The 133,117-nt window shown below is 44.9% G+C and overlaps 2 protein-coding genes across 2 annotated transcripts in view; both read right to left on the reverse strand.

Annotated features, from left to right (window-relative positions):
• Window positions 1–456: 456 nt before the first annotated feature.
• LOC146191393 (WD repeat-containing protein 17-like) lies at window positions 457–76,850 on the reverse strand. The gene is made up of 26 exons (XM_084601948.1): window positions 76,606–76,850; window positions 71,768–71,948; window positions 65,484–65,886; window positions 51,129–51,401; window positions 50,189–50,475; window positions 46,379–46,492; window positions 45,540–45,686; window positions 45,000–45,085; window positions 44,807–44,893; window positions 43,626–43,790; window positions 38,744–38,946; window positions 34,607–34,756; window positions 33,818–33,939; window positions 33,576–33,704; window positions 32,500–32,658; window positions 30,415–30,479; window positions 28,162–28,386; window positions 21,288–21,387; window positions 19,612–19,751; window positions 12,531–12,642; window positions 11,189–11,330; window positions 10,298–10,400; window positions 9,202–9,303; window positions 9,014–9,112; window positions 3,673–3,838; window positions 457–632 (listed from the first exon to the last, which is right to left on the reverse strand). Exons 2-26 carry the CDS (start codon window positions 71,891–71,893, stop codon window positions 513–515), a joined length of 3,825 nt encoding a protein of 1,274 aa, XP_084458074.1. The 5' UTR covers window positions 71,894–71,948; window positions 76,606–76,850; the 3' UTR covers window positions 457–512.
• A 16,828-nt stretch (window positions 76,851–93,678) lies between these two features.
• Gycalpha99B (guanylate cyclase 1 soluble subunit alpha 2) overlaps window positions 93,679–133,117 on the reverse strand; it is a 58,364-nt gene continuing 18,925 nt past the window's right edge. The window contains exons 5-9 of the mRNA XM_084601949.1: window positions 131,293–131,614; window positions 128,507–128,673; window positions 114,762–114,905; window positions 100,328–100,482; window positions 93,679–96,036 (exon numbers count right to left, since the gene is read on the reverse strand). Of these exons, the coding sequence (XP_084458075.1) occupies window positions 95,829–96,036; window positions 100,328–100,482; window positions 114,762–114,905; window positions 128,507–128,673; window positions 131,293–131,614 (996 nt within the window). The 3' untranslated portion in view covers window positions 93,679–95,828. The remainder of the gene's footprint in view (window positions 96,037–100,327; window positions 100,483–114,761; window positions 114,906–128,506; window positions 128,674–131,292; window positions 131,615–133,117) is intronic.

Below are 133,117 nucleotides of genomic sequence, written 5' to 3' on the forward strand. Positions count from 1 at the left end.
GGCACTTTTTTGCTTCATTTGTTCTACAGAACACCTATACTTATAAGAAAACGTACAGAGTCTAACCAGTGCGCATAAAGCTATTTTCTTAGACTTGTTGAGGGATAAAAAAAGTGAAAGATGTTAAATATATTAAACTATATTTAGTTTGTTCGTAAACCTTTCCCACAGGAGAAGAAAAAGTGATGTTCCAGCTATTTCTGCCCTTTCATGAGACTCATCACGAATAGCCATGATCCGCAAGACGGAAGCTCCTATTTGGGCCAAATATATTGGTTACAACTCTCGTAGCCAACAATGCCGCGCTGCTGTCGATACATGTTCATCGCGGGCAAACATGCACGCATCATTTTCATATTGATTAAAATTCAATGTTCAGGATATTTTTGGGGGGTATTCAAGGATGTGAGAAACCGACATGCGCAGAACCATGCAAGAAAGCACAAAAATATGATGCTTAGTAACAAGGCAAACTGTATTAGTCAAACAACAATTAACAGGAATGCTGGAAGTCAAAAAGGAACAATCCGATTGTATGTTCTTATTGGTGATAGCAGGTTGACTCTGGCCCACATTATGGCTTCACTGAGTGATATGGTTGTTTCTCCGTCATCCAGAAAGAAAACTGGGCCCTGAAAAGAAAGCAAAACGATTAAAAGACACTTATAGAAACTTCACGTCACACGGGGTGGAAGGCGCACATCAACATATAGAACAAACTGTCATATTAACACGAGGCTCACTTGGATGCTGTTTCGGTTATTGCGTCCACAGGGCGAGTTTCTTAGTGTAATACTAAAGAATTACGTCCAAACGTCAGCCCACGTCTCCTGACGTTCGCAACACGTTAATTGTCCTTGCCCTGTCTCAATTACGCACGGCTTTGGCCCGCTAATGATTATCACCGAGAAGACTGTGGTTCTCTTAGACATGTAGTCAAATCGTAATGGCCCGCGTTCGTTGCAACAAACATTTGCTGCAATTAAGCGTAAAATGAATTAAAATGAAAACCAAAAAGTCTGCATGCAGTAAAATGTCGTCCACTCGGAACATATATGACCATGTCACCCCCTCAGTTTCCTTTGTCGCTCAGTGATCGTGACTGATCGGTCAGTTCCCCAAGCAGGTCGCGTTTGCTATGCGGAATTCCACAAGTATACTTACATGCATCCCCGGTTCACTATCAAAGCGATTTAGCTTGGGATTAAGCCTGTCAAGACATTGACACAGGCACGTGAGTGCTTATCTGTTCACAGCCATTATCGATACCGGGGTGCTGTGAACACGCAGCGTTTCAATGCATTAACATTAGGATGCCCATTACTGCAAAAAAAGAAAAAAAAAGATGAAGGTACGGCGTTGGTGGTAGCGAGTGAAGCCTCGAGAAAGTACTGCTGGGGAGAGAGGGTGATTAATAAATCGAAGCTTAGAACTCAGCTGCCGCCATTCAGAGTCGAGGAGTACTGTGCATAACACGGTGACTGATGAACTATTTATTTATGTTTATTTCTCGATTTTGAGATTTACAGCTGTGATGTGTTCACAGCTCTTATGCTTTCACAGTACCTTATATGCTGCTGACTGCTACCATTTGTGCATTCATTTCCTTCTTCCATAGCCCGATGCGAAACTAGAATATGTAAAGTAAGATGACCGAAAGAGCAATTGAGAAAATCGAATTAAACCTAATGTCTGTAACTAAATTAGTTGCTCGAGAGTGGCGTAGCGCAAAACCCACTTGTATTATTTTGTCCGTACAGAAGATCGGGGTACTGACAAAACGCGATTAGTTAATGCGAATTAAATCACTGTCAGCGCAACAGCTCAATGCACGAGGCCAAATGAAAAGGTAATGCTAATATGGCCTAAATGGACGGAGGGAAAAAAGTTCGGCATGTTGGTAAATACTCATTATGGAAACTAAAGCGCAAAAAAGACTAGCACACTTTAATAATTGTGTGGTCTCCACACAGGAAAGCGCTTGCCCTGTGTGGTCTCTTTTTCTCGTGTGCTATCTTTTTTTTGCGCTTTAGTTTCCGTTATGAAACAACTGGACTACTGTTAAATAAGCTGTGAAGTTGCGACGTGAACCGAGTAAGCTTGTGCGAACACGACTATATAAACAGGCACCGTTGCACTCTGCTTTCAACAATGCTTTAAACAACGTGGAAGAAGAGGAGGCAATATCAGTGGTGTTTTTCACCACGTGTTGTCTGCTAATTAGTACTAAAAATGATATGCTGAATTCTGTGTCACTGAACACATACAGCTATGTACTTTTGTATGTAGCTATGTAGGTATTTGACAAGTGCAGTATTACTCTTCATGTAATAAGAAAAGTTAAATCAAAGTCAATACGAAAATACTGACGAGTTCTGCCTCAATTCAGTTATGATTGAAACATTTATCCGAATTTTTGATGCCGCTACACATTTTATTAGTGTGCATGCAAACTATTACGCTTTGAATTTTTCAGACTGTTCGCACCTAATTTCCCCATATTGTCTCAAAACTGCGCAAGTACGCTTTGTTGCATAGTAAAAAAATCCCTTTACCATGGCGGCGCGGCTAGTCGCCGAGGCAGAAGTTGGGTACAGCGCATGATACTTCTATATCAATCCCTCAATGTAATACATGAGCCTGGAGAGCAGCATTCCGTCGTTATTGAAAATCGGGATGGGATAAATCGGATGAGATGGTATGAATGGCACTTGCGAGGCATTTGCAGAGTTGATCTTAATCACACAATAGCGACTTGAACATATGGGAGAGGGGCGAGGAAATGGACGTGGCCATTATTGTCGCAGTAGAAGTATCCTGCACTGCACCTAGTTTCTTTCCCAAAAACTGGTTTGGCAGCAACAATGAAGGGGCTTCCGCTGTGCATACAAGCTGGCTTCCAAAGTTTTGCAAGGGGTGCATTGAAGGGGTAGGTCAATACGCACAAAACATAAAAATTAAGGCTGAAAAAACGCCAAAAATAAAAACCAGTTGCAGAAGGAAAACAGCCACTCTGAATACTACCCAGCAACTCCCATAGCTGCAAGTTCTTATGAAGCCCATCTTTTTCTCACCCTCAGTTTCCTATTCATAGTCCGCGATTCCGTCGGCTAAAGCCATTCATTGCCCTCGCTCACAAGCACTGGATCATCCTCGAGGTCCGAGCCGGACAGGACTGCCTCCCATCATTCATATTTGTTGGCTGTATTATAGATAAGGCAATATCAGCCTGGCAGGCTAATAGTGCCAGTGATAATAGTGTTCTCCGCCTGCTAAATTTTCATTCGGCTGAGAAGGATTCTGTATCGATCCTTTTTCCTTTCAATCAAACGTTTTCATCATCAGCAGCATTCCCTGAATTTTGACTGTGCCCGCGATTTGCTAGGAAATCACTACTGTGCGGGAACGTATCGGGCATTGACTCTGCGTGCGATGCCCCTTTGTTTCAGTGCACTTCGAAGTTTCTTATAGAAATAACAAAACAGAACTGGGAAGACTGGATGTTTTAGTAAAGGCTGTTTGCTTGTCTGCAATATAGATGATAGGAGGAGGCGGCGTATAGAGTCTTCTATCTTCCCCTAAACTATAAGATAAAGGCGCGTGAACAGTTACTTTTGGTTGCTGCAATTTGGACATTTATTAACTGCGCAGTTCACGGGTTAGTTTAGTTACCTGTATCGGTTTTCCCGTGAAGTACGACCGCCTCTGGTCCGAATGCCTGGGTAGGTGGGAGCCAGCAACCAGGACTTCACCAAATTCTCCCTGCTCGGTCGACGTTCCGCCAAGCCTTTCAAGCAAACGTTCGGTTTGGAGGCCTCGATTCTGCAAGCTGCCGTTTCTGAAGAATAGAGATAAAAAGAAAAACTAATATGCAGGCATGAAGCACAAGTTTCAAATTTACCTCGTACTCGGAGTCCTTCACTCCGAAGCGAAGAACATGTCAGTTTTAGTCACTTTGTGCGTGTGTCGAGTTTTGAGCGATTTCGCCACCGCCCGTCACTGACTTGCGCAAGTATAGTCGCTCATTGTTCGAGCGTAGAATTGAAGCAAAGAATCTTCGACTGACGCCAGCGAGTTCTCTGCGGGGATTCATCGAAGCAAGGACTCTCCTCACTGACACGGGCACCCCTGAGGAGACTTTTTTCCGTTCACTTCTGTCGAAAGCATAAAAGCGAATTTTCGGAGAGAAAAAGAAAAAAAGCTACTCCAGGGAACTGAGAACAAGTATGCTATCCGAGATTGGAGGACTATGTCTCGGTTACTGCCTCATGCCTTAAAGAAAATTACAATTTTTTAGGTACGGAGCGATAATACAAACCGCGCGCTATCCTGAGTGGTTAGTGTACTTAACAAGTTCCGCAACAATTGAAGAAGCAACGTTTTGGCATCTATTACCAGCAACCTGTGTCACAGATATATTCCCAATTGCGGAATTTAGATTAGAATGAAAGACAATTATAAGTGAACAGTGTGACGTCAAACCACCGTCAATTTAAAGTCAGTATTGACCTTCAGTGCGTGATGAATTAAATAAACAACACTTGGTCTGGGTTTTAGGTCGCAATATCTTTCCTAAGTAACATCGATTCATATACAGAGAAGTGATCGAAACTTTCGTCGTCGTATCTTTACACCCATTCCAAGACACAAGCTTGGACGCTATATGCAATTTTAGTTCCGACGTTCCCGTTTCGAGCAATTAATATATTTTCAAGACTGGAAGCCCGCAACTGGCGCTTTTCCCCCTTGGTACAGCCCCTCTCGGACACTGCCTCCCTTCTACCGCCCTCCCTCTGCGCTCACAGACATACTTCTATAGCTATACGTGGTCAGACTATTTTGTTCTGTTTGTAATTATTGTATACATCTTCGTCCGTATAATATTACCACCACGCACCTTGCGTTGCAGGCATATTGTTGTTTAATGCGTCTTTGTGCTGGGTTATTAGCTACAACAGACACTGTATTTGTCATCCTTATAGATATATGAACTTTACTTCCCTCACGCGAAAGCACAGGGGCGGCGAGTGGTGCGAACGCAGGAACGCGCGGTAATCAGCTATCACTCGCGCTTACAATTGCCTGGGCGTCTCGGTACACTGGAGAAACTCTGCGGCATTGCGACGCCCTGGCGACCGTCACAACTTCACAAACGCAGGTCGCGCGGCCCTAGCGCGGCGAAAGGCGTTCGAAATTAAGGCGGGAGCTGGACAAAGAAGGATGAGCAGGCATCCCCCTGATTTGCCGCGCATGCGAACGGGACGCAAAACTTCAAACCTAGAGTCTAACATTAGATTTCGCTGACTTTCTCCGCAGAGCACTGTCAGCGCGCTCTAGACAAGGCTGCTCACCATTGTACACCTGCCCTTAATTAACCTCACTCACATCCCACTCCCAACTGCAAACTGTGCTAATTGGCTGCCGCATCCGGACATTGCGGTTAGCGCAAGAAAAAAAAGAAAAACAACTACTGGTGAGCCCAATACTCGGTAATACGAAATTTGAGCGCAGATTTTTACATCGCACAAAACTTGACGTCATCATCGTCACCGGCATGGCCAAGAATTCATCTGTTCGGTAAATGGCGCATTAGCGTCCATCCTGCTTTATTTCTCCTACTGGTCCCGTATTTCTAGTTTGCGTAGTTATCGAAAGTGTCGCTATCTTCCCGACCTGAAGCCATCTGATTGGTGGATGCAACAGAACCGGATGCCACTGCCATTTCCGGTTCCGGCGCTTCCACCAATCAGATAACGCGAAGTGTGGAGATAGCGATACTTTCAATAACGACGGAAACTCGGAATACGGGCCCTGTGAGCGCTTCGTGTTCCAGTCAAATTACGTGAACGTAGCTATGTAGCTGCATAGACGTCAGATTAAAAAAAATTACGACGGACCTTAGCGACTAAAGTAGTGAAAGGCGAAAGCCTGAGTGCCGCATTCTACTACGAAACTGGCACTAATTAAGAATTGATTTACTAATTAGTAATAAGGCAGTTAATTACTGAAGTAATCAACTAATGAATTACTTAATTAGTTAGCAATTGACAATTAAATATTAATTGGTCATTGATTGACATATGCCCATATAATTAAGGCACGCATTTGCGCATACTGTGGTCGTGCTCTGTGATTGGTCGAAACCTCTATGACGTTATTCCGCCTCGGCCAATCAGAACGCCGCAAAAGCGGGACACATTTTGTCCACGACAGCATGAGCCATTAAAGGCTTTCGCCTCAATACATCCCATCAGTTATTTACCTACCCCTCCTTTCGAGTTGCACAGAACGCGTTTTTCTTTTGGCGCCGTCTTGGTACTCGATAAACTTTTACTCTACAGTGTTTAAGGTACCTTTCTGCAGATATTCTGGCATCAGAGCTGTGGGCGAAAAATCACGGGCAAGGCCAGCAACGTGGTAGCGGCCAAGTGACATGAACGAGCACAGATTCGCCGGTGGGTCGTGTGACGTCATGATATCACGTAACACTGCAGTTGCTGCCTACTCGGGCTTCTTTGAGATGGCAATATAATCTTCTAGGGATCAAAAAAGAGGAGTATCAGACACTCTACGCCAAGGCCACGCTGGCGCGTCTACACGGCTTGGTTAAATCGGGCCTTGGTAGGCATCTACGTCGACGAGTCGTTCACATAACTGGCTAACTTGCGACTGCACGTTAATAACTGCGCTTGGGATAATGCGAAACGCGTGCAGGGTTAGTGATTAATCCAGCAGCAAGTGCTTGTGCGCGGATGAGGATTCGCGAGAAGAGATTGGAATCAATGACAGTATCGTTTAGTAACCCTTAGAGGTGAAACTTAAGTGTCCCCCCTCCTCCCCCTTCCGATATTTTAAGCGATAGGTTATACAGCTCGTTCGATGTAAAAGCCGTCGGCGGAGTCGGCACCGCATGCCGGAAATATCCGTGAGGAAAAATCTTTGATCCACAGGGATATGATGTCACAACTACATTACGTCGGTTGGGTATTTCAAGTGCCCCACATTAAAAAATAAAGCTTCATGACGAATTGGGGAAGGGTCTAAATTGAGCCAAAATTGGCTAGGTTGTCTTTCTATTGATTTATTTAATAAATTAGAATAATTCAAATAAATTGGTCCTAATTTGGGTTCGAATCCAGGTCGTTTGCATTCTAGAAGGGCACGCGACGCATAGACCACGAAACGGCCGTTGGTACCAAGTGTGTTATAGAGCCGCCTAGTGAACGCGTTAGGATGCATATGACTTAGCAACGTGGGCCTGTGATAGATATGGGTGTTACAATATTAAGATTGAAATTAAAATGATTTAAACAAAAAAATCAAAATTCGCAGAATAAAAATGCGCTATTGTGCCTGCTCTAAGACCAAGCTTGAGCCTCCCCCGCCCCCAGATAGAGACTCCCCCCTCCCCTAACTTCAATTTATGGAAAATCAACTGCATTCTGCATCTCTGCTCAGTCATTCAACACTCCTTCCAACTTTCTTTCGCAAAGTTACATAACGAGTACTCCCTAAGAAGCGGCAGGCAATTTTAAGGCGAAAACCTTTCTTGACTCATGAGTGGTGTGTATACATTTTCAGTGACCAGAAAGAGGCTCCATGTAGCAGTGGCTAGCTCCTCTGTACAGTTTCCGTGACGAGAAAATATCTAACTGTTATAGCTAACCACTAATTTAATTACTAATAATCAGCAGTTCTGAATTACACACCTTTACTAATTCACCACTAGTTGTCTAATTAAGCATGTTTGCGTGTACATTTTTCGTAACCAGAGAGCACGAACATGCAACAGTTAACTAATAATGATTAAACAACTGCAAATTAGGTCGATAGGTAATTGACATTGATCAATTACGCATACAGATAACTAGTTAATTAATAATTGCGAAATAAGTACTAATAACTAACTGCCCTAATTACTTGTTAAGTGCCATTGCGCCTTGGTGGAGGGGATAAGGGCTGAATGTCACCAGAGGGGCTGAGATGGGTGCAGCGGTGCAGGCAAAGGTAAACGGAGCATGCTACTTTCTTTTAAAAAAATTCACGCGTTGAATATTGAAACTGGCAGCCGTGGTATGTGCGAACCGGTAGTAGAAGCCAGTGCGCTTTTACTAGGACGAATAATGTTTTCTTATCTCCAGCACAGAAGGCGTGACCGTAATTTGAACGGAAAAGCGTGCTCCGTTTACTTATGTCCGCACCTGTATTAGTAGCCTGTTTCGCCAGAATGTCCTCGGACGTCGTATCAAGCGGCAGCGAGGTGCGCTTCCGCATTATCACACGTAAGGAGACTTGAGTGCTTCTTAAGGCCTATTCACACTTGCGACTAGATGAGGTCGCGCAACTGCAAGTCGCGCGACCAGAGAAGAGGAGCTCGCCACTATCCGATGTTCACACTTGCGACTGTCGCCTTCTCGAAAAACGAGTTCGGAGTAGGAGAGCTGCAGGGCGATGACAGTGAACGTCGGTAGCAGCCGCTTGCCAGACACTTCAGCTTTTTCAGGCGAGAACGCCGACGACGAATAGACGGTGTCAATCACCGTGGTCTCAATATAAAATGTAGCGCCAGCGTGAAAAACCCATTTCTCAAAAGTTCATTATACTTATCGGATAGTCCGAATATCTTTCCAATCTCCTCCCAGGCCATATCCTTCTCCCTGCCTTTGAATTCCGGGTGCCGTTTGTTGAAAAGGTAGGGGTACTCTTTAATTGCATTGAGAAGGTGCTCGATCGAGTACTCAGAGACCTCGCTGATTGGTGAAATGGTTTGAGACCAGTAGTCGCGTGACTAGAAATTCGAGCAGTGCCCGATCGATCCGCGGCAGTCGCTTTTCGACCGATGCGACCATTTGCGACAGTCGCTTTTCTACCCAAACGGTCGCGCGACCGCTGCTAGTCGCAAGTGTGAACGGGCCTTTAGAATTGTAATACATTGCTGTTTGTTCCGCGCGATTTTGGCCACAAATATGGAGCTGTGGAAAACAAATGCGTGCAGTGGGTTTTTCAAACTTACTTGCTTTCAATACTAAGCTGCGATAGCGCTTCGCTGTCATCCAGTAGTACTTCGTTTTCTAGTAATGACTCCAGTGAGCGATTCTTCTTGAGCATTTCTCTGGAAAGAAATGGTACACAACCTCGGATCATTAATCATAGTACACCGGTGAATGTGCGACAGTCAGGGAAAAAAAAATTGTAGCCTACTTGGCATGATTCAAGAGTGGCGTGACGACCGCCCAGTAACCGTCACGGAGGGCCTTCAGTGCACCCACGTACGCAGAAAAGAAGCGTAGTTCTTTGTACAGCCTATGTTGGCAGAAAAAAAGATGACATGTAGGTCAACACAGGACGTTTTATGACTATACAGGTACGTGTTCGATTGTGGTAGTGCCGTGCCTCAACTCTGAACTTTAGGGACACGTGCCGTTAGGCTTCCATGCAATCTACCACAGTCAGATTGAGAACCAGCTTTTTCTTTTTTTTTTTCCATGGGGCAAGCGGTAGGATGAAACGGGAGTCAAGTGGAAATGCACACGGCGGGAATATTACTGATCGCGTACCAACGTGGTCAATTTTTGATACCATGAAGCAATGAATGACCTGCTTCGGAAGATTCAAACGGTAGAGACAGCTCCGGGCCAGGAAGGCGCGGGGTTCGTCACTTGTTTCTTTCTTGAACGCAGTGAAAGTGGCAAATGTTCGATCCCCCTTCTCTTTTAGTCATTTTTTGCCCCTGTCTTGTCTTTGTAACGGCGCATGCTATAGGATAGAGAGAAGGAATATTTGTGGGGGCGGAATTTGACGGAAAAAAAGAACGTGTGCCCCGCGTCTGCAGAGAGGCTGTTTTGTTTACAATGTTTACTCAGTTTTTGTGTAAATGAAAACTGAAAAGTGATTTAGAAGGGGTTGCATTGCTATGCAGAAGCGATTGTAATTTCATTACTTTTTGGAAACAGTAATTAACAATCTGATTAACATTTTCGCAATTTTTAATTTTGGCATGTATGAAGCCAGACTTGAGGCTCACAATCTTCTTCAGCAAGTAAGTACTAGTCATAGCATGGGGGATTTCACTGCCACTGCATTGTAACCACTTTGTACGTGGGCAAGTAGAAGCATTTGTCGAAGCTCGTTTCTGTTTTCGATAGCCTGCTGCTTCAATTTCACAGCTTTGTGCGTGGTTCTGTGTTTCTCGCTCTGTCCTTGTTTTATTCGCGCAGTTTTAAAAACATGAATGATTTGCACCAATTAGCCCGCCAGAAGACATTTCTGCTCTGGTTGGGCGTTACTTTGAACTCACTCTTCGTTCTTTTCCTGTGACAAGATCCTCGGATGCAAGCACTGCATCCAGCGCACTGGCTTCCAGACAGATTCAAATGTCCAGTCTTTCGATGATATTAGATCTAAACGAAACAATGCGGAAAAAGTTCATTCTACATGTAAATCGCAGAAAAGGTCACTCGCACAGCTAATGCGTCATGTTTAGTTATCACTATCACATTAGCCGCAGTGGTTTGTCGTGCTAATTGCTGGCTATAACACAAATCATTAGTGAGCAACGTACCTCTAATCATAATTGCTTTCTCCTAATATGTAGTAGTGAAATTACAGGAGAAGAAGGGAGCAAGAGATGTGGGTGATGTGCTACCTGGTGAGATAAGCTTTCAATGAAAAAAGAAATCTAAATATGAAACCCAATCCTTTGACGCAGAAAATTATAGAAGTGCATAGTTCAAATAGGAATATCCCCTAATCATCCGCTCTATGTGACTACCACTGACAAGCTGTCCGGAGTACTTTCGCAGTACACTTGTGCGAGTGCAGCACTATTAGTGCCAAGACATACATAAGCCGGGGAGTAAAAAGTCAGATATATTGACAGAGTAAATCTTTATCAGCCCACTCGTCTACAAATTTACGGGGGTTCCGTAACGATACATTTCTCCGAAGGAAATTTCTTGACTGCCACTGAACATGCCTATCGAATAAACTGCATAGTTCGGTTGAATGCAAGCTTATTCAAACGTAAGATGCATCTTACCTAGATTGCGGGGGATACATTGCAAGGTGCATTGCTAATTGTTCTTTCATCAAAGAATGTGGGCAGCTCTAGTGCTCTGTTGTCTAAGCGGATGTTTACAAACCGACGGTGTGTACGTTCTGCAGGCTTCTCAACGTTATTTTCACTTACCTTTAACGTAGCTAATGCCGACCCTGAGAGCTTCGGACTGTGTTTCGGATATAATGTAATACTGAACAGCCAACACACTGTAGCCCTCTTTTTCATGTTGGTGAGCAAGAGATGTGCATTCTTCGACAGACGGCAAAAAAACCTGGAAAGAGGTTGCAAAATATTCGTCTCACAGAGCCAACAGTTCCGACTAATTAGCGTAAGAAGGAACTACGTTTGTTCAAGTGCAATTATTGTTCAAACATCAATGTGTGGCGAGCCCCAGAAAACCAGGCGGTCCCCTTCAATCCCACTCTCCACCGCTTGAATATGCCGCTGTATACGCTAGCAAATAAGTAATTGCGTATACCGCTGCCCACTATGTACGGCTTCAGAGTCGTCACGTTTATGTTTTTAAGGAGAAGTGCCAACAGTATTCAGTAATGCCCGAACTGTTTCAGCTGATCCCGTTCTTGTGTAAGATAAAAATTCTTAATACACTATTCAATTTTGTTATGAAGAGCCATGCTAAATTACTGATTACAGTGATAATGGAAGTGAGGGAGAGTCACAGCTGTCCAGTAATGGTTAGAAAAGGAAAGGTATTTCAGTGATATTATGGCCTAAGTTATTAACTACAGACTTTCTTAATTTGAGCACATCCTGAACTTAATACTGACAATTCACTCTCAAAAAGCATTTGTCCGAAAGTTATTCAGAAAGCTTGACACGTTTTTAAGTTACCACGGCTGCTACTGACGCTTTCACGGCTTGCGCAACCTGTGAGGCGATCTTAGCGCAACAAAGTCCACTAATTTCAGTGTGTTTAAGGTATTCGATCTGCAGAAGAACAACAAAACAAAGCTACGATTTGGACGTATTGCTTGATCATTCCGTTAAAAAACAGACACATATCCTCAACCTTTACAGGAAATATTAAAATAAGCAGGCGAATAATTCTGCATGCGTAAATACCGCACGCCGAATACAGCATTGCGACAAAGACGTCGACCACACGGAGACGGAACCTCGAGGAGGAAACTCTCTCCAGTAGAGAAACGCACATAAGTCATAAGGGCAGAAAAAAAAGAAAAGCTAAGACTGCTTCAATCCTGGTATTGTAAGAACTCAGCCCAAGAAGAACCCAGCTCCAAGTTTATTATAACGTAATGCATGCCATACGTGCCAAAAAAGAAATGAAAAGTCGGGGATAATCTCACATGTAGATACATCACTGAAGTTGCGAAATATTCACGACGATATCGGATGCGAACCTTCTAGCGCAATCTTCTGCCACCCCGCTCTTGGAAAGCGATAAAGCGCGACCAAAGAAACGTCTGCGGGGATGTGTGATCCCGTGTACCTTTTCGTGAAGTGCGTTCCTCTCGGCCATGGAGCAGCCGCATCCGGCGAGGATCTCCACCTTCTCCGCGTGCGCCCTCTCGCAGAGGCCTAGGAGGTCCATTGCCAGCTCCCTGGAACGACGCCCGTCGCGTTCGAAACCATTACCACGCCGGGCGGCGGGACAGATAGAGAAAGCCTGTCATCGATTTCAAAGCCTAAGCAATGTAGGGGGTGAGTATACTTTACAGAAAAGGAAGAAAAATGAAGAAAGAAAAATTTTCTTTGCTACCCAATCCTTGGCCCTCTGTGGGTATGAGCCATAAGTTATTTGGTCAACAACAACAACAACAACAGTGCGGCTGCATGTGGTGTCTGCATTTTGCCATACGATGCTGCGAGTGTGGACGGCATCTGAACTCACTCCGATGAAGTTTTCCTCTCAACTACTGCGCCTGGATTTGTCTAAGGCGCGTTTTCATGGGACTAACACAGGCAGTGTGATCGCCGTGCGCTGCCTACGACCGATCGCCTTTCAAAAAGATTGCGCGCGGCTTTCACTTCAGCTTAGAGACCGTGCAAATCTCTGAATATGGTAGTTTATTTGCTCTAGCGGTCTGAATATGTAGATATGAGCAGCGCCTCGCTATGCAGGTCAGTATCTCTAAATCAAGATGCGTATCAACTTTCTGACAGCCACTCTCGTTTTTCGCCTACGCGTGTATATCTTGTGTACGGCATTTTTGAAGCGGTAACTTCACTACGCGAGGCAAGGCCAAGTTCCCCGTACGCTTGCGATGACCTTCAAACAGCTTCAAGGTCAAGTTAGAAGTTCGGCACAACCACTGTGGGTAGCTATGTGACCACCAAAGGTCGAGGTCAAAGTCAAGGTAAGAGGTCAACTGATGTGGGAAGCAGCGCAACGCTTGAACAGCTTCGTGGCGGGACACATGATCGCTGACGTCAATCTCGAATGTATATAGACCATTTCACAAAGTGATAGTGGGCACTGCCATGTTGCATATTGGACTGCGCTCGTAGCACAGGGAAAGCTGAGCATTATCTTCCCAGAACCCGCTCCACAGCCCAGTCAAACCGGATTCACCGAGGCTGGTCAAAAGGTCTCTAGAGGCGCGCCACACCTCGCCCGGAGCCGCGTCGTGTACTCGAAGAAAGAGCAACTGAGCAGCCGTACTTGCTACGATCGTCGGTTGGCTGCATCTGATGATCCAGAGGATACTGCGTTGTGAGCTGAAAGTTTGAGGAGGATAAGAGAAGGGGCTAAAGCCAAAAGAGCGGTGGAAACGCCGACGTGAGGAGAGTCTTGCGAAACGCCGCCTCGACGCTACTGCAAGGCGTAAGCGACGAGCAGCACAGATGGCCGTCAACGCCAACAGCAACAACAATGACCGAAAAAGAACAAGGGGGCAACTTGCATATATTTCATGTGTAACCATGCTTCAGCTATTGCTTCACACTAGGTTGAATCAAAAGCTAAACCACAACCAATTTTCCTTTCCTCATCATTCAGGAATCATTTTCGCTGAGTTAGGGTTGACTTTCCACAGAAGCGTGACAGATACTGTGCCTTTCCTTTCCTGTGAACCAATTATTATTATCATCATCATCATCACCACCATTATTATTATTATTATTATTAATATTGACTTGGCAAGATTATTCGGCCCAATTCAGCTCACTACCACACACCAGGGGTATTCGAAAGGCACGTAAGAGTATAGTTATGCGATGTTTTCTACGAAGTTATGGAATCACATATTTTCCTCACATCGTTAATACAGAGTTCAAGAGCACACCGAGCAATAAAACATAATTGCAGGGTACAGTGCGACCGTAGCATACCGGTATGCAAGAAATACCACTCTTCTCTCGTAGTCGTTATATCTGCTACGAGAAAGATATTTTTGAAGCGATGGCTTAACTACTCCCACTAAGCGGAAAAGGCTGTTTTGACTGTGTCACAAAACCAACGTTATGCCGGCGTCGTGTAGAAAATCCATATGACGCGATAAAGTCTTCGATGCTTTAACTCGTTTACACTGTTTCACCGATACCAATGCAAGGGGTGCATGGTCCGACTGATCTATTATTGGCGAGACGAGGTAAATAATTGTATCAGGACACGGAGGTACTACGTAAATAATGGGGTTTTTATTATCATTACATCCAGTTCCCGAAATTTTGAAAGTGATGATTATGATTTTGACGGCGGAGGTAGTGATGTTCGCCTCGTGTATTTCTTGCTTCCTATTCCTCTCTCTTTTTTTTAAGGCGAAATCCTTTCAAGGCTAATGGTAAATATCACTCGTCTGCGAGAAGTGTCTGCGAGAAGTGTCTGCGAGAAGTGTCTGCGAGAAGTGTCTGCGAGAAGTGTGTGCGAGAAGTGTGTGCGAGAAGTGTGTGCGAGAAGTGTGTGCGAGAAGTGTGTGCGAGAAGTGTGTGCGAGAAGTGTGTGCGAGAAGTGTGTGCGAGAAGTGTGTGCGAGAAGTGTGTGCGAGAAGTGTCTGCGAGAAGTGTCTGCGAGAAGTGTCTGCGAGAAGTGTCTGCGAGAAGTGTCTGCGAGAAGTGTGTGCGAGAAGTGTGTGCGAGAAGTGTCTGCGAGAAGTGTCTGCGAGATGGATTCGCGAGATGGATTCGCGAGATGTGTCAGCGAGACGTCGTAACTGACGTCAACACAATTTACCCGGCAAGGGGGTCGCAACACGTTCTGACGACGAAGCGAAAGAAAACTGTAAAATTATAACGAGTACACAAATACGCAAGAGGGAGGAAAAAGAAAAGGAGGACAGGCTTTTGCCATTAGGCTCTTAAGCTAAGCTAAAAGCAATCGTGTAAGTTTTGCAGACAACGAAGCAGTTTGAAAAATTTCAAGCTGCGGCCAATGAAGACGACCCTAGTTTTTGCTCTGAGAGTGGGAACCGAATGTACTTGAATTCAGTATAAACCCATCGAGCTCTGTCAGGCTTTGACTAAGTTTCCCAGTATCGCTTCTCGGAAACAAGTTATTTGTCGCATGTCTTTCACGGCACAGACCCATTTAGCGCAAGCGAATTCCTGCGCTCAGTGCTGTGGTGGTGAGTGGCTGTTCATCAGTTCTGGCGCCAGTTGAACTGCAGAGCTTCGCTATTGACTCCCAGCTGCGTTCTTTGTGTGTGTGTGTGGGTAGATCAAAGGGCGCAGCTAAATGGCGCCCAGTAAGCTTTAACACGGTTGCAAATACAGCGTCGAACTTGTGAGTGGACAATCAAGGAAATGCCTAAGACACTTTATATGACATAGGCAATGGCATAGGTCGACGGTTTGTGCGACGTAGTGAGACCGAAAACACATCATTACCGAGTTGGCAGATGCTGCAAACTGGTTTCTCCTTTGAGGTGAGAGGTCGAGATGGGAACCGATCCCACAGGGTCGCTTGGATACCGAGTCAGACACGCTGCTCCTATGCCACACAGGTACCTTCGTACGGCTTCGCTAAAGCTGGGCTTTATATTTATGTCGAGTGCTCTTTCATGTGTGTAGACAGCTTACGACAGTATGCTAATGAGTATGTACGAGTGATTAGTTTGGTTTATGAGGTTTAACGTCCTTGTGCGACTCAGGCTATGGAAGACGCCGTAGTGGAGGGCTCCGGAAATTTGACATTTCACATCACACGGCACGCGACCGCCTCACGATAATGGCCCCTTCCCCCTAGGCACGAGGGAAGCGCCGTAAGGCGCAGTGCTTTCTCCCCTGCTATTCTGCCATTCAATTTGGCAATTATGCACGTGCCGGTCTTGCTGGGTGCTGTCGCGGGTGTGCAGTGTGCTCTGTACGCCGACGACATCAACGTGTGGGCCACGCAGGGCTCGCTTGGAGACATTGAAGCCAATCTGCAGCAGGAGGCGACTATCGTGGACCGCTATGCTCGCCGCTGCGGCCTTCAATGCTCGCCACAAAAGTCTGAATTTGTGTATATCCGCCCCTCACCTTAATAGCAGTACCAAAATTAAACTTTCCCTTCTATCGTGATTTCAGAAACACATAAAATCCGAGTAGTGGGGCGCTTCGTTCATCAACACCGCAAACCATACACCACACTGGTTTGACTCCGCAAGGTGAGGGGCCAGACGGGTCGCATGGCCCGTCGAGTTTCCAATTAACGCGGGGGTTACGAAGTAAAGACGCGTTGTGGCTGACAAATGCCTTCGTAACCCGTCGAATCCTGCATTCGGCTCCATATATCCACATGCGGAAATAAGGTGATGATGCCCTGGAGTCCATTCTTGGCGGACCCTCGATACACCGGTGAACACCTCCAACCAGCAGCTCATGGCGCTGGGAATGGTGAACACCTTCAGGGAATTGAGGGGAGCACACCTTACAAATCAATATACGCGTTTGTCGCAGACGCAGTCAGGTCGCCGCCTTCTTTCCGGCTCCATATCCAATACACCATACTTATGGAAGAACGGGTACGCATTCCAGCGCCGTGGAGATGTGCCCTCCGCGTACGCCCTGTCCCCGCCAAAATGACACGCGAAGACCATGATGGCCGGCGTCTAAAGCGGGTGGAAGGTCTTACATGCCATTATGGCACGAACTCTGCGTTTATTATGTGGACGCCTCCGGCTTACACCGTGGTGGATGGTACATGGCCGCAGTCGTCCATGGGGCGAAAGCAGTCAGTGGTCTTAGCTTCAGGGCCCGCAACATAACTCATGCGCAGGAGGTCACCACAGCATTGGGTGCTTGCTCTGACTCAAAATATATAATTTTAACTCGCGAGGGGCCTGTCGGAACGTAAAACAGGGCTGGACCCCTTATCTAGCCTATCTAATCCTTCAAAATAGCTCCTAAATTGGAGACCCTGCTCACCGATATAATATTTCGGCTCCTGCTCACCACGGGATGGCTGGATACAAGACTGCCGACGCTGCCGCCCGCGTACTCTTTCTCCGGGAAGGTTCCTCTTCTTCCCCCTTTGACCACGACGCTAATCCTAATCTAGCTAAAATGTACTGCAATTCGGCTTATACATTCAAAGATGTCGTAAATTACTACCAATTTGGCCACAGCCTTAACCTCCGCCCATGTAAAGGCCTTTCAAAGGCGGATGAGCGGCTCTTACTCCCCCTCTATACCAACACACTGCTGTACAACGCAGGTCTTAAAACATTTCGACCCTACATTCTCTGGCAGCTGCCCGAACTGTGGGGTGGTGTCTTCGGACATCTACCACATTGTGTGGGCCTGCTCCTTCAACTCCGCTATTCTCCCTCACCCCAACCCAGCCCGGGAGGACTGGGAGGCGGCCCTGCTCGGCTGCTCTGGCCTGCAGGCCCAACAGGTCTTAGTCGGGCGAGCCCGAGTAGCGGCAGGCGCTAATGTGGTCGCGGATTAGGGACCTCGACTTAGTGCTTATGGGGCCCGGTCCCCTCAGGGTCAGTTCGGGCATAACCGCCTGTATTTTTAACTGTGTATAAATGTTTTCCCCACCCCTAACAGCTGTATCATGCCCTACACTTTTCTTTATGCTATCACGTTTGTTTTATTCTGTTTTTAGTTTTATAAGATTGGTATTTATTCCGTGGTTTCCAATAAAAGTTTTAGTTGCAAAAAAGCGCTTGTGTTGTGTTCTTCTACACCTTGTCCTCTTGTTTTTTTTTTTTTTTGCGCCACCTTCATTATGAATAAATATTTTCCTTGCCCACACGAGCGCCATGCTTTCGCTTCCATTGAAAAGCTGCCACCGCGGCCGGAAGTCGATCCCGTATCTTTGGGTTGTGCAGTCGAGCGACTTGACCACTCAGCCACTGCAGCAGGGCGCGAGATAATAGAGGCATACATTGAGCGATGAGTGAATAAGCGAGGAGCAAAGTGCATCGACGTGAACGAAGATCCGCATGAACAGCTGCAGGATGGGAGCCGCTAAGGCTATCGCGTCATACCTTAAATAAATTGTGGAGATTTAAGCATGAGTTGAACCTAGTGACAATCACTCATGAGGCCGGCGAGGGATCGTATGGCATCCTATCAAGAAACCTCACTACACTTCCGTCAAACACGTACCCTATACCCCCCGGGACACAAATATCTCACAAAGGCACATGAAGTCATCTGACGAAAATTATAGATGCGTTTGTTTTCAAATTCAGTCACGTATACGCCCATGTATACCCTGCATTATACACCCCTTACTGTAACTTACGCCATTAGAGGGCCAACTTAGACCACATACTATGGGTATGCCCACGAGACCCCCTTCCGCGGGATCTGTAGCTCTCCACCTGCGAGCAGTGGGAGGCCGCTATGCTCAGCTCGGGCCCGCTAATCTAACTGCGGACGATCGAGCGTACAACCCAGGTCGCCAGAGCCCAAGGGCTCCTGGCCACCCAGCGCGGAAACCCCTGCCTAAGACTTCCTCACCCACTAAACGTTTATCCTATTCTTGCAAAGACCGCGAAGGCATCTCTACAGACAGACGAATGAGTATATTAGTTTTAAAGAGTTGTGTGGAGGAGTAATAGTGTCAACCTGAAAGGAAGCCTGTGTATTTCTTTCCATAATCATGGACTAAGTTCTATGCAGCATGAGGACGAATGGAGCTAATTGGTTAATGGCTCGAGCGAGAATGGAGTTAAGGAGGCTTATTTGAAGGTACCGGAAGTTATTTCATCAGGTTCATTGGATAGTTTGATAGTCAGTCACTAAAAAACGTTTTCAACGTTGCATAATGTATTCTGTTATAAGTGATCAAACAATTAACATCTTGAAGAAAGTTGCCCAAAAGTAAATTTGTATAGCAATGATATGCAGCACATAGCTCCACGCGTATAACATAAAGTCTGGTCAGCAATCTGAATTCCGTCCACATCGCCGAGAAGTAGATTCCGCGATGATGAAGAAGGATGTGTATTGCCGCATTATTACTCCGCTTGTGTTAATAATTGAACCTAAATTTATATAGACAATAATAACTTGAGTAAATGTATATTGGCTGCATTATTTCTTTCTAACATTCACATAAAAGATTAATATAAGTTTACATATGCCGTCATCATTATTAGGTGATAAAAGGATACGAATCCGTACACGCTCACCAATTTCCAGTCAGGGAACACCTCCAGGCGAGCCAAGAGCAGAGGGACGCCGCCTTCGCTGCTTCTTCGCAGCCGGAGTGCAAGACGACACTGAGCGCAAGCTCGAGCTCATTGCCTCTTATCAAGGCTCGCAAAGCACCCTGGAAGGCGGAAGAAGGAAACAAAATTATTATTTTTAAGATCTCCGCTAAGGTACGGAGAAAAAGAGCGTGTACTCCGCTATAGCTCTTTCTTCTGCCGAACACAAGTAATGCCAAGCACTGCATTAAGGTGTAAGAGATAGAGGGAAATTAAGAGATAGAAATGTATGGCACTACATGAGCACAGGATGTGGTCTCTGTCTTCCTTGATTTGTGGAACGTTGGGACACTGAGCTGAGTCACAGCCTCTGATACTGAATAGCATTTGTAGGGTGCACAGAATGTTTAATATTTGCGAAGGATGTGAGCCATGTTTACTCTTGTGTGGCGGGCAATACTGGGGAAATATTATGTATTTTCTTTTATGTTGTGGTTGTTTCCAGCTATTTGCTTTTCGTAAGTTGTAGCATCTTCTGCTGACTTGATTTAGCCAGAAGACAGACGTCGCATGCAGGTTTATTTCACAGGCTCGTTGATGAACTAACTCCTTTCCCTCAATCCCAACATGACCATGTGTCTAGAGCAGATCGTAAGACTCAGATTTGAGTTATGGGAGTCCATTACTCCTTTGTGTTGGTTTTGAGTAATATGCGTGTTTTTCCATGTCTTTGCTGCAGTTGGTATAAACGTTGGTGTGTAGTGAGTAGAGAGGCTTCTCATGTGGCGTACGTTATTCAGAGAGTTTCTGGAGTGGTTACGCTAGAAGGGTTAGAAAACAGTCCAGATGCGTGGGTGATCGGTGCTGTTTGTCAGGGTTCATATATATTATTGCTTAAACGCATGACCCCGTGTTAAAGCGCATGGCTTCCGCGTGCATCGTAACACATGTCATGTCTCTTGCAAGAGATACGGCCTTGTCTGCAGTATGAATACACAAATTGCGCAGGCAGTCGTTCCAAGCTTATGGGCCTACAGGGTATACGCATGAATAACCGAAACACGCGAAGGAGTTTGCTTACTCATGATGACAAACAGGGCTGTCATCGAGACAGAAATTAGAAAAAATGAAGGCAACAGGACAATGATCCTTAACTTGCCTTCCGCCTTTTCATTTCCCATTTTGCTACAGCTGGATTCAAGAAGTAGGTAAGACAGGTTGAGTGGGTGTATTAGAATATTTTTTTTTCACCCGCATACAGGCAACAGACATTCGCATATAGCCACATTGTGAGCTGCATTGGGGTTCGTTTCTGTCGACTTTCTCTCGCGCCTGTCTTAAAATTATACCAGAAAGTAGTGTCGGTCCGTCTAGAAGTAGAATGTTCTGTAGTTGGCTCATCGTAGATCGAGGTAAAACTGCGCGAAAAAGAGACAGGGCAAGATACATAGAACAAAAACAAGAACGACACCACGAGCACTGACCTCGTGGTGTCGGTTTTGTTTTTGATCCTTTGTCTCTGGTCCTGTCTCTTTTCGCGCAGTTTTATCCCGTCTAGGAGGCCCTCGCCCCTAGGGGGTGGGACAGTTCTGATCAACGAAGAGTAGCGATCTTTGTTAGATTCGATCACGTGCGAGTCGCCGGGGCTCAGAACGCACCCGAACGTCGTTGACAACCAGATGGCAACAGGCAGCCAGAGTAGGGGTTCCTTCCAAGAGGTACTTCTCCGAGATGTCCTGTGTGCACTCTTGTACAAGCCTGCAGTGAGTGTTCATATAAGCTACTAAAAGGCAAACGGAAAGTCAGCATCGCCAGGGCACTCTCAATATTGCAACACGCTAGGGAATATTCGCCTAAAATGCCCGACCACTTTTTGAAAAAAAGAAAACAGAACAAGAGCATTAGGCACATCAGATTCCGACACAATTTTCAGCATAGAATAGCATATTCATGCGCACCCCGAAAAGCAAAAAAAAAAAAGAAAAAAGTAAATAGAAATATATAAATCTTTTGTGGCTCCTTTCATATCCTATCGCAACCGCGCGTTTCTCCCTCACATCTCAACAAACGGCATTCTATTGGTCCATCATTCTGATTAATGGAATAAGGGTTTGTGCGCCTGGACATACTGAAGTCTTCATGCACTATAGAAGGCGCCGCGGTGAAGCTAAGATTGCGATGATAGGAAGGACACCCTCAGTGATCAGCCTTGCCGCAAGAACGACGTTTCCTTAACTGCACGACAGAATTGCGTGGTTTCATTAAAGCAAGGTACCTAGTTTTAGCTGAACACTTTGTATTAGCCGCAGTAAAAAAAAAAAGAAAAATAACCCGCTGACAAACAGATCGCGAGCCTGCGCATAAAACATTCGCCGCGTGAGCGAAGCCCATACGATAGTCGCCAGACGCCAGGACGTTTTTAGCAAAGTCAACAGCGCCAGAGATAGTGATGAATGTTCTTGCACACCGATAAAGCGAGAAAAATAGAGCACGGCTGGGGCTAAATTCTTAATTGCTACAACGACGCTTTGCGAAATCATTGTATGCCGCTGAAAACTTAAATTGTTCGCGGCGGTTTCACTTTCGACTGTAGGCAGCTTGGATTTGAATTCGGGAAGTCGAAACGCTGTACTATTCGCGTGTGATCACTACTACAGTCGAGAAAGCTGGGTCCTTGTATGTGCATTCATGAGCAGTGTTCTTTAGGACGCTGGAGCAATGCACTGCGGAACAAATCCTAGGTAGCGGTGCTGGTAGTAGTGGCTTGTTGAAAAAGATAATCAAAAAGGGAAGGAGAACATTGCCACTGCACACGGCAATTGTTATCTTTAATATCATAAGCAGCCGAGCTGCGGGCGTCGGAAAGAAAATGCACACGGAAATGATAGCGAGAAGTACAGAGGGGACCGATAGCAAGAAAAGAAAGGGGAGACAATTCCTTGCGCGCAACACTCCTGGTTGTGTTTATAAGCTCGTTCGTCGCTTTCATTTCTTTGAAGTGTAGCTTATGTAGGAACATATACAAGGAACCCCAACACCTACTGTAAAATTTCGCTCTATTTACTCTGTAGGTCGCCCTCGAGCGCTTCGAGACAAGCTTGTTCACATCTGCGCTGAGTCGTGAACGCGGAAGCCCACTACGATGCGTTTTGCAGACACGTGCTTACGTTCCTGCTTTCACTTGCCTCTAGCACGATTTCTAGGCTTGAAACGGATGAGGTGCAACTTATCGATGGAGTCTAGAGCGTAATATTACTAGATAACGGTGAGTTAACTCGAGGGCCCCACCACAAATATTTTCTTACCCTCTGGCCCCTACTTTCACAAACGCGCGCGTCTATCGCCGCTCTGGTCTTCAAAGTTTCCTTTTACGGATCAGATATGCACCAGTGCGAAAGTATCAAACGCAGAGAAGAAATAAAATGTCGACACATCATATGCAGTTTGGATTGCGACGGGGCAGAATATTACGAGCTACAGTTGCATCGAGGCCGAAGTTAAATCAACTAGCCACGGATAACTAAGAGTAATTAATGTTATAATGACACCTTATACCAACATGGTTGAAAAAGGTGGTCTCCCTGCAGATACCGTGAACACGCGACAATAGACGTTGTGCCTGGCTTCGCAATCTCCAGTTTCAGCACCCTAAGCTCAATTCTCCTTGCGATGCTTACCGCAGAAAGCATTGAAATCGTATCTCTTAGATTTTCCATCTCGTTCACGCACAGAAAGGCACACAGCAGTGATTCTTTGCTTTCTTTTTGCCGCCACGTGGCCACGCTCCTAAGAGAACATGCGACAGTGCTTGCCACACTGTGCGAATCTGCCTAGTGAGTTCTCTGTTGATGAGGTCACTGCGCGGCCAAACTGTGGCGTCGACGGCACGTAAATGGAGAATGTTCTCGTAGAACAATTATGAAATATGTGACTTCTGAATGCACCAATAAAGCGATCTTGAAGGAGCCCCCCCCAAAAAAAGACTGCCGCGTTCTGTCGATCTTCCTTACACTATAGTTCGCAGCTCCAGCGCAGTGCGGCGTAGATTTCGTAAATACAGCCAATTACGAAATGACGTAAATTTAACGATATCGTGTCGCCTCCGCCTCCTAGTTCCTGGTGAACCATGTGGTTACAACCGTAGGTGTTTTTCCATGAAAGCAGCCTCTTAGCTGTTGTTCGAACTGTAATAAAACGTGGTGTTTTGAGGCTGGCATTTGCCCAGGCTTCTGGACAAGCATTTATGGTTTGGTTTGGTTTGTGGGGTTTAAAGTCCCAAAACAACTAAGGTTATGAGAGACGCCGTAGTAGAGGACTCCGGATATTTCGAGCACCTGCGACAAACGTTTCTATGACACGACACACAACAGCGATCACTGAAACGACTAGGCTGCTGCTACTGGCCTAAAGGATTTGTAGAGGCAGACGCCGTAAAAATTACCACCTGTGGTTCTGTGACTTAGTACTGTAGTCAGAAAAGAACAATTTCGCATCTAAAGAATGTGCTTTGCAAAGTTTTCCCCAATCGCCTTGATATGAACATATATCTTAGGATGAAAAGCTTCGTAGCTCCTCGGAGAGCAAGGGAATACCTGAAGAATAGAAACCTTCATAAAGGGGCGAAGATGCAGATAAAGGAGAAGAAATATGTTTTATTCCCCTGCTAACTACTGACTTACTGCTATAAATGTGTATTTTATTTTTATTTATTTACAATACTGCTAGTCCCAAAGTAGGAGCTGTGGCAGAGTTTGAAAGCAGTGAACATCAAAGTGAGAAAACAATAAACAAATAAAAATGGCCTAAAACGATATAATACGTGAAACATTTGACATGAACAGCAGTACAGAGCATCAAAAGAACTTAAAAATGCATTAAAAAATTACATTCTTGAATCTTTTTCAGCTAAATTTACCCCTTTTTCTTAGAAGCCACTCATTGGACTGTTCTGAAAATTTCACAGGTTAATTTTCTTTCTAGTTACAACAGCCGGAACCTAAACTTTCAGGAAACTATTTGTCTTCAGTTTGAAAAAAAAATACAGGTTTAAAATTTTCTCCCGACTGATGAAAACTGCGACTTATATTTTTCTTCTGCACGGGGCTAGTAGAGACCAATTATTTTTCAGAGTCAGTTTAAGGTGACCGTTATAGGGAAGTCGTGCGTAAAGTTTAATGGGCATACCAGCTCCTCGTACTGAGAAAAGGCATGTTTAATTTTGTAAGTGGTCCTAAATTTTGCACTCTGGTACCAAAGGTGGAAACGACGCTGCAGTAAACAAATTACAGGGCATTAGGGAGACAAGTACTGATAATAAAAAGAACTCAAAATAAGATACTGTACTCAGAGATATACAGCTGAAACCAAGCACAGTTATTCACCATATCATGCCATAATGCGTCGTTTCAGCGGCCTTTGGATATCGGATCGCAGGCATGCACATGTATTTTTGCTTGTAGGTTGTTATTTTCATTTTACATTTTTATTTACTTCAATGTTTATGTGCCATGTTGCTTGAATTTTATTTGGTCTACATACAGTATGTAATAAGAAATGTAGAACGAATATGGGCCTTGGTGGCCTAGCTGGGGGTAAAGTGACTTGGGAGTCGTCACAGGTTCAATTTACATCCAATGATCTTAATCATTTTCGCAAAAAAAATATATGTACCTTTTTACAGGTCAAAATAACATTTGAGCCACTCTGCGACCTTAAATAGATCCTAAATTTATCTAATGCTTCATTCACTTTCAATCTCTCAGCAACACGCGTGACATCACAACCTTCTCGATCTGTCTCAATTTTCTCGGGACGCCGACGCCAGGCTCTCGGCTTAACGTACCCCTAACTTTATCGCGTTAAAAATGGCGCATTTTATAAAGCGCATAGGTCCTGCAAACATTTCAGATAATGCCGTAGAACTTTTTGTTGGGCTATTGGTGCACGTTATCAAATAAAGAGCGCTTGTCTGCGTCACGTCCTTGTGTTCGTTCGTTTTTGGCTCCTTCTTTCTTTCATATTTCAGATAACTTAGTTACTGCATCGCTGGAGCAGCTGAACGCAAAGCCAGCGGAAATTTTTCCCCTTTATCTAAGGCATTCATCTAAGCTGAATAGCCGTTCTGCTAACGCAGTTTATGGAAACTTAGTTTTGTACGCGATGAAAATGTTTTCAGCTTTAGTACAACTATAATGCGGCAAACCTGCTCGACAGTGCATTTGTATTCGTATAATAGCCAGACGCTATGTTGCTTCCCTTTTTCTCAGTTACACGACGGATGCCAAATCATACTAATTGAAACTCGTTCCAATGTGCAATGACTACGGCTTGGTGGCCTAGACTCTTCGGGCGTTTCCTCTATTTTTCGAGAGGCCAGACTCGTCAAGCGAGAGACTAAACCTTTGCCTGACAAATAGTAGCGGTGTATTCATTACCCTATGAATTAGCGAGAAAACATTAATTTGCTGTAATTTATGCGAAGCAACTTATTTCAAGTCTGGTGGAAAGCTAATGTAGAACTGCAGATTAGAAACACTGCTCTCTCATTGCACTGCAGCACTGTTAATCGCGTTGGGCGCGAAACGTGCCGAACCATAATGCCCTACTCCCACGCACCAGACGACCACCAGGGAGTGTCCAATCGGACAAACTCGGCGGGGTGCGTTTTAAAGCGAGAGCGATCGCCAATTTCGCAATTCAAGGATGAACAACGTGCCCGTCAACGACTTCGGTCTAAGTGCACTGATGACGCTAAGGCCGCCTAGAGCGAAGCCGGAATTGCTTCGAGTTGCAAGAGCTAGAAAGAAAATGCTTAATGTGGTGGGACCGTGACGTATGCATTAAAAGTAGCCCTCTAAAATCTAAGCAGAAAACAAAATCCACTTTGCATGTAGACTGTTTTCACTAACTGCATAGTCATTTTCATCCCTACTGCTATCATCATTATCAACTAAATTCTCGGTCACTGCCATCGCTACTACCACCGTTATCTTTATCACTAAATGCGGTGTCACTGTCATCGCCACTATCATCATTACACCTAAATGCGTCGTCACTTTCATCGCTATTATCATACTCACGCTAGAAATCGGAAATTACGATTGGTTTCTCACGAGCCTGGCGTGTAGTAGTGGTTTGAGCACTCGGCTGGCAATCGGAAGGCTAGTGTTTCGATTAATTTTATGTACACTTCCGGCGAACGGACACGGACATCGCTCATGAGCCTAGAAAGGCTTTCGCCTTTAGATTCGCTTCCGGATAGTAGTCGAGCAGGCGGGAGATTGAAAGATGGAAAACAAAGAAAGCAAAAGCGCGGCGATACGCTTGGCTGCGACAGCTATAACTCCGATATTAACGAGCCTTTAAAAGAAATTGCGCCCATGCGTTGCGTGGACGATGCCTCACAACGACCGAGGTACAACACATCTCTGACCAGAAGGTAGTCAGGCGCCCTTAAGCTAAGGCAGCATTTAAAGTGGAGACGAAAATTGACAGCGGAATAGTGTGGGGCAAGCGAAGTAATGCTTATAAGCTTCTCTTATGGCGCTGTTTTCTTTCTCCCTTTTCCCATGGCTTCTCATCTCGCACTGTTTCACTACAGAGTTTTGCAATCGTGAGACCGATTCTAGGTTCCACCCCTCCTGGTTTCAGTGATCTACATGAACTGTAGCCCCCTCAGGTCCCGTTGCAATGCTATTTTGCTAACATCTGCCCACGCACAAGCGCGCACGCACTCACTCGCGCAAATACTCACGCGCACTCACATAAAAGAGGAGTAACCGGACGCGGGAAAGTTAGTATACAGAGGTTGAATTTACTGGAATGTTATAGCTGCGACTGGTGCTCGACAAGGTCTTTGTCAACAATGGGCGGTGCTTATGCGATTTAGGTGTTTATGGTGTTTATATTTCCCTAAAAGAGTTATTGCATCACCTATTTACATAATTCCTGTTCTCGCAACTTACTTGGTTTGTAGAGATTTAACGTATAAAGCGGCTCATGCGGGCTGTGCAAGATGTCGTAGGGGACGACTCATGAAATTTCGATACCTAAGGTTCTTTAGCGCTTTTGGATATCGCGCACTACACAGGCGCCTTGCTTCTCGCCTGGGTCGAATACAGATCGAACCCGTGTTCTCGAGATCTGCGGTAGAGCGCACTAACAACTGAGCCATCACGACAGTGCTATCGCAACCAAGTCGAAACCTCAGTGTGGGCAGAAGGGAACTGTAGTAATCCCTCAAAGTTTCAAGCACAAAACATACATAACTTAGCTCTCCTTCGTCCAGGTTGCTGATGAGGCGAACGCCAAGAGTGTCAAGTTGAACATCCGGGTGTCCCACACGCATCCTAGCTATACATATGCGCATTCGCTTGCATGCAGAGCGCACCGCGGTACGAAATTTCGTTTATTCGTGTGCTCTGTTTTATTTTGGAAACACTAGTAGAAAACATAATAGCTTCAAACTATTTCATTCAAACAAACATAAAATTACGGCCATCATAAAGCCTCATCGTACTGTGCAATACTTACTTTTCAGATTCATCTTCGTGGTGCGAACTGTCGCTACCCGGGGAGGAGGCGTCTTCGCGACTGCTCTCGGCGCGCGATGGCCGACGCACGGACAACGCCAGCACGTACGCATTGTGCGCCTGGCCTCTGCTCCTCAGGAATGTGCTCAGTTCCTTGACGTTACCCAGAGACAGCATGAGGCCGACGGCTTCGGGTCGGTCTTCACTCACCAGGAGGTCGGATCGCCTGCGGAGTTTTATTGGGCGTGAAGGCTCGAGATCCATCACGACTGACCAAAGCGAATATTTTGGCCTTGAGTTCAGCGCTCCTTTTGCCTAATTGTTACTTCTATTTAGACCTCAAAGCGATTAGAAATGAGAAAAAAATGAGTAAAATATATCTACTGCAGGATTGGGAATTGTTGCGCCAATAATACAATACTTTACAAACTGTCGTGTCATGCAGTAATGAAATCCTTTGCGCAGTGAAGGCTATTGAAGCCAAATATATAAACTTTAAAAAAGAACTCCACTACGTCACAACAGGTATGGCAAGAGAAACGCTTCCTGTAATTTTTGCCTTAACTAAAACCCAACACAAAAATTAGCTGGAAGTTTAACTTTGGTTAACCCTGGAGGGAAGCGAAAGCTTAGTGTAAATGGCTACGCTCACTGCCTAGCTTGAAATAAACACATTGTGCGTTTCTCCAAGTGTAAAGTTCGTCCTTCATCGGTCTCTTCAGCACGCCGCATTTTCATACCTTCACGTTCTGACGCGCTACTGGAGTAGGGTTTTTGTCCTCATTTATCTCGCGCAGTGTTTTAACCTAGGCAGGAGGCCGGCTGCGTCTATTTATACAACTATCGACTCTCTAGCGCCCTCTAATTCCACGTCACTCTGACGTCACCTCATGGGAGATCGACCTTGATAGTGGTCACGGGCCACTTGGCGGCCTACGGGTCTATGCCCCCAAGTCACATACGACCACCAGATAATGTGACCTTGACGTTGACAGTGTTCAGGGGCCACTTGGTGTCACGTGACCATACCCCAAAGTCACATGGCAACCACCAGGCTTAACACGGAAGTTTGACCTCTAAATCTCTCTCATGGGGAAAATCGCGTATACTCGACGGCTCGAACGACCTGACGTAGTGAAGAAAATGAGAAATCAACACTCAGAAGTATACCCTACCAAGAAATTTAATGACCTATGCGCCGATGTTGTAGCACACGACGGTGTGTTATTCAGAGAAAGAGATTTAGAAACTACATGCAGAAAGAAGTGAGGGAGCCCGATAGAACTTCACATACAAGCTTCACTTCTACTCCAACTGCACTGTCTTCCACAAAGTGTCCCTGGTTATTTCAATCCGCCACTATAGTGCTTCATACGCGGCGCTTCCCTACGTGATCTGGCATTTCTTCATTTCTTCCGCGGCCACCGGATACAGTGGTAATATGATAGCACAGAAGCACTACCATAAAAAAACACGCCGTGGCTGATTATAAGAGAGTGATGACATTCCAGCGTAACGTGACAATGTAGAGCGCACTTCCCATTGTAGAGTTTGCAGGTGAACTGCTCATGTGACGAGGCTGAGTACGGGTGCGTATCTATAGAAAGCTCCGCGATACAGACTGTAATAGAGCCAGTACCGCCGCGCGCGTCTACCATATTGAAGAATCCCAGAAAGCAAACAGGGCATCTACACAAGTATGCCGCTAGAAATACAGCATCTACGGCTGCACATGGCTGATTGTGTGCGGTGGTGGTGATTAAAACATTTATTACCATTAAATGGCTACAAAGCGGTGATCGGGTTGGGGCCTTATTGGAAGGAGAAGCTGCCCAGCGGTCACAGACTTCAACGCTATCGCACGACCAACACTAAATGCAGTTAAGCGTACCCTGAATAGTTAACTCTTCCGTAGCGGATGTAAGACAACGTCCAGTCGCTAAATTCAGGGCTACAAATCGTCTGAGCTGACAATAAAAGTGTGGGGGAAAAGGGGAAAGCACAATATTAAATTACGTGTACGCTTTCCCGCCCCGCTTTTGGCACGTTCCCTTCTTAGTAACTAGAGCTTGTATGCAGTGGAAATGCCGCTGAAGAACAGCCGCGCGCTTTTTGACGTTTGAAAGCTTTTGCGGAATCAGGTGCGCTGAATGAGACATACGTGAGATCCCATTCTTGAACTAAAAAAAAAGTTTACCAACCAACTCGGCAGAAAATGCAGGCAAAATGCGTGACAACCCAGACCACTACTCACCGCTTTGCCAGTTGTCGCCAGTATTGGTAGGATACGCCTGGAGCTAGAGCAAGGGCTTCGTTCCACTGTAATGAAAGGTTAGTTGTTAGTGGTGACTTTGAGAGGGCAGCAGAACGTAGTACTGAAGGCGAATGGGGCTTTTACAGTTTCGAATGCAGACAAAAGAAAGTCTGAGAAGGAAGCCGCATAGTGTGACAAATGAAAATATTCAAGGCCACACTGGAGCCTCGAAAAGAGTCCTTTATTACCAAGTATTAATAGCCTTATAATCAAGAGCAGAGGAAGGCTTTCCTGTTCGACTCCGACATGAGCACTTACCTTGCGCTTGTGACGGGGGCCGCCAAAGCAGCGGACGAAAACAACGGTATCCTGGTCTCGTGAAGACCGACCACCCGAGCTAGAAATCTCCCCCTCTCACCACTCCATCCTCTGCCCTAACTATTCCTTACTGAAATGATTTTATTACTTTAAAATAAGTCTCTGCGCCATGTACCTCAAAGTGCGACTTTAACAAAGTTTAGGCAGCAAGACTGTAGCGAGTGAATGGGGTTTACGTGGACACTGGTCACACCGTATGAAGGGTTTTTCGGAAGCCTTGTAAACTTTTTCTGAACAAAGCTCTCCTGTCCCTGATCTTAAAATATAAATCACGTGAAGTTCACCTGCAGCATTCTTTGACACCCTTTAATTAGGTGTGTGCTGTTATACTTATCTTCTCGGTGTACTTGCGGTAACATAACGAGTTGGCTTTCACGATAAGGAATACAAACACTCGCTCGTGCCTTGGAAAAAAAAAAATCCGAACAGAGCATTTTATTACAATTTGTAATTTGTATGATTCGTATTCAGCTTCGTAAGAGGGAACGAAAATAAAAGATAAAACAGGAAACGCAGACAACCTATAAAACCCGTATAAGTAATTCAAGTAGCGTTTGACACGTTTTAGCTCAAATGCTTCCGTATTGTGAGAATCTCAGTATTCTATAACTTGCTTTCTGGTTTGTCGCAACTGCTCTGCTCAGTCACTGGAAACAATGGAAGAAATATGTTTATTACCTTGGGTTATTACGAAGGGGCTCGACAAGATGAATCTTTTTTCTATTTTTGTTTTTCATTTGCTCCTATTACCCCCAGCAGAAAGGATGCTCTCCAAACGACTGTGTATCTGAATACTCATTTGTTGAGAAATAACTTTGTTTTTGCCACGGAAATAAAAAAAAAAATGCTACACACTTAAAACTGCTTACGAGTCCCGCGGATGAAATGCTTTAGAGCGAGGTTTTCCACGTGTATTAATTTTATTTTTGCTGTTACATTCGGTGTGTGCGCTTGCGTATTTGAAGTAGATTGGCAGGCTTCGCGCCGCGTATGTCACTGGTTGAAATTCCTGTCGAAAGCTGTCTTCCGACTTGGCTAGCACAAGTACGCCACATTCAAGGGGAAATTGTATAGCACCACCCTGGCCACGATGAACTGTTGCGTCACAACTTCGATACGATTGTCAGGAAAAGTGGCACCGCACTGTCAGCCAGGGAGGTATATATAGAGACGAATGACAGGTATCACACCGATTAAAGCGGCAGTGGCCTCGGGGGTCGCAGATAGGTAAGGATGCACCGAAACAATTAAGGTTTTTGCAATAAAACAAACTTCAAGCCTCAAATAAAGGCCAATGATCTGGGCTGCAATGGACGCTAAACTAAATTGTCTGAATTGAACTAGCTCCTAACTCGACTAGAAGATGCATGCTAAATGGGAAACGAACTCATATTACCCCATTTTCAACTAGAACGGTTGCGTCAAACGGTTGTGTGCTTATTTTTATCTGATGTAGGCCGTCATTGCACCCTCTACCGCTTCGGTGTTGGGCGACGGTCGTTGTTGCGGCGCGCGTTTTTCTCTCCCTCTTCCTTTTCTTTCGTCTCTATTTTCTCTTCTGTCTGCACGAGGCAGCGGAGGTGGCTCAGCTACAGAGCCAGTAGCAGGCCCGTGCATTTCTTTTCCTTCTTCCTACAGCCTGTTCAGCTGCGTTTTTCATTACGTGCGAATACACAAGCTTCGGATGTGATGCATCGTTGCACTTACCGCTCCGAGTTCCGTGAGCACCTCGCAGTACTTTCGGAGGTTTCCGGTGGAGAGGTACAGCTGGGCCGCTTGGTGCAGGGATTCCTCCCGACTCGGGCCGCCGAGTCCCGTGCCACCGAATCGCGTTGCTGTGACTAGCTCCAGCTCATGCGCCTTGGACTGCGTACACACGAGAATCTTCACTCAGTGGTAGGCCGAAGCCATCCTGTGCTTTCACAGCGTGGTTCGAGAGCATTAGTGCGCCAGACAGCTAAGTTATAATTGCAAGACCGTGGGCCTACACTAGTGTTGACTTCTGTGACAATTATCGGGGCCCGTTAGCAGTGCCAGATGCCTCGGATTACTGACTAGCTAGACTGGAGCTGACGACCGCATGTTGAGACCACGTGGTGACCTTGTGCGAACTAATATGCGGTACACTTGTTTATCGGTGGCTCCTCTCCAGAGGGTCACAATTACCGAGTTATCTGGAAGAAGTGGCTTGCAAGAGCAGTCGTAACATGTTCTTGAATTCATATAAAGAAGTTTAGGAGTCTAGAAGTTGACATTTATCACACTATAGTATTGCAATAAAAGGTGAATAGTATTTAACGTGTGTAGGGTGCGCTAAAAAGGTAGCAGAAAGGAAGAGGCAAATGATACCATTATCAGCAGCTTCTCACTAGAAAATGGTGTAGTGTGAGTTTAACTCCTTGCTTTATTTTTTGCTAAAATAACTCGCAACAATAAGGGCAGGTGACAGCACAAAATGCCATTGCGGGCCTTGTCGCGGATTTGCGCCAAATTACGAATACTTCCTGGATCTCTGTTTCGAAGGACAAAACAAAAAAATATGCTCTATCGAAGCTACAGGTTTAGTTCCTCCGTTTTGTGAAACTGATTCCAAATACTTCAATGACATTAAATGGCTAGGTAATAGTTTCTGTCTAGGCTGCTCAAAGAAAAGAATGAGACATTTAAAATATTTGCGTAACGTAAACGTTCAAGCAAGCCTTAACAAAAATAGAGCACTTCTTTCTCTGCTATCGCTGCATGAAGCAAACGATGGGCACGGAGAGGAACAGCGGACGGCTCACCGCCTTCAGCTTGACGAGATGAGTGCGGTGGAGCAACAATGAATCCTTGTACGAGTCGGACACCTCGGCATTCTCCCCCTTCGAGACTATACTCAGTAAATCCCAAAGGTTACCAACTCCGGGGGGATCCTGCGGCAGAAGAGACAGACAATGAAAGAGGGAGCAGTGAAGCGTCTGCCCGGCTCCTCCTCGACAGTGGCACGATGTCGTGGGCGTATATCTCGCCTCGCGAACTAACTCACGCAGAAGAATGTGGACCACGCCCGGAGCGCCGCCTCTTCGCGGGACGGCTTGTGGGCATTCTTCAGCTGCCTGGCTGCAGCTCCGCACAGCATCTCTTTGCCTCTCCCCAGTGGCTGTTCTCCTGGCGACAGCGGAGTAGGGAAACGGGGAAAGGTAATGTGAGGCGGGAAGCGATGCTTACTTTTTCCAACACCACGTTGCGCCTCTCCCCTTTCCCTGATCGTACATTACATCATGAAGAAAATAAGAATGGTAAGTCCTTAACCACTACCAATGATCATCATCATGGATAGTAATGTCAAGCTCTAATATAAGAGGCCCTTCCTTAAATAATTTTTGTAGTAGTCTCTGTCCTCTGACGATTTCGAGAATTTCATTGCTAGTACCATTCAAATAAATAAAATAGCCTAGTCAAAACAAGTGAAAGACAGTTTAGATTTACGGATGCTTACAAAGGATGGTAATCTGTCCTTTCATTATTTTTTACGTACTTTCTTGTTTTTTTCGGTATTTAACTGCTTTCACTATTATAGATCGACCACCCCGTTCGGCTTGACAGCCGCGAAAATAACCATATGGGGCCATGTTCTGCGTGAAGCCGCAGGCACAATGGACTTGAACAGAAAAAAGCAACAAAAACAACACGATACCACGTGCAAGTTGAAGACTATTGTACTCCGGGGCTCTGCACATTCAGCCCTTACATCACGCGGTAGTCTATGCCTCAACTACCAGCTCGTTAAAACTGAGAAGCAACTACGGCACCTCAGGTAGTACAGGCTGCGCACCTTGAGCCGCTACGACAGTGTCCGAATCCCATCCGCACAGTATCCGCAGAAACATGGTTGATGCCAGGGGCAGCATGGACCAGATACGGACCGTCGAGTCTCTCGACGAAGAGGCCACTACGAACGGTCTTCGAGGGTGGCAGGCGAGAGCTGTACATATAATGCACGTATGAAGGAAAGAACATAAAAGCGGTTCCGGTTGCTGCGCGACCACCGCTCACTTTCTGGCCCGCTGTATTCATGCCGAAGTCTGGTCAGTGGGAGGCATAAATGGAATAGCTAGCATTCCATGTATGGAATGCAAGCTATTCTGGTATGTGTAGGACCCAGAGTAAAAATTAAAGAGCACTGCAGAATCTACATTGGAGTAAAGCACGGATGCTGCTGTTGGTTGCTTGTAGTTGCCTAATTCAATTCTTGTTTACACATTTTGTCTTTGGTACTTTCAAATTGGGTGCCACTCCCTTCCTATGCCCTTTTTCTGCTAAACTCCGGTTGCGTGACGTCACATCCTCTACGTCACATTAATTCACTTTTTGTATACTCATTTTGGTCTTTGGTACTTTCAAATAGCGCGCCAATCTCTTACTATGCCCTTTTCGGCTCTACTTCCGATTTCGTGACGTCACATCTTTGACGTCACCCTAAATGACTGCCTTAATTACCTACTTTTGTCTGGTACATTCGAAATGCACACCAATCCTTTCCTATGCCCTTTTTGGCTTTACTTCAGGTTGCGAGGCGTCACATCCTTGACGTCACCTTAATTGACTGCTTTAACTATTTTAGTATTTAATACATTCAAATGTGGCGCCAAGCCACTGGCTAATGAGACCGTTTTCGCCTTTACTTTTACATTTTTTGCCTGTAATTATATACCTAATTAACTTATTGGCCTAATTATTTTCTTCGGCAAGAACATTACGTCGCCCTCTATCGATTGACACCACTCATTAACCTCTAGCGCTTCTCAATTACTCACAACTGCTGCGGACACGATTTTGCTGACGCGGTCTGCGGACAGAAATTTGAACATAGCGAAGTAATACTTTCGCATTAAAAAAAGAAAGAACATTGACAGAAACGAAGCTGTGCGTTCTATTACAATCGCCACTCAGGGCAGACAAACGAACTTTATAGCTAGTGCAACGCCAACGCGGAATGCAGACAGAGCTTGCTCCGACTACAGTTTTTAGTCATGGTCGCAGCATTGCCAGCATCCTTTAAGTCTCACAAAGGTTCTTCGTTCGCAGCATGCGGCAAAGCGTGTAGTTGAACGCCGCACTCATTTCCAAAAACTACATACATCCGTCTAGGGTGCCCACTTTGTTACGCCATTGTCTACCGGATCTTTTTTCTAGATAGGAGAGTGCGCATATGAAATAATATATCTCGCCAGAGTTCGGACGCATCTATACGGATGTTTTACCGGCTTGACGTGGTGGCCGCCGCCTTTAATCTTCGGAATAAGTACTCCACCCGGTGTGGCTTATGTGTTATGGATCAATGGACGTTATTTCATGAATTGACAAGTTTCATGTTGTCCCCTGCGCTGAAGTTTAGCTATGGTGGACGCAATTTGGACGCTCTTTGTTTATATGGACCACAAATGTCGAACGAATATAGGATCTTGTTTCATTTACTTGACGAATGCGTCCTTGACTTCTCTTAGGCTATCCCTTTCACATCCGAAGCATGGCCGACCAAAGCATATACCTGTTTAACCTTTCTGCGTTTACTTCCCCATCTCCATTTATTCAGTAAGTCGCGAGATGCCAGTACTGATCTCGGTTGATTGTGGTTTAAATGCACACTCGGCGTCACACCATTTAGAGCACACGCATCCATATAGCTTCCGTTTTCAACGAACATGCCTTGCAGTGCTGTAAAGAGAGTACTGTTCTGCTTCCATTCTCTCATTAGACTGAATACGATGAATATCGTATTGCCTCATTCTGTTTGGCTATACAGGCTATTTTTCTTTAGAGGGTTCCATTTTTGTTTTTCAAAAATGGAAACTTGTTTCGGATTGATTTTTGCCCTGAGGCTTTGTTGGAGGCTACAGCCGGCTCCAGGTAAGACAGACCGCTTTTATTAATTTTCTACCTTAGAATAAGCTAATGATCTTTTTTTTATTATTTTACTGGTATGTTATATTTTCAGAATTGGAGCTCATCCTTTAAATATTCTAGTAACGAAAAAATATTTTAAAATTTGTAGCTTGTGTTACGAGGTGTGCAAATGCCAGTCTGATAGAGGGATTCACACCGTAACATGACGTCAGCGAGTGCATCCAGCGTAGATCGCTCCACCACGTCGTTTTGAGGCCGGATTTCAGGCGAAATGACTGTGGCATTGGCGAGGCCGCGGCCGAAGCGAAATTGACAAGGAACCGCCATGCGACGCCAACAGAGTGAAGAAGTCTGTGTGCGAAGTGATCTACTTCACAAGGTGCCCACAATCCCCAGGGATAGGATTAAATATAACAAGTAGAGAAGCTTGGGATACCCTGCTGCGAAGCGCGGACCCTGCGATCCAGCACCGCACTGTCCATCTGGCGGAAGAGGCCGCAACAAGTTAAGGGCTACCTGCCAGCCTCTAATCCGCGGGCGAACGACTCCCCGTCTTCCCCGGCACGCGTGCGAAGAGGACGCCCACTCCCGACGAAAATAAAAGTTGTGCAACAAATACCGCTGTGTTACGGTATGAATCCGACTACTGGAGTGACATTACTGCACCTTGTAACGTGCGCTACAAATTTTTGTTTGTTGTTTGTGGGATTTAACGTCCCAAAGCGACTCAGGCTATGAGAGACGCCGTAGTGGAGGCCTGCGGAAATTTTGACAACCTGGGGTTCTTTAACGTGCACTGACATCGTGTGCTACAATTTTTTATAGACTTTTTCTTCTGGCTATACTATTTGGAAGACGAGCTGCAATTATGCGAATCCAACGCCCCCTTTCAAATAAAAATTAAAAAGTGAACATATTTTGTAAATTAGGAAATCAATTAAAGCAGCCTGCTTCATACATCGTTCCCGCCATAGTCTTCCAATTTAGTCCGAGGGCTGAGATAAATTTCGAGCAAGTTGCCTTTGTTAAAGTTTGGAGCTTCCAAAAACATTTTTTTTTTTTTGTTGCGACTGAATCGAAACAGGTACCGTCTGTTGCAGAAGTTTGCGGCCCAACGCGCCGGGCAGAGGAGCAGTATCGCTCCCGAGAGGCGGCGCTGCGCCCGCCGGCGCTGCCTGGTGACGTAGCTATAAAGAGTGAGGAGGCTTGTTCTCTTCTCCTCATCCCGCGGTTGATATCGTACATCTTTGCCCTCAGCCGCGGGATGAGGGGAAGAGAACAAGCCTCCTCACTCTTTATAGCTGCGTCACCAGGCAGCGCCGGCGGGCGCAGCGCCGCCTCTCGGGAGCGATACTGCTCCTCTGCCCGGCGCGTTGGGCCGCAAACTTCTGCAACAGACGGTATGTATTTCGGGATGTCCTACGAAAGGAGAAATTTCTCGTTCATAGGACATGGACCAACTGTGCTTTCTCGCGATACCATTCTGGTTAGCAAATCACTGATTACCTTTTCGCATGTTATTTTTTGGCACTTTTTCGGCAACATATCCACAAGTCTAGCTAGCAGCCTTGTAGGCATGTTGAATATAAGTTGAACACAGATGCGAATGTGTAGACGCGCAGTTATGGCTTGTTTTACCAAAGGAATTGTTTTAAGCGTGAAATGCGTCTTCATATTTATATATTCAAGATTCCCACTTCAATCGAGAAATGGTACTTTGGTGAACACGCAACGCGAGTTTCTTTTAATGTTTTTCTACACTATCTTCTACAAGCCATATTCAAAGCTTATAAGACTGGCATCTGAGCTGGTTGGTACGCGGCTAGGGAGCTTCATCTTTCATTTGTGTCCATTCTTGTGGTGACTCCATCCTAGCAATTTTCTAGAAGCCATATTCAAAGCTTGTATGACTGGTTGTATCCAAGCTGGTTGGTACATAGATAGGTTGCTTCGTTGTTCATTTGTGTCTATGTGGTGACGCCATCTTAGCTATCAAAGCTTATCTTTCAAATAAAGAAGCACCCTGAATTAGGGACAACTAAAGGCAGCCAGCGGCTGCGCCTACCGTAGATGTCGGCTCCGTGGTCGAGTAGAACGCAGAGGCAGACTCCGTCGCGGGTGTCCCAGAGCCGGATGGTGGCGTCCCAGCTGCCCGACAGCAGCAGGTGGCTCAGCTCAGGACTCCACAGTACGCTGCGGGTCAGATCCGAGTGGCCACGCAGCACGCGGATTGCCGACTCGCAAGTGTAGTTCCACACGTGGATAGTGCTGGGAAGAAGCCGCCGATATTTTCGCTGGCTAAATCAAACGGTCGTCTACGTAAAGTCTTGTGCGATTTGAAGGTTATCATGTGCGTTCCGGCAAAACGGACCAAGAATTTCTTGCAGTGTCACGGCCGCAACAAACATAACGGTACACGATAGATGAATAAATCGGCTAGCTAAGCCCACGCATTTGTAGTTAAGTTCTCGCGTACTAAACTGTCTTTGAGTAGTTTAATCTGAATACGCTAACCCTGAACCTACCACACTCAAGTTGCGTTGAACTGCACCCGGCTCCTTCGTCTTTCTCCCTAGTTAGTAGTTGGCAAGCATGTTGTATTTCATTCATTCCTATCCTTTCCGGGCCACTTACTTTGGTTCACGATGTAAATAAGACATGTATTTGTTATCTTTAGAACATCGACCTATAGTTGAAGGACTCTACCTATCGTTATTTTTAACTTAACAGTCGTATAGCTACCGAATGCTGCCGCAGAAAGTTCATTACTCAGATGATTAAGTCCTTGTTCCCTTAAGGAAATTACTTTCATTTATCCTAAAATTGGTGCGATCGAGAAGAGAAATTATCCTTTACCTTCTTCGGTATGACTACGCATGTCAAGTTTTTCTTTCTGTCACACAGGCAGATGGTGATAAAATTGTTGATTTATAGATGTGCATGAAACATCTATACCTTTGTGACAGAATTAAAATGTTCGCAAGGCTTGCTGTGGTCACAGCTTACTGAATTTACTGGTTTACAGACAGGCAGGGTGTTCGCTGCCAGCCCATGCGTGTCGGGATGGCGGATGAGACGAGCAAGCCGAGCACCAGGCTCCAACTCTACTTTGTTATCTACGGAGTGTGAAGCAAGCAAGGTGGCGCAGTGCTGCGCAGTGACATGTTTATATGCTGAGGCTGTGATGTGCTCACTTTTGACTTTCACAGCAATAATTTCAGCAAAAAACTGGTGGCATTGCGGCAGACAGTAGCATCACTGATCACCATGGTGCCAGCAATTATCACAGTAAAGAAATACCCAGTGTGTCTCCTCATTCGCAATTATTAAGGCGAAAACCTTTTTCATACTGTCGTCGACAAACACTGTCCGCGCGAGCGGCGCACCTGATTGGTCAACAGATAAGTGACGTCACCAGCCGCCAAATTCAAAGCGACCAACCAAAGTCTCATCTTATTTAGCGTTCCTGCCATCTGCAATACCACACATGAACGCGCGCCAAGGAACGCCACGCGACACGAGCGATGGTGTACCGTCTAAACACACACTTGTCGGAGAAAGTGTGACAGATACTGCGCCTTTCCTTTTTTGTAGCACTGCAACGAACGTCGATAAAAGGCAAACATTGAGAGGCAAATGATACGAGAGGAAGGGTAGGCTCTCGTCATTCTCCTCTTAAGAGATATCTGAGACTACTTTTTTTTTTTTTTTTTGACCACGGACTCCATTCTCTACAGACTACACATGTGTGAACAACTTCCAGAGAAGGACGCTAAAACAGAGTTACCTACACACATTAGGACAGTTCTCACTAAATCCTTGCCCAAGAGTATGCACTCCGCGCACCACGAAGGCCGACGAATGGCGAGGGCTCGCGCCCTACATGCCAAGTACGGCCAACACGTCAATGCAGCATACGTGGACGCGGCGGAATATCGGCATACCCAGAGACAAGCGTTCGCACTGGCTGCTCTGAATGGGAACGGTTCCCCGTTGGCGGCCGCATCAATCGCAACCACCTCCTCCGAGACTCCGGAGGAAGCGGCCATAGCCTTAGCTATTGCAAACACGTCCGCCGATATTTATATTCAGTGATTCTGAAACAGCCATTCGCAATTTCGCGAGGGGCCGCATCACTTCTACCTCCCTCCGCTTTCTCCAAAGCACATCTGCTCCGATTAGGGAAATTGAACTAATCTGGGTCCCGACCCACACATCTAATCCGGGGAACGAGGCGGCTCACGTGCAAGCCCGAGGTTTCGTCGACCGGGCAGTGAGCGCGCTCTCCGACCGGAATTTCACGAGGGACGGGTTAATTTCTTTTCATGACATTACCCATCACCAGGCTGGAAAGGCGCACATATCCGCTCCCCCCCCCCCCCCCCCACACACACACACACACACAAATCTTTAACAAAGGCGCAGGAAGTTACCTGGCGCCGACTACAAACACGCTCCCTCCTTAATCCGGCGGTGCTTGCCCTGATGTACCAAGGCCAGTACAACCCAAACTGCAGTAAATGCGGCGAAAGAGCAACATACGATCACATTCTCTGGAACTGCGCAAATGATCCACCTGCGGTGGAATTAATACAGCTCCCTTCTCCCGAGCAGCGGGACGCCGTGCTGGTCAGCTCGGACCTGAAGATGCAACTACGGGCCATCGAGCGGGCTAATAAGGTCGCCGCCAGCCATGGACTAGCGGCCATCTAGTACGTCTCTCCTCAGAGCTGCTTAAGCGACGAAATAAATATTTTGCACTCCAATCCAATTGAGAAAAAGCAAGCGGTACGAGGACAGAAAGAGAGGGAGAGGGAGAGAGGTTGGTTGGTTTGTTTACGGGGTTTAACGTCCCAAAGCGACTCAGGCTATGAGGGATGCCGTAGTGGAGGACTCCGGAGCTTTCGACAACTTGGGGTTCTTTAACGTGCACTGACGTTGCACAGTACATGGGCGTCACTCCGCTTCGCCTCCATCGAAACGCAGCCGCCGGGGCTGGGATTCGATCCCGCTTCCTTGGGCGCAGTATTCGCCGTAACCGCTGCGCCACCCCGGTGGGGCGAGAGAGAGAGAGCGAGCGACCTCTACAGCTGCAGGAGTACGATTAAGAGCGTTAGGTCTAGCTGGAAAGGCGCACATATCCGCTCCCCCCCCCCCCCCCCCCCCCCCACACACACACACAAATCTTTAACAAAGGCGCAGGAAGTTACCTGGCGCCGACTACAAACACGCTCCCTCCTTAATCCGGCGGTGCTTGCCCTGATGTACCAAGGCCAGTACAACCCAAACTGCAGTAAATGCGGCGAAAGAGCAACATACGATCACATTCTCTGGAACTGCGCAAATGATCCACCTGCGGTGGAATTAATACAGCTCCCTTCTCCCGAGCAGCGGGACGCCGTGCTGGTCAGCTCGGACCTGAAGATGCAACTACGGGCCATCGAGCGGGCTAATAAGGTCGCCGCCAGCCATGGACTAGCGGCCATCTAGTACGTCTCTCCTCAGAGCTGCTTAAGCGACGAAATAAATATTTTGCACTCCAATCCAATTGAGAAAAAGCAAGCGGTACGAGGACAGAAAGAGAGGGAGAGGGAGAGAGGTTGGTTGGTTTGTTTACGGGGTTTAACGTCCCAAAGCGACTCAGGCTATGAGGGATGCCGTAGTGGAGGACTCCGGAGCTTTCGACAACTTGGGGTTCTTTAACGTGCACTGACGTTGCACAGTACATGGGCGTCACTCCGCTTCGCCTCCATCGAAACGCAGCCGCCGGGGCTGGGATTCGATCCCGCTTCCTTGGGCGCAGTATTCGCCGTAACCGCTGCGCCACCCCGGTGGGGCGAGAGAGAGAGAGCGAGCGACCTCTACAGCTGCAGGAGTACGATTAAGAGCGTTAGGTCTAGTTTTACATATTTAATCCTAGGCCCTAAACGAAACGATTTTTTTTTTTTTTTGGTCTCACTCGGACCACTGGTTTGCCCGCCACAGCCTCACCGAAGGTTGCTCCCTATCCCGGTTTCGAGGATCAAATATCGTTTCTACGAATCCCTCGCAAAAGTTAAGACTTAGCTCAAAAAACAATTCTGTGCACCATATGGTGCTGATTCGCTTACGCCATTCAGCACCCTGTATCTCAAACGGGTTGACCATAATTTTTTTTTCACTAATGGTGATTGTATGTGGCGACTTACACACCCATTCCCCGGTGGACTATATAAGACTAGTCGATACTATAATATAAGCCAGATGGCTCTCAGCTGTGAAGTGGTACTAACTACCCTGATGGGGCTGGGACAGGTAGGTCACTGCCGCTTGCGGCGGGGGCTAGCCTGCCACTGAATTTTTATCTGTTTTAGGACGGCTGTTGTTGCGGCGCAGGTCTTTCTCTTCCTCTTCGCTTCTTTCTTCTCTATTTTCTCTTCTGTCAGCACGAGGCAGCGGAGGTGGCTCAGCTACAGAGCCAGTAGCAGGCCCGTGCATTTTCTTTTCCTTCTTCCTTCAGTCGCAACAACAACAACAACATACTATAGTAGGTAATGAAGCGGTGGCTTTGGGGAATCGTGACGTCACACATGGTGAGACAAGTTAGATTCTGCAGGAAGTGGGACTAACCGCAACAAGGGAAGAGGACTTCTCGATATGGCTCACTGACATCAAAAAGAGCAGGACCCTTCTCCGGTTCCTTGCGAAAAATAATTTACATGGTTTCTTATAATATGCCTTATGTAAAGATTGCGTAATAAAAAAAAAAAAAAGTGGCGGACTCTACTGTACGGAGGTGGTCGCGTGGTATAGCTAAGAAAATATTGGTAAATCTTTAGCTATGATCACGTAACGTGACCGCAATCTTGAATCTGAGAGCGACGTAGAAACGAACGAGAAACCCTCAAACTTAAGCAGTAATAGCTAACACTCTTACGATGTAACGACTGTGTTAGAGAAGTGCTTACCAGTCATCGGAAGTGCTGCATAGCACACCGTCTCGCAACGGCGACCACTTGACGCGGAACGCCTTCTCCGTGTGGCCCACAAGCGTCTTGAGGGGCACGCCACTATCGAGGCTCAGGTAGTAGATGCGAATGACTCCGTCGCCGCACGCCGTTGCAATGATGCTCCTGCGCACATGTTTTTATTTCCTCTCTCCCTCCATGCAAGAGAGCTTGAAAGCGAATTATTTATCTTAACCTTAGGCTATATATTTCAAAGGGGAGGGGAAACATATACAACAACAAGAGTAAAAATTGGAACAGTAAGCAAATTAACATTTAGGCCACAAAGAACACAATCAAGCAGAAAGGTCACACAACTAATGAACGCAAGCAATGATATGCAATAGGCTGTAAAGAGCGAAATAAAGAAGAAACAAAAGAAAAAAACGGTAACTCAAATGCAAATAAAGTGAGGTTTGGAGTAACACATTTATTATCACGTTTTTTTTTTTTTAATATTACATATCTTTTACGGATGCGCAGGATGAAGGTAGGTTATTCCAGTCTTCATTTGTCTGAATAACGAATGAACGCAATCGTGTTGAAGTTTGGTGGTGTGGTATGCTCACTTTGTGCGTGGGATCGCGACGAGAGGAAATAAACAGAGCTGGCTGGATCCAGATAGCGCAAAGAGCTGGGTTATGATAAATTTATGCAATCAACATAAACGAGACATCTTTCTGAGTGTTGACAGCGGCAATAAGTTTAAAGTGGCTTCCATTTGTGTTACACTGGCTGTTTTGTGGCACCACTTTGCAACCACTTTTTCTTTTGGCTCTGCAGTCTGCGTTTACAATAGTTATGACCTTCAACGCCATCGTAATCGCAAAAATTCGGTTTTTTGTTCTATTCTTACTTTAGACACTGCGTGATGATAACGCGGCATTCAGACAGAACAAGAATAAATGCGCAGAGAGTTACCTTTTCCCTATCTTCACGTTAAGTGCACTTCCCATCTTCTCTATCACCGTAATTACCTTACTACTGTGCAGTCGTGATGAAACAACCCAAATGAATTCATAAAGATGAAAGAGTGACGGTCCTTTTTAGTGGACACTTTGTTTACTGCTACGCAGACAGTTAACCCACAGACTTATTCGTAGTCACGTTTGAGGATATTACATTACGAGTTTAAAACTTACTCGTTATTTGGGTTCCAGTCACAGCCGTATACAGTTGCAGGGTGGTGGAAGGTCTGAATAAGCGCGCCGTCCGCCCTGTGAACCATGCTGGAGAAAAATGAAATATTGGATGAATCCGCGGTATCGTAAAACAAGGTAATATATAGAAAGACGAAATGTCGAGAAAATGGTGCGCAAGAGCAACCATACTTACCAGGTTGAATCCGCTCCAGCCGAAGCTATATTCCTCGAGTCTGTCTGATTCCACGCCACGCAGTAGATAGCTGTGCCCTTCCCGTGCTGCACCGAAAAAGTTGGCAACGTGCAATGACTTTCGGCTTAGCAACTGTGTAATCTTTATCAACTTGAGACAAATTCAGCCCACAAAAGAATCCCGCCCTAGAAATACTTCAATAATGAACAAACACTTGATCACAGGAAATAAGTAGCAGTTGTGGCTATCTCTACTGCTTGTCTATCGGCATGTCTACAGCTTTCTAATAAATTGTCCCGATGATTAGATTATTCATCATCATCATCAGCCTGACTATACCCACTGCAGGGCGAAGGCCTCTCCCATATTTCTCCACTTAACCCGTTTCTGTGCTAGATTAGATCACGTTAATCAAAACCAAAGAAAAAATCTCCTGCTTTCCTTTGTGCCAGTGTCCATTGGCTCTTCTTTGTAGCCCGTAATGAAAGTAATTAGGCATCTTTCGGGAAATAACTAGTTTGAATAAACATCGGCACTTGCGTCGAGAATGACGGTCTTGGCAGCGTTCTTCACAGTGTCCCAAATGAGTAGCCCATCCTTTGACGTTCCCAAGGCCACGCAGTCTTGTCCGCATGGCGCCCAAGACAGGCAGTAGATTGTGCTTCCCCTTGGTGGGGATGACATGACCTGTGCAAGAAATTATGGGACCACCTTTTCTGAAGCTTCCGAAACAATCCCCAGTGCGTGTAGGACAATTCGTGTGACCAAAAGAAACGTAATGTTACGCAAAGATTCGCCCGTGACCGGAAATCGCGGAAGAGGCCGGGCATACGGGTCATCGCGATGCGAAGGCGGTTAAATTGCTTCTTACCAAATCGTGCGAGATAATCTTGTACAGCTGAGGTAGTCATCTTTTCCACGATTACTACACTGAACGCGCATTTTTACATGCCTTAAAGTGAGTTAGTGCAATTATTTTTGTACTTATTTAACAAACTGACTTCAGGCCGCCATCCTTGAAAACACGAGTTTCATTACAAATGCTTTCGCACTGCGATTTTCCTCGTGATCCTCTTACATCAAATTCGCATGCAGCAGGGGCAACACAAAATTTATTTGTATACGCAGGCCAGCGTGTCGACTGTAAAAAGCGCAGCTTTGTTTGTCAAGGAGAGATAATTACCTTGTATTTAACAGCGAAACAGACATTTTTTTAGATAGCAGTGCTCGGTACACTTCGTTGACATCGGTGAAACACAGTGCGATTGGGAACGTATTTAACGTGTTTATTTAGCAGAACTGATAACGTCGCATGCAGTAATACTGCTGCAACACAGATCGTTAAGAAAGCATGAAAGGGTGCCGTATTAAGTGCTCACCGGTTTCATGGTCTCAATGTCCCAAATTTTTAGAGTGCCGTCAAAACCGGCGGTGGCTAGAAGATTGCTGCGGTCGGGCTTAAACTGGCAGTCGAATATTGTCTCAGTGTGGGCCTGCAAAGAGCATGGTGGCAGATTGGTACTTCGCCTAGGATAGCAACACAGTCTCTTTATGCAAAATGAATAGTCGCCGAGAAATTCCACAGTCTACTGCTACTGCTTGATGTCCAAATAATTTGAATTAAACTCAATATTTTATCAGCCATTACAATGCCCCGCAGATGCCGCTGAGCACCAAGAAATATTCGTGCCCTGTACATCCGCCGACGTCAAATATGTTTGTCTGCTTGCATTCGAATATTTTTTTCTCGGTGTGGTGGGAGTGGTAAAACTTTAATCTCCAGCAGATACAGGACAGGCGTCAACCTATGCTCTTACACGACGGCCTGGAGCCCTTGGACGCGGCCGGCGTGTTTGGCCAGTCGGATTACATCTAGCTGAGTCTCAGGGCGTGAGCTCAACAGTAAAGTCTCCCAAAATTCTTCCGTTTCTGTCTGTTCATTTACATATTTTTATTCCTGGACACGTCCATATCATATGTACCAGATCCGCCTTATCCTGACATAGTTTGCACCTATCTGAAAATTGTTCCGGGTGCCACTGACTTAGGGTAGCTGGGTTCAGAAAAGTCCTTGTCTGTAAGCATTCCCAAATGCTTTTTTGGATCTTATTTATCATCCTATCGGCTGGTAGGTACTCTAACCTGTTCAGCCGATAGTGCTCAGTAACCTCTTCGTATCTGACTAGCCTGTCGCTGCTAAGAGAGTACTGATAATCAAAGCCTACCCGGAAGGTGAGACCGCGGCAAGCTTATGAGCTCCCTCATTTCCCTGAAACTGGGAGTGGGCTGGTGCCCATATTAGCCGGATTATTCTTTTATCCTGACATATTCTCAGTATCCTTTTCGCCTGTGGAGGGACCCTTCTATTGAGAAAATTGCATATTGCTGTTTTCGAATCACTTATAATTGTAGTAGCCATCGTCCCTGCTATTGCAAAGGCAATAGTCACCTCTTCAGCCGTGTGAGCTAAGCTCGTCCTAACCGATCCGCTTATTCTTAGATTTTGCTCATCTGACGCTACCGCAACCATAACATGCCTGTCCTCATACTCGGCGGCGTCGACATAGACCACGTCCTGTCTTCCCTGATATATCTTCTGCAGCGTTTCCGTCCTTTTCTTCCTTCTTTCCTGGTGATGCTCTGGATGCATGTTTTGTTTCAGGCGGGGATTTTTAGTCGCTTCCTGACTTCCATCTGGACAACCGTCTTCTGGTCCCCTTGGCTTTCGTATCGAATGCCTAGTTTTAGCAGTGTGATTCTTCCCGTCCAGGTCTTTGCCGGTCCTTCGTACTGGGAGATTTGGTTGGCCTCTATCAACTCTTCCAGCGCATTGTGCACCCGCGGTTCGAAAATTTTGCAGAAAAAAAAAATTCGTACCCGAAATCAGCTACTGCCTATATGTGAGGCAAAATAGAATTTTCAATGTCAAATCGGACTGTGAGCGCTTCGCACCGCAGGAAGATGATTAAAATCGGCATTTTGAGACAGAACATTTTTAGCTCCGCGTCGTCTGCATTGATGCCGGCAGCCGGCGAAGAATAATCACGCGCCTCTGAGTGACAACATGATAATTCTCCGATGCCCTGGTCTTTCGAATGACGGTTATAAATTCCAACTTGCTAGTTTATGCGTACGCAGTAAATAAATTAAACACAGAGCCATTTTATCGTCTTGAGCAGAAAAAAAAAAAGCAACTACAGGAAATAAAGCAACCCCCAAAGCTATGTACACTAAGGTGGATTTTCATAGAAGGCATGCGCCATATAAATCGTTTTCTGTTTGACAGGGGTGATGCTGAACGCTATGGCCTTTTCAGCTAAGTGGAAGAGGCACTCTTTAACTACAGTCTCTCGTTTCGTAAGAACATATTTGCCGCTGTAGCAGTCGCAAGTCGATTGCTAACAACCAGTTTTAACGGTTTCATCTTTCAGCCTAGACCATGAAGTGACTAGCGAACATTTATTTGAACATTAGTTCATCTATTACTATGCATTAATTTATCCATTTTTCGCCTATCGTTCACCACATAGCACGGGGTAAATTATTTGTCTGATGTATACAAATTTACAAAATATCACGGAACACGTTACTAACGAATACAATGTGCTAGAGTCTGCTTCACACGCTTGGCGATCAAATACAGATGTAAGCGCAATAAGCAACCTCCTGTAATCACAGAACATTGTATAGCTCAGTGGTGCTGAAGCATCCCCACGTGAGTGCTGCAAAAGAAAAGGGTTGCTGTCTGACTCAGCATCAATGCAGGAAATTCGCTCATATATAGACTCGCAAGCGTGTTAATTGCGCATCTCTAACGGCCATTGGAAATAATGTCCCAGCCCCATCTAGGAATTATGATATGAATCCTTGGCATCCGCCAGTTAGGAGGGAGAAATAATTCTGCTCCTATATCATCTTAGTGCCAGCTGTCCCGAGTCGTACTGCTGCATGATCTGCACTCTTAGAGAAAAAGTAAGAAGCGAGAACCTCTTTCCTCGGAGCAATTAGAGCGTAGGTAATAAATCTGGAGACTTAATACCAGCGACCCTGGGTCAGAACGCCTGAGCCCGGGCTTAGAACAGAGCCGGGCCTAAACACAACCGATAGGTTTGCTGTCGTGCCTCCGGTGGCCCATGGATGCGCAGGACACTGCCGAAAAGAGCGGTCTAATGTCGAGAACTGCTGGTGCGCGAAGGCAAGCGGTTTGCTGCGCAGGGCACGATGATGAACTGGGAATGGGAAGTTGGAACTCGTGCTATGCTCTTTAAAATCCGTGCAGTGAGATAAAAACCGATAGCGCATCAGTGAGTGCCCTTGCGATGTATACTGATATGTCAAAAATCTATTATATCAAATTAACTGATCAAAAGTAAGCTGTTTTTATGGGTGAGAGGCTTCGTGAATCTTGCCCTTTATTAGGCGACGCAAGCGATGTAGCTTTTGGGAAACGCACCAGTTGAAAGTTCCGGTCAACAATTAATTACTAACGTTCAGAAGAGCCCCGTAGGAAGTAAGAATAGAGCAAGAAGTGTTTTAGAGCGAGTGGCAAGTGTCATGTTAAAAAATCGAAAGGAAACAGCATGAATCCGCAGGCAAACTCGCATCAATATTTAAGACAGTGTAGTATAATCATATGTCAGACGTGCTGTATAGCCCCAATTACTAACGGCAACTACCTTATACACTTGAATGCTCTCGAGGTCACTCTGCTAAGAAGCTGAACCCTTCTATAGTGATGATGAATAGCGACTGTCATAACTACACCGTTCCTGGGTCCTGGCCACCGACACCAGGCAGCTCGCGCTCAACCAGATGGGTGAGGGAGTGTGGCATGATTCGAACCCCGTGCTTCCTTGACGGTAGGCGAATTCTCTACGTCTACCTCACCGCTGTGCCTTTCTTGAAGAGGGAGCAGGAGACGGATAACTGAATATCAGTGGACTTTTAATTTCTATTGAGTGGAGAAAGGTCGACGAGGGTGAGACTGATGACAATGAAGAAGAAAACAAAAAGGTATCGTCACGAACGCCTGATGGGAAGCACAACCCCACGTAGCCAGAAACATGAAGAGACGGTCATGTGGATGTTCGAAACTGTATTTACATTGTATATACTGCCGACGCGTGACAAGGGCACTTGAGGATTACTCCCTGACTATTAAGACGGTTATAATAATGATATACGCCCACCGTGTCTCTTAGGAAGTCCCACGTACGCCGACGAATGTTGTAGAGGCCCACCCCGCCGTCGGAGAACAAGCACAGAACGCGCACGTGTGCCGGAAGGCGTGCCGCGATGCCCGCCGCTTGCTGCTGCTGCGGGGAGTCCTCCGTAGCCGGAAGCGCCGAGAAGCGCTCTTTGTCCGGGAAGCCTGTGCAGACGCAGAGAGTTCGGAACCCGCTGCCGTGGAGCGGGATGTTCTCGAGAGGAGTGTTGCGGGACACGTTCCATACGCGCAGCGTGCCGCAGGCCTTGTCTGCGGGAAAGAAACGATTGAAGTGAATGGCCAGCAACCAAACGAGTATCGTACAAAATATGCGCTGAATTTATGGCGTCAAGTCAATGAAAAATATGGTGTTAGACGAACGGTGTTTAGAATATGGTAGTGTGATAATTGTTTCCTAATCTTTCCTTTGTCCTTTTTGAGGGATAGAAACGAAGCTTTACTGTGAAGCAGATATGCCAATAATTTATATCGCGGAAGACAAAACAAAATGAAGAAGGACTGAGGTCAAGTCGCAGTGCACAATCCAATGTTTCAACAAGGGGAACTAGATGAAGGCAGAGTCTCATCGAAACGTTAATTAGTATACTGAGGCTTCCTCTTGATACATGATCAATTTGATTTGTTTTTCAAGAGAATCCTTTCTTTTTCCCTCTACCAATGTTTATTGGGGTAAGGCGCTCGAACGGGGGATTGACTCATTGGCTCAAATGAGAGCTTTCTTCACTGCCATGTTCTTCGCTGCTCAGGCTCTAGGAAAGGAACAAAGCCGAAAACAACTATCAGTTCCTCTTAAATCTTTTCTGCTATATACGTTTTGTTTGTTTCCATATGGGAAATATGTTTCAACTAAGTCAGTCCAGAGCATAGTAAACCCTGCGTTTGTGGACGTAAATTTGACGCACCTCCGGTGAGGAACATCCCAGCCGCTCCGGGCACCCATGCGAGCGCGGCCACCGTGGTGGCTCGGCTGGGGCAGGCATACGTGGCCAGCACGTTCAGCTCTGCCGTCGGCGCCGAACAGTCCAGCAGGAAGAGCTGGCCACTGGGCAGCGCGGCGAGCAGGTACCCTGGCGATTGGTCGTCCCAGCGCAGCGCTACCACGCTGCGAGGGTCCTCGTCGTCACTGTCCGGGGGCGCGTCGTGGAGCAGCCGGATGTGCTTCTGGCACGGACCACCTGAAGCACGATGGCCGCCACAGCCGTCGGCATATGAGCCCCCAGAGAAAGACACCCTTTGAGCTCTTGCAAGATATACGTTATCAAAACCTCTTGAAATTATGTACTACTGACGCAGTCAGTTGACAACGGTCGTAATCATAGTCACCAACTGAACTAATACTTCTACAGAACAGAGAAATTTGCAGTATTAGACCAACAAAACTTGTTTTGTGCCAACAACGCCATCCTGTCATATGGATCATCATCATCATTAGCCTTACGTCTACTGTAGGGCAAATGCCACTACCGTATATTTGAAAATAACTTTAGTGCCAGCCGCGGGCCACTTTATTTGTGCAAACTTCTTTATCTCAATTTATCGCAACATCCTAACTTTCTGCTGCCTCCTTCTGCGCTTGCTTTTTCTTTTTTTGAAACAAGTCCCAGTTCGTTATCTTCAGTGACTATCGCGCAAAATGTCCTGCTCCCACCCTTTCATTCTTCCTTTTGACCAGGATGTCATTAATTAACGCTCGTTCCTTCTTATCTTCCGTTTTTTTTAGGGTTACAAACATCGTCTATTAGGGTTACAAGTTAACGTTCGCAGCTGCTACATAGTCTATGAAAGACTGCATGGTTATCAGCTTGGGCTTAATTTTGGGGTTCGCTAACGCAGATTGACATCGCAAAGCTCTCGGGCATCTTTTTCATTCCGCCTACATTCAAATTCTGCCGCCGCTGCTGCTGGTATTCGAATGTGCGTCCTCAGCCTCGGCAGCCGAAAACACAGCTTCTAAGCCGCAGTGGTGGGACAGTAATTACAGACTCAATATTCTTCCTCACGTCCGACATTTTACACATAAGTAATTTGCTATCCCTCTAAATTGCCTTGACATAGAAAATGCGGTCAAGGTCTTTACTAAAATAATATGTCACGCAATGCCGTTTGCACAGCACGAAGTAACTCCACTCCAGTTACTCTCCTTCGAATCCGCACTGGTCACACTGATCGCCCAGGAACTTACTCTTTACAAAAATGTATGGTTTTCAACAATTCATAAATTTATTAGAGGAAATTTCTCGCGCTACCTATTTGAAATTAAAGGACACACACACACACAAAAAAGAAAGATTTTGACGCTTCGATACCATCAAGAGCTGCGTTAATACCCAGTGGTGAATAACTTGCCTCTTCGATTCGAGCACAACCTTCAGTATTGCATTTCCTCCACATCCGCAGTTCCTGTTTGAAACAGAAGAGGAGCCTTCATTTGGACAAATTTTTTAAAGCAAAAAGAAAACATTTTACACAAATATCACGAGTGTGTAACGCGAATGTTTTAGCGTTAGCCGTTGCGCGACAGCAAATAGTTCTTTAATGTTTTGGCCAAGGCTTCCTTCCCGCAATCGAGTGAACGTAGTGCCCCATTGCTACCAATGCCACTTCCGCACAGCCTTATGGTATTTACCACTTATACGCTACTGCAGCCGGCCAGCAGCATCCTGAGGCGCTGGCTAATTTCTCGAAGATTAGGGATGGCGAAGGAGCGTGGCTAGAGCTTCGCCTTTATGTTTCCCTTACAATGGACTAAAGGTTCCACCATAAAAATTCCGAGAGCACTGCAGAATCTGCACTGGAGACATGCGAAATCCCGAGCGCTGCTGCTGTACATGGTACATCACGTGCCCTTTGACGAACACAATCAGCGTTCCGTTTAACGCATCAAAGTTTACCGGCGTTCTATAATTGGTTTGTAGGAAAGGAAAGGCGCTGTATCTATCCCTCTCGGAATCTCGTGGACAACACAGTAACGCGCAGGCTTACGCATTTCTCCAGTGCAGATTCTGGTGTGCTCTCGGAATTATTTTTTTTATTACTTGATACTCATTACACCGCTCTAATCACTATCACGCATTTATTCCACTCATTAAGTCAGAAACACATCCACTTCCGGTTGGCGTGATGTCACATTCCTTAGATGTCGACATTATTTGTATGGCTATTTCGATCTCTGATTTACAGTTTTATTTTTTGGTTCTTGGTTCTAATTAAATAACTAATCATACTATTGAATTCATTTTTCTGCAGCATCCTCACATCATCCATTATCGATCACAACCATACGTTTGATCCTGAATCTTCTGAGAACGACACAACGGCTGCGGAGACGTTCTATACACAGGACTCCGCCGACATAGCCCAGAAAGCCTTTCAAATTAGAATATATATGTATATCGATAAAGATGTATACGACAACAACGCTGCGGATGGCAGAGATGAGGACGGCGCAAAACTGAGGAACGAGATAACGCACTAAATATTCTCGAGGCAGCCACAGTAAATGGGACCGGTTTGCGTGAAAATGAGAACGAGTCTGGTGCATATTGGCGAGATCAATAGTAAAATGAAACGAATAGAATATATTTCTGTGGTCTGAATTCATTTGGCTGTAGTTGAATTCGCCTTTGCAGTGAACCTAAGCGACTAACAGTTAGATTTTCTTGTTAACCGAATTAAATCGGGACATGTCCCTTTCTGTTAATAAACTATAGAACGATGAGAGCACAAGTTACAAGCCCGAATACCTCGCGAACGTTAGTCTACACAAACTTGCTACGGCTACGCATCTTTCAACATTTGCTCGGAACATACTAAACACTCTCTGTATGAAAGCGCAAAATTACGAACGAGGAGCGATGTTTAGCGCTCCCGCGCGTCCGTTTTCCAGGGCCGCGCTTTAATCTCCGTCTCCCACTTTCCACAGTTTAATGCCTTTTGATCCCTTTGAATGGAAAAAGATATTGGCATAAAGAATGACATGTACTGACAGCGACTCATTCTTTACTCGAATGGCCTCAACGGGGCACCAACATGCTGGTACCTCATTGTGCCGCGCAAATTTCGAATCTGACAGGTGCATGAAAGAAGTGTGTTTGTAATGAGTTTTTCCTCCTACTACCAGGGTCTCTTCCCATCGCAGGTCGGAAGAGGCGTGTCAAAGCGGTCCGGCATCGAAATGGGCTCACTCGGTGAGGATCGATAACTGCAGAGCACAAGAGAGCGTGCACACGGGGCACCGCTCGAGAGCGCTTTTCGTTCTTTTTCAGGCTCGAACCACATTCGCGTGTATAGACACGCTAAGGCTGCCAAACTGCTAACGCCGATAAAGAAGGCGTATGGTCCTTTGCTGACCGGACGGCCAGTCGGATGGATGTGCGATGCGCGCTCGTCTTGCAGGCAGAGAGACACGCCCCTTCCATACGGACCAAGGGATCGCACAGGCCATACAATGTGCCCATTCTAAATAACATCGGACCACTTCGGAAAAACTTCAACGTAAATGAAATAGCCAGAAGGCGAAAAGAAGATAAGACAGGAAAGAGCGCTGTTTCCTGTCCCATCTTTTCGCCTTCGGGCTATTTCATTTGCGCTGAAGTTTTGTTCACATCGTTATGTAACAAATAGCCGAACAAAAAGTTTTAATTCAACATCATCGCAAATAACGTCATCAGAAACGTGTTTGCAGCATCAGGAGTGCGAATTAAAAAGAAATATTTTATTCAATGCTTGGCTGCAGCTCTGATTTGTTTTTGTCTGTGCCACGTCCTCGTTCTCTGCGCTATTTGGGTCCATAGATAAATAATTGGCTAATCCTATTGACAAGCATATTTATTGTACTTAATATTGGTGGGTTCCGAAGAGTTACGGAGACTCCGAGTTCGGCAAATCAGATTCAAGTGAACGTCAACATACAAGGCCGAGAATAATGTAAACTTATAAAGTGAGATCAGGAAAAAAAATTGCCTTCAGTGTTTCCTGACGTGAATGCACCATCGAGTTGTTTGCACTAAAAAAAAAAAAAATACTTTTTGTCTTCTTTTTACGAGGTCCAGTGCAGAAGGACAAGGCGGTTGAGTGCCGCATCAAGCCAAGCGCGTACAGTTATTGTATAGAACCCATCCACCTTTGTTTTGAATGGCAGCAGGTTCGTTTGGGTTACTTATGGGTGCGAAGAACTAGCAAGAGACCTCAGAAGCGGAAGAGATGAACCCATAAAATAAGGGCGAGAGAACGAAAACTCCTTCCAACGCAATCCACACGCTCTACAGAAAGTACAATAATACCTATCACTGCTCTGAATTCGCCGGCTTTTTTAGGCTTGCATTAAATGCTTGTCACGAATTGAAAACCATACCAGGTGAAGTCTTATTCTTCGAACGGGGGCAAATTTTCAATTTCAGAGCCTTATTTATTCTTCTGTGCTCGCACGCAGTGTTGCCTATGTGCTGCAATATTTACCTAGAAACAATAAGAGCGCCTCAGGTCAGTGTTCTTTTCATTCGTTCGTGAAATGCGTGAGGCATATGGCATTGCCGTGGAAGTTTCTAGACTGAACACAGCGAGATTAGACGACCCAAATTGTGTGCCCAGAAATTGCGATGCTCCGCTGGAGAGCGAATGACTCGTTCCTTGTTTGTCTCTTCTGGTAGGAAAGACTCCAGTCAAAACGCAGTATTGAGAAAATACATTTTTCGTTCTTTTACTTTTTTCACTCCGGTGGGAAATTTATCAAGGGTTTCAGGCTCAATATACTCTGACCGTATATGCCTGGCCATACGCTTCCAAGGGATCTTTGAGATGAATATAGACAGAGGGATAATTGAATCCAGCCAAGTATCTTTGCGCAAAGCATCAGTTGCAAAAAACTGCGCTTTAGAGAAATTACAGCAAACGCAGGAAATAACATATTTAAGAAAAGTAATTAAAGTAAGAGCAGTATTTCAGGTGGTCTATATTTTTTTGAAGTTGACATGAAAGACCCGCTTAGAGCTCGCTCCATACTCCAGAGCTGTCTTTTTAGCTCCTTCTCCGGGGTAATTTCTGGCATAATTTTTTACTTGTACCTCCAAGTCAAACATATGACCGCTAGTATATCCTACTGATTGCTCTTTCAGCATCTGATCTTCGCACTTTATCATTTGTTTTGGCGGTCTAAGCCTCCCGACACTAGTAGTGCACATAGGATGCCACTGTAGGAATACTAGGGAATAACAGGGTTTGCACATCTTCTCGCACTCCTTCTCTGGCATGTTGCACATAGATGCCGGTATCTGCTGACGAAAACTTCGCCCAGCACTGACAGGACCCTTCGTTTTTAGGTTGCATTTATTACAGAAATCAAAGGCAAAAGTGGGCCCGATATCTTTTTGCCTTAATCGGTACAAAAAAAGTTAGTAGCGAAATTTGTATGTATCTAGCTTTCAATTACTTGGGGTTTAGCAGGAAATGTCACTTTGTTATTAGAGCTGGTTGTCGCGCAAAGCATAAAAATTTCTAACTTTCTTTCACTATTTCACAAACATGACAATGCCCGGCTGCGCCGAAGTACCTTTAACAAATCATTTTTTTCTGCTTATTTAATAAAAAAATTGCATCGCGTACAGTAAAAATAGCATATGCAGCATTTCTTCAAGCGAACAAGGCCTGCTTTCTTAGCACACATATGTCCAACAACTCGCGTCAGCCAATCTGAAGGCGTGAAAACACTGCAACAGTACATACAATATAGACAGCGCTCAATATATCGATTCTCATGATTTGCCCGGTCCATGCCCGTTACTTCGCGTCTCGCTTAAACAGCTGCTATTCGCATTTTCCCTCAAATTAGGCCACGTATTAAATCACAAGCTTAAAATATTCATGCTAGAGAGAGGAAGAGATTATGACAATCATGACAATCATGACAATAAAAAGCAGAACAAAATGAACAAAAGCTGAGGGAGGCAGCGTGGGAGGGGAGCGTCCGTCAGTTATCCAATGCATGTGCAAGATGACTTGTCTTTGCCTCCTTTACATAGAGCCATCGATCTGAGGCGATTTTATTAAGCCCCGGTGAGGGGAGGAGAAAGTGATGTGGAAAGGGCGGTGAGGTGGGAAAAGTGAAGTCTTTACCATTTAAGACCGACATTTGAGCTAGACGGTACAACAACTCAGAAAAAAAAAGCGCGCACTAAATAGGACAGGGAAGAGCAGGCACCCCATGCGCTGGCAGACTATGGGGTCTAGGTTTTACTGTCCTGTTTTATGCACGCCGTTTTTAATGCATAAGCATTAAGTGTATGTTTGCGGTTTGGCGTCCCCAAAAGTTGTGCACACAGTTTCGTCGTAAACGAACAAGTTACCAAAACACGAATGGTTGTACTAGATAGAGGATAAAAAATGGTTGGTTGATCTCGTCTGAGAAATCGTATGGGTAAAATTGAGCAATTAGGTAATTATTTATAGTCAAAAAGTTAATAAGGCATCGAAATAGCCAGGCAGAGTTATGGCGACGTACGGATGTGACGTCACAGTTGTGGTTACGTGTGAGGCATGGTAACGCGACATGTGGCAAAGATGATGTGACCGAAGGAGTGATGTGCCTGCATGTGTTTCACATGACCGGAAATTGGGCGTCAAAAAAGAAACAAATTGAGAGAAATTAGTCACAAAATGTGTAAAATGTCGTTTAATAGAACAAAATATAAACCATAAAAGAGCATGCTGAGCTTGCTGCACAATGTTGTTAATGACGCAGCTGGTATCATAATTTCCGCAGTTTCATCATGGCGCAGCTTAGCAACACGCCTAGCAACATCGGTAATCGAAGAAGAACGCCGGTCTGCCCTCAAAGTACCTCGAAATGCGTGAAGCACTGAACACTACAGATTATGAAGACATACATTCGATGTGTAAACACCAAAGATCAAATCTGAGAGGCTTACACATTTCTCCAATATGAATACCGCAATGATCTCTTATTTTTTTCCCATGACTACCCTGCCACCTGTCACAGGCACCATGCCAGGACAACAGAGTTTTGAAGCTGAAGCTTTATTACACCATGCTCCACAAGTTTCGCCGACATAGTCGCTTTGACCTTCAGCGACCTTCAGTCACTCTGAAGCTACACTGGTTCGACAATGTGACTAGCCACGTCACTCGCCGCGGTGGTTCCGCCGCCGCTGCTCGAGTCGCCACGCACGCGCTCTCCCGCTGTCTAGCCGAGTGACGAACGCTTTCAAATGACCGAAAAGTGCCCGCATTGTGGTGCTTCATCGGAACTATGCGATGTGAAGCATCTATTGTGAACCTGCCCAGCTACGGCATCCGTGAGACAATGCTACCTGCGGAAAGTAGGCCTGCGGTGGGACCTTGACAGTGACTACAGGAAGTGGACGCTAAACAATCAGTTTATCGGCAACCTAGGCGATTATTTAAGGGAGACTTTTTTACACTCCTAGCTTTCTGCAACTCCCCGCTCCCTTTTCACTATGCCTGATGGCAAACTCCTCGAATAATAATTAAAAAAAAAAGGACTCGTCACATGCTTGGCCGTGGTTTAAAAAGGAGCATACCGCTGTCCTAGGAAGTGCGCGCTTCCCCATTGATCCGGGCGAAGCTGGGTTATCTCGGAGCGTTACGCAGAGGAACTTACAGCGTTGTCAGCAAGCGACATGCTTTTTCTTTGTATCATTTGGTTTAGAAGAGTTAAACCTGCAGCAATTTTAATGTTCAGGTTTTTCATCTCGTCACCCTTTCTTCATCATACCCTCCTTCCCCTCACAGGAGCTTCGTTATCGGAGCGGAGAACCTACTTATGTCCCCGCCGACGATGAGCGTATCCTAGAAGATGAAGTCCTCTCGTCGAAACGTTCAATACCAGCCCGAGGATTTTTGTTTAGTGCGACGTGCAAAGCTTCTACGCAGAAATGAAAATTAATGAAGACGGCGACGTGTAATGCACAGCGTCAAGGCGTGTTGCAGTCTTCACGCTTGGTGGTCGGCTTCGGCGATAAACTTAACGTTTTCCGGCTCTCTTGCTACGAGAAATTTCTAGTTTCGGATTCTCTCGGCTCTGAAAGTTTATTTATTCGTCCGAGCTCGACATATAAAAACCGCATCATTCTTATTTTGATTTGATCGTGCGAAGTTGTGCTTTTGCACTGGAGGTATCTGGGGTTTAACCCGGTCAGTCATCATAATACTGTGCGGATCGAAGCTCTGCTGCTTTCGACGCACTGAAGTCTTAATGATTCGGAACTGAACATACAAAAGACGTCTTGCATGTGTTTAGTTTGTGACGTATCGCAAAGAACTTAGAGCGTCCGTAGCCGCATGAATAACCAACCAGGCCGGATTCTCGTTCTGTTAGCGAAATTTCTGTTTGAATTAACCACGCTAAGACACGCTGGCTCTGATGTCACGATCTGGCGGGGCTATCAGGAGTAAGGTACACAAGAGCCAAGATCGTTGCCCGGCTCTAGCATCTGTACGAGTGCGTCAGAATTTAAAGCAATTACGAGTGGAAGTATAACATGGGTACAATGCCATGTACCCATGTTCTTTCCACCCCTCTTTTTTTTTATTTGTCCTGTCCCACTCCCCTCTATAATGCCCACCGGGCCAAGAGGGTAACTGAAATAAATAAATAAATAAATAAATAAATAAATAAATAAATAAATAAATAAATAAATAAATAAATAAATAAATAAATAAATAAATAAATAAATAAATAAATAAATAAATAAATAAATAAATAAATAAATAAATAAATAACTTAACAGGGTGAGAGTTCGGATTAGCGGACTAGCGCTTTTGTCTGCCCTTGTGTCCCCTTCTTGCAGCGCTATATAGAACATTACGCATACAAGCGGAAATTAGATTTAACCCGATGTGGAGAAAACTGGCTGGGGGGGGGGGGATGCAAAAAAAAACAAGAAAAATCGGGTTTTGTCTAACAGCAAAAAACTATGTGCTGTTTTATGCCAGCATCGATCCCAATGAGAGTAAAATATGCAAAATAAGGCTTGGTGCAACTAGATAAAGCTTTCCAATCCAGTTTCTACAACTGTATAGTGCACGTTTTGTGCGTTAAACGACACTCTAGCTAAACAAATATCGAATACGCCTGCAGAAATGAGGGCATCGTGGCGGGACTGACATGGCTGCAAGGCGGCGCCTCATAAAAAGTGCAAACTGCCCTTTTGCTGAAGATATCTGAAGCTTCCTTTCTTGACCAAACTGCACTGCTTGCAGCTATCGCTACTACTGTTAGCTCCTGTTCTATCACAGTAAGTGAAGTTTTTTAAATGGTTAGTTTCACTTTCTTTTAGTTTGAAACAGTTTTAGACAAAAAAAAAAAATAAGAGCGAAACACAACTCGCGTAAAAATTTTCCTCTACTTTCGTCTCTTTTGTAGGTTATGCCCAACATGATTTTCGTTTTCCCCTTTCTATTTTCCGAAGCTTTTGACATCAGTTCAATAGGGAATTATACAGGAAAGGTCTGTACATTGTGATAAGTGCTTGCCGATGCTGCCTGGGAGCGCCCTGAAGTTACCTTGAGAGCAATGAACAACGTTATTGATGGTGGAAAGAAACTCGCTATGATAGGTATTTTAGTGACCACTGGTAATGAATTGGGTGGCAAGAGCAATATTTAAGTAGTCATTTTGTAAATGCTGCAATAACATATACCACTACAACATAATGCTAAAGTAATATTTTTCTCCATATTGCTCGAGGGTCTATATTAGGCCCGTTTAAATACGTACATAACATCGTTAACATTTTGACAAAGGACGAGATAGTGTTGTACGCTGATGACAACTGTCCTTTTCTGGACTATGGAGGTTCATAGCTCGAGCGTGTAGATATTCTGTTATTTTCAAGCGTTCCTTTTCAATCGACCCTGACGAGGGAAACCAGTAAGGTATGCGGTAGGCCAAGCCGAATTTAACTGCCTGACTCAAAAAGCAGTTATATTTTCACCTATACATAATTTTTGTTCCTTATTAAGACTCAGCATTACAGTGAAGGGTGATTATCTTGAGAAGAATAGAACGATATTACAGAAACGTTAATAGTCATCTGTATAAAGATACCAGGTAAAATTTGCGGACGGTATTCATTATTGGGGACAAACGATGAGCAAATTATGGTACAGCGATGATCAATATCCCGAAATTTCAAAATTATGCACTATTTATCCAGACATTCCCGATATTTCAAGCCCATGTAGAAATCAACAAAAAATTTAATAAACCAAATTCAAGTTCTTCATATCGAATACAGAGCCGATTGCATGGCTTTTCCCAGAGATGCAATTATGAGGTCATTGTGTTCTGATATCCTGGCTGTATATGAACTCGCAGTGCATATAAGGTGTTAAAAAGAACGTTTTTTTTTTTGAACAATTATGCTCACTTTGTATTATTAAGTGGTGATGTCTGTTATTCATCGCTATGTATATCCTTGATGTATGCATGCCTTTGTACTTAAATTGTTGCTTTTGCGCCTTCCAGGGGCAGGCAGTAGTCATAAAGCCAATTGTTTACATTTGTCTTGTTTATGCGCAGTACCACACGTTGTCAGTACAATAAGCCTTACAATACAGGAACAACATTTCCTCCGCTGACCGATGAATCTCGGCTACCGTCTCACTCAATATGACTTGTAACGCAGAAGCTTGTGGCCGCATCGCTTTCTTCACTTACGGCGGTGTCGAAAAACGTCGCGCTTGAAAACGAAGTGGAAAGAATTGCGCTACTCCAGGTTATACCTCGAGTCGTTCCCGTTCAATGCAGCCTGATAACGTAATGTTTATCGCACATTGTTTTTTTTTTCTTTTTCTTTTTTTTGCTAGCAAAATTGTGCCACATGCGAAATAAATGCTGCCGTGCCGTAAACTTACGCCATCTCATGAGCAAGAAGCAGACGAGATGAATGTCCGTGGCAGCAAACAATGTCAAATTCTACAAGCGCCTTACATATTGTCCGCAGGAATCGACACGCAGGCGCTGGTGATGCGATAGAGCCCTGGGTAGCATGAAAAGCTTTGGTACTGACAAGAACAGATGACGCATTGCAGAAGGATGACTGCTGGAAAAGGAAACTTGTTTCTCTTCCGTTTTCAAGCTCTTCGCTTGTCGGCTCGTCTCCACCGCGCTTCCAAGAAGCCTTGCGGTCAACCTTCCGAGCACTACAAATCCTATTGATCGGGACAGTTCGATACGTACGAAACAGCAAGCATTTAAATATTGACAACTTTCATATAAGATGAATTGAATATGTTTTATTAGCAATTAGTTCTGTTTTTTGTTGATATTTATGAATCTGCAGTCAAGAACATTTAGCGAGAAAACAAAAACAGCCAGAGTCGGATGTTAAAGGTGGTAACTAAAACTTGACCTCGAACTACCGTCTATTAGCGGGATTTCTTTCTCAGAGGGAATTTGAAAAAGATTGTAATCGCGTAACAATCTTCTTCGAGAAGAGCAAAATTGTTATTCTTACCACCATGGCTCAGTTATTAGAGTGCTGGGTTGCTGATGGGAGGATGTGGGTTCTACTCCGGGTAATGAGGCCGCCTCTCGATAGAGGCGAATATCAAGGCGACCGTGTGTTGTGCGATGTCAGAGCAACTTAAAGAAATCCAGCTGCGAAATTCTAGGAGCTCCGCAATACATTGTTCTTCATAGTCGATGTCACTTTGGTTTGTTAAATTAATGAGCAAACTAACATTCCTAATGATAGCTTTAAAAAGGTAGATCGTAGGAGTCAGCTCTTTTAGAGCTAAAAGAAAACAATGCAGATTAAAATTGCCGCTGCCTTTTTAGCAGAGTTCAATAAGTAACTTAATTTTTTAATCCCAATCTTTTGATCAGTAAGCCAGGCCTATAGGGTTCGCGGAAATTGTTTATCACTACTTGAGGCATCTCAGCTACCGGACACTGTGTGTATCATGACTGAGTATTGGTGTGCATTCAGCACAAGCGATTATACGTATTCTGTCCTAATGATTACAAATGGCTCCAAACGAGGTAGCACATTAAGGCAGCTGTAATTTAATATACATAATCGACATTGTAAACGTGGTCACTGCGTTTCAATTTATTCGCCATGCGGACGACAACATTGTGCTAACTTTTGGCACCAATGTTTAAAGGCTTATAATATAATACAAGAAAAGCTAAGCAGAGGGGCATGCAAAATACCTTGGCGCTAGTATTTAAAAGTTTTGGTGCAATTAGTGATTAAGACCCCAACGGCTATGAGGCTTCGCAGCGTACAGCGACAAGGGGAGAGAGGGAGGGGGGAATGGCGACATCGTTGACGCTACCAGTACATTTCCTGCATAGAAACGGCGTGTGTGAATGATTTACAAAGCAAAGCCTTAGAAACGTTGTTTGGAGATATCAGAGAAGGCATCGCAAGGTGTGACGGCAACGAAAATACTGCCGTGCGTGATGTCACTATCGAGCTTCTCCGCAGTACTTTAGTGCTGTAAGGAGAAGCAGAAGTTTAATCTTCGATTATGCCATCATTCTGAATGCTAGCGCAGAAGCATTTTGCCTGTATTACCTGCAGCTTATAAGGATATGACTCTTTAAATATCCCAGAATTCTTGGAAAGTGATGCAGCTGCTCTTTAGAATAAATATTATTAGGCCAAAGTTATATTCCTTGGTCGCAATCAACTTGCTGAAAGATCCACTTTATTAATACTGAATGCCACACTATAGACGCTGTTAACGACCACACAATCTTTGGTTTTGCATTTTTGTAACACGTAAACTGGCAACTGCACTTAAATGGCCATAAACAACTTTCCTCAAGTATGGTATCAGACAGCTATATGCTGCTTCCAGTAAAAACTATGATCTTCAAGTGTATCCTGCTATTCAATACATATTTAAACTAATGTCGTTAGTATGTAACACAACAACGAAGACTAATTAAATATTACTGCTTTTTAAAAATTTAATTACAGAGGAAGCATACAATCTACGTGCCCGACGAAGAATATGTTGCATTCTAAATACATATTGTGAGGATGTAGAGCTTATACAAACATCGATCATTGAAATCAGCCTACGTTTAATTTCATCAAAATTTTCTTGCACCTTCCCACTCCACGAGACGTAGAGCGGATTACCCGTTGTCGGGGGTTAATATGCTAGCCCCAGATGCACTAAAAATAAAAGCTGTTCTGGTAGTAGCTTGCACAAATGTCAATCATGTACCATACCGTATTCGCTTGTCTTTTATCCTAGCCTTTATTCAATCGAAAGAGTTAAAGTGTGGTATTTTGCCAACGTCTATTCAATTAAAAAGTTCATCTTTCTTTATAAAAAAAGCGTGCATGTGCATTGCTCTTCTTTCCTACAAGTAATTATCTTTGATTACGCTGTCACAATTAATTATTTTCCCATATGATGTACCATTAGCTTGCTGACATATCTGTGGGTTTATTTTCCCTTTTTTTTTCACATAGCTATACAACGATCTTCTGCTATCCGGCATGCTACTCACTTAGCTTCTAGCCAGAGAGAGCATGCCGTTTTTCTCTACGAAATGAATGTTCCACACGTGATGCCATTTCTACCTCATTGAATTGCTCATCTATTCCACAAAATTCACTTCACATATTGCTTTACAAATTCTTTCCCTATCAAGGTGAAAGCCTTTCTGGGCTCATAGAACGAAATCCCGTGCGCGAGATCTGTCATTATCCGCGAGACTCCGCGAGATGTGGTCTTGTCTAGCATTTCTGCCATCTGCAGTCCCACGCTTGAACACGCGTCAAGGAACACCACGTGACAGGAGTGATGGTGTGCCGTCCAAACTCACACTTGCCGGAGAAAGTGTGACAGATACCGCACCTTTCCTTTCCTGTAAACCAATTATACTTATTTCTAGCACTGCAACGAACGCTGATAAGAGGCAAACGATGGGAAGAAAATGATAGGAGAGGAAGGATAGGCTTTCACCATTCTCCTCTTAAAAGACATCTAAGAGACTTTTTGTTTTTCAGTTTTATTGTAGTTGGTCTTTTAGTTAGCGGATTTTCAACTCCCGATTACTGGCACATCTCTCCATTTGGATGTACTCGTTTTGTTTCATCTTTTTTTTTTTTTTTTTTACAGCTAGGCATGAGAGGAAAAGCGTTTGGTATCATCGAGCACCTGCTGGATTGAGAGGAGGACAAGCATGTGAGCAGAAAGACCTTAGCTAAGGCCTCCTTCAGGGCTTTTGTGAAAATACGCTTCGGACTCACCGCTCTGCAGGATAGACAGGGAGCCGTCCTGATGTCCCAATGCCAGCTTCCCCGCCGGGTGCCACGTCATTTGAGTGACGGCACTGGTGAAATTGGCCGTATCGCGCCACGGCTCGCGCGGGCCTTCTGGCAGCGACCAGGCGTGCAGCGGGCCCCGACCACTCACGTAGGCCAGGGTGTCGGGCGCATCGGGTCGCCACGAGATCAGCGCCGGCACGCAGGCCGGCTCACGCAGAGCGGCCACCAGACGCCTTTGGTCGATGTCCCAGACACAGATGACGGGGTCCAGGCTTCCGCTGGCGATCCACTGTTTGCGCGTCGGGTGCCACTCGATTGCTGTAACAGTGCGCTTGTGCTCGGCCATGATGGCGCGGAGCTTAAACTCGCCGCTGCTCTCGTCCATCTGCGCAGACGAAGGAAGGAAGAAAGAAAGAAAAAGAAAGAAAGAAAGAAAGAAAGAAAGAAAGAAAGAAAGAAAGAAAGAAAGAAAGAAAGAAAGAAAGAAAGAAAGAAAGAAAGAAAGAAAGAAAGAAAGAAAGAAAGAAAGAAAGAAAGAAAGAAAGGAAGGAAGAGGCGATGTTCTTAAAGGGTCCCCGAAAATCTGTTCATTGAAACTATAATACGCCCCCGATCAATAGGTATTTATTTTTACTTTCAACGTACTGCTAGCCTCGGTTGAGGCTGTTGCAGGTTTGGGAGATTGTATTATACAAAAGGAGCGAGCTAAAGGGGGCAAAAACTGGAAAAGTGATTTTAAGCTCATAACAGTAACAAACAAAAAATTCGAACAGTTCGAACAGGAAATTGAAACTCGTTAACTAACGGAACGTTAAAAATAAAACACACAAAGCTAACAATTGTCATGTCGAGCAGCAGTCAAATCAATACCGCTAATCGAATCAACAGACCCCCCCTTACGAATCATAAATAACAATAAACAACTTACAGATGAACGAAGAAAGCGTAGTAGTGTTGGAAACATCACCAGGCAGAGAATTCTAATCATTGTTGAAACTATATTTATTTGAATGTTTAGAATCTTTCTTCCGAGTATTTTGCGAAGTGGATAGATACAAAGAGCAACTGGCGTCCGTTGTGAAGTAACCACTTAAAAGGAAGTATATAAACGTAAGGCGCATGAAGTTGACACGAGCACTTATATTTGGAAGGCAAACTTGATTCAAAAGGTTGGTTGGTGAATCATCACGCCTATATCTGTTGTATGTAAATCTTATTGATTTACGTTGGACATTCTCTAACTTTTGTGCACATTGTTTTGTGTAGGGAAACCTGACGATTATGCTATATTTTAGTAAAGGACGAATTATTGTGGTGTAATCCAGAATTTTTTTATCATGTGCTGCAGAGCTGGTTGCGCGCTTTAATGAATGGAGAGCAGAAAGAGTTTTGCCTGTTATAAATATTACATGTTTTTCTCATTTCAAATGGGATGAAAAAACAATTCCTAGGTGCTTATAATCACTCACTTGTTTGATTAGTGTGTGCTGTATACTGTAAGAAAACGAAAGTGGGTTTTGCTTTCTGATTATGATTATGAAGACAGACCTTTCATGGGCCAGTTCAGACACCAGTTGTCAATCGATGCAAGTGCATTTTGTAATGCATGCTAATCTTCATGGCAAATAATGTTTTGTATACGATGTAATGATCAGCAAACATCTGAACTGTCGCGTTAAGGCTGCGTGCTATGCAATAATATACAGGAGAAAAAGGACCAGTGCAATGACTTTGTCTTGCGGTACGCCAGAGAAGGCATCGACTTAACCTGAATAGTGGTTTTCATAAAATACAAACTTAAGACGACCTGAAAAATACGCTTCCAACTATTTGGTTACATTGCAGATACCGAGACAGCTGTGAAGTTTGTGAAGTAAATTTTTTTCGGGATACGCGATCAAACGCTTTTAATAAGTCTAAAAATATCAGATCAATCTGTCCATATGTTTATCAAGTTTAAGGACTAGGTCATGTATGGTTTCTATTAGCTGTGTTGTCATGATGGTTTGGGTGTAGGATATAGTTTTGGTAAACGAATGTTACTACGTGTTTAAGAATAATATGCTCAAGGGTGTTACATGCAGTACAAGTGAGTGTAGAGCAGGGCGGCCGTTTGAGAGGTTCGAACTATCACCTGATTTCAAAATCGGAATAAGTTTAGCTACTTGCCAATATTTAGGCACCTCAGGAGTATCAAGAGACATTTTATAAATTAATAGTGAGTACTTTGGAATCCACCTTGCATATCGTATGAGAAACAAATTTGGTAAGTTGTCAGGGTCATATTTTTTTTTTCATCAATACTGAGCAGTCAATAGAAAATACCGGGCTTAGTTAAGGTTAGATCTTAAAGTTAAGCGTAGCTGAAATGATTATCACGCGACAGTTGATGCATGGTGCCGTTATCTAGAGTGAACACTGATATAAAATAATTTTAAGTTAGCCCTATGAAAAGCGTCCTTCGGTGGTAAATTGCTCTTTCTATGTGCCCTGAAAAAATTTATTCGGTGACTTTTTGACAAACGCAGCGTAATATTAATATACTTATGCTTCGCGTTCTTTATTAATTCTAAAAGAGCCTTGGACATCTCGAATTATGTTACTACAGCTAGAAAGTGCGGTCTTATTTTTAAGTTTCCTTAATTTTGCAGTTTTGCGTTTTAACTGAATAATTGCTCTTGAAATCCAAGGGTTATCCTTCCGTACCACTTTTGCTTTAGCAGGAACAAAAGCTGATAAGCAGCGCTGGGCAATGGCTTTGAATCACTGCCACAGTTCACTGACTGACACTGCGGAGTATTGATCAGCGGAGTATTGAGAGAAACATTCAGAGGTGCTATCAAAATAATCCATAATGCGTGCATCATCCGCCCGAGATCAGTTATAGGTTTGAATAATTGATTTGCCTTGTTGCGGTATTTTGATTAGCTATATAAAACCCTTCGTTACCCTCCGGTCAGTTATACCTTCTATCACTTCCCGAGAATAGCAACTGAGGGGAACGTCACCGCTTATGGAAGTCAGGTCTAGAGTACCACGTCTTAAAGTGATGCTTGTTGGTTCTAGGATTATCCGTTTTAAACAGAAATTGAAGGCATGTCAAATAATGCTTCGTCAGCGCTAATTTCATTAGTCCTCGTCACAACGCGAGAATTTTAAAGCTAGCTTCAATAGCAGCTTAGATGTCGGCGATCGACAATGACATCCCTTTTTCCCCTTAATCTCAGCGTGCGCCGGCGAGCAAGAAAAAATAGACCACAAATCCCCACTCCGCCTTACCACGCGCTGTGCGGCTCACATTGGAGCGCCCAATGAGCGTACGCACTCAGAAAGTCCCGTTGACGTCATAGTGTAGGTGCCCGCGGGGAGGTGTCGCACTAATTGGCTGCAAGCGGTAGCCAGGAGCACTTAAAATAATTAAATTATAGGCCCCATGCAAAGGGTAGTTGGCAGGTGATGTGATCGGGCGCTCATTGGTTGACGATGGTTTCTGTGACATCATGAGACCAGATTTCACCCCCGAATTGGCCGGCGCTGCCAACTCGAGCTTGAGGTCGGAGGGTGTGATCGGAATCTAGCTTTCAAGGATCCCTGGATCCTGATTTAGACATGCTGTCTATAGGCAATGCATAGGCGCGTTCATACGACATGGTTATAGCGATATTTTTTGTCGCGCTTCGAGTCTTGTGCAGCATGCGTTGTACAGTCCTCACGAGCCTGTCTCTCGCAGGTTGGCAAGCGCCATGGTAGGGCACTAATTAGTCGGTGGTTTTTGCGACGTCGCCTGTCTTAAAATCACTTCTCTTTGTGTTTACTTGCATTAAACATGTGCGCGTGACGTCAACAGAGACCTATGTGTCTCGTGGTTTAACCACATTAACTCGCATGGTGAGGTTGGTAAATACTAAATGCAGCCTGCTTTCAAATGTATACGAGCCTAATCCTTCGCAGCAGGGATATACGCCGAACTAAAAGCACAGGGAACAACAGCGATCGAGAAGACAGTGGTAACGCCATTTACATCTACCGTCTAGAAAGAAACTACACCAAACTAGTGCTTTCGCATGTTACAATGAGTTGAACCACGTTAAAACTCTGCAATTTTTTCCTTGCGCGCAGGCATGCGCTGAGTTCAAAGGGGAGAGAACGATCTTTTTTGATTTCTTCGATTTCGATGAATCCAGCTTTATAACTTTTGCCTCGCGACTGATGGAATAACGATTGTTCGCGTGCGTTTTCCAGTTTTAGTAAGTACCTTTCCGTTGTTCCCTAAAGGTGAGACAAGGCTTCGTAAATTGCTTTCAACGATTTGCTGTAGAGAAGTTGTAATAAAATAATAGGTGCAAAATTTGGTATAAGTCCTCATAATATATATAGTTTGTAGACATCCTCAAAACTTGAATAAAGATTTGCTTAGTATTGCTTATTTGACCTATGTTTTTAAAAATTTATGAACCTTTTTTGTAAATGTTACTCATGGAAGACTGATGAAATTTCTTATGAGCGAAAAAACAGTCATGCTACCTAATTAGACTAGAATTATTTTCTTTGAGCGGAAAACAGGTTGTGTTTTTTCTCGCTGGCGCTGAGTGTCTTTATGAACGCTTTTTTCTGATCATAACTTTAAAAAGTGGCTTAAACCGTTGATTAGAATCCTGCTCGTGTAAAATGCATTGACTGAAATGTGCGGAAAATTTATTTGCTTGCGCTTTTATAGCTCCTGAGAAGAAGACAAATTTCCACTACTGCTTTTATGACAACAACAACAACAGCAAAAAATAAAAAAAAATAACGCAGATAAAGCCTATAAAAACTACCACCTTTCCTTTCAGTATGAGCACGAAAATGGATAAAAACAAGCCTTTTCCAAGTCGGCACTGCCAAATTGTAATTTAGTTTCTGAAAGCTGAAAAAAGGCTCTATAAGAAGGTTTCAAAATCTATAAATTGATATTTTCCACAAATAAAGACAATGAAATAAACCCTCTAATAAATGCTACCTTTCTGCTAAATGTCACGGCAGAGGCCAATCACTAAAGCACTTTCGATGTAGCAAATGTCACATGTGTCACGATGGCGTTCATTCTAGGTTGAACTAGTTCCCTGCTAAAAGGAAATATTTTCATAAAGGGCTCGCGTAATATACATAAAAAGTGTTCATCCAGATAACGGAGAGCAAACGAACTGAACACACGCGCACACCTCTACAGGCCGTGGGTGCTTTTTCGGCCACAGAGGCGAAATGCCTACGGAGTGGTTGAAACAAAAATGCACCGAGACGAAGAATTGAGTAAGGTGAGAAGATTGAAGCAGATTGATGAGGCGTCACCTAGTTACGCCCGCAGCTATAATTGAATTCAACGTGGCTGCAATATCGCATGCTAAAGATTATTCTCCTCCTCTCTAGGCCACAAATTTGTAAAAAAAAAAAGCTATTTTTATTTATGAAAACGCTTTTGAAATTGTTTGAGAAATAAAAATAGATCGGAAACCGTTAGGCTTTGTCTACTAGGAATCTTTTGAGCGTGAAAAAAAAAAAAAAAAAGGAAGCACAAAACAATCAGCGTCCCGTTCTCGGCTACCACAGCACGGAACATTGATGCTGATTTAGATACTACGATCCAAATTATTCCGTACGTATACTCACTTCTGCCGCCGTCTCGTGCAACGCTTATGCCACAGGGATTGGACTATCTACGGATCCCTGTTTCGAAAAGAACCACTCATTCTTGAGCGCACAAAGTTAAAAGGAATCTGCCACGATTCCTTCCTGAATAACTGTGCCGTTATTCACACATGCGAATGGGGAAGGCAGTGAGCTCACTTTAATGCAACATGGCTCGAAATTCTGCTGAAAATGAATGGTGAGCTTGATATGTAAATGCGAATGACACTTAAAGCGATATAAAATAGGTGCAGAGACGTGGAAATTTGAAGAGCGCGCATGCTTGCTTCATGTTTCGCCGTACCTAAGCTTTTCATGCATCACCAATGAATCAATGGTGGCCGGCCCCCAATGCAAAATTAAAATAAAAGAAAAATATAGGAAAGGCTATAGTAGTTGTCTGTTGCAGAGGGCACTGTGCTAACGAAAATGGACGGCTAGGGACGAATCATAGAACGGCCTATTGATCAAACCAGTTTCAAACCTATCCAATAGCTCTACAGCTATCGGTTGTAATTTCCGCAGTTCGAGGTCTACCAATGGGAGCGGTGTTAATAAGCCAACTATTCAACTTCCTTGGAGAAAACAATCAATTATCTCACCTCGTAGATGTAGACGGCGAGTGTTGCGGCGTAGGCGAAGCGGTGGCCGCTGAAGCACGCCACGTTGACGTGCCATGTCTGGCATCCGGCGGCCAGTAGCCCCACCTGGCGCATGATCGTACTCATGCTGCAGGCCGTAGCGTCGGCTTCCGCGAAGCTAATATAGCGGTATCATGGGAACCTAGGAGAAAAGAGGTAGGAAAATTCTTAACCGACCTACACACATACAGCTTATCGAGATACCAGGCTCAATGGAAGTCTTATGACGTTCGTGCGATAGTAGGTTGCGTTCTCACTTTTGAGATAGTGGCTTTGGCTTATTGTTCTTGCTTATAAACACTACCTAACACGGTTGAACTAAAACACGAATTATTTTTGTACAGCCTCTGTCGCAGCTCAGGAAGAAAAAAAAACTTGCTGCAGCGAATTGGAACCCAGGAATCTCGTGGCAAGCGAGAAGAAAAACTCGTAGCCATTCCCGCGGCTGATATCACCCTGGGTCTGAAACGGTAACCAACTCTCGTGGTGTGCAGTGTACGTCGTTGTCTCTATCTGTGCGGAAAAGCTCTCGCTCCTCTTTCTCGCTTTTATTGCTTTTAAAACCATTTATCTTTTGTCCAGGCGCTACCATTTCAGTCATTTTGTCACCTGAGCATGCACATTCAGACAAGTAAGGAATACGTCTGCATAGAGGGAACTTATTTTTGGTCAACCCAAACATTTTGCAGTGTTTAACGGGACCCCTTATGTTGCTTTGTTACCGTAATTAAGAAACGAAATTTATTTGCCAAAATAGAAGCCTGGGCGAGTTGGTATGTATACATTCTAAAACAGCGCAAAAGAACAGGGACGAGAGAACGAAACGTACGAAACGTGCAGTTGTAAGTCAGCGCTCGTGTTGTACGTTTCGTTCTCTCGTCCCTGTTCTTTTGCGCTGTTTTAGAATGGAAATGTATTTCCTCGCGTGCGCGGCGAACGAGTCCAACTTTACCATTTTCTGAAGAACAGTGCGACTTGGACAAGGACGGAAGGAAGACAACAATGTTGTCTTCCTTCCGTCCTTGTCCAAGTCGCGCTGTTCAGAAAATGGCATACCAACCCGCCCAAGCATCAGTTCTAACAAACTTTACGTTAAAGATGTCATTAGGGCAGTAAATTCACAATTTAAATGGCCGACGGACGAAGGAAAAGAATGCACACAAACTACAAGAGCGTCGCACCGTGTTTCTTTGTGAATCATGTACCTACTAGCCCAAGCTAGAGTTCTACTAGTCAAATTAAAGAGCCAAAAAACAAGAAAAAAGCTTATGGTGGAGCCAAATTTACATTTACTTATTTATCTACAGGATACTGCCGGTCTCAGCCTTGGGTATTTCGAAGGAGTGCATGGGCAGCCAAAAACACGGGAACGAAATGGACAGCGGGAAAAACATCACATGAATTCAATAACAACAAAAAAACATTGATACAACAACTGTAAGAAATAAGTTTGCTCAGGACGGGTGGAGAACAAGTTGCCAGCCTAGCATAATCAAACACCTGTTGATCTGGCAAGTTCAGCTGACGACTTCAGCAGTATACGCTATAAAAAAAAACTACTAATAAAACTGTGGAAGCGCCTATGAGAATAATTTACGTGCTGAAGTTTAAAATATTTTCGATTTACCTAAGTACCGGTGGAGATCAGTTGTTATACACTGCCTATCTTGGAGCACAATTAAAAAGAGAAGACTATGGCACAACGACTGCAGAAGCCAAGCGTTTGTGCAGTGCAAGCTCTTATAGTGTGTGATCGCTTCGTTGTCTTTCGTGTCCGGCGCTAAAGATTTGTCTTTTGTACTGTTTTCATTTTACACATACTGTTGTTCACTAGAATGCTTACAAGACGTAGTGACTAGAATAAAATTTCCTCTCTTACGAAACCAAAGTATTAAGAGCTCAACGTGCGGTCTTAACACAAAGTAACACAGGTACATTGCTTATATCTCAGTAGAACACAGAAGCTCATAGGCCGCACTTCATGTTCTAACTCTTAACGTGAGGAAAAGATTTTGAGGGGTGCCGTAAAGAGACTCCCCTTTACTAGTGAGAAGTGAACGACACAGGCCTCTTAATTACTTATGGAAAAATTATAAACAGGCACAAGCAATGCAATATGTACAATCATGAAGAAAATATTGCGGAATATGGATTCTCAATAATGTATTTTCTCGCGGTCAAGCAAGTAGGTGAATAAGAAGCTTAGAAACATAAGGAGAGATGCGTACTCCGTTTTCTAAACCGAATACTACCTCGGTGGCTACTGAGGCAACAATAACTCTTTTAGGCTAATTTACATTCCGCAAACTTTTGTCTTTGACTGTACAACCGCCATCCAACGGAGCTTTCTTTAGTGTCAAATACGCTAAGCGACGACAGTGCCAAATGTATACACATTCACACTGTGAATGCACGATAAACTTCAAACCGGCCCGTACCATCGCCTGAATCGCACGCCCTCCTCTTATCAACAGCGCCAGACGCGCGGAGGGCTGCCAGACAGTGGTCCGGCCCTAAGCCCTCGACCAAACAACTCCACGTGCCTTCCAACCCGAACGACGTTCCCGTGTACGCAGACCTGCTGGACGGTCGTTTTGTTTGGGGCTCTCGGTGGAGGCGCTGCTGCAATAACTCTTCTAAAATGCGCACTTGTGCACGCGCACAGTCTGCATATTAATAGCCAATCGCAGCCCAGTCGTGCAAGGCTAATCGAGGACGCTAATTGGAAGAGTTGGTTCTGCGCCGTAATGGGTAATTGCTGACGGTAAGAACAGATTAGAGAAAATATAGGTGCAAAATAAGCATGGGAAATAAGGGCAGACGCCGTTTAAAAGGCTTTCGCAATGCTTACTTGCTCATAATTTAGCAAGCGCTTTCATATTGGGATGCTAGTGTATCTTCCACATCACTGCCATTAAGTTAAGGTGAAAGTTTGTTGCAGCCTCCTGTCAGACCTTCGAGCATTGTGCCACCACATTGTTTTTCGGTAAATTCACTCCGGGGTGAATTTACCGAAAAACAATGTGGTGGCACAATGCTCGAAGGTCTGATTCACTCCGGGATGGTCAAAATTTCTGGAGTCCTCCACTACGGCGTCTCTCATAGCCTGAATTGCTTTGAGACGTTAAACCTCACAAACCAAACCATCACTCCGGGATGTGAAATGCGTGCCGCCCTGCCACCGAACTTGCACTGCAGTGTTATGGGCGTCTAACGCGCAGACTTCTTTCGCACGAGATGCTAGAAGCTTTTACTTCAGAATTCGCGGAAAAAAAACAGATGGTCAGTGTCAGCCAGGCATTACATTTTGTAGCAAAACGCACAAATCGGTTGGGATTTTGCGGTAGACTACCTGTCAGCATCCTGTATTTTCCGCACGCTGTCTCACCGCTTACTTTGAACTTGTGGGATCTTGTGCATCTATACGGTAACGCCCAGCCTCGTGTTTCTGAACGGTGTGCGACTGCGCGTGCAGCTAAAACGTTGATAACGCTGTCATAGGGCCCATTTTGAATTATTACAAGCTCGTATGACGTGGTGATGGAAGGTGAGAAAAATCACGAGACGACGATGAAAACGCTAAGCTGCTCTCGAGAAGTGAAATTATGTATCAAAATTATATCATTGTTGTTAACACATGTCAGAAGGAGATGATTAATCTCGGCTTTCAGGTAAAATGTGTCCATGTCCGCAGATTTTTTTAAAATTTGAGACACACACACACACACACACACACACGCGCACGCGCACGCGCACGCGCACGCACACGCACACGCACACGCGCACGCGCACGCGCACGCGCACACACGCACACGCACACGCACACGCGCACGCGCACGCGCACGCGCACACGCACACGCACACGCACACGCACACGCACACGCACACGCACACACACACACACACACACACACACACACACACACACACACACACAAAAGTACGAGTCGGTGCATTTTGATTTTACATTGCACCGGTGCTAAAAGCAATATTGCACTCCCATCCCTCCCCTAATTACCGAAACAGCGGCAGAGAGCCCTCCCTTCATTCAAATAAAGGCTTCATTCATTCATTCAACTTAAGGAAGGGGAAAATACCGCATTCGGACAACACACTGCATTTCAAGAGCGCTACTTTAAGCTGGCACATTCTAATATAATCACCCATGCAGCAGAGTTATTGACAATATGTGCTACAGTATAGCTCGATAACTTTACATCTGTGCTTCAAGGACTCTTATATTGAGAAACCCAGGTATGGCTTAGCTTTGAGGGGTAACAACAGTTCGCAACAATTGAATATTTATTACGCCGGGCGTCATATAACGCCAAAAATGCGGCTAAAAGACAGGAAAACTAACTTAAACGACACTTTCTAAACGACACTTTCTAAACCTATAGGCGCTGTCCTTTATCAGAAACGGCTTTGCATCAATTATTTGTCGCAAGGAAACGATGGCACTTCTTTTTACAAAACGATAAAATTTTATTTCACGTAAGCCCAGCGCACTACGAGCGTCAAGGGCATTTGATTTAATGCCAAAATCTTCCTGGACGTGCGGGTTGTATTTGCTACTAAACGCAATTCCGACCTCAAAATATCTCGCAAACTTGAGCACAGCTTTATGTTTTTTTCTATTCCTTCGTCATCTCGTTCAATTTTGAATAAGCTCTTAGTTGGCCCACCCGGCAACCAATAAATAACGCAAAACAGTAAAAAAGCAATTGAATAACAGCAAAACAGCGATAGCTAAAAATGAAAAAAAAAAAAAGAAAAGTAGGAGCGTAGGTTTAACGTACCGGTAGGCCGACGTGTCTCCGGACGTACGAAGTATATCCAAGCACGAAACAGCAAGTCCGGACAAGGGGGTCCACCTATTTCCTGTCCCAAGGGATAGGGGCGGCACAGCGCAGCAGCAGCGGCGACAGCAGCAACAGCGGCAGACCAGGCAACGATCCGGCCGCGGAGCTCTCGCGACTGGACGCCCGCGGTGGCAAGCGACGAGCTGTGCTGCTGCTCCTGTTTCGTGACGACCGGCTGCCTGCTGACCGGTGAGGCTGCGGCCAGGTTTTTTTGTCATGACTGGCACCTACGGTGGCTGCCATGGCGACTCATTGATTGCGGCCTCTAAAAAGGCGCGCTCATTCGGCAGTCGGTACGCGATCGCCCATCGGATGAATGCAGTGTTCGTTCAGCCGCGGACACAGAAACGGTGGCAGCGGGGCGCCTAGTCGACCCACCGTGACGCTTATACCGAGGGGGATACGTTTTGTGCCCTTGGTGTCATATACAGAATATGAAGGGTTGGACAGTGGGTAGATTGTCCATTGGACAGAACAGCTGAAATCGAATGATGTGCGTCATATGAACGTGACGCGAAAACCTTCATATCGCAAATAATTTGTTACTGATACCCTTTTATTTCTCTTCCGGCAAAAACAGGAAATTAATTACACTTTGTTGAATGTAACCGGGCACTCAATATAAATTTGTTGAGCTTTTTCATTTCTTGAGAATTCAAGTGAACTTTTTAGTGATAATAGCTTATTTCTAATAATTGCGAGAACTGTAATTGACATCGATAATTAATATTGACAGAGTTGAACAATTTTCATGAATATATTCATCTTAAATCAATGACAATTTCAGTTAGGGTCAATATTGTTATCTACTAATTGTATCTGATGTCATTAGTATTCGTAATTGTGATTGGCATTTGTATCTATTGTCGATGTATATTTATGGCATCAATTTTAAAGATGCAATAAATTTAGAAGCTTTTAATATCGCTTTTTGTTTTCGTTTTTTTTTTTTATTACGGTGCCGGGTCGCTGCGTCGATGAGCCATCAAATGATTGTGTATCAATAAATTGATAAGAACGTGTTTGCAACGTACGGATCAATTGGAAATGTCCTGTGCGTACAGCCTTATCTGGGAGAGCTGCTTCATCACTCACGTCGGTGGCAGTAGACCCACAGATAGTATCACGTTGATTTCTGTCGTCGTCCCTAGACGTTTTGATCGTTTAAAAATTTGCGAGGCACTTAAGCCCCGCCTTTGAAGTACGACGCGACAACCTTATTAGCTTACGCCTTCTGAGAATCCTCATTCTCATGCAATCATTTTGCTACTTACATAATCGACAATCCTTTAAACTATGCATGCCTCTTTCATCTTAAACATACTCATTACCAACTCACTTAATAGCTAATTCCTTAATTTTTGCCTCTGTTGTATCGCTCCCTTGCATCTCACACGAGTTGCCGAAATTGGCTGCTCCGGCCAACTCATCCAAATCATGTGGTCTCATGACGTCACACAACCGTCGACCAATCAGCGCCCTGCCACGTCACCTGCCAGCTACCACCTGCCAGAGGTATAGGTATAAGTTCGCGATTTATTGTTCACAACGCTGCAACGCTAAATAATCGTGATCCAAAGATTGCTGCTTGTTCCACATGGCCATGTCACACCCACTTCACCTCTTACGGGAATAAACTTTCACAAAGCTCACGCTGAGCGTCATGCCCCGTTCGGAATGAAAATGATTGAAACATTACATGTAATGAGGGTTAAACGTTCATGCATGTCTGAGACTTCCTAAATTTAAAGGTTATTATTAGGACGAAAGCCTTACTTACCTGATTATGAAAACGTGTCCTCAAAACGTGGAATCAAAAAGTGTAATCAAAGCATGAAGCAAAATGTAACGTGTGATATGACGTCACCATAAGATGAGACTGGTAGTCATGAATGTGTATGTAATGACAAGTTGTATATAAAAATGTCATGCCATGGCTAGTCATGCCATGAGAGTCACTATAGTTTAGTCATGAGTCATAGTCACTTGTAATGAGCCATTCAGATAGGAGATCTAATGTGCATGACTATGTAGTCCATAGTTTGTATAAGCCAATAAAAGTCATGACCATGACTAGTGTCTAGTCATGACTCTCAAAAGTTGTACTCTAGGAGCTACTGAAGAGCAGCCAAGGTACATGCTCCGTATTTCTCCAGTGCAGATTTTTGCAGTGCTCTCAAAGCTTTTGAGTCTTCCTTCATATAAAAGTTATATTGCAGGCGGAATTCTAACTCAAGAAGTTCGGATCGAGATCAAGACGCGTTACTGATTAGGTCACGAAAAATACTTTCGTTTCTTTATTTTAGGCCAAGAAAAACCTGCCTGCTCTGTGTAGAAAGTTTATCAACAAGCACGGGTTTATATGTGCGAGCGCGGTATTTCCCGTAAAGTGGTACTTTACGACTATGTCCTAAAGAGGATGGGTGTAATTTGAGGGAAATAAAGTGCTCTATCGCGTCATGTCCGCCTAATATTTTCTTAGTAGTTTCAACCAAACGGTCTGCTGGGATTTCAAGCATGGGGTCAGGAACTGCAACGCATCTCATATAGGTATACGAGACTACCCTAATGGCACCGTCGTCCCGACGACAAAACATATGCTGCTTTGCATCGCGGCCGTTCCGTGAGGGATCGGTGAAACTTTCCACTGGCGATGCCCATTGGCACAATGACTACCTCGTTTCTGTTGAATTCAAGAGTAAGGAGTATAGTGATGGCTTAGGGTAATGCAGAATTCATGGTGCTAAGACTCTGAGAGATGGCTCCGCCTTGTGCTCGTGCTCGGGTTGAAAATATGTTGAACCAATCTATATTCGAAGAAGCGAGTCGTCAACGGCAGGAGTGTAATCAAGTGAGGTTGCAGTCATAATGTATCGATCAACTGCAACATAGGATTACATCACAAGTCGCGTAGTATGAATTTATTTCTTTGGCTGCTCTGGAGAAAGCACATGGCCATCTCTCTGGAATATGTCAAGTGGTCTCCTTTATAAAATTTATTATTATTTTATTATGCAGCTCAGCTGCGCTTGCTGCTTGCCGCACAAAACAAAGTCGCGAGCAAGAAAAATGTTTAGCGTTCTTTTTTTGTCTTCTGGTTTTATAGAGCCAGAAGAGAATTGCAAATGCGGCTCGCGCTCTTACCCTATCCTCTCTCAATCCGCCACGCTGTAGCAAGGAATGGATAGCTGTTGAGATATTTCCAAAATTATGCATTATTCGTAGCATTTCATTTGTAAGTTCAAAAAAAAGAAGTTAAACAGGGACACCTGGTGCCACCTACATACATGAAGGCGAAAGCTGGCTCGCGCGACGCGCTGCCTCTCTACCGAGTTACCGTTAACACAAGGCCTTTTGTACTCTTTCTATTTTTGTGACGGCGCATTATCTACTAGTCCTTTTTCTCTGGTAATGCTACCTCCACTCCCGCTCCTCTTACATCACTTTCTGCTTTAGTTCAGGTGGTGTGTTGAGGTGAAAGTGCGTACATTTGAATGTACATAGGCTGTCGGTTCGAATCTTTATCGCGAACTAGCCTCCAATTTGAATAGCAGATGCGTGTTAAATGAGAAGGCAAATGGTATGACATCACCCAGAGCACACACAAGGAACAGCTGCACCGTAATTTTGACACAAAAATAGAATATCCGGAGCCACATTGGGGTTCATTACTGATGTCGTACATTGAAGCAATTTTTATAAGCGTGACACAACTGAAAATTTCGCCATAAAGGTCGCTATGACTAGGGGACGACTAAGCCTCTAAAGTGCCACCTGAGAGTGATGATTTGGATGTTCCTACAGGGTGAATTGTCTGTTGGAGGGGAGACATTGTTTCTCTGACGATGGACGTTTCATCGCAGTAAACAGCCGAAGCTCCTACCTTTTCTGTCCTATAAACTAACTAATCATCGCACATTTTGTTTTATTATGTGTGGTGTTTTCCTGTTTTGATACTTTTTTATGTGTGGCGTATTCTAAATTGCAGGCCTGATTCGGTTCAGATAGTTGCGGAGTCTGCGTTTTTATCATTTTGCTTGTGTACTCAAATTGTCACTATCACTGTCTATTATTTGAACTGGGCATCTGTACACCATTAGCTAAAGCGCTTTGATGTGTTGATATCGTTTTTGCGTTCTTTATAGTATGCTTCCTGATCGACCTTATTTGCGACTCATAAGCTGTCTCATCGTTTGATCGTCCTTAATGAATGTTCTGTTCCATATTTTAACCATGTAGGTACCATGTAGATACCATGTTATAACCATTCGAAAACTGATAACATATTGCATTCTCTTGTAGGAGATCAAACCGGAAAGCGGCTCTCAAGCGCCTGTTCCTTCGTTCCTTCATGTGCACCGTGAGCGTCGTTGTTGGCGTACCGGGCTAGCCTTGCCATTGTGGCTAGCGCTAGATAACACGCACACAGAAGGAGAAACGACAGGACTTGCGATACTACAAGCGTGTGTCGTGTCGTCTTACGGTAGTTTTGCGCTAGCCGCATATTCTGGATCCAGTAAGCAACTAGCGCAATTAAGAGCCTTGCCGGCCTTCGCTGGCAGTAACGGAGCGAAGTGCCGCGAGCAGAAAAAGGCGATGACGAAAGATGGAAATCAACGCTCTACATTTAGGGGAGTGCGATGACTGAGCAAGCGTGGAAGCCAACGAGTAGCCAGCCTACTGTCTCGGGGTATGTGGCGAGAGTGAATGAATGAGAATACGGCACAGGAAAAACTCGGAGGATTGGCTATCACGGAAAGAGGGGGGGGGGGGGGGGGGGGGGGGAGGGGTGTTATGACGAGGGCTCAAGAGTGGGCAACCTGATAGTGGTACAATGAGATGAAGCCGAAGGCAGATACCGTGAAAGCAGAAAGCTACGGGGACAGCGAAGAAATACATTGGAGTGAGGTGCGAATAAAATGCGATGTTGGGGGATGTAAATGTAGAGAGAGAAATGCAGAAGTGTAAAGCAGAGAGGGGCAGAAGAGTGTTAGTGCGATGGCAAGGAGTGACGGGTCGCATTCGATTTGAGTAGGACTATGCTTCGGGTGGTCTTTTATCTAATATGGGAGTTTACGATTGTATGCTAATCAACATGTGAGGGATGATAGAGGCACAAAATAAATTATCGATTATATAGGTGAGCGGTAAACTGCAGCTATGTGAAAGGGAACTCGCGAGGGGAGGCGTAGACGGGAGCTATTAACGAGGTCGCGTCATGCCCTTCAGTGCTCCCCATATATTTCCACAATGAAATATGTTTGCGTAGGACAGACGTGGGGCCACGTTGTCCCCGCGTCGATTGAGACGAGGTTAACCTAGCATGGCGCCGGCAAGCGTCATACTGCCGCCTCCTTTACAACAATCAAGAAATGGGAAAACAGTCAGTGTCAGGTGAATGGTAGCTGTGCGTATGGGGAGGGGGGGGGGGGGGTGCGGTAGGAGTATAACGTAAATGTATCGTCTTTGCCAAAAGTAACCAGGCTGCTCCGAAGGCTGCCGGAGTAGGCGCGCGGCCGTGAGGCGGCGTTGCGTTCGCTGGCGCCTGCCTGTGCTCGTCAGTTCCGAAGGTGCAGCAGCTGACGTAGCTTCGCTCCCTCACTCCCGCTCTTTGGATGATCAAACCTAGGCTTGTGTGATATGTACGCTGTGATTTCACGTGTGCAAAGGCCGGTTGTGCTGAACGATGGTGCTCAGTATAACGGCGGTTAACAAAAAACAGTTGATAGTATGGGCACGGTGAGCTCTTGTTCGCTTCTAGGAATGTGCTAGATTTTCAAGACAGTGTTGCTCCGAAATCAAGTGTTCCGCGATTGAGAGTAATCAGGCGCGCCTAATCGCTAAGCTTGAGGAAGGTTTCATTATAGTTTGTTACTTAAACCCCAAATGCAAGAACTGATTAGAATCAGTCAACGCATTAATTTATATAAATCTTACCCAAGTTACTAACATGCGCTTTGCAAACCTAAAAGAGAGATAAGTGGGCTTCAAACGGTTCACAAGCTTTTCCATATCTGTGCGATAGCCACGGCGCTTGCAGTGGCAGGACGCAGGGAACCTCGAAAGAAGCATATCGACATTTCGAGGTGCGTTATCAATCTTTATTTTACAGGCGCATAAAACAAGCGAAAAAGCGCAATTGTGCGGTTGCGTTTCAGCAGCGGATGTCAGAACGCAACCACCTATATTCACACAGCGAAAAATGCGACTTATATCTGCTTCTAGAGGGCGATTAGCACCGCGTTGCTATACCGAGTGCCCTCGCCTGGCCCGACCGGGCTTCGCCCACGTAACGAAGCCCGCACACCATACACGCTTAGTTTTCATCATCCAGAGAAGGAGAGGGAGGGGGCGAAGTTACGTCAGCTGTTTTACCCTCGGAGCTGGCGAGCATCCACAAGCGCCAGTGAGTGCAACGCCGCCATACGGCCGCGCGCCTGCTCCGGCAGCCTTCAGAGCAGCCTAGTTACTTTTGTACTTGTTACATACATACATACATACATACATACATACATACATACATACATACATACATACATACATACATACATACATACATACATACATACATACATACATACATACATACATACATACATACATACATACATACATACATACATACATACATACATACATACATACATACATACATACATACATACATACATACATACATACATACATACATACATATCTCTGAAATTGTCTACCAACAATATCGCAAAACTAAAATACCAGGAGGGCTGCGCTCAGATTTGACATTACCGAGTATTGCAGTCGTCAGCCAATTTTACGACCCTATCTCAAAATGTTTGTTTACCGCCTCCTAGCATAAATTCTCTTAAAAACTGGGAAAGGACCTTGGCGCAAAAAATTAACACTCACAAAGAGAGAGACAAGGGGACAAGTTTTTTAAAAGATGTTAGACCAACTAGCCCGGCAACATGCTTTATGGGGACCATAAATTCTGTAGATTAAAATGGCAAAAAAAAAAAAAAGGATGGCGAAAGCAAGCGTTACATAGTGCACGTAAGTGTGATGCCGCATACATGATAAGCTTCGCTCTTTATTTCTCTAAGAGAAATTGAAGTGTTCAAATTTGCTATTGATTTACATTTGTTGTCCATGCACTAACGAGGGACAATAAAAGAAAGCTGTTTTTAGCCGCGAAGGGAAAGAGTCCACCACCGGCACGTTCCCTCGGAGCGCAGGAAGCGCAAATGTCAGTTCCGAATACGCTCCGGTATTATTAATGTCTCGTTTCATCAGAATTTCAAATGATCGCGTATGTATCCGCGCTATGAATGTATGCAGAAAGCCCACTCTCGGCTCGATCAATGTCTGCGTTCACCGCTTGTATTCATTCTAAAGGGAGTCGAAGGGAGGGAATGAAAATGGACATCCAACGAACACGCGATGATTTACCATCGAGTTCTGCAGAAAGAAGCGCGTTGAAATAATATTCTCGCGTGCAGTACAATCAAGAGACAAGGCGCATGTAATAGGCATTGTGTAATGCGTGTAGCCTGCAGCGGTGATGATTTCTTGCTCATCAGTATTGTAAAGCACTGAGACGGCAGGTGAAAATGTTGTTAACAACCTAGTGCTTGCGCGCTAGTCTTCGCTGCTTTTCTCATTCGCATGTATAGTTTTTTTTTCTCGCTTTCTGCTGAAACGTCGATTAGTCGATGTTATTTCTTTTCTTCTGAATATTTCCTTCAGTTCCGATAAAGCTTTGGAATACATGAGGCAAGCGGCGCATCACATGCGTAACGTTCCCTAGGCCAGCTCAAATGTATGTTAAGTTACAGCATAATAAGGGAGTAATTACAGCATCTTTGAATATACTTTTTCTGATACTGTGTTGACGCTCGCCCTGCCCCGATGCGCAGTATGGATAAACAAGGCAATAGATACTGCTAATTTCCTCCAACAAGTCAAGATAATAGAGATAACCAGGCAGTGCGTCATGGGGAAACATTGGGGAAGTGGGTAACCAAAATGTCTTACGACATCGCACAGCACACGGACTCCACATCGTTTTGCGTTTCGAAGGAGGCGAAACGAAGTGGCGTCCGTGTGCTGTGCGATGTCAGCGCACGTTAAAGATCCCCAGGTGGTCGAAATTACTCCGTAGCCCTCCACTACGGCTCCCTTTTCTCTCTCTCCACTTTCACTCCCACCTTCCTCCCTTTCCTTACGGTGCGGTTCAGGTGTCCACATAGCAAGTGTGACAGATACTGCGCCTTTCCCTTCCTGTGAACCAACCAACCAATCTCAAAGCACACCGATTTACTAAAATTGCTGTGAATTTTTTTCAACTAAAGCGCGTTGTATCGTACATTAAAGTCACACTGGTGCATTTGATTGAGATAAATAAAATTGCCTAAATTAGGTTATGCCCTATTTAAACTGTCGGCCTGAGCCGGCTGCTGTTTCACGCCGACGACCCTACGCTATCGCTCCAGCGGGACCCTCTTAGAACCACCCTAATCTGAGCTGTCGCTTCCTAAATACAAAGCCCCCTCTTTCCTCTCTTCCTCTTCCCTCCCTTTTAATTCGACATGGACGGGGCCTTTGTAGCTACCGCTAAGGTTTTGTCCTGCGCTGCACCTATCTCCGATCGGCATCTCAATCGGCAGCGGGCACAAATTCTTTCCATGCTCTGGAATCGAGCCTTGCGGGTGCGATGAGTGTCCTCTGCTTCACTCATAGCACTGCGGTGTCATTTCCAGTTTTTTCGCTCTTTTATCCTATGCCCTCAGTTGTCCGCAAAGCAAATTTTGGCATCTCTCTCCTGCGAAACACTTTCCATTTCAAACTGCAGCTTTCGAGGAGACCACAAAGAGATTGAGATACCAAGCATGGTATGAGATAGCAGACAGGGGAATGTTACTGAGGGTACTTAAGACTCCTTCGTTTGTGTGAAGGTGAAAACGCAGGCTGCTTTTTATTCCGCCAATTAATCCACTTTATTCCACAATATTCCACTACGCTAAAACTTATTCCACCATGATCTGCCGTAATTCAACCTAACTACCTTTATATTAAACCGTAAATGAGGGTCACCCACCTAAACGCACTCTTAGCCTGCCTAATCAATCAAAGAAATCCCCTTTATTTCTTCTTTGTCAACCTTATTTCACCACACTTCACCATAATTCAGCTAAATTTAATCCCACACCGAACAATTCACCGCAGTCAAACTTCATCCCCCCATTCTAAAAAAACCCATTGTAATGTAACAAACTTCAACTTAATACACTATTAATTTACCGGAATCCACTCTTAAACCGCCTTAATTCGCACTCCTAATCAAACAGACTGCATCGCTAATTAACAGAATCCAATTTAATCCGGTGTAATCCACCGTACTGCAACCTAAGCAATTTAATCCACTCATGATGTACCACTCGTGACGTCGCCGAACTCCTGGCAGCTTTGACCGCTGGTATTAGGCAAACGTTTTCAACGCAATGGCTTGGGGTACGCTCAGTATAACGGCTCCTGTCGTAGAAGAACACACACAAAAAAAAAATACAACGAAAAGACGGCCCAGAAATGGCGCAGAGTTGTGTGCTGTCGTGATGTTTTTTTTTTTTTTTTTTTTTGACCAACCAACATTACAATTCTAATTCGTGAGGCATCTGCTGAGCAACCATAGGAAAAATGACGGGTCATGCCCAACAATAACAACATTTGAATACGTTAGCAAACGTTTGACCACACTAACGGCTGGCTGGCTACCTTAGTGCGATTGCTTGGTGTATGTCGTGACGCCACTTTTTAGGAGACTTCACCGTAAAGGTAGTCGCGACACACCGAGAGATGTTTCTAATCTAGGCGGCGAAACGCCTACAGTTATTCCTCCACCAAAAGACTTCACCCTTTATAAAGCAGTTATGCTTTGACATTACCGGCAGTGTTCAAGATGTAAAGCGTAAAAGGAACCGTAAAATATTGTCGTTTCCGTGCAGCTTCTTTATGAAACGGACGATTGATTTCTTACAAAATAAGTTAATCCTGATACAAGCTATCCATGGAAGCTTTTCCGGTGGGCCATTCGGGAGTTCGCACGTTTTTCTCACGAAGTCGGAATTTTTGACGAGGTTGTTTTATATTTGTAGATGCAGTAACACTGAGTAGACATCTTAGTTACATTCTTGTTGGTGACTATTAAGTTACAGACAGTTCATGCTCTTTCGGTCCGTGCAACCCTCTAGTGTGTCTCGCACGCGCATAGGCTACCACCTGCATACATAGATTGACCAGGTCTGAGGTCACTTCTTTCCGTTCCTGCTTTGACCCGAATGACTGTCCATGCGAAAGCGGTTACGGTGTGTGTCTCCACACCGACACGCTTGTGCTTGAGCCTTGCCGGCGCCTTTTTCGCCTCTCTTTTCCTCTCGCGGAAAAGACCACGTCTCCCGACTGACAGATCTTCAGGGCGCAGCCCACTCAGAACCTGTGGGGCCATCGCGCTTCGGGTGGCAACGGTATCCATCACGTTAGAGCAGGAGGGGACCTCTCACCCCTCTTCATCGTCTTCGCCTCCGAGGCAACCTCCCCATCCCCCTTGGCTGTCCGTCGCTTCTCCGATATCCTCGAGGGCCGCGGACGGAGATCAATTACGGTGGAAGCGAGACCTCGATCAACTCTCGATTTAGGCTGCAACAACACTGGGGTTAAGGTGTCGCCGCTTGCTGGGCGTCGTTTTTTTTTTTTTTTTTCGAAGCTCACGTTCACGCTTTACCCAACGAAGACTTTGCGTCCTCGCATTCTAGTCCAGCAGCAGACAGCGATCGCCGTTCTTTCAGGTTAACATACCGTACTTGGGAACAATAAGGAGAGCGTCAGTGGAAGAAATATGTTTCAGGAGGGAGCGTCCCACCATCGGGGTCCTTTCTTTCTTTCTTCCTTTCTTTCTTTCTTTCTTTCTTTCTTTCTTTCTTTCTTTCTTTCTTTCTTTCTTTCTTTCTTTCTTTCTTTCTTTCTTTCTTTCTTTCTTTCTTTCTTTCTTTCTTTCTTTCTTTCTTTCTTTCACATTTTGTTGGCCACTGCTAACACCCTCTTTTATTCGCTCATGGAAAGACACTTGATGTCATTGGAGACTTTTTGTTGACAGCGACTCATTACCGTGACCCGCCATAAGGCGTTACACTACGCATGCCCAGATCCCCTTGACGCCAATAGATGGCGTCACATTCTGGAAGTCGGCACACAGACCTGCCGCGTAGGGACCAATCAGCGTGTGCGCGCCGCCCGTGCTCGGTAGAGGGTTACGATGGCTGACAGCGGATCAGAGCACAGTGATCCGCCGATCCGCCCATGTATACATATATTAAATCTTTCTATAACAGACTAGCATGTGGTAGATTTTCATTGTGGCAGCGTGATTCCGCCTGCCTGTTCGCTCACGCCTTCTACCCCGACGTCATGGAATGCGCCGCCAGTACTGCCGCTGTACCTATGGGACCTGACGAGAAGAGCCACTTATGACAATGGCAAGCAGTGTTTATAAAAAAATTTGTTAGACATTAGAAATTCACATTAGACATTCACATGAGCGGCGACAAATGATCAAAACAGGAAATGCACATGTATAAGAAGAAAGGAAAGTGCATATAAAATACATCTTAACGAACAAATACATCATAAATCAGTATTAACACTTTAATGTTTTTAATTTCATCTAGGCTTTATATCACCATCATACTACGTGATATGCCTTGCTCACACTTCCTAACACATGCAGTCAAGATTTGCCTCTATCCTCCAATAACGCGGGGCTACCGGGGCTATGAGGTTCAGTAACCGTTTTTCATGAGTAATTCTTGAATTCGATAACTATCCACGGGAGGCCTTTCTTTGGGCGACTTTTTCTGCTTCTTTATGCACGAAAACCACGAAGACATCGCTGAAATCGCTCAGCGCGGCCAGTATTCTATGAAAAAAAAAAAAAACAAAAAAAAAAAACAAATTTATGGCGGCTCAACACGCTTAAGCTTGGATACGCGTAGCGAAAGCTACCAAACGGATTGTTCATGAACTTCGACTCGAGTGTTCTTGTCGCCGATACACTGGCTGTAAACAGTATGGTGTGATCGGCGATTCGGCGCGTCTTTTTGGCGTCTTCCGAACCTTCTTTCTCCATTTGAACGGCTTTTTCTTCTTCTTTTTGTTCTCCTCCCTCTTCTTTCTCTTTCCGTCTGCTTCTTTTTCTTCTTGGCGTCGTTCCTGTGAACCAATTATTATTATTATTATTATTATTATTATTATTATTATTATTATTATTATTATTATTATTATTATTATTATTATTATTATTATTATTAATAATAATATTAATATTAATATTATTATTATTATTATTATTATTATTATTATTATTATTATTATTATTATTATTATTATTATTATTATTATTATTATTATTATTAGCGTCTTTTGTTGTTGTGGTCCTCTATATTGATGGATCATACACACAGGGTTATCGGTTAAGAATCAGGTTGCAAGGAATGTTTTTAAACGCAAAATTACATCGCCAAACTATAAAATATCGCTAGGGAAGAGAGAAGGAAACGGAAAGGTGAAACACGGAAATAAAAAAGGAGAAATTATAACGCACGCCGAAGTTGAACACTAATAGTCTTGCTACATTTGACCGGCTTCATCTTCTTTTCCTCCTTCTTCTCTCTTCCCTTCTTTTTCCCTTCTTCTGTGGCTCGGAGCAACTAGTTGCCTTGGTTACTGCATGCGTAGGACCAGCGACGCTCACCCGAAATGCGCCGCTGACTAACGTAATGTAGCTTTCGCTACATAACTCGGCGAGTTTAGAACCAAGGGCGAGGCTAAGAGATCAGCTTCTCAGGCCCAATGTTAGACCAGAGAGCCATGTAGATAACTGGTTTCTTCACGTGCTAAGCTACCAGGCTTTCGTCTCCTCTGATGCAGTTACATTAAAGACTAATTAGGCCTTCTTAGGTCTATCAAAAGCATGAAGCACATGTTAAATACTTAGCTAACATGAAAAGACGTGGTAAGCCAAACCTAACCGATGCAATGTTTAGCTAAATGAGTTCTAAATTCTTGTTTTGCTTGTATATCTGTGCTTAATTTAACTCAACCGGCGGCGATTTCTTTTTTTAGGTCGTCACAAACCCCCAGCCTTCCCTCGTCTTTACTCGTATGTTCATTTTCATTCATCTTTTGGAAGAAGGCAGCAGAGCAGGTAATAACACAAAACATAAGAACCACACAGACACAAGGACAACGCTTATGTTTTGTGTTATTACCTGCTCTGCTGCCTTCTTCTAAGAGATGTGTGACCAACTAGCTCAACGTTCAACTCTATTATTGTTCATCTTCATTCAGACAATAGTAGAGTGGTTAGATGCGGCTAGCTTTAAAATAAGTAAGTAAATTGCAGTGGCAGCATATGCTGGTCGTCAGCCTATGAAAGCAGTCATACCTGCCCATTACTCCCCATTCCCTTTGGGGAATGTTTTATTGGAGCAGTAGAAAAACTAGAAATAAGGAAACCCACGAGCTACTTACTTTTTCATTTTGCTCTCCGCTCCGGTAGACATCGTCTTGTTTGGTCTCCCACGCAGAGGCAACATAAGCGAGGTGAGCAACCGTCACCGTTAGAACCCCATTACTTCCGCATGGTTGCACGGACAGATCCAGAGTGCATCGAAGGGCGCTGCGGGTGTGTTGTCGAGCCAGGGGGCGAGTCAGCGCCTGCTGCGAAGCTAACAAGCGACCGCCCGCTGTGCATCTTTCCGCCCGCTTTGGTCCGTGGGCTGGTCATTCTCAGAGCTCAGGGGCCAGTGGAAGGCCTCGTTATCGAAGCAGGAGCTGCGCCTCGCTTCGCTTCGGCTGCCACCGGATCGGATGCTCCAGAGAAACGCAATACCTGAACGCAGAGTCCCCACTAACATCAGCTCGCTGTATACCGTATTAAATAGATGTTATGTTCTAAAATTGATGGTAGCTTCTCGGAGTTCTGCAGTTTAAGGTTGACGTCGTAAAGGAAATACATTGTGCGCAAAGGCAATGTAACGGACGAAATGATCGTTCTATACATGCATTTTCTTTTTTTTTTTTCAGAAGATCTTATTCTTTCATTACGCAGACTGGCTAAACGTTGCGATAGGCACGTCGTGGAGAGGCTGCAGCCAACAAAAAGTGCCTAAATTAGCTTGAAGAAAATTTTCTTGTTATTCCGTTTCATTATACACAGTTTAGTCCGCGGCCATTTTTATATTATTGTCGCTCCCAAAAAGGTGATCATGGTGTCGAGGAAAATATTCTAACCTTTCAAATCGTTGGACAGCCAGTAGCACTAGGATTTTAGCCAAGCACCTTCTGAAATCGAGCCTATTGCTCTGTCACAATACCATTGCTTCGGTCTCTAAAACCAGGATAACATATAACTGCCATATCTCGTCAAGTGAGCTCAGTAATATTGAGTTTCCACTTTAGTTTTTTTCAGCGAAAGTTCTAATAGCTTTGTTGGAGAGGTAAACCGGTTATAGACCTGAATTTTAGAGTGGTACAACAAGTCACGAGTAGCTCAAGTAGACCAGGTAGAAAGGAGAAAAAGCATTGCGTAGCGGAACTGATGCCCGAGCAGGTGGAAGCGGGCAGTGGTAGCGGCCGTCACCCAGCGCGGAAATAGGAAGTTGGCGCTTGTATAATCGGAGTTTAGGCTTTAAGCTCTGGCGGTGCGTTTCGCTTTCAGTTGAGTGTGGTAAATACGACGTGGAAGCGATGAGATGGGGAACAAAACAAAACCTTTCGACTGAAGAGGAGCGCTGGTTGTATTAGTAGTGTTTGCTTCGGTCTTGTCGCAATTATTAATGCGAAAGCATTATATGTCCGACTAGCATAAAAAAAAGCCGAATGTCATATATAGGGCATGACATTCGCATGACGTCACTACGCCTATGTACAATGGGATCGCGGATGTAAGATACCTAGTCATTAATGATGAAAGTTAACGTCCTACGACCTTAGGACAATACACAGTCACATCTTGGCTCATAACTTGTAGTAATAATGTAACATATATGATGACTGAGCTTTTGTGTAAGTAACGTACTATAAGGTGTGGAGTCTGTACAAACATTGCGAATAGTTACGGCTCGTAGTCATAGTGCAACTTAACATGACTCATCAATTTACACAACTGACGTAATCTAAGGTGTGGTGTTTGTACCAAGTTCAGGCATTGCCATGACTCACTGTTATTGTCATATCTCGTGACTGACAGTCATTATGCAACGTGGCATTAACCAGCACTTTACAAGGTATATAGCGTAATGCGAAGTAACGTAATACTTTCGCATTCCTGCGCGTAAGGAGCCTCAAGTGTCTCGGCCGTTTCCATGCCATCAGAATACGTAATGTGTTTGTTAGTCACGCGTTCTCTGTTGCGTTCAAGCATATGTTCGGCACCTCTCTTGCCAGTGATCTTGTCCATGCCCACACGTGCTTGCAGTGTCCCTATTTCTCGCTTCGAGGGCGATATCTTTTGTGTTTATTTGGCTCATCGTGTGCATTATATTTCTAAATATGCTTTGGCTCACGCTGCAACTCTCGGGGGGGGGGGTCGTGGCTGCTCTTGGCCCTGCGGGGCGCGGGGCCTTGCCTCTTTTTTTTTTTATTTCTTTCTCTTTAATTTCTCCTCTGTCCGCACAAGGCAGCGGAGGTAGCTAAGCTACAGAACCACTAGCAGGCCCGTGCATTTTTCTTCCTTCTTTCTGCAGTCGCAACAACAACAACAACAACTTGCACCCGCCAGACCAACTTTTCAGGCCGGAAAAATGATCAAAATAATGACCGGAAGCTGAACAGGGCCAAGTATGCACGCTATCACGGGGATGCCAAATCGAGCCTGCGAGACGCCCAACGGGACAGTTCCTATGAAAAGCACTAACAAGCCTGGAATTTTAGACTTTTCGACTGTTGATGCCAAGCAGCTTTCACTGATTGACCCGATAATCCGGTAAGATTACCAAAACTAATATTTAACAGGTACGAATACTGGCTCTTATAGATCGTAGTCACTGAATCGACGCACTCCACCAGCTCTCGCTAGCAAATAGCCACTGGGCCAGAAGGCCGCTCTTCCTGAAAGACACGGGTTAAAAGAGACATATAGCCTCATGACAGTGCCATATCGTATATAAAAGGGCAGGACGATCCCTGCAATGAGGACCTTGGGGTAGAAGGGGATTTGGTAAAGGACTGTTGTAAATCCTATCAGCCTGGGGTTGGCGTTTAGTCTGATATCTCATTATTCGAGCGAAGTTGAGCAGGTTAGAGCTTTTCGTCTCGGTCTTCTGTTTGGCGTTTGTCATATGTCCACGTATCACTGATGCATGACCTTCCATTCCTGAAACTACGATGCTGAATTAGAAAAATTTCCCGGTAGAAGCGCAGGAATGATGATTTGATGATGGCAGAATGCTTCGGCACATTCTTCTGATTGATGCATATGTGGACGATCGGTCGATGATACTCCGTGAGAGCTCCAGATGCTGGGAAGTTAGTAGCTCTGCCTTGTCATTTTATTTTATTATTTAAAGGCACCAAACAGGGCACGAGTTCCCATATGTACGGCCAGTGAATAACTGCCACCGCGTGCCCAATGGCTCGCGAAGTCCTTGCAAGCACTGTACGCAAACCATGATGCTCAGCACTGTAATATCCTGCTTTAAACAGGCGAGCACTGGATGACATGGGTTGCTGCTTCCAATTAACAGCGGCGATTCAAGTGAACTGGCGAGTGTTTTGTGTATTTTATTACAGCAGTTCATCTCAGGCACCCCTTCTACGAAAGACGTCTCATCATTTGAATACAAAGGCTCAGCGAGCAGGTCTTGTTCTTTCTTGAGAGATATGCACTAATGAAGCTAAAACGATAGTATTAACACTGAAATTAAAAGCAGTTGCATGTCGCGGAATTCAGGCGTCTCGAATCTTTGATCAGATCTAAATTCCGACATTTTATTGCTGTATAAAAAAAGGCAGTAAATATTGAACATATCCGACAAGAATATATATAGCGAAAAAAGAACGAAAACTGGTTATGTTTTACAAAAGCCGAACAATCCTATAGAAATTAAGCCAGGTAGGCTGATCAGCTTGACTTGCCTCAGCCACCTCGTCTGGCTCGGCTTGTTAGTACACTGAGCGGTGCGGCGCTCAGGCTAGCACAGTTTCCGGGTCTGGATGAACTTACCTATCGGAAGCTTGACTCCATCGGACCGTGCACCTGGTTAATCGAATACGAACTAGTTAACAGATAACTGATTTCACGCGATAAACGCATATTTTAAATGTTCGAGACTGTGGACCGGCCGCATGGTCTGCGACGATAAGCAGCACACTGAGCACATGGTGAAATGCACAACGTTTTTACATTCGACAAGAGAACAGCACTGTAAGCATCACAAAAAACAATATGCTAAATCACACAGTTTTCATCGTGCGCAACAGTCACCAAACACGTGCTCCTCACGCTAAGCTGCTAATTCCACTAACGGCCATCTTAGTTCGCCATCAGAACAACCACAAATATTTCAAGTTGTAAACTGTGATAATCGCCTATTATTACGACCCAATGTCACAACACGACCTACAAACACAAATTAAATGACCAACATGCTCACTATTTATTAACTCGAGAAAACAAGGTGGTGCGAGGCTAAGTTTATATCCTACCTTAATCACACGCAGTGGAAGTGTCTGCGTCGCTTTTCCGTAAAAGCAAACGTGATAGTGTGTTGGAGTCCTGTTTTTACGCGTGCGCTTTCGATGACTGGTTCCAGACAGAAAAAAAAAAGTCAGCGAAAGAAAACATACATTCGGAAGACAAATGGTTATAAAAAAAAGGAAAGTGTACATGCCCACCAATTTATGTAGACATAAAGCTGACTACTAAATACGCGAAAAAAAAATCTTCTTCAAAAATTTAATATATAGTGCATTAAAGTATCGCCCGTTGTTGTGACTATGTGGCCCAAAACCACTTCGTTACAAAACAAAATTACAGGAAAGAATAGAAGAAACCTACAAGCCGATTTAAAAGGCCTTAATAAGCATTCACTGTACCGATCGACCATAATTTTGTAAGCAATTACGTCTACCTAACGCACTTTGCAAAAATAGATCACAAAATACCAATTTTAAGCATGCGGAATATTTTCACCGCCATATTTCGTGCACAGAAAAGGACATGAAAAGAAAACAAGACATGATATAAACTTTCAGGAGCCGTATTTTCTACCAAAATGCTCGAAATGAACGAACAGCAATACACATAATACCCAACTCCAGCATTTGCCTCCCAATACAGCTCACTGGGAAACCTTACCTCGTCTCTGCTGCTGAAACACACTTTCAACGAATTCAATTGAGCTGAAGTCACAGATCGCTCGGCCCCTGTAATCCGATGTGAGTCTCAGTACATTGAGGCGTACCAGCAGGGTTTGCTCAGATTCCCCTGAAGATGGTGTCCGGTGGGCATTCCAAGCAAGTAAACTTCCACTGGACGACGAACTAGACATACGACGTGTCTGACAAGCTGACGTACGATATACCGCTGTCTTTAGTGCAATTGATGTCAATGACAATAACACGGCATGAATCGCCATGCAGCAGTCGCTTGCGAGTGACAATATATCCGGGTGTTGCACGGCACTGGACTCGGAAGAAATCGTATTAAACTTACATACCAGTGGTGACATAACAGTTGTTGCATTAGCACAGCGCCGCACTCAGAACATTCGTATCATACTCACACTGCACAAACGTTGTCCATTTATGCTTGCACATTTGTAGTTGTTCGATGCCTTGTCGTACACTTACACACCCAGTTCTCCGTAATATGAATTGTCCGCGAAGTCTGAAGTTACAAATGTCCAGGAACGAGTCACTTCCACTGAAAACGAAACAGATAACACACTTTGAGCAAGCCCTCACCGAGCTCTGACACCCTACTTCCGTGTTTCGTATTCATAGATTTGGTTCCTTTTGATGTCCTCGATCGCACTGAAACGTAGAGAAATAGCCGCGCCCCTGGGCAGTGTTCCTAATGGCAGTCAGTCCAGGGGTGGGCCTCGCGGAAGCTACTTGGTTGCGTCCGCTCAGGCAAGCCACGTCTGCGAGGCGTCCATTCTGAATTCTCGTTGCGCTTTGCGTATGTGCACGTCCAGGGGCTCGGCCGGGTCAAGCTTGGGGTGGACGAATCCTCTGAGGAAGTGGCAGGTTCCCTTGATGTTCTCCGGGAATCCGTCCGGCAGGCACTCACGAGGCCGCGCTTCGAACCGGTATCCCTCCGTGTGCACTAACAGTCTGCAGTGAAGCGGGAAACAATGCGAGAAACTTACAGTTGCTATTGATGATGACAAGTCTGTCCGCTAACACTTTTAAAAGTCGACATGACGAGAAAAAAAAATTACGAGGAACTTTAGCGACTAAAGTAGTGAAAGGCAAAAGCCTGAATTCCGCATTCTGCTACGCAACTGGTACTAATTAGTAATTAATTATTTAGGCATTACTGAATCAATTATTTTGCATTAGGTGGGTAATTATATGATTACTTAATTCGTTAACTAATCAGTCATTATTTAGTAATTTCTGTATTATGAGTTAGTAATTATTTATTAATTAATTAGACATTAACTAGTAATTACTCATTGATTGACATGTAGCCATATAAGGCACACATTCGCGCATACTGTGGTAATGCTCTGTGATCGTCGAGACCTCTATTATGTCATCCCGCCTCAGCCAATCAGAGCCGCCGCTAAAGCGGGGCACATTTTGTCCACGACAGCATGAGCCATTAAAGGCTTTCGCCTTAAAAATGCTGTGGTTTAGCTCCGGTTGAACCTAGTGTATCGCGAAAGCTTGTACGCGCGGTCACACGTAGTAAAGCTCTTTATTGTCGCAGCTTGTTTGTCTTCTCTTGGTCGCGCATTTAGTTAAGACGTATAGAGCGATTACCTCAGATACTGTTGCGGTAGCTAAGACTGGAATGGTTTTAGGTATCACTTTAACGATTGACAAACCGGCCCTGTGGGCGAGCCTGTGGAGTCGGCGGCAGCACAACTCTGACGTCATGCACGTCGCATCTTTAGCTACTGGGCATGTGCAACGCGCGCAGCGAGGCCGTGGAGCGGCGGCGACAGCGGCAGGGGTGCAACTCTGTAGTCACGTGCGGCGTACCTGTTGCTCGGCGCATGCGCAGTAGCGTCTGCGGAACCGCGTAGCGACCTTGGCTTTACATGGTGTAAAGAAGCTTTTGCTTCAAAACCGTATCATGCAACAGAGAAAGGCCTACTACAGCAGCGCTAGTGCTGGGGTAACTTTGGGGCTTTACAGAACCACTCGGTAGAGCCACCATTCCTTTCCTAGACTAACAATGTTGCCAGCTGGGACTACGTATCAATATTAGGTCCGGTACTATTCCTAATTTATATAAACAATATTATTAATGTAGCGTCCACTAATGACATTGTTGTTTATGCTGACAACACTAATGTGTTTTTCGAAAACGATAACCTGGAGATATTGAAAGAAACAGCAAACAGGTGGCTTGCAGGGCTTTCGGTATGGCTAAATGCTAATTGCCTGGAACTGAACGTAGCCAAAACGAAATACGTCTTTTCAGGGCCAAAAAAGAAAAAATTCTGCCTGGAAACTTTACCCTTACATTCGAATAATCGAGGCTAACACGAGAATGTTCCGTAAAATTTTTAGGCATTGTATTTCAGGATATATGCTTTGGAATGAACACACACACTGTACATTAGTAAGAAAATGTCTTCCTCTATTGATATTCTAAACAAGACGCGTACTCTTGTACCTTTAAAATTGAAGCTACGGCTGTAAAACTATTTGTTTATTCGCATGAACATGTGCTGTTTGCTTGTGTGGGGAACGACCATTGAGACAAATAAAGAATACTTACGTTGCAGAAAAGAACTGTATGAGCTATTGGAAACTTACCGTACCTTGATAGCACCACAGAGCTATTTGCGAAATACAACCTTCTTAAGATAGAACAGGCTTACAAAAAGAAACTATAGCAGTATATATCCGAACCCTTATGAATGAGAATAAAGATACCTTTGAAAACCCATATTTAGTAAAGCCTACAGCTTAGTATTTTAGAAGTACACAGTACAATGCTCCGAAATCCCGTGCCAACTATGGACATCAAATGCTTACGAATTTAATTCCAATGACTTTAAGCTGCTACCCACAACTACTTTTTTTTTAACCCTGAAAAATACATCCGTTAGAAATATAAAAGAATTGTACACAACATGATCATTCTGCAACAGACCTGAATTATGTATACTGATTTGTAGTCCTCTTTATGTTTTTATCCATTTCAGCCATAAATTCTTTTGTCTTGCTGAATTTTAACACGATGCCATGTATAGACACGGTCATGTAGATAGTTTCTTTTTGTAAATTCCATTACTTGCTCATTGTTTTTTCTTTTTTGCTTTTTCTAAGTGCCTGTGATGCTCTTTCAGGAGGATAGACCTCTGTCAGGTTTTTACATACGCCTTTTGGCAGTTCCTCCTTGATTAATGTACTGAACCAAATCTCATCTATAAAAAAATATCTTTACATCTTTCCGCCGTCATGTTAAATTATTACCGCGGCTGCCTCAAGAAATATTTCCGTTCCTTCTCTGGTGATATCATCTTCCCAAAGCGAGGCCCTGGCGCTCATCGGCCATCACATCCAGTAGTGGACGGGCTCCTTTCCTGCCTCGCTGGTCATCTGAGTTTTTAGTTTCCGGTGGCTTGCTTGCGAGCGCACCGAGCTGTTTGCTTGTATGGCCGTGCGTGCGTGCGTTTGTGCGTAATTACCCGGATCGGCGGCAGGCCCAAGCGGAAGCCTAATTAGGGTAGGCGAGCGTGGCCGCAGGGTGGGACGGGTGGGGGATGGCAGGGTGTCGGAGAGTGGCGGTTGTGATGGTCCAGCAAACGCATCACCGCGGAAAGGTCGGCCTCTTGCCGGCCCAGCACGTCGGCCGCGAAACAGCACGGATCAGCGGCGGGACTGGGCGAGCCCGCGTAGCGCTGCTCCGCTCGTGCGCGTCGCTGAACTGCTCTTTCCCCATCCTCCTCTCGCGCTGCTTTTGATCTTGCGTTTTCCTTCCTCTTGTCCCTCGCTCTCTCCTCACTACGTGGCGCGGGAGGTTTGTCGTTGAGCCGAGCTAAGGCGGGCTTGCCCTGTCGGCACGCTGAGAGGTTCCTCGCTTCGACGGCTTGGAGGAGGCGAGGGGGCATGTAGGGCAGAGGTTAAGAGTAAGGGCACCGCTGGAAACAGACCCTCGCCTTTGGTAACAGGTGTAGCACTCTACAACTCTCCACATCACGGTGGTCTGCTGCGTTGCTCAAATCAAACGTGAAGTTTGAACGTAAGGAGAGGGGTTCTTATTTAATAACGATTTCTTATTGTACATAGACAAAGGTTTATATAACATGATCGATCAATATTAGTAAAAGTTCTCAATGACATCAAGGTTATGAAAAGTAAGGGCTGCTGATCATATATTGACCAACTTTGGACCCCACTTCTGGAGCGAAAAAAGAAAAAATGAAATATTAATTAAGAAGAGTTTAATGAAAACAAATTTACGTATAATTAACCAGAATAATATTAACGCAATATCTTTAAACACTCTGTTCTGCAAAAAATATGGCGTTGTGAGCAAAAAATTATCACTGGTATGACTAGCCGAGCACTGATCTATCAGTGGGTTTTGCGACATAACGAGATCGCACGATAACATAGAGCTGGGAGAAGCTTATCACTCTGGTTGCTCATTTATGCTGGCCAGATATAAGATAGGAATCTACCTTCTAGGGCTCTTGTATGCCCCAATCAGGTCCGCTACTCCTGGATCACATTTGTTCGTACGGCTTGTGTAAAGCGGGACCTGATATATAGGGCGGGTGGTCGCTTACGACAGGTAGCTGAATAACGTGGTAGCTTGGGGTATTAGAGACGCAAATTAAGGGATTGGTAGTTAAGCAATCACAGACTATATATACGCGAACAAGGAACCCCAAGCGGATCCGCAGATGGGAACCATTATAGCTATCGCGTCATACCCTTTGAGGTGGAGATTAAGTGTTTCTGCATTGTTTTAAATATGCAGCAAATATTGAAAATAAAGAGAACTAGATAAATCAAAATAACGCACTACTATATTGCATAAAATGCAACGTTCTGGTACCGGCAGACAATGTTCAAAACGCAGCAATGAATAGAAACGAGATGGCAACTCAAATAGGCAGGCTTCGTGACTGATATTTTGAGCTGTCAGACATCCTTATTAAAGCAACAGGGAAAATAGGCAAATATAATCCGTATACATGCTGCTAATAATGCAGAAAGAAACAAAGGGGAAGCTATACTCGTAAAATCTCTACTAAATAACTAGCAGCTACCGCTCCAAGAACAATACTGGTCAGAGCAATTTCCTTAATCGATGCCCTCTGAGCAATGTCTGTAGCTGCATATTATTGTACCATCCCTCTTCAGAACCTTAAACAGTTTCACTTTCCAAGTGCATACAGCTCCTTTTTAATTTTCATTTTTAAGTCCCACTGACCTGTGCGTGGTGGGACTGACGTTGATGTGCATGGCGATGCTGCCGGACTCGAACTTGTTGGCCAGCGACACGTCGTTGCCGATGAGGCAGTAGCGGGGCATCTTGACGCCCACCACACCCGCCAGAACGAGGCCCGTGTGCAGGCCGATGCGCATCTGCGAACAAAGGTCACGCCGCGGAAGAATACAGTTCCGTTACCTTTTTTATTGCGAAAGCAATACTACTTGCACTTTCAGCCTTTGCCGTGGCACGGCGGTGCCACCATTGACCTTAGTTGACCTCTGTGTGACGTCATGTGTGACATCACGCTGAAAAGAAGGGCGACCGACTCGCGCCGTCACAAGCCGCGGCGGTGCCACGACCGGTGCCTAACTCCTGCGCTCTCCGCTAGGAGCGCAACAGGTGTTGTGACGTCACACTGAAGAGAAAGGTGACCGACTCGCGCCGTCGCAAGCCGCGGCTAGGCACTATACCGCGGCGGTATCACCACCAGCGCCTAACTCCTGCGCTCTCCGCTAGGAGCGCGATTGTGGCGTTACGCTGAAGAGATTAGGCTCCACTCACGTCGCTAGAAAGCAGTAGCTGTGCCAACCACCAGCGGCCTAACATTGCTTCGCGGCGATGCCACCTACCACTAGGGAAGCTCGTCGTAATGCGCGCAAAAGAGAGCGGCGAGCTACAGAGACAGAAGAAGAGCGTGAACCTTCGCAAACGGTCTGCCGAAGCGCACTGATAAAAGAATGCTCATATGCACTGGTGATTTCAACAAGGACCCAAGAAGAGACCCCAAATTCATCGAGGCCTTGGACGAAAAATACTACCTCCAGCTATGCCCTCAGCAGCCAAGATGAACTACTCAATGGGGGAGCAGTTTGGACTTGGTCGCCTACAGAAATGCAGACCGGTATTCAATAAGAGAGGTACAAGTGAAGAGTCACTTCTTCACGGACCACCGAAGTGTGTTTATTGGCTTGTATAAAAGCGATGAACCACTGTAACAATGTGTCTCTTGTGTGACTAGTGTGTACCTTGGATTTACCAGAACACTTACCATGAGTGCCAAGCATGCCGTTGTAGCCAGTGCAGGAACAGCAGTTCTACAGTCTGCATTAACATCACCAGCAACCAAGTATATCCTCACAGCCGCAGCGATTATAGTTTCACTACTAGTTGTACATAGAATAGCCAAGTGATCACCACAGCAGCACAAGGTATACAACAGGTTTCACACAAGCACCACAACAGCACGACTATCATGTGAGCGAGGGCGTAGCCATTGGTATTGCTTTCGCAATTTCCCGGCTTAACCAAGTTGAGCCAAAGCCATTTTTTTCAACTCCTCCTTCATCACTTTCTTCACGAAGCGGTTGAGGTGCCCACTAATAAGTGAGACTCTTGCTGCACCTTCTCATTTCAAGAGAAAAAACAACAACAAAAGAAGTGATTTGAACACGGCTGCTTGAATTTACTAGCCTGAAATATGTTGTTCCATCACCGCCCATAGCTGCACGAGTGTGGTAAAGAGTAGGCCAGCGCGTCTTACTCATTCGCCGTCTCTGTAGCGTGAAGCAGCGAGCTCGCGAGAAAGACACGCCGTTTTATTTTTGTTTACAGATAACCAATTGACTTTTTGTTGCGTTAAGGTATAGACAACGCGAAACCACAGGCGCTGCCGATAAAACAAAAAAGGCTAAAGTGCTGGTTTGAATACAAAGAGGGTCACATTTACAAGGCATCTAACCCTCTGATTACGATTTTTATCTCAGAAGCCAGAATATGAAATCGAATCTTAGTCGGCGAGCATGATATCTCGTTGCTGTTCACGAACATAGTGTATGATGTGACGCCATTTTGGATATTCTAAACCCCTTTGAGGAAGCACTTCTTTTTCCAAAACACGCACGCGGGCCGTGAAAGCACGCAAACAGACAGGCAAAATAGTTACACTAAACCTAAATCGGTATTGAGGGTTTCCTCTCACTATCAACTTAACTACTGCAGTGTCATTGAAGGTCGCAATTTTGATCGATGCCATTTGCAAAAAAAAAAAAAGAACAACAAAAACAACAACAAATGAAGCAACAATTTGACTGCTGCAATTTCAATTAAGGTAGTAATTTTTATTCATGCCGTTTGCCGAAGGAAATCTGAAACAGCATCGCTCAGACTTAAGCACAAATCTGAAAAAGTGCATTCGATGACTCCTTCTTGTCTCTAGTTAGGCAACAGTAATGTCATCATGGTAAAATAACTGTAAACTATGACGGCACTGAAGCCACAGTTCGAACATTCAACTTTAAATTTCGGCGAGAGTTAATAAAACGAGCCCCCTCTAGTGTCGAATGTAAACTTCCCAAAGAAACCGAGCTGACCTAAAGTGGCACCTCTTAGACTGCCGCTAGCGCCAACATCGGCTCAAGAGCAGAAAAACTTATTTTCCAGCGATAAAGCGCCTCGACTTAAGGAACTACTGCCAAACGTACGCAGACATGGACGCACAAATGCCTCATTGAAAGCACGCACACACACTCAAACAAAAACGCTTCTATAACTGCGCAACGAAAGCGAAAGCCGACGATACCACGCACTAAACGCGAAAGGAAGAAGGGGACCCAGGGGACTAGTAAGCGGCGCAGCGCCAAATATTCGTTAAAGTTCAATCCCGGGCCATTTTATGCTTCCCAGCGGTGCTCCCCCGGAACGGCGTGATTAATTTAGGCGAGATTAAGACTGCGTCCCCCTTGCCACCTTTTTCCCATTTCTTCCCTCAAAGACCATTCGGGGGCTGGGCCACTGCCACGGTTTCCCTTTCCTCTGTTCCAGCTACAGGCAAGAAATAGAGAGAGAGAGGAAGAGAGGGAGGAGGTAGAGGAAGGGAACAAGGGTCGAAAGTGGTGCGGAGGCGGGAACGGGGCAAATTCTACAAATCCTCACCGAGGGGAGCGCACCAGGTGGAAACACACTCCACGACATCGCTCGTCCGTGCCCTCGGGCGCTAGGAAAAAAGGACGAAGTGCCAAATGGGGAGCGCCGCCACTGCCACCGCGGAGAGTGGAGAGAATCTGGGGAAGAAGGTCAGCGCTGCAAGAACTTATGGGGAGAGTAGGGAACGAGAGTGGCAGTGAGGACACAGCAGAGCTCCCGCACACGCATGCGCTTTCCCAGTTTCTCCCTACGTCCGGAGGGAAGCGTGCTTTGTACGTGCACAAGAAGTGCTGGAGGTGAAAAAAAAAGGAAAGCAAGGTTGCAAAGGCAGCTAGGGGAAAGGAAGAAGTGGAAGCAGTTAGTTGGACAGCAAACGGAGGGAAGGAGAAAGATGAACGGAAGAAAAAAGAGAATATGCAGCACTAGAGTATGTTGCACGCGAGCTCCTATGTATTTGTGAATGAAAAGAAAAAGAACGAGAACGAAAGAAAAAGAAATCTCTACGAGGCAGTTTCAATGGGTCGGAACGACCAACTCACGGTGGTTCGCATACTGAAACTCGCTGCCGTCCGAGATAACGGCGCTGGCGCGACACGGCTGGTCGGGAAAGCGAAATGCACATAAAAATAAGCCTCGCAAAGCAAAGAAGAGCAAGCCAAGTAGGCAGAGGCAAAAATAGCAGGCAGCGAGAAGAGTAAAAAGGGAACTCGGGTCGAAATGCGCGAAGAGCGCAATCGTGGCTCTTCCGTCTCTGTATAATTGATCAACTTCGTGAGGAAAGCGGCGGAGAGACGGAAGAGGATCTACGGCGGTGCTATGCTAATGTGTGTAACAACGCTTCGCACGTGCCTGGCGCCACCTGAACTCCGAGCGGCGTCAGTACGCGAAAGCTTGCTGAACACTTGACGGTTTTCCTTTTTTCCCGAATGTCGTTACTTCGACTGTTATCGCTTCTATCAACAGCTAGCTGCTATTCGGGAGTTGGCAGGTTACAATTCTGACGACGTCCCCTAAATTCAGAAAACGCATGGTGGAGTTCCCTCCTATTGCCATAAAAAATGGAAGTGCATTTCTGATTCCTATCGACGCTATAAATGTTTTGTCGGAGGGGGGGGGGGGGGGGGGGGGAGGTGTTGCGCTAATGTTCATTGCATCTTCAGGCGAAAAACCAAATGAATTCATAAGGCGCACTTTCATGGTGCGCAGTTTATATAGCCCGGTGTTTCCTATATGCAATTAAAATTTCAGTATGTCTAAAGTTTTCGGCATTTCACCTCCATCGTAGAGCGGAAGGAATTTATTTCACGGCCAAGCTCTCACAATCGGAATGGCAAATGAATTGAAAAAGAAACACACGTTATACCCTTTCACGGCAGCCTGAATGACAATGAGAACAGACAATGCACAACCGTCGAGAGAAATGCTTCATGAGCTGGTAGTGTTGCCAATTCTTGCAGTTAAGGTTCTGTGCACGTACTAAGAGCGCTATAGACTGATTTTGGATGCCTGAATTCTTTATACGTCTCGCATAAAACTCAAGGCAGTTTTGCGACGCAAATAAACATGCTGTAGAGAGCTAGGACTTTAATATTTCTTTTTTTTTCCGCTTTTAGACAGTCAGGTTAGAAATATATGTCAGAACGCGGCGAATAGGATATCCGCGTAATATTGCAATTGAAATTCGAGTAATTTACCCTAACTATCTACATAAACTGAAGATGGGACCTTCGATCGACAGCATGAGAACCGCATTAATGAAGTTCAGAGCTTAGCATCAATAATAACGCAACTTTTAATCGCAAAACAGCGTACATGAAGAGTCGCATAATTACACAACCTTACAACCATTACCGCACCAACTGTGCAGTTTCCTTTAGAACATCGCCGCTCTAGTGAACAACGGCGGCAGGTCCTCGACGATGCTAATGAACTATAAATTAACGCATCTGCATTCATGCATGCTCGCAGGCTTGGTAGGGGTTGCGAGGTGTCGCAAATGATTTCTCGATTAGCCCTTTAATATTCTCGGATGGTAAGCAGGCAGCACGGAAACATCTCGGCCCATTCGGAGGAGCTGCTAAGGATTCCGCGACCAGCGTTGCCTAACACAGGACGTTGACTCACAAAGCGGTTCCGATCTCCCGAAGAACGATCAACCCGCAATTGTGGAACAGATTGCGGTTGCTGGCTTGAAAGTAACGCAACAACGTTAGCGCAGATGTCTGGCGCTACATTCTTTCCAACATGAGTTACGACATCGGATATTTCAATAGGCCCTTATATGCTCCGCAGGCAAAAGCTGGAATGTCTCATCGCGAGTTTTCTTTGCTCTCTATTGTTACGTCGTTTTTACTTTCTTACTTTCTTAACGCTTAGGGGCATTTAATGTTGTCGCATTAAAGGTCGGATAAGCTAGGCAACGACACGGAAAAAGTGTAAGTGCTTGTTAACGGATGTTTTGCACTGACGTTTCTTACTCTCGCGCTTTACTACGGCCAACCTATCGCAATATTCGTAGGATGCGGCAGTTCCGAAAGTTGCACAATCACCCGCTCTGAGGTTGTTACTAGAGCCGCTTTCGCTGCTGCGAGGCCTTCGTCGCCTGCCACACGCCGGTCTTGTCACGCTGCCGATCAGCTTATGGCTCTACTGCAAAGAAAACTTGTTCTTCTTCTGAAGCCGACGTCGAGCCTCGCTACCGCGACGACTTTCCTGCGGTGCACTAGTTTCCTCAGACGCCCGTAGCTGGAACCTTGGCTTAACTCCTTGCGTAGCACTTAGCTTAGCTGCTGCAGTCCCTCTCCTATAGGCGATGAAGAGATTGAAATGCTCAACTAGTGGCGAAATAGTCAGGGAAATACACATCTAGCGACAATTGCGTCAGCAATAACATCGCTGGAGACAGACGCATCAGCGCCCATAGTGGGGAAAAGGGGGGTGTTGGCGTCGCCACCTACTGACTACTATTGACTGACCAGGGGCGCCCTCTAAACTGAAGCTAAGCCGGAGGGGCTGGGAATAAAGCAGTTTGTGCTCTGTTCCGGAGCGGCGTGGTCGCCTCGCTCCTATCCCGGCCTTCGTGATTGGTGGTCGTCTCTCGGCACGCCAGCACCGGAACGCCCACACAACAGAGTGGAGGATGGGACAATAATACTGCAGTTGGATGCTAGATTGGGCGAGTTGGTAGAATTCATTTTGGATGGAAAAGAACGTAAAGGGGCGAAGGACAAAGGAACAGGAACAACTGCGTACTTCCTGTTCCTTTGTCCTTCGCTCCTTTGCGCTGTTTTCCATCCAAACTGAAGGGGACAATAAAAATGCGGCTGCACCAGCTTTTTTGTTTTCTGTTCTTTTCTCAGTTCGTGTAGTGTCTCTCTGTTTCCTTCTCCTGCTCCTTCTCTCCTTTCTGTCATCGACCTCATCTCCTTTCTCTAAGCTTTCATTAGTAGCCTGTGTGATCGGTGACCTTGGACGGGCTTCGTGCATGCGACGGCCGAGGATGTGATGCGTGCGACGACTCACGCTATAGTTCCTAGGAAGAAGAAAGCTAGCTGGGCTTTAATCTTCTCAGGAGAGGAGTCTAAATGTCACCTCAAGGCATAACATGGAGACTTCGGGTCGATTACGGCAGATCCATGTCAGGGCCTTTGTTTGTTGAATAATGCAATTCTGTTTATCAAATATTTAGGGGAATCCCACAAGGTGATGTAGATTTGTAAAAAGGGAGTAATTAATCATTGGCATCCACCTAAGCGCAGCCATGCTAAACCATAGAATTCTTATGCAATGAGCCATGTAATTCTGTCATGGAAAATTATATCGAAGAGAGCTTCTCCTTAGCCGTTCGAATAATCATTCACCCAAGAGGGCAGTGGCGCTTGTCTCAGAATTTGTCCGTGCGACCGATTCATGATACGTTTTTTTCTTTCTGGCTAATGATGAAACCACTTTCAAAGTTGGAGAGTGCCAATGGCATCCCGCCAGTCATGACGACAAAGTACACGGCTACCAATGGTATTAGTAACTGACAGTTCTACTTGCAGTTTATGAAGTGCGCTTTACTTGCATAACATACACCATTCTCAACTTGAAAAACGGAACGCCAGAACCAATTTCAGCGCTGTCTTTAATATATGCATTACGGATAGACTAAGCGCTGCTAACGCACGGAATGCGATGAAAGGAACTCTGCCAAGGGGAATGGCCCTCATCGTGTGCATGATTGGTGGAGACGAGCCGTTAGCGCCTCTAGCGACGAAACAGTGACACAATTTAGCTGCGCTCGCAGAGTACTTGTCAGGTCAAGCGAGGGACTGAATTATCGGTGACACATGTCTCAGCAATATTCTTCTGACTCAAGCATGGAAAGATGAGATCCAGCACTTATCATCTGGCTTTCATCCATGCCAATTTCACTTGAAACTATACGGTATATTCGTGAGACAGCCGTTCAAAAAGATTCACACTTTCTTTGGTATTTTACCGACGGGGCTTGTCTTACCAACAAAGATGTAGAGACCCCTAATTCTCTCAAAACTTCAACTTATACTGGAATGGGACAGGTAAATAATCGTTTGCATATTATCTTTAGTACAGGGTCAGGTTGCAATGTACAGCCTTTGGCCTCCATGCGCCGTGTGGGAAGAAAAACTGTCCATCCGTGCCAATTTGAATGTGCAGACTACCGCACGGTTTTTTCCAACAAATTTCCGATTTCGACCAAATCATGTTTAATAGAGTAGCATGAACTTTAAATATCTAGCAGGAAAGCAAGATATACGTGAAAATCTCTTTTTTTTTGTTATTAAGGAAGGAATATGGATTAGTTCTTGTTAGCATGTGTATTACATCCCAGTAACAAAGGAATGACAACTGGTTTTGCGTGCACAGAATTTTCTTTAAAGAGCGCATGAAGGCATATAATGGTTGTATCCGATACCCATACTCGCCTATACTCAGCTATGGGGCAGAAACGTGGATACTAGTGAAAAGTGTTCTACTTAAGTTGAGGACAACGCAAATAGCTATGGAACAGAAAATAGTAGATGTAACATGAAGAGATAGGAAGCGTGATGAAGATTGGCTGAGGAAACAAACTCGAGTTAATGACATTCTAGTCAAAATCAAGGAGAAATGGGCGTAGAAGCACATGCAATGCGGATTGCTTGGTTTGGTTTGTGTGGTTTAACGTCCCAAAGCAACTCAGTCTATAAGAGACGCCGTAGTGGAGGGCTCCGGAAATTTCGACCACCTGGGGTTCTTTAATGTGCACTGACATCGCACAGCACACGGGCGCCTTTCTTTTCGCCGCCGTCGAAAAGCGGCAGCCGAGGCCGGGATTCGATTCCGCATCCTTGGGAACTGTAGTCGAGCGCCGTAACCACTGCGCCACCCCGGCGGGACGCACTGTGAAAGGAGGATAGCAGATGGTCACTGAGGGTAACAAATAGAGTCGATAGAGTAGAGAGCTCCTGACCTCGGTCCATCAGGGCTGCACAAGGACAAGTTTGTTCACCGGATACTAGAACGTTGCTTTAGCTTCATTTCTTCTCTCTTTCGTCACTTTCCTATAGATCCCTCCATTCTGATGCACCTCTTCAATAATATTTTGTGCTTATTATGCTTTAGTAACAGTTCGAGATTTCGGCAATCCACACCTAAATAAAAACTGTGATAAATACGGGTGAAATGCGAAGGAAAAGAGGGAAAAAAGATATGGATAACAAATGAAATTAGTATTTCAGAGCGACACGTATATAGCACCAGATAGCATGGAGCAAGATTAAAAATGTAAGTGTTGTTCCGAATTGAAATGAAGTATATGTTCTTAGGAAGCAAGTATTTTACTGGTATTTTTGGCTCCTCCTACATGACGGTTTGGTTTGGTTTATAGGGTATAACGTACCAAAACGACTTAGACTATGAGAGAAGCCGTAGTGGAGGGCTCCGGAAACGCCTACCCCCTGGCGTTTTTTCATGTGCACTTACATCACACAGAGCACGGGTGCCTTGCTTTTCGCCTGAATATAAAAGCGGCCGCGTGGAATGGATTCCACCCCAAGTGTTTGCTTGCATGAATTATAAGTTACTATAACTAATGAAAACTTCAAAAATCATTTCAAGCACTCAGATTTGAATGGGAAAGTTGCAAGCGTCACAAAAATTAGCCAAGCCAGATGTTTTTGACAAGGTGCAGCCTCAGCGTACCCGTCTGTGTGCGTCAAAAACGAAAGTCCGGGAAGGTAAAAAATATCCCGTGACTGCGCTCCCTGCTCACGAATCATCCGCGAATGCCTCACTTTATTGCGCGATGTGGTTGCTAGGACAGAAGGTTCGTTCGAACATTGCGACGGCGGTGTGCCTCGGAGTTCGACGTAGAGACGATGTCATACCAATAGAGGTCTTCTACGCCCGAATGAGAATGGTCAGCGACGAGAGACATCGGGTGCTCATACTTGAAGTGCATGCTTTCCCTATGCCATAAATAAAGCTGAAACCATAGAGCTAACTACTGTGTACAAAAGCCATGCCTTTACTTTCAAGCCGAACCTAAACGTAGCCATGCAGATTGCTCTCGCACAACTCCAGATTTAACCACAAGCTATTGCACAGCTAATTTTTAGACTAAATTCATGCCTAATAAAAGAGCTACGCTACGAGACCTCACCGAAAACACCTACGTCGGACCGTAACTTTCGTATTCTTACCTCAGCATTTAGAGCGATAATTAAGAAGATGATTAGTCAATATCGGGGAATTATTTACATATATGAAAAAAATAAACAACTTCCGATGCGTACTTTACGGGACTACTTACACAGTCCATTTCACTTCAATGCGGAATAGCGTCTAGCTTTCTTTTTTTTTTTTAACTTGTTCCGTCTTAACTGGGGCGCACTGCATGTGGATGGAACATATTCTTTCATCGTGATGATACGAAAGGCTGAAGCCAAGGCGTTGCTTCGCGATCACCAAACCACAGAATATTCCCGTCACAATATAGCAGCAACTAAAAAATGAGGCGCATTCTTATTTCTTGACGTAACTGCACTGTTTCGGTCATCGCGAGCAACGCCTTGGCTCTGCCCCTTTATGGTATGCGTATCTCTATGGTACAAACTATGCTTTTAAGCTTTTGCTTTTGCCACCTTTCTCCAGTGCAAGGCCTTTAATCGAATGTGGGTTGAAATGATACAAAAAATGAAACGAAACAGCCAGAAATTCAAGCTGATGACCTGAGCTAAGTTTCCTTTACCTTCAACATATAAGTCATGGGGAGATACACGTTCACACACAAAAAAAGCAAAGATACTACCGACAAATAATTCGGAACAGTAGAATTAATATGAACTCCACACACAGAAAAAAAAAAAACTGCTACAAAACCTTGTAAAAAATACGACAGTAGAGATATTTAGTATGCCGTGATCCGCGAGCCGCCACCGTGACCCTCTACCGCGTGTGGGCGGGGCGCACAAGCTGATTGGTCCCGATGCGGCAGGTCTATGTACCGATGGATGGATGAACTGAATGGAATATAGGAGCGTCCTTTGAAACGGGGTGGTAGCAGTAGCTACCATGCTCATTTTTCTCCCTATATCTTAATTATGAAATGAAACAGCCTTAAATTCAAGCTGATAACCTGAGCTAAGTTTCCTTTACATTCAACAGATAAATCATGGAGAGATACACTTCATCATACCGACATCCAGTATGTGGCGCCATCTATCGGCGTCAAGGAGATCTGGGCATGCGCAGTGGAACGCGTGGTGGCGGAACACGGTAGTGGATCACTGATCACGGTAAACTAAAACTCTCTAATGTATTTTGTAATTTTGACGTAACGTGAGAATTTTCTGCAGCTCTGCAGTACCTTTTTATAGTTTTCTACCCTTTTCGCTAGGTATTGTATGTGGACTGTAGTTTTGCAGTACATTTATGCTCTAACAACACAAAATTATGATGTTACTACAGGTACTTATGTTGTCACAACGGGGTCTCCATCAAAAGCCAAGCAAAAAAACTTGTTACAACAGAAATTTCCTGTAGTTCTTTTTTTTTAGTGGCAAAACAAAACAAATGTATAGGAAGAACAACAAGAAATTTAGGTGGAGAAAGAAAAAAAAAAAGAGCAGAAACGTGACAGCCTCAATATTAGGAACCAATAAACCCCAAAAGATCGTGTTCGTGCCCCTCACTCTTGACAGTACACACCGCCTGCTCCGTATAAATCAAAGCAGCAGAAAATGATTCGAAACCACATTTAATATAAACTATTACATAGCTCACATACTGCCTCATTTTCCCCTCTGCCTTAGATGTTTCCTTGGCTGACTCTCCGGTTAGGGAATGTAACGGCTTTCAATTAGGCAACATAATAATGTGCGTTCAGATGAAGGATAGAAAGTTCATTAAGTAATTCTAGTTAGTTAGTCGTCTAATCATTAAGGTATATCATGTAGTACATGAAAGTCGCTTTGCTGTACAACTCACCTGCACAGGTGACACATAAAATACAAATCTACAAGCCATAAAAAAATAAAAACCTCTTGTCTATAGCAAATATCAGCAACTGCTAGGAGTTTCGCCCTTACCTTTTTTTACCTAACAAATGCTGTTGCCAAGCAACCAAGCTATAACAGTGAAAAAGGCTCATGACAACAATTTGTACTGTATTAAAAATAAAAGAAGTGCCAAGGACCGTATGTTCGCCCTAATTGACCTCTAATATTTAGCTTTCATTTTTTTTTTTACCCCAACATGCACTTATGAGAGAATTCTCTCATCCGCTTGAAATCTTGCGGCATTGAACGAAAGGTTTTCCTTCCGTGCTTGATATAGCGTAATTGATATAATCACTTTCAAACGTTACATCGTTTACAAACGTATTGCATATCATCAAATATGAAAGAAATCTACATTAAAAAAAACACATATAGAAAAACAGCAATGACGGGAAGATGCATACGGAGATAATGCATAGAGCAGTTTCCTTCAAGCGGCTAAAAAAATAAAAAGCGAATAAAAGCAAGTAACGCACAACTATCTTGCGTAATAGTTCTCTTTTTTTCCTACTTCCACAGAAAAACCCGGAAATGATTTATTTTCTCGCACCAGTTGCAACGCGTTGCACAACGTTTCGAGCGAGCCTCTCGTGATGCGCTCGTTATAAGCAACTCTTAATTTATTTTCAAGAACATAAAGAAAACATGCAAAAATCAGTCACGCCTCCCCCGACATTACTTTGCCCAAGGCGAGACGAAAACATGGTGCCTACACATCTCCCAGGGGAGCAGCGCAGACCTCCGCAATAAGGAAAGAAAAAGGTCCTCGCAGCGCGTCTGCAACTTCCTAACGAAGGCAACAACACGAAAGCGCCGCAGATGACAGGCAGTGATATATGCGATTGCTCCACGCGCAACGACGCGGGTGCATTCTCCGGCAGTTTCCGGAGGGCGGCGTTGAGAAACGTAAACCCATTTAGTGGCTTGCATTGCAACAGCCTTGTAATCAGCCTGGCGTGCTTTCGACCGACTGGAGGGCTAGGAAACAATGCGTTTGTCAAAGCCGAGCCTCCCTAAAGCCTAACAATATAGAACTGCATTTCTGTTTCCGTCTTTGTAGCGTGGCGCGGGAAATGAGACGTGCGAGAATAATTCGCAGGCATTTAAGGACCAGCTTATCACTTGCAAGTTTTGCACTTTAAAAGCCTTAAACTATGCGTTAACAACGGCACACTATCACAGCAAGTCAAAATTTATGTCAACGACATAGGATACGAACGCTGCCTTCTGTCCCGTGACAATTGTTTGGGGCTTTGAATGCCGGCGCTGGTGTCTTTTTTAAGGACGGCGTCAATATAAAGAGTTATTTAATATTGTTCGAAATGGACATCGCTCTAGGCAACCACTAAAATAACGCAGAAAAATTGAGAGGAGTTTTGCCGTTTAGAAATAGTGCTAGCATTTCTCACAGTATTGCTGAAAGTCTGTTTTCGTGTCTTGTATATTGTTATTATTGTACTCGTGGTCACTTTTGTCACATTTAGAGTGTCAACCTTTCTCAGCCATACCGATTAAGCGTTTATGTGAGACATGCCCCTGCAAAAGCTAGAGCTCTCGCCCTCTCCACAACTTGATAACTTTCCTTTGTTTTATATCACACCGTTGTTTCATCACAAAAAGTTTGTAATATGAATAACATTTTCACGGATGTTGACGGTGATATTTCTAGAGCGTAAATCTGCATCTCTGATACGTCAGGCTTCTGTGCAGGGCGAATCATTATTAAAGAGTTTTAGCACAGCAAGAAAGCCGTGCGTTAAATACGTTTACACGTTGTCGTTCCCATCCTTGCCAGGTTTTGCCACATCTATAGTCTCTATGTTGCAGTTATCGTTATAATGTTTAACGGACTGTGGTGCCAGAACTCCCTATTATGTTTATGTGACGTCAGTAACAGAAAAGCAGATATCAAAAGGCGCCAGTGCAGAGGAAAAAATGTTCTTGCGAGCAGATTCAAGTGTGACACCGACAAAACTCCCGGAGCAAAACGCGACAGAGAGGAAGCCCTATGGGCCTCAGCGCTAAAGAAAATAACCTTGTTTCTTTGTGAAAAGGCTGCGTAAGAGTCCCAACAAGCGCGAAGAAACGGAGAACATCTTTTTGATGTGATCTAATATAAGTATATGGCAAAACAAAGATGAAGCACTCGAGGTTTTTTCAAATCCAGGTCTTTCACACACCAAGCGAACAAATCGATGGAATTTCATTGGTTGGTGCGAAGTGAAGCAAGAAAGAGCGTTTTAATATTGTGCACACACTACAATATAACATTGCGGCTTCGAAGAGGTGCTGACAGTTGAGGGATAATGAAAGGTTACCACAATCCGTCATATTACTCGCGTACGGTTTTGTGAATACCCATAACGAGGAATCTTTTCTCTGCTTTTTTTTTTCTTCAAGGACGCACTCATCAATGCTTGCGACTAAGGAATGGCACATCCAGAATTGAACTGCGACATCTGTGCAACATTAGTACCGTAAAACGTCCTAGCGACCCCCTGGAAATATTTCTTCGGTTTTAGGTTTTAAAATATCGTAGGTTTTAAAATATCGCCCAATCACCCTGACTTCGTCCGCTCGGACAACAATGCTCAGCACGATGGCGTCGATTCTGCTTGACAGTATCAGTTTAGAAACTTTTCTTCCATGCTTCCATGCGCGGGCAGGCCATCAAAATACTGGCATTCGTTGAAAGCGCGAAACCTACCGGCATAATAAAGAAATTACAGCAGATGCTGACGACATATGTTGCTGCTCAAAGGCGTAGCTGGTGCACTTAAAAAATCTATTCCCGTAAAGTAATACACAAAGGAATTAAATTAGATAAAAAGCAGACATGCGTAAACTAACCTCAATTTGTCTTCACGAATGAGGCTACTGCTTTTTGTATGGCCACGGGATGCGAGCAGAGAACTCTGCGTTGGACGAGGGGCGCAGCGTCTTACCTGAATGGGTTTCCCGTCGTGTGAGTGGACTTGTCCGGCGGCTGCCATCATCTTGAGTGCCATCCATGCGGCTTGCTGGGCGTGCGTGTGTACTTGTTTGCGGAGGCCACTGGCGACGCAGTACGCGTCACCCACCGTCTCGATCTGCGAAGGCAAGGAGAAGACTTGGTTGAAACACTGATTCACGAAAGGGTCAGAGCAACATGTCTACCCACATGTCCCTTTTAAATTTACATGGTAGCATGCCTAAATTGCTCTCGATATTTTCCTGAGATTACAGTTTTTGGCATATCAGAAAAAACTGCCTTTTGGAGGGCGGTAGTTATTTATTAAGGATGCGCATGACGGAGTATCTCAGAAAGCTGCCTGCTTTATAATAGGCGAACAATAATGCATGGAGAGCGGAAATAAGAACTTTTGAACGACGGTGGGAAGAAAAAAGCTAAAGAAAATGCATCTGCAATTTATTAGAAAAACTTTTTGAAAAAGTGAGCAGGTGTGAACCACTGATGTTCTTATAATCTGTTCCTACTTGTTGAGTCGGTAGATTAGTTCTTTCTCTAAAAAATATCTAGAAACATGTTAGGAAGATCTGAAACCATGTTTTAAATAGGGCTGCTGCGGCGATATATGATAATCATGTGGATCTCTTTTTCTACTTGAGAAAACCCTAACTCAATCATAAGCAAGCAGACAGCAGAAGCAGACAGCGTATGTTTCAAGGACGCCGAAACCAGGGATTGGGGAGGGCCAGAGCCTCGTCGCCTACAAGTTCGCTTACGGCGGAGCTCAGCTCACGTAAATGAAAATACGCAATTAAATGAAAATCGTAAAGAAAGTGCACTACTTGTGACTTTTCCTTCTTCTTGTCCTCTCCCAAAGTTTCTAACAGGGGGAATTTAATCTTCTCAAGATGCGTTTGCAATTCATGCAGGCATTTAGAGGCAAAACAGACGCTACCCCATGCGTGCTTCAGTTTTCGTGGATGAATTAGTTACCCGTTATTTTGAGTCAGCCCGGACGTTACATCTGTTTTCCTATGCGCGCGAGTTCAAACGTGAGCGCCGCTTCATGCTTGAATAGCTAGAATAAGCACAGCAGTTTGTAAACTTCGTGAATGAATTCGACGAAGCGAGTGCCCGCCTAACTCCAGTAAGAAAAATAAAAAACACCGTTTCTACCCCCCCCCTCCACACACACACAGACAAAATAAACATACTGTATGCAACATCAGAAGAGCTCAACTCGTGAACGTCCGTATATGTTTGCCGAAACCAATGACGAAAAACAACAGCGCCTGCGGACACAGGCAGCAAACCAAAAAGAAAAAAAATATGAGAAGACTCACAACGGTTGAAACCGTGTTTACCGACTCCAGACAGAAAACAGAATTTGATGGTCACTGCGCTACAGATAACAATAATGGTACAGTTTTGAAGCAAGCCGATCGGGGACCGACAATTTCAAAGTGGTCACGCTTGGTAAGGATTAAAATCGTAGTTGTTATCAGTATTCGACTTGAATACACGTCCTTTATTCGCAGAATTACTGATTATTGTGTCTAGTCCGTCGCGCATCACTTTTTCTTTCGTTCAGGCTCCTGCACTGCCTACGACGACGTCGAGAAGTTATAGGTGAAGTCATATCTTTTATGCATAGGCTTTGACCTCCTGAGACCTTAGCAGCAATGTGAAGAGCTTGCAAAGAGAAATTTACCCGGAGGCGCTGCGAAGAGCTACATCATCTTTACTGTCTTTCTTTTTTTTCACATTTTCATTGCCGTCACCATTAACCTGCTATTTGACAATGCCGAATAGAAAATTCATGCTTTTAAACAGCCTTGGAAAACGTCCAGAGAGAATTCGTTGAGTGCAATCTTGGAGAAGGTGGGCATTTCGACTGTGCATTCGATACCTCCCCCATTAGATGTCGAACAAAACTCTTACTGTATTCTGCACTTGTAATATCCGGAGCACGCTTTTTAAAATTCCTTTCAGCACGTTTTATTTGCATATTTATTTGAAGAACTACCATATATTCGTCTCAGTTTTAAATCAGAACGCTTCCTTTGAAAGCTCTAAGAACCATTCCTTCATGCTACGAGGGAGGAAAAGCAATAGCCATAATCAATTTACAAAAACACTCAATACCTCATAAAGGTACGGAAAAATGGCAGGTCATATAGTCGATCATTTCCATCTAGGAAAATCTGCCAGGAAATTAAGGCTCGAAAGACAGCGGGGCGGGGTTTTAAAAGCTCGCGTGCAAGCAGCTCAAAGCGGCTTACTCGCAAGAGGCGCTTCATTTGCATTGCTCAATGCTGGGCTTTGCGAAAAGGGACCGGGCAAATTACTTGCCTGCCGCGTTCCCAGACGCGTGCGCAGGCAATATGCCTGGCTTCTCTCCGCTTTGACGACTTGAGGCCGAGAACGCCTCGGGCTTGCTGCCAATGCTTGGCTGTGGTGGTGGCTGCCGTGCGCCCAAACACGATCCAGTTGTTCACTCCCGAAGCTGCTTCATGAGCGTGTTTAGCAACTCCTTAAAATATTCCTTTTCGTCTTTGCCGTTTCTTCCGCGTGGCAGTAAAGGCTTCGCGTTAAGGAACAATTTATTCCTTTCCTTTTGCTGCATGTATAAACGTAATACTTATGGCTTGTAATGTCATAATGTCTGCTTAATGTGTCTGATTTTGTTGACACACACACACACACACACACACACACACACACACACACACACACACACACACACACACACACACACACACACACACACACACACACACACACACACACACACACACACACACACACACACACACACACACACACACACACACACACACACACACACACACACACACACACACACACACACACACACACACACACACACACACACACACACACACACACACACACACACACACACACACACACACACACACACACACACACACACACACACACACACACACACACACACACACACACACACACACACACACACACACACACACACACACACACACACACACACACACACACACACACACACACACACACACACACACACACACACACACACACACACACACACACACACACACACACACACACACACACACACACACACACACACACACACACACACACACACACACACACACACACACACACACACACACACACACACACACACACACACACACACACACACACACACACACACACACACACACACACACACACACACACACACACACACACACACACACACACACACACACACACACACACACACACACACACACACACACACACACACACACACACACACACACACACACACACACACACACACACACACACACACACACACACACACACACACACACACACACACACACACACACACACACACACACACACACACACACACACACACACACACACACACACACACACACACACACACACACACACACACACACACACACACACACACACACACACACACACACACACACACACACACACACACACACACACACACACACACACACACACACACACACACACACACACACACACACACACACACACACACACACACACACACACACACACACACACACACACACACACACACACACACACACACACACACACACACACACACACACACACACACACACACACACACACACACACACACACACACACACACACACACACACACACACACACACACACACACACACACACACACACACACACACACACACACACACACACACACACACACACACACACACACACACACACACACACACACACACACACACACACACACACACACACACACACACACACACACACACACACACACACACACACACACACACACACACACACACACACACACACACACACACACACACACACACACACACACACACACACACACACACACACACACACACACACACACACACACACACACACACACACTTGGTTGTGTGTGTGTTTCCTTTTGTATTATGATGTTCAATAGTGTAGACACTTCTTGATGCGGCACATTGATTGTCGGAGTTTCGGCGGAGATAAAAACTGGCCTCTGTGCGAAACGTTGTCTATATATAAATGCGTTTCAGAGAAGTGTGTACTTTCTTCATCTATATGCGCTGGCCCGCATCGCTTCATGCAGATATTCCGTCACTCCCGGCAATACCTAAGTGCTACACGGGAGCGCAGCTATTCGTTGGTAGTTTCGCCATGGTGTTTCGCTTCGACCGTGGACTCGCTAATGGCCGCCGCTTTCGTACCCAATGCGCGAAATCATTGCGCTCGGAATCAAAGCGCCGAGGCAGCACGATTTGCGCCGGACACACCCTCTGGCGGTGTATTTAGAAGTGAAAGCGCCCATAATGCTCATATCTGTGGTCCTTGTAACGCGAACTACATTTTTTTAGACTTTGTTTCATGGCAATACTATATCGAGTGCGCGCTCCAATTCAGGAAATACAACAGACACCCTAAAAACTTTTCTAAATATTCACTGTTGAATCGTAATATGCAACGCACCAACTTTAGTGGTTTTTTACGAGGGTCACGTCACTACGAGGTACGTAGCTAAATACACGGCATAAAGCAGTTCTTAACAAGTTCAGAATCGTTTTTGGGCGTCGCTTACGGTTAATCACTTGCAAAATATTTTCATCGATTTCTTCGTATAACATCAAATGCCCTACGATAATTGAATGTTTACTGTAAGAAACAGAAATACGTTCTGATGTTCTCAGAAATGAAAGGTGTTCTAAAATTGTAGGTATTCCTCTATTTTCATCTAGAGAAGGAAAACGGGAATTTATTGAATGTTTTTTTTCTTCTAATTTTTAAAATTCAGGTTGTAGCAAGTTATTACAGAAGGATAATATCTTGCTGAGAGTACCGGAAAGAACGTACAGTAGGGGCGATTTCCTTTAAGAAATACGTCGATGTGACCTAGCTATCAGCAATCATCTTGAAGATTTTATGTCTTCTGTTTCGACTAAGATTACTTGAATAGAACAGCCACGATCTATGTTTTAGTTGACATACCTCCATAAACGAAATGTAGCGTCATTTAAGTAAAGTGCTAAACTCAGCCAACGTCCTTCAGATTCCAACAAATACTTGAATGTCGCTAGGCCTTGTGTTTACTTTCTTCCCTTTCAATTGATCGCGAGTCTCAAATCAGCTCCCACTTCAAGAGTGCGAAAAAAATATTCTAAAGTGTTGTTAAGCGTATGGCCACTCGTTAGACTGAACAGTTATGTTTTCCACAGTTGGATGTGCAACGGTACGGGTGAGAATGCTGGGGATGAGAGGCGGCACTGCTCGAGTCGAACACAAAGCCCGCGAAGCAGCTGGCGCGGACGTGGAACCACTGCCAAGAACCAAGCGGCTTGGCCCTGTTTGCCCATATCTGCATCCCACTGCTGAGGCAAAAAAAAAAAAAAATAAAATATACACGCAAAACATTGCCCGTCCGAGCGCCAGGCGCACACTGAACGCCGCGATCTCGTCTGGTCCTCAAGGAGAAGGGCAAGTGAAAAGGAGACGAATCAGGAAATGGGCAAAACGAGGCCAATCCTTTCTCCCTTATTTTTTCACCAATTTCCTCTCTTTGGACGTCCCTACAGCCACCCTACGCTCACTACACATTTAGAAGAAGAAGAAACAACAAATATTCACGAAACGATAAATCGGATTTCGGAAGGACTAGTCGCTCCGCAGGCTGCCAGCCTTTCCTGAAGTAGTTGAATATTCCCCAACAGCCCTTTCTCTCTTTTTCCCCCCTTTCCAACCGTTTTGTGGAGAGTACACGGGGAGTCCTTTCTTTTTCTTCTTCCTCAATACCCCTCCTCCTTCAAACTGAATCTGCAGCGGCCGTAGCTTACATAAAAACTAGGCACTACCCTCCCAACTAAACGAGCGCCACGCTGCGGCCTGTGAGCGACGACGCATACGCACACAGGAGGGCGCCTCCGCGCATCGAGCGCCTTGTATGCCTACAGCGCTTTGGGATTCCAGGCACGGAACACGCGCCAGACCGGGGATCGAGGGGCCGCTCTTGGCCGTGCCCAGATTTTAGTCAAGTTGCATTATGGGAAGCCAAAGGTTATTATACCTCAGAAGGCGTGGGAAGTGCTTACGCGACTTTCTCGTGAGCGGATTAGTTTTCGTGGAAGAAGGGGCGGGCCGTATAAGAGCGCCAAGTCGACGTTATCGTTTTTCGTGTGTCAAAGAAGGCGAACGCGCTCGATTTTCGCAACTCTGCGAACGAGAAGAAGGAAATGGAAAGAAGATCGAGATCTTGACTTTGCCACTTAAGGGTTGTCGGACGGCTCTAAGACAGGGAAGTTAAGTTCTTTAAAATAGTTGCTTTTAAATGTCGCTCTTACGCAAAGCGAATTTGCTTTTAGCTTTGCAGTGTTTTCAAGTCAACGGTCTGCTTGGGAAATGGGTAACTCTTAGTAGCAAAGCAAGGCGATTGAAAAAGAAAATGGTACGAAGATGTTTTCTCTTTCCGATGAACGTTTTATAAAGAGAAAATACGCCTGATATGCAGCTTACTCTGAACGGGCAGGTAGGTGGCGGGCTTTCTGAACGAGAGCAAAGTGGCCTTACAGCTTATTTGAAGCGAGATAAGCACTCCGTGGAGTGCGGAGTGGGTAGAAGTAATGCGGTGACTGTAGAAGGGGTTAGTGTCCTGTTCTGAGCAGTTGGCGCACGAATGTCGTCCCGATGCCAGTACAGATATGCCCTAGCGGAATTAATATAGGTTTACAGTGAAGTTGATGAGATATTAACTACTCATATAACGCATAAACACCGATACTATAAACCATGACTCAAGTCGTCCGACATGCACAAATGTATTACCAAAAATGGTGTTCATCAGCTGATTAATATTAGCATACGGTTTCCACTGACTATAAAACCTATATGTAATCTAATATTGATTTGACATTTTTTTCTTCGAGCTCACAACAGGTGCCGTCGCGTGCGTGTCTCAGCAAGATAGGAAAGAGCAGGTGATCGATCGTTTCCCTACAAGCCATTATCCTCCCATTAAAATTATCACGAGAAACATGCTTTACAAAGATGATTTAGTTAATAACAAATATAATTAGATCGCGCGAACATCCATCCATAGTCCATCAGGTGCAACGATGGCATGTTCCAAAAATTTAAGTCATATAATACTTTTTAAGATCAAGGCTGCGTAGCATACAAACGTATCTTGCCAACATTATCATTTATTCTAGGGAAAGGTACTTCGATGGGGATATAACGCGAGAGGCAAACAGGAGCGATGCCAAATGGAAATTCACTTGGCCTGTTCTTAGCAATGACGTTAAAAAAAAAAAAAGGTATTGGCAGTCGCTAATTAGTGCCATTAGGAAGGCCGGTCTGGACGAGTCTTCATATGGAGTGAAGATTGCTGGAAAGCGTATCAACAACCTTAGATATGCGGATGATACCACTTTAATGGCAGAAAGTGAAGTGGAACTCAAGAGACTTCTGATGCGCGTACAAGAAGAGAGTGAGATGTTTGGGCTTAAACTGAACATTAAAAAGACAAAGATCATGGCGTCTTGCCCTATCAAGTCCTGGAGTATCAATGGACAAGAAGTGGAAGCTGTGACAGATTTTCTCTTCTTGGGCTCCAAGATTGCCTCGGAAGAAGACTGCAGCCATGAAATTAGGAGACGCCTGCTTCTGGGAAAGAGAGCAATGGTTAGCCTTGACCGCCTAGTAAAGAGCAGAGACATTAGTCTGCCAACCAAGATCCGTATAACTCGTGCTATGGTCTTTCCAGTTGTGATGTATGGATGCGAGAGTTGGACTGTGAAAAAGGTTGACCGCCGAAGAATTGACGCGTTTGAATTGTGGTGCTGGCGAAGACTCTTGAGAGATCCTTGGACTGCCAGAAGATCAAATCAGTCGATATTGTCGACCTTAAACCCTGACTGCTCATTGGAGGGTCAAATTCTAAAGTTAAAACTCAGCTACTTTGGTCATCTGATGAGAAGAGAGGAGTCGCTGGAGAAAGATTTGATGTTGGGAAAGGTTGACGGTCGCCGGAGAAGGGGTAGGCAGCGAACGCGATGGTTAGATGGCATCTTCGAGGCACTACAGATGAAGTTATGTGATGTTAGGAAGATAGTGAGAGACCGGAAAGCGTGGCGTGAAATGGTCCATAGGGTCACGAAGAGTCGGACACGACTGAACGACTGAACTGAACTGAACTGAATTAGTGCCAAAATGTTTATAGTCAATGATGTTAATAGGCACCTCTCCTCGTGACACAGCAGGTCAACCCTCGTTACTATGTAGTGAATGTTTCTATAATTGAGCGCCATGCATCGACATTTCACCTTGGGCCGATGAGCACAATGAATGCTGCGACCACTATGTAAACCGTGTTTCACATTCCAGCTAAAACACTCGCGATTTCTGCCGCGGCGATGAAAAAAATCTGTTGCGAGCTGTCGCGGTGATATGAGCGGCCGCAGCAACGCGCTTCCAACATGTTGCAAATTTTTTTCTGCGTCGCTACCGCTTGTCGCTGTGTTCTCTGAATCGCTTCCACGTGAACCAGCATTTAGCCTTAAATAACTTGTGATTAGTTCGCAACGACTAAACAATAAATAAACCTTCAAGGTAATCATGTTTCATACAATTAGGATATGTAATTAGCTCTTTTTTCGTTCCAGGTGTATTGCTTTCAGAGTTGAAAATATTCAAAACCTGCTCGTATTTAAGAAGGGGATAAACTAAGGGTAGAAAATTGCTCTGAAAAATCTCTTTTATCAGCTATATATAAAGAAATAAAAAATTGCCTCTGCAATGCTTAAGCGCTTATTTTCTGCACAGTATTGTAGATCAGGGGTTTTCAGATTGTTTTGCCTCAAGGAATTCTCAAAACCATCAATATGTACAAAGGACCCTTCCGTCGTAACAATCTGATATTGTTGCATGTGCAAAGTCACAACCTGCCTCTTTTTTCTCTTTTGGTGCTTTATTAAGCATTTGTATTTTTGTCTTGAGCACGACATTCAGATTCTTATCAAATGCCAGCTTCTCACTGACGCGCAAGCTATAAATTGAGAACAAGAACGCAGAAAACTAGCCACAAGACCAAGGTTCCGTATCATTCGTGCACACGCCCAAAGCTCGACCGGCTAGGTTGAGCGCATAATCACTTAAAAGCGCACCCGGCTTTTCTTGGTTATATTTCGCTCCCTACTCCGGGGACTGCGCCACATAGGCGTATTTCTCGACTTCGGCCGATACGTTTCTTTTTTTCGTTGCAAATCGGCGCTCGCCGGCTTCAGATTGATTGATTTATAGAAAGGGAAAGACGCGATAACTGTCTCACTTGTTTTTTGCGGACACCTCAACCGCGCCGTAAGGGAAGGCAGGAAGGTGGGAGTGAAAGTGGAAAGAGAGAAAGAGGAGCCGTAGTGGAGGGCTACGGAGTAATTTCGACCACCTGGGAATCTTTAACGTGCGCTGACATCGCACAGCACACGGCCGAAATTTCCGGAGTCCTCCACTATGGCGTCTCTCATAGCCTGAGTCGCTTTGGGACGTTAAACCCCACAAACCAACCAACCAGCCTCTCGCCGGCTTCAGAACTTCGGTATGCCGCACCGTGGTCATCTGAAACGGCCAATTAGACGCGCACGTTTTTGTGCTTTGGCTTGGCTCGGCTAAGTTGGCCCTGTGGCCCACACCTTCTGTCGCCACCATCGCCACGTTCGCGCTAGTGCACGTCCCCCACAAATTTCGCCTCCAGCGTTCCAGACATGGAGGAAGGAAAAGTCCTTGTTTCTAGACATACGTATCATGACGGAACAACTTGGCAACAATATTGCTCTGTTTTCTTATATTTATCGTTAAACGCAAAGCCTATTCGTCTTTTATGCAAGTCTTAATTACTAGTTGTGAGGGCAGGAACACTTTAAAACTAACTCCAGGGGGTGGCAAGTTGCGACTTCTGCGTCCGTGCTATAAAAGCCGCCACCGTCGGAACGATACCAACGCACCGGTGGCAGAGGCAAAACGCAGGTTGCGCTGGGCCTAATACAGATTTAATTTCCACACTTACCGAAGCATGGGGTACAAAACATTTATGTTTGCAGGTTAATTTCGAAACGAGCCACACGCAGTTGAAAGCGTTTTGTTGCGAAAAATTATCTGCCCAGGTAACATACCCATAGGGACAGACGTCAGACGGTGTATCATACACACCGAGTCTTTAAAAATATGGGAAGCCTATAGTTAAACAGATTTTATGCCTCTAAGTGATTTTATCTGGTAGTCTTAATTACTCTTTGTGGGCGCAAAACAAGCACTTCGGATAGAAAATTTTGCTCCGCATCTGATGCTTATGCCATTCCTGACAATATGGTCATAAATATATCTTATAATATTGCCCTGTTTTCTTATATTTATCGTTAAAAGCGAAGCCTATTCGTCTTTTATGGAAGTCTTAATTACTACTTGTGAGGGCAGAACACTTTAAAACTAACTGACAACTTTTACCAGACATCATAAGCTGAAACCATTCCCATAAACGTGTGTGTAACAGTACCGTACAATATGCCTCAATCACCTCATAATATAAAAGTGCCCCATAATCTATGAATAGCAGAACTGCAAGAATGAGGGAATGCGCTGGTTTGCATTTGAAAACAGTTTCTTGAGAAGAAGAGAATACCTATCAGGGTGATTCAAACTTGCTGAAGTACCCACCTGACCTGCTTTAGTAAGCGGTTGCATTATTTAACAATACCGGTTTTGTTGATAGAGCTCTGTACCAAAAAAAAATTTCTGACGATTACGTTACTTCCTAATGCTTAATTGGAGCGCAGCTCATCAGCTGTTTCACCTGTCTGATATATTGAGGCAAAGATTTCGAGCAAGACATTTATGTACAATTACAGACAACTTTCTCATTTTTCACACATATTCCTTCAAGAAACACTCCACTAACAGTTCTTGACTGCCATGAAGGAAGCTTTGAGGTCGGAGAAATGAAGAGAGCAAGTAAGTTATCGGGAGGCTGCGGGAGGCAGCGCGTGGGCCCACAGGAACGTTGCTCGGCGAAGAGATAGCAGCGACTGATTGATGCCGCTGACACCGCTAGAGAGTTATGTCAACGCGTTTCGGCTTGGTAGGCACGCACCGTGATCCGCTGATGCCGAGCCCGCCTTCGGCAACCGGAGAACACTGTCACCGCCACGCAGGAAGAGGGGGGGGGGGGGGTACACACAGCGGCGAACAGTGGTGGCAGGAGCGCGCGCTACCCTGGCTGCGGAGCTGGTTGGCAACGGCGACAACGACGCGAAACGCAGGAATGGACGCAAAAGAGCTGCGCTCTAAAAGAAGGCCTATGGCGGTTGACGGCCGTGTCCGCTTGAACGCTGTGATTTGCTCTTTACGAGCTGTGTGCTTTTGAGATGTGTTGCTATCTTCAGCATCAAGCTGATCAGGCGGTATGCTTTGTAAGCGGCTGTATTATTTACGACAGGGTGCTTAAACACGAATTTGAAAACAACGGTAACACCAAGTAAATCATATTGTCGCATTCACACTGCAATTTGCGTTAACGACGACGCCCGACAGCAATGGTTCGGGCGAATTCCTTTTTCACTCTGCGGTACTGTTATGTAGAAAAGTGAACAGAGCTAGCATTTTGAGCTGCCATGCGGCAGCTGTGTGCGGTTGAGACTTTAGAATTGCAAACCTCTTAGAATAAATCTCTCCATGATCAACAAGATGAAAAGTATAATTTAGCATTTGCATCAAGCGCCTCCAGGGAGCTTCTGACGTGCTTTGCTCATGTCACATGGTGTGCACCTGCCCGCACAATCCACCTCACCCCTCCGGGGTGGCGCAGTGGTTACGGCTCTCGACTACTGTTCCCGAGGTTGCGGGATCGAATCACAGCCTCGGCGGCTGTTTTTCGATGGAGGTGAAAAGCAAGGCGCCCGTGTGCTATACGATATCAGTGCATGTTAAAGAACCCCAGGTGGTCGAAATTTCCAGAGTCCTCCACTACGGCGTCTCTCTTAGCCTGAGTCGCTTTGGGACGTTAAACATCACGAACTAAACCAACTCAGTCCACTTGATTACACAAATTCAGTGCGGACTGTTTAGGGGTGGAAGGGTACCCCTATTCAGCTCCGGACTCGAGTCTCAAAGAGCCCTCAGGACACGCGCACAGATAGCAGCGGCAGCCGCTGGAATCCGGTACTATAGAACCTCATCCACATATCCCTTCCCATCTCTCAATAAAGTTTTTCAGTGAGTCAGACGACCATAGCGCTGCTTCAGATGATGTACCGATGGTCTACTAAAACTCTCTGAGGGTCTACTAAAACTAGGAGGGAAAATTGCATCGGCGCATTGAAGCATCCAAGGTCAAGAAGAGAGAACGTGCGCTCTGCTTAATCCACGGGAATGATCTTTAATGACAGCCCCTACATTTGCAGTCTACTTGCTTATACAGACTTTTGATCTTTAATATACGCGAAGAAAACAGAACACCACGAATAAGATTCAAGTTTTGAGTGGAGCAAGATATATCGTGGAAAAGAAGACCGTTCCAAGTTTGACGAGTAGGAGGACGAGGACAAAGAGCGTCATCTTTTTTATGGCTGACTGAAAAAAGAACGGAATTCTCTCCTGGGTTTAGTTGAAGAAATAGTAAAATTAAAACTCTATAGCGAAGACGAAATGCACTTAGCATTTCGCCTTCGCTTTGATTATTTTCGTCACTGAGCAGCGTGGAGAGAGATTAAGAAGTTTGGAGAAATATACGTTTGTACTTCCGTCTGAATAAAACAAGAGCGATCACGCAAGCAGACGTCTTATAGGAAATTATACCTAGAATTTTTTTCAGACGAGATACCAAGCGAAAAGTCATACAGGTATCTTAACTGAGCTAGGAAAATGAATCGTAATAGAGGTGCAAGCTCATTTTTCGGACTTCATTCGTTAAATAATTAGTCCTTATTTCTCATTTCTTGCTAGTTTGCCCAGATGACCCTAATGGCATCTGAAGTATTCTGTTTTTATCCTTGAGAGAGCGGCGTTCAGAACAGTTACGTATTAACGGTTTAACACAAATTGCTTCAAGAATAAAGAAATCATAATGTTAGTGGCGTGTAAACTAAAATATCAATTTTCTCTCAAATTTATCATTCAGTCATGCTCAAGCATAGCTTAGCAAAGCTTTATCCAAATTTGTGAAATTTGCGCAGGACATCAGCTAGGCCTATATTAAGATCTGAAATAAGTTACTAAATTCCTAATTCTTCTCCATGATGGCGCTCTCATGATTGATTCTCGAATAGAATTGGCGAAGAGCAAAAGCGATTATCCTTTGGAGCAACCTCACCGGTATATACTCGAAACAAGTCAACAGCTCTAAATAGAACATAACTTTGTGTGTCTAATGCAAAATAGCTCAAGAAACCGTTAAGCGTATTACCGGTTCCTGGTCGAGAAGTCAAACAACAGTTTCCTTGCCATTATTCGTACCATGCAACAGTGCACCGCCTTCCTGGTTCATTATGAGCGGGTTGCAATGTAATATAAATCAACGTTCAGATGGCAACATTACCAAGCTATTTTACCTCAAGATCAGTGGCAAATAACGAAAGAAAAGAAGAGAAAGCTCGCCTTGTAGACGTCCAGCTCCCCGCAAAACTGGTCAAACTGTGTGTAGAGAGCGTTGAGCATGTTGATGACCATCATGGGAGTGGCCGTGGCACAGATAGCCGTGAAGCCCACGATGTCTGAGAAGAGCAGCGTCACCTGGTCGTGCTGTTGAGCCTCGACGGACTCACCTGCAACAAGCACAAATGTGGCCGTCTTAGCAATCTGTATTACGTAAATAGTAATTAATCAAGCAGGAAAATGCACATTGGCAATACTTCGCTTGGAGTAGTATAGTGGCGACGTCAAGCGCCGGCCATGAGAGCCCTCCTGTGATCTTAAGTTAGAGTGCCTAAGATATACCGCCTATAGTGTGCCGACAGGGGGCGTCGAGACGGCATCGAAATCATTAACAGACAGCGGCTGTAGCACGCAAGGGAGCGCTGCTGACAGTTAGTGTGTGGTAGGTTTTTACAGCGGCTGTGCATGCCTGCCAGGAAGTCGGCCGAGGCGCTCTCAATTGAACTGCAAGAGACTTTCGGCACGTGTGCGCCTTCCATCTGCCTGCTTAATGTCTTGACCAACATTTGCGCTGCTTGAAAGAGATCCGCTCCGTCACATTGATGCAAAACGTGCCCGTTCTTTGCAAGGCCACTTTACCTAAACATTCTTACGATGCGGTATTTTGATGAGTAATTACTGTCACAAATGAACGCACATTACTTAAGATAGGTACGAATGAAATGGCATGCACCAGCGAAATTATGCACTCATGCATGACACGGCAGCGTCAGCTGCAGAAGCGATATCGTTTGCTAAAGAAAGCGTCCGCTAAACGAAATTCTCTGCTGTTGAGAGGCTGATATGACCGTTCCATTCTACATCGAGAAATCATAAATTAAAGAATTAGTTATAAAACCTTTTATCGCAAACGTGTGTTGATACAGTGATGATAATGATGGCTCAGCATGGTTATTGTGCGCAGCGTTCTCAATTGGCGACTGGTGGCAATCGTTGAAAACGGCGACACCTATTTCTGTGAGGAACTGCCGCTGCACGGTGCACACTACCCATTGTATTCTAGGCGCTGTACTTAGGTATAGTGCTGCCCCAACAGACAGCACGTGAACAAAATAAAAGTCAGTACAACCTGCGTCCTAGCGGAAGGCTACTTTGTGGATGGCTTTCGCACTGTATGGCAACTTAAATGTGGCAAAAACTTTTGAAAGAACAAGACATGACGCAGAGGCATCTAACTACTAGCGGAAAACAAGACCTATTTTCTGCACCTGCCTTTTACTTGGCCAACGTTGTTCGCTGAAAGGGTGCGCAAGGCTACGTTTGCTTCTTTAGATAGATAGATTGATAAATAACGTTTAGCTTTGCATTTAAACAAGTACATACTTGCTCGTTTTCTTATACTGTAGCTAAGATGACTATTACTAGCCCTGAAGAAATTTTAAACAGGCTTTTGTTCTTTCGCGCGCGACTACTAAACACTTTGAACTTACTGAGCTGAACCTGAAGGCTGAGAAAAAAAAAAAGAGGAAGTGTCTAGAGTTTGAATTACCCACGCTTGTTTGACGTGCTGTCGTTTAGAAACCATTAAACACACACAAATGCTCTTGCAAAACAGAAAAAAAAAAAAAAACCCTCATTGTGCTTAATATATGGAGGCGCTTTGCTTTGCTTTTGTTAATGTAACCTGTTCTGAATAAACAGCGAACATCTGACGGGACCCTGACCACCATAGGTAACACGAACTGGTAGGTGTCCGATTGACCCCTCAGTGTGGATGATGGGGAGAGGACAGTGGAGATTGAATTCATGACAACATTAAGCAAAATGAATAAGTGTTGAAGGGAATCCTTAGTTCTCTAGCCAACGTTCCGACAAGAGGATATGCCTTCGGGTGTGATTGCGAAAGATGGTGGGATGGAAAGCGTGATTCAAAAACTCTGTTGACCCGCGCAATGCGGCATGATGCAGTGGGCAAAAAATGCAGTTACCACACGGCTACGTTAACTTCGACCAATGCGAACAGCACTTTTTGGCAAACGCTGGTAAATGTCTGAAGAGAACGTATAGTCAAGCGCTGTGTTTACAATCAAATGGGGCGCTCGCGACGCTGCAGCAGTCTGAGGGTGAGTTAGTCATATGGGGTTTTATGGCGCATAAACGACTGTGGCTATTATGCGCCAAACATAACAACTGGAGGTGAAACGTAGGATCTGCGCCCATAGGAATACATGGAGACGAAATTTTTTAAAGCAGGGTTCTAATTTCACGGATGACATATGATGTCCTATTTTTTTTTTTTTTGGTACATAGCAACGATGAACATCCTAGAATAGATTGTGAAAGTTTGAAAACATACCTCACAAAAACGTAGCTGTAAAAAAACAAAAAATAAGGCTGGTGGTATGTTTTTACTCATTTCAGAGAGCTGAAATCGTTTTTTTTTTATTAACTTAACAGCCAGCACACAAGCCTTGTCCGCGTCGTAGGATAATTCTACTTATTACTCAAACCACTGCACTTCCGGTGCAAAGTGTATCAATTACTGCAGTTAGGACCCATCTGAACATATCTTTCTTTTACTCGCCGCAAAAGAAAAATCGTCGCCTGAATGGTTTAAGTTTTGTAGGCACTGGAGCGAAACGGGTGAAGGGGAGGTAAGAATCTTCCCTGAACATAAATACCAAGCCAGCGTTTCGCTGTGCCATATTTTTGCCTAGAATAAAAGAATACAAGGCTTTCTACTCTTCTTGCAATTCTGAACCACCGGGGGAGCCCTCGGGTGCGCTCACCGAGCCACAGCTTGCGTGCCACTCGAGGCGGGAAGATGAGGTGCAGCAGGTCGACGTTTTTCTGGCGCTCCTCCTCGACGGCCAGATTGGCCTCCTGAATGGAGCCACGTATCTTGTCCATGCGTCGTTTGAGGCCATCCTGCGCGCGGCTCTGCTCCTCGACGAGCAAGATGTCGCGTGTAGCGTCGTGCACGGGCACGTCCGAGATGTATAAGCCCCGACGAAGCATGGCCGACAGGCCGCCGTCCAGCACGGGCGAACCCAGGAAGAGCAGCGCCCGCGACTCTGGGCAGTGCACCATCTGGCCCTTGACCTCCATGCCCTGCGAACGGACATTGCGCGGGCACAGGAGTACAGCCCTGCTGAATTCCTCGCAATATTCTTTCGAGCGCGTTGGACAAATGGGCGCCCTTTGCTGTTTTTCACTGTACTATACCGTGCAGGTAGAATAAAGGTGTGATTGAATGTTAGGTAAATTCATTGACCGACTGACTGATTGAACAAATGAGGCCTGCTCTGCACAATAACAGATGGCTGCCAATGGGGCTTTCCCATTGTCAGCGTGTGAAAATTAGTGTTTTTTGTTTTAACCGCTTCCCTCCCTTGACTGCACGGCTTGCCGAACACAAGGGAGAATTGCTAAGTGCCATTCCTTGTAGCATCGATATTTGCGTGACTCAGCGACAAAAATTATTAAAAAGAAGAGAAAGGAAGGAATTGGGTTTGTTATTAAGAGCACTGTAAAGTTCTCGATATACGAACTTATTAAAGTCGGCAAGTGAATGCATTAGCTTGTACGAATATGGGCCTTCTAATGATTCTTTGAGACTAACTTTACGCAACTTTGAACAATGAAGGGGTAGAATCTGCAGGCTTGTGCTCAGAGAGCAAATCAGTTCATCTTGCATAGCCTCCTAAATACACCAATCACTTAAAAGCGGTATCCACCCTCGAATTTAATTTTGTTTACCGCATATGAGGTTTTCCAATCAAGTTAGTTTCTTCGTACCAGCGGTGAGGGGTTTTGCTTAAGCTTTCATGATAGCAGAAAAACTCGGATCCGGATTGCATTTTCAGATATTTCGCATGCGATTACCTATACTACATGCAGGTCAATGAGGAGTATGAGGGACCCATTGATAACAGCCTGTCGTCACATTCTGATTCGTGAATGCTTACTTTGCACCATATATTGTAATTGGACGGGTGCGTTTGGTCTCTTACGAGTACCGTAATATAATATGAGCGTTCTTTATGAGCCCAAATACCAGTTACCTGGACAGCAGGCGTGAAACGACTTCGGCGGATATTCTTATCTATTGTAGCGGTAAAAGAACTGAAGTCGCCACCACGCTGAGAGCTTAATGAGTTTCCGTTCCTTAGCTTGACCACATTCGACTGAGCAACGATACCAAACCCAGTGGCTCTGCTTGTCATTCTGACAGGCCTGCGCGAGCACTCAGGGAGTGCTACGCAGAAACCATGCCGAAAGTAATGAAATATACATAAAGGGCAGAGTACAGGCCTGCGCGAGCACTCAGGGAGTGCTACGCAGAAACCATGCCGAAAGTAATAAAATATACATAAAAGGCAGAGTACGTCACACCATTCTTAGATATTGCATATTTAGAAAGCATATTGAGCTTACATGGCGGATTGTCAGAGGTCGAGGTAGAAACAAAGTTTTTGGTTGACCTTATCTGTTTGTTGCCCGTGGTTTATAATGCAAGCTAAAGATATTAAAAAATAAAAATAAACGGCTACCAAATCTGAACGCAAAGCTCGATGCTCACGGTGATTTTTTTCTATTCCCCCCAAGCTCTAC

This window comes from Amblyomma maculatum, chromosome 4 (assembly GCF_055883805.1).
Source record: "Amblyomma maculatum isolate TAMU_Amacu chromosome 4, ASM5588380v1, whole genome shotgun sequence".
Lineage (NCBI taxonomy): Eukaryota > Metazoa > Arthropoda > Arachnida > Ixodida > Ixodidae > Amblyomma > Amblyomma maculatum.

Coding starts and splice junctions, on each gene's coding strand:
- LOC146191393 (XM_084601948.1), bottom strand. CDS start 71,893: ATGAGTACGATCATGCGCCAGGTGGGGCTACTGGCCGCCGGATGCCAG. Junction 45,687..46,378: donor ACATTGAGACCATGAAACCG/GTGAGCACTTAA, acceptor TTTCTTGCACAG/GTCATGTCATCCCCACCAAG. Junction 19,752..21,287: donor TGGTTGTCAACGACGTTCGG/GTGCGTTCTGAG, acceptor TCCGCCTTCCAG/GGTGCTTTGCGAGCCTTGAT.